We start from the raw sequence: 144,179 nt of genomic DNA on the forward strand, positions 1-144,179 counted from the left end.
AAACAGATGACGTCTCTCTGCTGTACCTGCATCCTCAAGTGTAGCTCTGCCATGGAAGTCAAAGAGACCTGGGCTGAGGAATTAGAGGCTTTTTGTTCTAAAAGTCTGTCTTTTATCGTTTAAATTACAACACTGAATAATTTTGTATGTGTAAAAACTGTCAAAAGTATCCTTAAATCGTACCTTTGCCATGTGCTAAAATCACTCTTCATTATGACCTATTTGTACATCATGTGAACCAAATATCTCAGCCGGGAAACGTAAATGGGTTTTTGTTTTTGCTCTGCAGGTTAGGTCAGCAGACGTCAGCAACAAATATGATCGCAAGGGTGAAGGTGACATGATTTACTTAAATCAGGCAATTTCTCCATTAAAGCATCGAAGCCTCAACTCATAAAGGCACTCTTTAGCAGATGAACTATAACGTCGCCCAGCATTTGTCATATTAGGTGATTTGAAAGGAAAGAACAATTATCAAAATGAATGTAATTCTCTTTTGAAGAAAAAAAATTTAGTTTTTGCAGCAGGGGGTGGTTAATTTTCCATAGATAAAAACAGGTTTCACAACAATTCGCGGCCATAACATCACACAATTAAAACACAAGAATGATCCAGCACCAAAGCAGACAGTTGTAGGAATTAGTTGTTTAGGGCTGGGGAAGCAGGTTTTCCTTCCAGCATCAAAGGTTATTTTGCTCCCCGTAGGAACAGCTCTGTTACCATCAATTGTGCTAGAGTGTCGCCAACCCCCAACCTTACCCCGGTTTCTGAGCTGCTTTCAATTAGCAGGGATTATTAAACTGGAAACATTTTAAACTGCTGCTGAGGCTGCTTCCCTGCGTTATGAGCTGAGCTGGAGGCGTCACAATAAAAGCTGATTGATTAGCAAAGAATGTACTTACAGCAACTGATGCCCAGTGTCATTTTCTATGCGTTTTCATAAGCTCCCCTGTCCCCTGAATTTTGCGTTTTCCTTCAGAGCTTAACCTTGGTTTCTCTGTCTGGCACTTTCTACGTCCTGGAGGCTCTCAACTTCCATCTCAATGACCTGCCCTGGACCCGCTGGCTCTTCACACTCCTCTCTTACCTGGACTCCAAGGAGGGTGACCCGTGGGTGAAGGTGGGTGGATCCCTGAGGGAAGACTATTAGGGTGGATCCCTGAGGGAAGACTATTAGGTTCTTGCTTTGATGTTTAATTGTCTGCAATGCAGGAGAGCTGGGTTCAATCACTGGGTTGGGAAGATCTCCTGGAGAAGGAAATGGCAACCCACTCCAGTATTCTTGCCTAAAGAATACCATGGACAGAGGGGCCTGATGGGCTACAGTCTATAGGGTCACAAAAAGACACGACTGAGCAACTAACAGTTTCTTACTTTGTTTAACTGTCAGAACCCTAGAAGAACAGCAACAAATAACGCATCTCTAAAGAAAACAGGCCACAGAGTACTGAGGGGTGGAAGCAGGTATCTGTGTCCTGTGGGAGGTTTCAAAAACTGAAGGCGTGAGCCTCGAAGCATCATCTGGTGCTCAATGATCTTCTGTCTTCTATTGATCTTAAATTGTCTTGTGTGAATCTTTTGTTTCTCCAATTACACTAATTTAACTTATTTGATAACATATCTGCTGTGCTAAGTCACTTCAGTCATGTCTGACGCTTTGTGACCCTGTGGACTGTAGCCTGCCACCTGTCATGCTCCTCTGTCCATGGGATTCTCCAGGCAAGAATAGTAGAGTGGGTTGCCATGCTCTCCTCCAAGGGGTTTTCCTGACCCAGGGATTGGGCCCACGTCTCTTTAAGTCTCCTGTGTTGGCAAGTGGGTTCTTTACCACTAGCACCACCTGGGAAGCCCTTTATATACATATCTATGTATATAAACATTTATGATAATTTCTTGTATATTTATGCATTATGTATCATTTAATATATTTTTATATACCATTTAATTCTAACAATAATATTCTGAGTTGCTGCTGCTGCTAAGGGGCTTCAGTCGTGTCCGACCCTGTGCGACCCCATAGACGGCAGCCCACCAGGCTCCCCCATCCCTGGGATTCTCTAGGCAAGAACACTGGAGTGGGTGGCCATTTCCTTCTCCAAAGCATGAAAGTGAAAAGTCAAAGTGAAGTCGCTCAGTACTCTGAGTTAGGTTTAGTTAATATCCCCATTTTACAGATAAGTAAACTGAGGCTTGGAAGTGGTTGAAGCTGACTTCAAAATGAGACAGAACGCTTAACCATAGTTGTTGCTGCTTTGTCCTTAACTTAAGCTTCAGATTCCCCATTTGTCTTTATCCCTTTCCGGATTGTTTGCTTAAAAAAAAAAAAAAGGTTTATTCAACACATGCTTGTTTTGTGTTTGCTTTGTACCTGGCTTGTTTCAGGCTCTGGGGACAGACATGAACTAGTCAGACCAGCTTCGTCCTGTTGTGGGGACCAGGCTTGTGCCCCAGCTCTGATGTTTCTGACCCATTTCCAAGGTCAGACCCAACCTGCCTTTGATTCTTCATTGGGTTCATGGGCTCCACCTGGGAGCACCTTTGGCTGCTGTTGGGTCTGTGAAGAAAATGTGGGCCCTTGGTCATTCTTATTTGCTGCTTGAGAGAGGATAAAAGGAGGTGATGTGTGCCCAAGCTGGGGGCCTCAGAGGGCATCTGGCAGACTGGAGTAAATGTGTACGCCTGCATTGCCACTCACCACGAGCAAGGAGTCAGCCTTCTCGGCTTTGCAGTATTGCTCGAGTCCTACAGAATAGCCACAGCCCATGTTGAGTGGACTGGAAGCAAGAGGCTGGGTGTCCTTTTTGGTTCCACGAGGGGCTGCCGTCAGCCCCTTGCCAGTCCCTTGCGGGGCAGACGCAGGGCTGGAGTTAAGGCTGGGGTACGGTGGGGATAAGCTAGTTCCCCTGGAGGCGGAGCCGGGGGTGGGGGGAGGCTCACCACAGCGATTTCTGGATTACGACTCCAATCGCCCAAGAAGAAGCATTTATTACCTCCAAAGTGGTGCCGGCTCTGTAGTCCTGAATGGAGAGGTGAGGTATTGCCGCTGTTATCTTCTGAACTAACTGCTATTGCGTGTCCCATGACCAGCCGTGGCAGGGTTTTTGTTCCCATGAATGAATGGGCTATAAATCTGTCGGAGTTGACACTAGCAGCCGTCCTAGAGGGTGTAAAGAGAAAATGTGCTGAAGAATCTTGTGGTCTCTGCTTGCCTGGAAAATGAGTTCAATAAAATGGAGGTGATCAGTGCTTATTTATAGGGTAAACGGATACATCCTGCATCGCCGTCAGGAGCGAAGTTAGTGTTTTCTCATTTACACTCATTCCGCGCCGCGCGTCCTGCTTGGGGCGGCGCGTGGGGCCGCAGAAGGAGAGGAGCCGCCTGCCTGCAGACCGGGAGCGTTTCGCTCTGTTTCTAAGGCTGGGGGATCCGTCGTGGGAACTGGCCGGAGGGGCTTAAGGTTGTGAGATTTAGTAAGGATCCGGAAAACCCAAGGCCCTGAACGATTCTTTATTTACATTTCCACTTCGAGGGTGAATGACAGCCAATGGGACAAAATTCATTGCCATTTTTCAGGCCTCTGAAACAATAAATTGCAGCAACCATAAATTTGGAGCTGGGTTAAGTACTGAAAACAATTTATTGCTAATTTTTCCCTTAATTGCATTCCCAAGAAGAAGGTTTGGTGCTCACTGGTGGAATTATTATATAAAAATTATTTGTTAGAAAGCACAATGAACTGTAAATCAGAAGCTTACCTGGAACAGGGTCAAGGTTCCCCACAATTCTCCCCACCCCCACCACCAGCAGACATCTCCAGTGAGGGTCTCAGAAAATAGAAGGATCAGGGATAATGCACCCACCGTCCTTTCTCCCTCCTCCAAGACAAGGCACGGAGATTAAGTGTTGATTGAATAAGATGCCTCACCTCCTAAAAGTGATTGTGTGAGTCACTCGTGGAAGGGAGCAGAGGGGCCATAATGGAATGTTCACTGCATGGCCTCCTTGCCTCGTTTAATTTGTTTTTAGGCTTCCAGCGTGTCAGGCTAACTTCAGTGGAGGCCAGGGGACAGGGCTGACCCTGTTGGTGGAGAAAGTTGAAAGGCAGTAGCATCTCGTCAGAAATTGCTGGGATGGAGTGAAACCCTGTTGCTGTCTCACCTTGGGTGCCGATAACCCTGTCCCAGGGTGAGCTTCCTCTGAAAGCCAGGTGAGACAGGCATTCCCATGAGTGAACACAGCCTATTGGAAGTGACCAGTTATCTCCTGGTTCTTAGGTAAGAAGTCTTGGGCTTCCCTGGTGGCTCAGATGGTACAAAAATCTGCCTGCAATGCACAAGACCCAGGTTTGATCCCTGGGTTGGGAAGACCCCTGGAAAAGGAAATGGCAACCCACTCCAGTGTTCTTGCCTGGAGAATTTCATGGACAGAGAGGAGCCTGTTGGGCTGCATTCATAGGGTTGCATAGAGTCAGACACTACTGGGTGACTAACACTTTCCTTAACACTTGGCTCCTCAAGGAGAACAGAACTGTCCTGTACGTGCCATCCGTGCTCCTTTAGGACCAGAGGAGGCCATTAACCAGAACTCACCTGCATGGACCAGTCTCCTTGACATTTTGTGGGTCAGAATGGGTGATAGATTTGCCTGAACAAACCAGCCAGAGAGAGAGCCTGGCCTGAACCTGTGCCCCTCTGGAAGCTCCCGGGGCTAAAATTGCCATTTTCAAAGGCGTCTGGGGAGGAGCCTCTGGCTGCTGAGTGTTTATTATGTAACAAGCACATTCATCAGAGGGTGGAAAACTCATCTGTTTCTCGCCTTTCTACAGTGGCCCCTCCCATCTCTGGCCAGTTGTGGCTCTGGTGGCAGGACCCTGCTATGCATGGTGCAGGGCTGTGCTGCCATCATGAACAACTGGTGTCCCACTGCTGGCCACGGGAGTGGGAGAGAGGGTTTGAGGGAGGGGCATGGTATCCAGGGCTCTGAGAGTCTTTCCAGAGGCCAGGCAGGATGGGGAAGTGGATACTTTAGGACAGAACGATATGGCCCGTCCTCACGGGCACTCGGGAGGTAGGGTTGAAAGTCAATGTGCTATGCAAAGTAAAATTAGAAAAAAGCTACAATTTCCTTGCTAGCCTGCTGGGAAGGCACTGCATTAGAGAATGACCCTGAGTCCAGCATAGCCTGTTTGACTCTAGTGATGGGATAGATTGCTATATCGCTGCTCATCTCTAGAATCATAATCATTTGGTGGCACAATGAGGCCACGAGGGCCTCAGGTTTGAGACCCTGACCAAGGGACCAGCAGATTCTCCTCTCCATCTCCAGGCTACCCAGGATAGCGTCTCACTGATGGGACAGCACATAGCAGCAGCATCTCCACTCTGTGTTATGACAAGTGCATATTGGGAAACTCCCAGGATGAAGCCTGTGCACATCCTGAGTGCACAGCAGCCAATTTTCCAGCAGGACCAAGGAGAGTTTCTCAGACCTCCTACTTCCATCTGTCCACTGTCTCTACCTGTTTCCTTCCAGTTCCCACTCCTTCCATGAGCAAATCACCTGGAAGGCCCTTCTGATGGGAGTTCTAGCCTTGAGTTCATGGTTCATGGTTAGATGTGATTGAACAGTGGGCTCATGGTTAAATGTGATTGAGAGTGTGACAAACCAAAGGGTACCTGTCAAAGCCATGGCTGCATCCTTTGACTCTGGGTGGACAAGACCACTGTGGTCCATGGGACACCACACAGGAGAGCCAGGATAGCCCAGCTGAGGCTGACTTCTTTTTCTTGTGGACAGTGTGTGTGGGTGTTGGGTGCCTGCCCCAGGAAAGCAAGGCAGCTTGTCTGGGATTTTTTGGTACAGGCTAAGTGGTCAGATTGGAGGCAAACAACAGCAATAAGGAACTGAGCCCATAGACCTTGGGTCAAGAGCAAGGGAGGAAGAGGACTGATTCCTTCTGGGGGAGACCCAGTCTGGAGGAGAAGTCTGCGCAAGTTCCCCCAGAAGTGGGGTCACAATGGGCTATTTGCTGTCAGTCTCACCAGCAGCAAGTGCCGTAGGGGGTTCAGTGAACGTTAAGAGCAAAAGCAAATCATTGCTTTCTGAATAGAGCAGGAATGTACATTTATTTCTGAACATATGAAAATACAGGGAAGTTTCCAGAAGTAAATAAAAATTGCCTGTAATCCCCACTACCCAGAGATGAACATGGTTAAAATTTTTATAGATTTATTCACAGGCCCATGGGCATTTAGATGTATTATTTTTTTTCCAAACTGGGTTTCTACTATACTATACAGTTTTTATGTCTCACTTTCCCCCCTTAACATATTGTATACATTTCCCATGTACTTAATGGTGTTCACAAACTTTTTTTTTTTAATTTTAGGAACCTTACAAAAATGGTATAGATGAACGTATTTGTAGGGCAGGAATAGAGAGGCAGGTGCAGGGAACAGACATGTGGCTGCGGAAGGGGAAGAGGGTAGAGGAATGAATTAGGAGATTGGAATTGACAATATATACACGATCATGTGTAAAATGGCTAATGGGAGGCTGTTGTATAGCTCAAGGAGCTCAGCCTGGTGCTCTGCGATGACCTAGAAGGGTGGGATGGGGGTGGGGCTGGGAGGCAGGCTCAAGACAGAGAGGGTATATGTATACTTTAACCAATTCACTTAGTTGTACAGCAGAAACTAACACAATATAGTAAAGCAACTATACTCCGATTGAAAAAAAAAAGAATGAACAGAATTGCATTTTATGGTTGTACCATTTTATTTGACCATTTCCCTTTTGGGAAACATTCCCTGGTGGCTCAATTGGTAAAGAACCTGCCTGCCAATGCGGGAGATGCAAAAAGATGCAGGTTCCATTCCTGGGTCTGGAAGATTCCCTGGAGAAGGAAATGGCAACCTGCTCCAGTAGTTTAGTCTGGAAAATTCCATGGACAGAGGAGTCTGGCGGGCTACAGTCCATGGGGGTCGCAAAGAGTCAGACGTGCATATGCACGTGCGCGCACACACACACAGTTGTTTCTAATTTTTTGCCCTTAGCAGTGCAGGTGTGACAAATATACTTGAACATAAATCATGGGGTGCATCTCTGCTTTCGCCTTATGGTGAATTCCTCTATGGTGAAGAAGTTCTCTATGGTGAGGCCCCTGTAATTTGAAGAATTTATCTCCAGGGAAGGTTTGTCCTCTGAACCACATGGAAGAGTGGCAGGCTTGCTTTCCAAACAGGAGATGATCTTTACAAAGCTGCCTGTTTGATAGATGGAACTACTTAGAATTGAAATTTCTTTTATGATTGGGATAAAATGCATTTTCATCTGTCTACTGAATATGTATATTTTTTCTACTGAGAATGGTGTGGTCATTTGCACCAGTCCCCTTTTTTTCCCTTGAGCACTGGGCTCTCCTCAAGAACTCTTTCAAAGGAAAGGACTCTTTATAGTATAAAGTTCAACAGCTAACCTTCTCTGTTCTCATGGGGCTGAGAAAGGTTGGGGTTTGAGATGGGACTTGAAGAATTGAAGGATTTTGATAGTTGGATACCTGGTTGAATGAGTCAAAGGAAATACACCTAGGAAAATCACAATCTCACTTCATGCGTTTAAAGAAATGAGTGAATAAGGGCAAACTATTTTTGGTTTTGGTCTCTGCTGCTAATAACATGTAAAAAACTCTATGAGCACTTACTTATCTAAGAAAGAAGGCATACTGACAAACTTTCAACAAGACAGCTGAGCTTCGCCTTGATTTTCTTCCTTGGACTACTGTCTCGGTCAAGGATGCAGAGAGTTTTGGGACTGGGGGTGGGTGAGTGAAATGACAAGGCTTGGGGGACTTCCAGTTTTCCCCTGTTTTGCCCATGTGTGTGCCTGGGTATGGGTGTGTGAGTGTTGAATCCCAGAGCCCAACCAGCTGGACATATTATGGAGTGTTGCCCATCCCCAGTTGTATGGGGGCAGGTCTGTTTTTAAGTATCCCAGAGCCCCCTTTTCTATGGTGACTGTCTTGTATTTTTCGTGTTTGCAGACAGTGGGATTGGGAATGACTTCACTGTTTGGTTTGGAATTTGGGCCAACTCTGACTCCGTGGTAGACGGCTAGCGATCACTGCGGCATTTCTGAGGGTGTTGGCAAGGCGATAATGCAATTAGCATCTCCCTCTGTGATGGAGAGTGAGGTGAAGACAAGCTGACTTTTTTGGAACTTGATGATACCTGATAATTAGGGGAAACCTTTAAGGGGAATATATTGGGTTGTTTTAATAATTGCCCCAAATGCATGTGTAGTGATACCCCCCCCCACAAACATTGGACAAGGCAGCAACATACATGCCCACCAGTCCCATCCCTTAGGGGTTGGGATGGGCATGACTACTCTGTGTTCTATTTTTAGCACATACGTATAGCTCGGGTGGCTAGAGCCACTGGTGTTGTTTCAGGAAATTTATTTAAAATTCAATTTGTACATCGTGACTTCCAGCACTACTTTTGGGAAGCGTGTTCTGCATTAGCCATAGCAGTTCAGGATTATGGACTCCAAGGGAATATGTATAATTTTTATGCACTATGTTTATTGGCACATTTGTGTTAATAGCCAATAAGATGATATTGCCATCTTAATACGTTGTGAGTCTCTGTGACTCTGAGTGGGGGCCTCTGAGTATCTGACTGAGGGGGAGAAGTGGGCGTGAGGGGCTCGAGGGTATGGGGAATGGTGTTGGAAACCCAAATACTGCCTTGGCAGGTAGTGTCTCTGCAAACGAAAGAGGAACCTATAATTCAGAGTGGGGACCTGGGCTAAATCAGGGGACAGACCACCAAGGAGGCATTGACATGCGTGTACAGCAAAGTGCCCTTCCTTAGGAGAGAGCAATCCCAAAGACATTTAGTTCTCAATTAAATAAAGCCGCATCCTCCTGACTTTCTTCCAGCGACACTTCTCCTCCTGGGAGCCAGGAGCTTGCTTTTTGTAGTGAATTTACAGTGGCTTCTGGACAGATAACAAGAAATCACATGGCTGACTCTCCAACTTTGGTCTGGCTGCTTGCTGGATTTCCTGCAATGATGTTCTGAGGAGTTTACCACTCATATGGCACCAAGAAACAGTGAAAAGCTATAGATATAGATATAGATATTCAATGCAAACATCACATAGTGCAAACCATGTTCATTGGAAAATTAAAAAAATAAAATAAAAACCAAAACAGGGCACAAGCATTTTCTACTCTTTGGACTGTGGATTGGCAATGAAGTCTCTGTCTCTACAGGCAGCCAATAGAAATTTGGGGCTTGAAAACTGGTGTGGAAGTTACCACCTTTCTGAAGCATCAGAGCCAAACCACAGTAGTTATGCGGGTTATGAATAATTTTACCTACACTGCCCAGGGCCTGTTGTGATTCCCTTTTATACCAAGTTAGGTGATCTGATTGCATTAAAATGTGGAGAAGTAATTGGCAGCTTCTGTGAAGTCTGGTGGAAGAGAGATGCTGTCAGGCAGGGCAGCTTCAGAGGCTTCCCAGGTGGTACTAGTGGTAAAGAACTCGCCTGCAGTGTAGGAGACATGAGAGATGCAGGTTCGATCCCTGGGTCAGGAAGATCCCCTGGAAGAGGACATAGCAACCCACTCCAGTTTTCTTGCCTGGAGACTCCCATGGATAGAGGAGCCTGGTGGGATACAGTCCATGGGATCATAAAGAGTTGGATACGATTGAGGCATCTTAGCACAGCACAGCACAGAGCAGCTCAGAGGCTCCCGTCCCTGGAAAGGCATGGAGTTCTGTGGCCAGGACATGACTGAGTCCATAACTTACTGGGTCAGACGACCTTCCATCAGTGTCTTGCCTGCACTGAACCCTGTGTAGATAGCATATCTATGCTGTTAACGACCACTTCATTACTTACAGCACTGAGCATGACACACAGTAGGACCTCAGCAAAGATTTGTAGAATCTTGGCGGGGACTGTAGGGAAACACCCTCTGCAACCCTGAAATCACATGGGCTGCCCTCCCACCTCAGGACTCCAAGGATAACGTCTGCTCTGCCCCGGCTCCCGCCCCCACCCCAATCAAGACATATTCGCCCAGAGCCTGTCCCTTCTCCTGTGTGCTGTTGGGCTGGAAAGAAAGCCAATAAGCTACTTCTGCAGAAGGTGATCCCTCTTCTCAGGGAGAATCTGCATCTTTTTTACTTTTTAAAAAATGATTTAATTAATTAATTAATTTTTGGCCATGTTGGGTCATCGTTGCTGCACACAGGCTTTCTCTAGTTGCAGATGAGATGGGGCTACTCTTTAGTTGCCGTGTGTGGGCTTCTCCTGTTGCAGAGCGTGAGCTCTAGGGTACACAGGCTTCTGTAGTTGCAGTTGCTGGCTCTAGAGCGCAGGCTCAGGAGTTGTGGTGCAGGAGCCTAGTTACTCCACAGCATGTGGGGTCTTCCTAGATCAGGGGTCGAACCCACATCTCCTGTGCTGGCAGGTGGAGTCTTCACCTCTGAGCCACCGGGGAAGGCTAAATCTGAGTCTTAATAAAAGAGGCTTGAAGACCAAGCTCCTTTCAGCCAAGAACAGGTGATGGTGATAATCAGGGTGGGAGATCTAGCTCTATCTGGCACTATTTTGTAAAGCCCACCTTGTCACTATAAAAATGATCATCTAATTTTCATCTGGAATTTTATGGTTTTATCTTGCCACATTTGAATCTGCCTAGGATTATTTTTTTCATGATGGTGTTGAGTATGGTAAGAGATGCATTTTATTTTTTCCAAATAGCCCATCTATGGTGATGTTATTGTTGGGTCTGTCCTGCTGTGAAGTTCATGGCTCCCACCCTGGTGGTCATCTCTTTCCCCATTGCACACAGAGAAGCTGAGATGGCAAAGAAACTGTCCCGGTTAAGAGAATGAGCTTTGGAGCCTGTGAGATCTGGGTTTGAATTCAAGCTCCATAACCAACCCCCTGTGCAGTGGGATGACTTACCTACCTTTTCTGAGCCGAGGCCTCCTGGTCAGGAGGCGGGGTTGGCACTGTGCTGCCTGACTGGGGTGAGGCCAAGATGAGATGTTGGATGCACGGTGGGTGTCCCCATACTGGCTGGACCCAGATCCTCAGTGAATGTGGATTCCTGCTATTACTGATCCCTCTGTATTTTCACTGATTCCCTTGAAAAACCGACTGTGGGACTTCCATGGCCATTATCCTCCATTTCATCTCCTATCTTCCTGAACTTATCACCTCCCCCAAACTGGCTCTTCTTCCCCACGTTTATACCAACCACCCAGGCATCCAAGGAAGAAAATAAATCATCTTATATCTTCCTTCTGGTCCCACCTGCCATTTCCAGTCCATCATGGCACCCGTGGGAGCGACAAGAAGCGTGGTTTTAGAATCAGTCTCTCCCCACTGCTAAACCAGCCTTTCTCTGCCAGCTTCTAGGCTGGGCTCTGGCTGCTCCAGACAAACACACTCCCCACCTGCACAAGATGTCTTCGTCGACCTGCTCATTTCGCCAGAAGGTCTTCATCTCGTGTGTCTGTTTAACCCCAGGTCTCATGACGCTGCCTCTTAGACAGGATTCCCTCATTTTCCTCCTTTACCTCTGACCCTTGGTTTATGCTTCTGTTCCTGCTCCCTGATCGCCTGCACCCGCTGCAGGTGGGGTCCCTGCAGGTGGGGCTGGATACGCCACACACCTGAGCACGGTACCTGGAACGGGTGTATTGGCTATAATAGCCGTAAGGATAACTTCCATGTTCGAGGTCCTGAGGATGTAGCAGAACCAAGGTTCTGATCTGGGATGGACTCGTTCAGACCCTGACTGCCACTGATTTCCATGGGTGTGGGCTCCCATCGTGCTGGTCAGAGTGTGGAAGACAAGGAATAGTCCTGATGGTAATAACCATCCGTTGATCACCAAGCACATGTCCAGGCACTGTGCTTAGCATATGCTACGGAAGAGTCACTTTTGTACCCATTGTCCGTATAGGATATGCAGGCTGCAGGGCCAGAGGTAGTGGACGAGTAGGAGGGAAGCGTGTGGAGGTGGAGACGGAAGAGCTGGAAAAGTGATTGTCGCACCTCCCTGCAAATCCCCCTTCTCACCGAGTAACTGCACGTGGACGGCTCCGTGTCTGCCACTTGTCTTTCCCACGATCTCCCTGTCCTGTTTGGCTGTGACGGGCGGAGCTCAGAGTCCAGAGCTTGGACAGCCAGAAGGAGAGGCCGGAGGTGAGATATCACGGCCACTCTCCCCATCGCCACTGGCAGCTATAATCTTGGAGATGCTCCAAATTTCTCCCTTTTAAAAAAAATTTCCAATTTCGTAACTCTCCTTAGGTGTTTTGTTGTTGTTGTTTTTTTTTTAGACCCCATAGTGTTTGCAACAACCGTTATGGCTCTATTATGATAATACAAGAAAGTTACATTATGAAATAAATGCATTTTAAGGTTTTTCCCTGGCAACATAATGTAAGGATCATTCTGCATGTTGGTACTAAAGAATCAAAAACAGTTTAGTCAGTGGATGTGAACACTGTTTCTTGTCATCCAGTTAATGGATCTACTGTACTATTTGTGTTCCTTCCAGCCCTGCTGCCGTACATCAATGAAAAATTATGTTTTTTTCCTCCGTGCTACAACACCCGTCATCTTTATAGGCAACGCATTCCCCTTCAAGTCGTGGAGTGTAAAATGCCTACCATTTCTCTGCCCCTTTCCCTCCCCGTCATTTACCTGGTTCTCGGAAATCGAGGGTCAGTGCCTTCTCTTATTAATGTTCTGTGTAATAGAAATCAGTGCACTCGTGTTACTCACGTGGAACCTGGGCAAACAGTGGCTGTTAGTGTGCAAAGGGCAGACAGGAAGCCCGGCTTTATTTTTTTAACCTTCTTTGTTTACTGGATCTCAACAGTCAATCACAAGCTCTCCCTGCATTTAAAGCAGCTCTGCCTGCCTCCAGAAAGAGCTACCAGCTGAGGATCCACTTGCCGTTAATACCCAGGGAGCCAGATGCCAGCCTCATTTCAGAAGGACTCATAAAGTCCTGGCCTTGCCTCTCTGAAAAAAATTTACTCCCCCAACCAGCAAAGTTTGGGTCCAGGATGATCTGGCTAGGCCCAGGAGGACCTCATTGGAAAGAGAACTGTTTCTCCAAGGTCACATTCTTTTAGGGTGATGCAACAGTGGGGATCACTATGGCCAACTTCGTCCTCCTCACTGTGCTGAGATCTATGGCCAACATCTGCCCCAGGACTGCAAACCAGACACTTGCCAGGGCCAGGCGGGAGGCTGACACCCGGGGAGTGGGCTGGAAGGGCCAGCGTTACTCCAGTCCATGTTGCCAGGTGGGGATGTGACCCAGGATCCTCAGGTGTTCCATAGTTTACACAGAAGTGGTGGCCCAGATACTACAAAAGTTACAACCTTCTGAATTTTAACTGTTGCGTAAAGTGAAAAAAATAATTGGTGTCAAACCATACTGGACCATGGACTTGTGGCTTTCCACTCTCTGACGTCTCCCACATCTGGTACTTGCTGTGCTACCCCAGTCTTGGTTTCACGGCAGGGTATGGGGATAATATTGTCTGGACAGCATCTCATCTAACCTGCCTTGAATGGGTTCCTGTAGCTTTGGAGCAGTCTGGGGTTGAGCAGCAGGAAGTGTCTGAGTTGCCAAGGTGGCGGGGGTGGGGGTGGGGGTAGGGGTGGATTCCCATGACAGCAGTGCCACGAGGAGGGATGAGCAGGTCCACCTGGGCACCTCACTGGCCTCCAGCTGCAGAGTCTAGTTCTGTGTCAACATCCTGCCAAGCAGTGGCTTCCCAAACCCAGGCTTGGTGGTGGGGGATGGGGGGTTGGGTAGGGGGTCGGTGCTTGGGGAATAATCAGAGCCTGGTTGAGCCCTGGGTGAGAGATATTTTGAAATTCAGAAAGGGGAGATTTGGGGGCATCTCACCTGACATTCTGTGTATCCCTGGAATCTCTGATGGGATGCTGCTGGGACTGGGTCTGTGGCGTGGTTTCTTGTCCTTGTCTGACCATGTGAGCCTGTGGCTCTCTCCCCCAACTATATCCTAGATCCTTAAGGGCAGGAACCAGAGCTTTGAAAATTTTTCTTTCTTGTTCAGTGTCTCAGCTTAGGCTCTACATCAGTATAAACAGCTACTTTCCTGGGAAGGCACGTGCTGATGAGCTGCTGGCTTTAGAAAGCGAGGAAAGAGAGGGGAGAGTTAGAGAGATTGGCCCTTCCAGGGTGGGTGCGTGGAACAAGGGGCAGCTCATTTCCAAGGTGAGAGGTGATGTCTGCCTGTGGAGAGGAGGGCAGGTGGCATTCAAGGTCCTGAGAAGATCCCACCGAGCAGTATCCCGCTTGGTTCACCGGGCTGCAGGCAGCAAACAGAACCCATCTGAAAAGCAATATCCTGTTACAGAGAGAGACAGCTGTAATCTGCGGGCACAGTGGCCCCAGGCTCACCCAGCCAGCCTCGGGGCCACCAGCGCCACCTCTCAGGTGCTGCCAAGTCCGACTCTGCTGCTGTATCCGCTTTTTTGAAGTTGACCTGGAGTGAGAGGGTGGCTGGACCGAGGCCCAGCGTGTCCGGGTGGCAGGCTCCAGGGACAGTGGCTCCCGTCCTAGGGGCCCATGTGGACACCGGAGGGGCTGGCCCTGCAAGTGCAGGCAGTGGGGGCAGCAGAGCTGTCATCTGGGCCGATGGATAGGAGAGTCTGATGCTGAGCCCGCAGGGTCCGGGTGGAGTCCCGGAGCATGGTGGCCTGTCCCATCTCCATGGCCTCTGCTTCCACAGCTGATGTAAGTGGCTGTGTGGCCAGGATATGCTGATGGTAGCAGTGCTCATCCGCTGATGACCACATGGGGCCTGGCCCACTGTCTTTCTCCGGAACACTGAGCAGCACTTCTGGGTGCAGGCTTTCCCCTTGCCAGCTCCCAGTGCATCAGAGGTGGACTCAGAGAGGGTCCTGGCAGCGAGAGCCCTGATGCCCGAGGCACGGGATGATATGTCCCCAGAGTCTAGACCTCACGCCATGGCCCTTCCCACTCATACATCCTTGGAATGTTGTGGGACTCCTTGGAAACGGTCATCATCTTTTCCCCAAACTCTATTTTCCTTTTCTGTCCGTGTGTGGCATCCTCTCTTGTCAGGCCCCTGCTCTGCCTTCTGATCCTTCACGAGATATTTGGAAGTTTAGAAAGGAGGGGTTTGGGGAATCTTACCTAGCATTCTGACATCCCTGGAATTCCAGAAGAAAAGATGCTTCTGAGCGTGGACCTGCGGTTCGGCTTCTGGCTTTGCTTGACTGTGCCATCTCACGGCTCTCCTTCCCTGCTCTATTCTGGGGTCCCTAAGGATAGGAACCAGGGCTTGCTTTGTTTTCCTGTCACTCTCTGATTTCCTCCCCTTTCTGATCTCTTCCCCTCCAAGTGCCCGGCCAGCCTCATCATCTACACTTGTCTTCCTTAGCTGGAAACAGGAGCTGTCGCCGCCCTTCCCTACCTGCTCTGCAGACACGTGACGTGGCCCTTGAGGAGGGTCCCACGTCCAAGTGATGCCGTAGGGAGTCTCAGGGCAGGGGTGAAGGGGGAAGGGCCCCCACACCTGCATCGACCTTCCTGTGCCCTGCCTGGGACAGACTTGCTGTCTGTCCTCGGAGACTTGTGTGTCGCATGCCTGGCTGGCCTGGCTGGATCCCTTGGTTGGAGCTTTTCCAGACTGAAACTGTCTCTCGCCACCCCCAGAGGCTCTGTTCATCTGAGCGAGGCCTTGGTCAGCAGCACGGAGTGTTTCAGCTTCATCTTCTGAATCCGGGGTGAACTGCTCTTCCTGATAAGCCTGGAGCTGAGCAGAAACCTCGCTTCTTGGTAGTTTTTCTGGTGAGGCTTCTTTAAGCTGAGCATGAGGCCTCTGAAGAGGGAAGGCTGCTGTGTCTGCTGCCTGAGGGACACACAGACAGCTCCCCAAACCCCGCCACCCTGCAAGTCAAACCAGCCCTGTAGGAGCCCTTCGAGGGGAACAGGAATGTGGTGTTCTCAGGTGCAGCAGTTGCTGGCTTAGCTGGTCTGGGGTGGTGGTTGGGTTCCACCTTGGCCTTGGAGACTTCCTGACTGGGGAGTCAGAGAGGATTAGGAGTATGCTATTGACCAGTGAGCAAGTTTCTTTCCTTTCAGGAGATTTGCTGTCTGAAGCCTGACTCTGTGTGATCCAAGGCAAATTACTCATCCTCTCTGAGCTTCAGTCTCTTTGCTCCATCAGGGCAAGAAAGCTCCCAGGCTCTATGGGTAGAGTATGAGCAGCTAGTTTGAGAAAAATAGTGAAATCCACAGTGCTGGTCATCACCAGGATGCCATCACTGTGGGCTCTTGCCAAGGGACTGGTACTCTGGAGTTCTTATCATACTTCGCTCAAATGCATCCATCCATCTACCCATCACTCATCCATCCACCCACCTGTCCGTCCATCCATCCATCCATCAACCTAACCATCCATCAGTCTGTCCACCCATTCATCCATCCATTAGTCATTTCATCCATCAGTCGATTCATCCATCCATCCATCTTTCCATCCAATTGTTGATAATGTTAGGCACTACACAGGGCTGCAAAGATGACCACATCAGTGTCCCAGCCTTCAGAAGGCAGGACTCACAATGATGTGCTTGTTTCGCCTGGCTCCCTACTCCTTCTAAATTTGTCAGATGGATAAGACACAAAGTTTACTGTTTGTTACAGCTCAAGGAAAGCATGATGAATGCTGAGCAGAGGGAGAGATCAGGTCTAACTGGAGGGATTGGGAGAGGCTTCAGGAGGTGCCATTTAAGCTGAGCCTTGAAGGCTGCTCCAGGGTGGATGCAGTGATGGTGAGGCAGGAGAGCCTCTGTGTGTTGAGGGGACAGAGATGAGGCTTGATGGGCATCTCTCTTAAGGGTCTTCCCTTAGGGGAGGGGCTGAATTTTGACCTCTTTTCCCACCTTGGTGTCCAGCCTGCCATTGGTGCCCTGTGGGTGTTGTCCCCAGTTTGAGTCTTTGCTCCTGGAAGGCAAACGTTCTCCATGTTGGACAAGGGCAGCTTAAACACAACCACACAGGAAGGGCAGAGAAAGGCCATCTCTGCCCAGACCCTGGAGAGCTGCTTCTGCACCCACGTGGGATTCTCCTGCCATTAGCATGACCACTTCCATAGATTTCAAAGAGTTGGGAGCATCAACACCCAACGGCTCCATGGCTGATGGAAAGAGGGAGAAGTCAGCTGGGGAGTCCATGGGCAGATCAAAGGGTTGGCCTCCTGGGACCACCGTTCCCCAAGCAAGCTTTCGGGAAGCTTGGCCCAACTTAATGAGCGCAGCAGACAAAGTTGTGGGGCTGAGTGATTGGTATGCATTGTTTTGTTTCTTTCATTAATTCCTGCTGCCATTCGGGATGCAGGGATGAACAATAGCAGGGGCCTGTTCAGATCAATACCAGATTGCTGATAGTGCCTATCTGTTCTTGGAGCAGATTATTTGATAAATGGCGTGGTCCATACATTTTGACAGGTGTTCGCCGTACAGCCCAGACCAAGCAGGTTTAGTGGAGCCCCTTCACGGGAAGCCAGGAAAGCAGAGAGAGTATTTCCTTTTTTGGTACAAATCCACATAGAAATTGTTGCTTTTAAGCTATAGATAATGAATTTCTAGCAAGAGAGGGTGGGCGCAGGGGACAGAAAGGATCTGGACTTTACTCCCCCTCTACCAAAGAATTATTTCCCCCACAGCATGGGGTTTAGCTGGGCCCTGGCTTGGATTGTGGCTCTAATAGGGGAGAATGTGAAGAGTTTTATTTTGAAGGCAGGGCAGCCACTGATGGAGTAACTGGTTTACAGGTGGAAGAAACTACTGTTCCCTGAGCTGTGGACGGGCCCTTGGGGGAACACTGATGGCAGACGTGGGGCTACAGAGAGTGAGTGGTGCCAGTCTTGGTGGGGCAGGGGCTGGGCAGGGGGCTAAGATTTCACAGATGAGTTCGGGCAGACAGGGCACTGTGTAAGGTCAGAGCTCCTGGACCAAGGAAACTGTGCTGCCGGACGGTTGTCATGTCCAGTGGCTCTGCACCGGGCTAGCACTGGCAATCTCTTGTCAACTCCTTTTGTGGCTTTCTCATTCCTGGGTGTTATGCTCTGCAGTTCAGTCTCAAGGGCTAAGTTTCCAAGCCTGAGAGGTTCGAGTTGCCCCCACCTTTCTTGTTCATTTTGTCCAGGGCCAGCCACACTCCCAGAGTGTTCCCAGTGTCTGGGAGTGAAAAGCGGAGGTACCAAAGGGACGTGGATCAATGACTGATGGATAGACAGAGGGAGGCGGGCAGGTGACACCTGCAGGGCCACATCTGCCCGCACCTCCAGGCCCCACTCCTGGGTCCCAGGGAAGCAACTGGAACTCAGAGCATCCTTGGAGACAGCAGGACATGGTGTGTTGGTGGCAGGGGTGGGGGGGGCGGGGGGTCACAGAGAGCAAAGTGCTTCCATGGTGTTGCCGTGTTTGCACTCCCAGCATTCCTGCAACATGGGCTGGGCACTCCCCCTGCCCTGCTGACACTGACTGCTCAGTGGCTGCCGCCTGTGAAGAGGTCCCCTGAGCCTGCCTGCTTGCTCGGCCTCCCAGCTGAATGGTGGCGCATGGACAGCAGCTGGGGAACCAGGATGGACTTTGCCTTCTTAGCTCTGAAATCCATGTGCATGTACTAAGTTGCTTCAGTCGTGTCCAACCCTGCTCCACTATGGACTGTAGCCCTCCAGGCTCCTCTGTCCGTGGGATTCTCCAGGCAAGAACACTGGAGTGCGTTGCCATGGGGACCTTCCCCACCCAGGGATCAAACGCGTGTCTCTTACGTCTCCTGCATTGGCAGGCGGGTTCTTTACCCATGGCGCCACCTGGGAAGCCCCTGAAACCCATACTCCCCCTCCAGGGGCAACCTGGAGGCCCTGAGGAGCCATCCTTCTTAGGATGCTGAATCCTTTTCCAAGGACTTATTGCTGAACGAAAGGCAATTACACAGGGGATGGTGACCCTCGCCTCCCAGAGTATGTTGAGGAGATTGGGGCCGTGATCTATGGAATGTCAGGCGTTGGATTTTAGACTTTGTTTTTAAAAATCTCTAACAACCTCCTAAGGAATGATTTGACATCCTTAAGTTCAACACTGGCACAAAAAAAAGCTTATGGCAAAATTAACATAAATCATTAGCATTAATCATGCAGGGTTATTGATAGCCATACGCAGGCATGTATCACAATCCTGGCCAGGGACTCGGGTCGGGCGATATTTCTTCCAGCTGTCCCGGCCAGCTTCGCCACATATGGTGGTGGAGCTGGCTTTCTTTTCTAATTTTCCTCCTCAGCTTGAGCTGTCAGAGCCACCCCCTGTTCCCATTCCCTTCTCCTCACGCTGGGCACTAACTTTGTTGTCTCCTCTGCCTTTCCTCTCTCTCTTTTTTAGAAGCCAGATTTCTAGTCCGGGTCAGAATCCATCAATGTCCGTGGCTGTCACCCACCATGTGACTAGTGCCAGCAAAATAGCTGGGTGACAATTAACAATGGGTGGCCTACATAGATCAGGTCCAATTTGGTAGCCTTCACTTTTACTTACACATTCATCTCAGAAGCTGAGAAAGACTCCCCTGCCCCCGCTGCCTGGATGCTGGCGTGCCCTTACCTTGCCATGCACTCCCTCACCAGCCCAAGATGCCGGGGACGGTGGATGGTATAAAAGTCGAACAGAGCAAGGAACGGGCTTTTATAGTCACTGGCAACACTTTGAAACATAACAGCAGGACACATGTTACCTTCGTTGAGAGATGAGGAAGGGAATTCTGTTGGTCTGACCTTGATGTATGTCTCTCCAGTTCAGTTCAGTTCAGTTCAGTCGCTCAGTTGTGTCCGACTCTTTGCGACCCCATGAATCGCAGCACACCAGGCTTCCCTGTCCATCACCAACTCCTGGAGTTCACTGAGACTCACGTCCATTGAGTCAGTGATGCCATCCAGCCATCTCATCCTCTGTCATCCCCTTCTCCTCCTGCCCCCAATCCCTCCCAGCATCAGAGTCTTTTCCAATGAGTCAACTCTTTGCATGAGGTGGCCAAAGTACTGGAGTTTCAGCTTTAGCATCATTCCTTCCAAAGAAAGCCCAGGGCTGATCTCCTTCAGAATGGACTGGTTGGATCTCCTTGCAGTCCAAGAGACTCTCAAGAGTCTTCTCCAACACTGCAGTTGTGGTTGTATTAACGGGAGTATAGTATAGAGAACATTGGAGGTGATGAGAAGGAGCCCTGTCCTACTGTGCTGATCAGATCACACTGAAAATTATTGTGGTCAGTAAAGATTGGGACACGGAGAAGGCAATGGCACCCCACTCCAGTACTCTTGCCTGGAAAATCCCATGGACAGAGGAGCCTGGTAAGCTGCAGTCCATGGGGTCACGAAGAGTCGGACATGACTGAGTGACTTCACTTTCACTTTTCACTTTCATGCATTGGAGGAGAAAATGGCAACCCACTCCAGTGTTCTTGCCTGGAGAATCCCAGGGATGGGGGAGCCTGGTGGGCTGCCGTCTATGGGGTCACACAGAGTCGGACACGACTGAAGTGACTTAGCAGCAGCAGCAGCAAAGATTGGGACAGGTTTAGATACACAGGACCAGGCTTATGTGAGAAGGGAATAGCAACCATTCAGCTCAGAATATACACACACTGGGAACCATCATTTCTGGCTTTCTGTGTTTGAAGAGCTTCCAGAGGAAGAGGAGGCTGCGAGTGCTGAGCAGCTCAGAGGACTGAGAACTTTAGACAGGTGGCAATGTACCCAGAACAGGGTGCATCAACCCCAAATGATATTGCTTCCATAGGACTTGGGAAGTGAGTTCTCATCACCAGAGGTTCAACACAGGCTATGTGACCACTTGAAGGAAAGCTTGGGGAGGAAAGAAACGTTAAATTAGGGGTCAGAGTAAATGACATTTAAGCTCCTTTCTACGCAGGCAGAGCTTGAAATTCCATGTTTGTATCCTGACCTGAGTGCTGGAATCAGAGAACAGCAGTGCAGTCTGCCTCTGCCGCTCATTTCGGCCTCCAGGCTGCAGTCTCAGCTGAAGACATGGGCTCCTTGAACACATCTTTCTCCTCCCTCTTTTTGCAAGTCTGGCTTCACACAAGACTGTAGTGGCCTCATAGCCTGTGACCACATTCAGAGAGAGCTATGCAATCCCTTAATGAAAAACTTGAGTGGGGGCATTTAAACATGTTTCTTCCTCATATGCTTCCAGCAGAATTTCAGAGAAGCTAATAAACTTGGTTGGTAGAGGCTTTAATCAGCAATGGATTTGGACAGTTCAAGGCAATAGCATTTCCAAATGTTATAGCGTGGGATGGCCTGAGATTTGATGAACAAGAATAGAGGTCAACCACAAACAATTAGGGGTGAGTGGTTAGTCCTGAATGGCTATTGGTCCTTGCCACCAGCTCTTGGGAAAACCATGGGCTCCCTGTCCTTGATACTAACACAGCTGCCTTTCTTTGGTGTTATCAGCTCTTGTGGAATGCTTGCTTGGTGTCATGTTTAGGTGTTAAAGGGAGGGGTCAGAAAGTCTCTCTGCACTCTAGGACACAGGATTCTAGAAAGAAACTTTCACATTATGGGAATATGGCTTGTCAAGAAAACCACCCACTTTACGCTAGATTAAACAAAAAGGAAAATGTTTTGGTGTTTGTAAACAAAAAATTCCAAGTCAGTTCTGCTTCAGGTAAGGTTTGATCCAGCAGGTTATAGGATAGCACCAAGGGGCCTCTTGGTATTGGCTTCCTCATTAGTACAATAGTATCTCTCCCTCCCAATAGCTCTAAACACTTCCTTTGATGAATACAAATGTTTCTGACATCAAAAGCTTTGTATCTATGCATAATCATCAACTACATACCCAGAACTAGGTCATTAATTCCTGTGGTCAGGGTAAAGTCATATGTTCATGGACTTAGGACACTTAGTGTCCAAATTTGGTGCTGCATCTAGGGTAAATCCTACCTAAGCTTCATGACCAAGAATGGAAAGGAGTCCTTCATCAAAAGAAGTCTGGAGTATTATTTTACCAAAAAATTGAAAATGGCTGCAGGGTGCAAAAATGAAAACATGCCCACTTTAGCCTGAAAGTGTCTGGTCCTGGGAAGATAGTTCCTCACCATAACTTTTCTCATCTCAGGTTTCCTGGTGGACCTTAGCATCTTTTATCTTTTCTCTTCCATCTTTTACCAAAATTTTTGCAGAGTTTGGATGTTGAGGCATCTTAATTTTCTTAGAGAAAATTAGAGGAGATTAATGCAGCTGACAAAGAGCTGCTTTCCTGACGCACAGCTTGTGGGGGCCACCATTTTGGAAGAACCGCAGGAGCCAGTGTTCCCTCTCCCACGAGTGATAAATCTACAAGATGCTCTTTGGAATGCGGCTTGCCTTGCACAAGACCAGCCATGCCTTCATTAGATATGTATAGTGTCCTGAGGCTTGCAGAACCTGGGCAAACAGGTCAGCGAGATTTCTTCAATTTGATCACAGGAGAGTTTCCACAGAAGCTGGTCCACATCTTGTAGAACTGTCCACCATTCCCCAGTGTCCAGGGGCAGCCTTGCAGAGATCATAATCACTGAGAGTGGCACTGTCAACAGGCATGAATAGATCCCTTAATTTCATGGTTTAAAAATACGTTAGTTGACCTTAGTATAATTCCAATATTTCAGTCATTTACATGTCATGACTCAGTACTCATTCATTAAATATAGTGCTTTTCGAATGAAGAACGGAGATGAAAATTTTTCTTAATGATGACAAGTGATATAATTTACTTTTATTTCTGTCATATCATGGTGCCCATGAGCCTGGCCACGGCTGAGGGTCTGCCTGTGGCGCCATAGTGAGCTCCTTTTAGTAAAAGTCTCCACTGGACACATCACTTGAGCCAATACTGGTCACGTGTGTCTGAGTCATCCCCCACTTAGATCCTTGGCCCTGTTTGGTTTAAGCTCTTTGGCTCCATCAAAGGACCTTCCCAATAAAGTTATACCTTCTAGAAGCAGGAGGTGTGGCTGGGGTAGGGGAGGGAAGGTGATAGGGGAGGGGGATGGATGCTCTTGAAAATCTTCGGTTTTGTGGCCACCAGGGAACTGGACAGAGGACTGGAGTGAGTGGGAGGATGGTCAAGATCCTGTTTTCCTCAGTAGCGCCACCTCCTGGCCTGGCTGCATTGGCTGTTGTTCACAGATGAAGTTCATAGCTCTTGAGTTTGGGATGTGATAACTGGTGCTGTGCTTCCAATGGGAGCTCTCTGAATTTAGAAAACCTTCTTGGTGGAGTTGGTATTTTGTAATCCCCTGACAGATGAAAGTCTCATTTTGAAAACTGAAAAACAACTCCCTCCCAAATAGTGCTTCCAGAGCCTGGGACTCAGGAACGCTCTATAATAACCAGAGGTCCTACCCTCAGGATTCACTTGGCCAAGCCCCTATCATTCCTTTTGGTCGGTTTCTTTTGTGGTGGTTCATGGAGACTTCACAGGGATTGCTTTATTCTATGTTAATCTGTAAGGATACTAAGACTATTACGATTAATTGGTACAGAGCTTGTAGAAAGTGGGAGAAGCTGAAATCTATACATTAGGCTCTAAACTTCTTAGGATGTTTTAACATTTTTTTTTTTTTTTTAAAGAACAGACATATTTATTTTTGGCTGCACTGAGTCTTCTTTGCAGCTCGAAGGCTCTATGTTGGTTTGCCCGGGCTTCTCTCTAGTTGTGGCACACAGGTTCAGTAGTTCTGGGGCACTGGTTTAGTTGCCTCTAGCAGGTGGGATCTTAGTTGCCTGTCTAGGGATCAAACCTGTGTCCCCTGCATTTCAAGGTGAATTTTTAACCACTGGACTGCTAGCGAAGTCCTTGTTTTAAGTTTTACCGGACACTTTTTAAAGAGAACCACCATTTACATTGGGCTTCCCTTGTGGCTCAGATGGTAAAAAAATCCACCTGCAGTGCAGGAGACTTGGGTTCGATCCCTGGGTCAGGAAGATCCCCTGGAGAAGGGCATGACAACCCTCTCCAATATTCTTTCCTGGAGAATCCCATGGACAGAGGAGCTTGGCGGGCTACAGTCCATGGAGTTGCAAAGAGTCAGACACAACTGAGTGACTGAGCACAGCACAGCACCGTTTACATTTACCACACTTCTGAGGCCATCAAATGGTGTGCAGCCCTGGGCCTGCAGCTGGCCCTGGCTTATAACCCTTGAGGCAACCGTGGCAGCAAACATCGATTATTACTCAACTCAAAGAAAGCCCAGTGCCACTAGGCATCTAGTGCTAAAGAGAGCGTTCCCCAAACTCTCAGAGGCCAGATGGCATTGTTCCTCCTTGGGTTGGGTCCAAGCACGGTTCTGGGGCAATTTAGAGATGGAAATGAATATAGCCAGACTGTAGTGAGTAACAGCCCAGGGAGCCCTGGGTTGGGGGTTGGACCTTTTGTCTTTGTATTCAGACTTTTTGTCTGAGCCCTTTCCCCCAGCTATGTCAGTTTTTTCCATCTGTAAAATCTGTACCATCTGGGGCCACAGCGCATGGCCTGGGATGCTGAGCCAGCCGCTGCTTCGCCTCGCGTCTGCTGTCAGCTGCAGGAGGACGAAGCCGCTGCTGTGCATCGCACTGCTCGCCTACGTGGCCTCTGTTTGGGACAACTTGGTAACATGAGGCCCATTCAGGAAAACGGGGAGCTCAGAATTGAGAGCAGGCTTGACAAGATCATTGAACCACTGAGGGAGAAAATCAGAGATTTGGAAAAGAGCTTCATCCAGAAATACTCGCCAGTAAAATTTTTATCAGAAAAGGACTGTAAAAGAATTTTGGTAACTGGGGGCATGGGCTTTGTGGGTTCCTACCTCATGGACAAGCTCATGATGGATGGTCACAAAGTGACCGTGGTGGACAACTTCTTCATGGGCAGGAAGAGGAACATGGAGCACTGGATCGGCCATGAGAACTTTGAGCTGATCAACCATGACATGTTGGAGCAGCTGTCCATTGAAGTGGACCAGATCTACCACCTGGCCTCTCCTGCCTCCCCTCCCAGTTACATGTACAACCCCTTCAAGACGCTAAAGACCAACACCGTTGGGACACTGAACATGCTGGGGCTGGCAAAGTGAGTTGGGGCCAGTCTATTCCTGGCCTCCACCTCAGAGGTGTGTGGAGACCCTGAAGTCCACCCACAAACCGAGGATTACTGGGGCCGCGTGAATCCCATAGGACCCTGCCCCCGCTGCCGCCAAGTTGCTTCAGTCGTGTCCAACTCTGTGCGACCCCATAGACGGCAGCCCACCAGGCTTCCCCGTCCCTGGGATTCTCCAGGCAAGAACACTGGAGTGAGTTGCCATTTCCTTCTCCAATGCATGAAAGTGAAAAGTGAAAAGTGAAAGTGAAGTTGCTCAGTCGTGTCCGACTCTTCGCGACCCCATGGACTGCAGCCTACCAGGCTCCTCTGTCCATGGGATTTTCTAGGCAAAAGTACTGGAGTGGGGTGCCATTGCCTTCTCTGATAGGACCCCGAGCCTACTACAACAAAGGGAGCGAGTTGCGGAGATGTGCTACGCTTGCATGAAGCAGGAGGGCGTGGCGGTGCGCGTAGCCAGGATCTTCAACACCTTTGGGCCCCGAATGCACATGAATGATGGCCGGGTGGTCAGCAACTTCATCCTGCAGGCGCTGCAGGGGGAACCGCTCACAGTGTACAGATCCGGATCACAGACGAGGGCCTTCCGGTACGTCAGTGACCTGGTGAACCGCCTCGTGGCGCTCACGAACAGCAACGTCAGCAGCCCCGTCAAGCTGGGGAACCCGGAAGAACACACCATCCTAGAATTTGCTCAGCTCATCAAAAACCCTGTTGGCAGTGGGAGTAAAATTCAGTTTCTTTCTGAAGCCCAGGACGACCCCCCAGAGAAGGAAACCAGACATCAAGAAAGCGAAGCTGATGCTGGGGTGGGAGCCAATGGTCCTGCGGGAGGAAGGGTTAAACAAAGCCATCTTCTACTTCCGGAAAGAACTCGAGTACCATGCAAATAACCAGTACATCCCCAAACCAAAGCCAGCAAGGATGAAAACAGAACGGGCAAGCCATAACTGAAAACCTCCCCTTTCGGGACCATAGATGCCCTATTTCACACTTGACGGGAATCCTTTTTTTTTTTTAAAGAAAGACTAACTAGAACAGGTGTTATGAAGACAAAACTGGAATTCATACTGAAGCTTGCTTTAAGAAATGGATGTGCCTAAAATCTCCCCTAAAAAAACTGTAGATTTTGCCTTGTACTTTTGAAAATCTTTTTATGTAAAAGAGTGCAGATGCATCTCTGCACATTTTCAAGTTTTTTCGTCTTACTGTGAGAGCCTACGTCGTGACTGTCGTCGACAATTTTATTTCTTGGTTTCTTTGTGAAGCTGAAAAGAAACATTAAATGAGGTGAAAATGCCGATTTATTTATGAAGTGGGTACTTATAAATGAGACGCTCTTCTGTGCATAGAGGAGAAAGAGCAGACCAGGAGTAATGTCAGGTGGGTGGCATACCACATTAACTCTCAGGCAGAGAAAAGAATTCTGCTCGAGAGCTTTGTGATGTTTCTTCTAATGCAGAATTTTTGCAAGGTCTAGTTTTTAGTTGCAAACTTTGAAATGTTTTTGTTGGTTATCACGATTAAGGATCTTTGAAATCACTACTATGTCATGCTGCATATGGGGGTGGGGGTGGGATGAAGTTAATATTCTTGGTTAACCGTGGTTAAATATACTATTTTAATAAAATATTGGGAAAAGTATGTACCATCTGTATAATGGTGCAGATGGTCTCTGATGGCTCTTATTGTCCCACTGGTCTGTATTTTTTTAAATTAATATATAATTTTATTATTTTATTTTATTTTTGACTGTGCTGGGTCTTCATTGCTGTTCGTGCTTTTCTCTGGTTGCGGTGAGTGGGGCTACTCTCTAGTGGCGGTGCCAGGGCTTCTCATTGCGGTGGCTTCTCTCGTTGTGGAGCATGGGCTCTAGGCACTTGGGCTTCAGTAGTTGAAGCTCATGGGCTCTAGAAAACAGGCTCAATAGTTGTGGCACATGGGCTTAGTTGCTCTGTGGTATATGGGATCTTCCCAGATCGGGGATCGAACTCATGTCTCCTGCATTGGCAGATGGACTCTTGACCACTGAGCCACCAGGGAAGCCGGCGATTTTCTTTGTTTTGACTGTTATTTGGAATGTCTGGAAAGTGGGCTGTGTCCAGGCCTGCAGGCATTAGGAGGCAGGTGAGTATATGTGAGACTATGAAGGTTTTGTTCTCTTCATGGAGTTGCCACGGGGTGGACACTGCGGCACGAAGCATCTTAGCAAGTCTGAGTGGACTCAGCGAGGAGTCCCTTGCCCAGCTCTGTGTAGGCAAAGGGATTTGATCTGGGCCCTTCATGGTGCTAGAATCTAATGGACGTGTATTTTATGTTTACCTGAAGATGGATGTGATTGGCACCAGAGGGTGATGGGGAGGGAAGCAAAGACACAAAGAAAACAGCCCATTCCCGCCCCTGTCCTGGGACCCCAGTCTCTCAGGATATTGCTATCTTTGTAAGCTCCAGGGCAGAGCCTTCCACTTTGTGTTGTGGGGAGGGGCTGTCTGCAGGGGAGTAAGACAGAGAGGTCTCTTCCCTTCTAAATGCAATGCCCTCTGGCCATCCTGGGCCCAGAATGACCAGGCCACACTCAGTTGAACTTGGGACTTGGAGGTTCTGAAAGGTCAGCTAGTTTCCTGGCAGGTAGGCTTCTAGGAAGAGCTTGCTGGAGAATTGCTCCCCAGATCTGGGGTTTTGGGTCTCCCCTTATCCTCAGCACTTAGTATTGGCCTTCTTCCTGGACCACAGAGCTTACAGCAGAGCTGAGAGGAGGTGCTGGGACTGTCCTGGGCTGTTACCTAAGTAGCCAGGACTCTGGCTCTGTCCGTGGGCTCCCAGGGTCTGTGCTGGTGGTTGTGACAGGGCTCCTCTGGCCCCTATCATCCAGCAGGAAGCTGGAAGCCCAGTCAAAGGGCTTAGAGAGCTGGATCTTCCTGGTCTTCATTTTAGCCTCAAAAGTGAAAAATGTACAGATGATTTTGTTTTCCTCCTGTCAACACTCTTGTTTTCTAGGGCCCAGAATGTAGGCAGTACCCAGTAGTCCCTAGAGTACAGACTTGGGAATTTGGGGCCCAGCAGGAGACAGATGGCACACTCAAAGGGTGCAAATTAGAGGAGTTTAATGAGAGGACAATTTGTAAAGGAGCAGGTGGGATTTAGGTGTCTGTGGGTGTGGGACTGGGGAAGTCCAGACCTGAGTGTTGGGGGACAGAGCATCCTGGAGCCTGCAAACAGAGAGGAGCAGAGAGAAGGTCACCAGTAAGGAGAGAGCTGGGAGAATGAGTGGTCCCACTTTTCCTATCCCTCCTGCTCTCTTTTGGGGGCTTCCATTGGCTGAATTTGACCAGAAGCCCATGACATGGTCCATATAAGGACAGCCTCCCTGTGTGGGGGAGAGGACCCTGAAGTTTATTTCTAGAAACTCCAAGCCTACAGCTGACTTGGGCAAAACACTTCCCTTCCATGTGTCTCAGTTTCCTTATTTGTAAAACAGGGAAAAATAGTGGTTCCCATCTCATAGTTGTGAAAAGTAAATGAGAGATTCATCTGTAACATTTTTCTAGATTCCACAGATGAACCAGTTTTCAGGATGGGGATAGGGATGCAGACATGTAGAACTGACATTCAGACAAGGAGTAGGGTGGGGTAAGGGGAGGGTGGGATGAAATGGGAGATTAGGATTGGCATACATACACTACCATGTGTAAAATGCAAAGCGAGTGGGAAGCTGCTGTAAGGCACAGGGAGCTCAGCTCGGTGCTCCGTGATGACCTGGAGGGCTGGGATGGGGAGGTGAGAGGGAGGTGCAAGAGGGAGCACATGTATGTAACCATGTAGCTGATTCACTTCCTGGTACAGCAGAAACTAATTGTTGTAAAGCAATTATACTCCAACAGCAACAACAAAGTAAATGAGAGAATGTTGGCAAATTGCTGAACTACTGTTACAAGGTGTTTGGGAGGACCAAGTTCTGTGACATATGCTGCATTAATACAGTCCTTGCTACGCGAGTCCTTGTTATGTGAGACAGCTGGTGAGGGGCATGGACTGTGTTTGAGTCAGGCAGCTCGAAACCTGAGGGCTTCTCTTGGTTCCTGCCCTTCTTCATCTGGCCTGGGAAGTGGCTATGAAGGTGATTGTGATGATGGTGACTTGTTACGGAGGAGTGAGTCATGTGTGCAATTCAGGGGCCCCATCTGAAGACCCGTTTGTGTCACAGGCAGTTGAGGGGCAGTGGCTCCTATAGGTGTGTGTTAGCTGAGCAAGGGATGTAGAAACCACTCAGCTATTGGGAACGAGAGGCCTTCTGAAGCCACATGAGTGGCTTTCAGCTGTCTTTCTGCTTCTTGTGTGTGAGTGCGGAGCAGTTTGCAGGACAAGCCCCAGCTCTCATACTGGCCCCAGGGAGCAGAGCCATCCAAGGTCTGGCCAGTTGGACTCAGAGTCCAGTCCTTTCTTTAGAAAGAAAGTACCACTATGTATGCGAAGCAGAGTCTCTCTCAGCCGGGCAGGCATGTGTCTACCTTGGGAGCTGGGAGCTAGGGACTCCCAAAGCCAGTGGGAGGCGAGCTGGCTGGGTTTGTCTGGGTACCAACTGCATCCCTTATTTATGTTTCCCTGAGAAACAACCAGTGTGTTTTGATGATTTCTAAAGAGTTTCAAAACAATATACTTAATTGCTCTGAGTAATTTCAGAGCTCATTAATGTAATAAATCTCTGGAGAGAGATATTCTTAGTTAACGATCAGCATAAAATCAGAGTCTCTCAGGGTAGACTTTCCATCACTCCGCAGAGGAGACAGAATGGTGGACACAGTCGACGGAGGAGGCCTGTGTCTCCAAAGCCGGCTCATCAGTAGGTTTTGTGGTCTTGAAGTTTTGGAATTCCAGCTTGGTGGCTTTTGTTTAAAAATGAGAGAATTGCCCATCAGCATTGGGCAGCTCCCATGAGCCCTTACTGAGTGCTTTAGGGAACTTACAGGGGCCCTTAGTGTCAGTCTAGTTGCTCAGTCGTGTCCGACTCTTTGCGACTTCATGAACTGTAGCCCGCCAAGCTCCTCTGTCTATGGAATTCTCCAGGCAAGAATACCAGAGTGGGTTGCCTTTCCCTTTTCCGGCAGCTCTTCCTGACCAGGGATCGAACCCGGGCCTCCTGCACCGCAGGCAGATTCTTTATCATCTGAGCCACCAGCTGCCATACATACTCCTAAACCAAAGCAGAATTCCTGAAACTCCCAGTGCATTCCTCTCTCAGTCTGCCACAAGGCAGTAAAGGTAGCTCCAGCTTCTCAGTTAGGCCAGCCTACGGCCACCCCGGCAGATCAATTGCAGAAGTGGCCTTAGTCTTCATCCTTTGCTGTCTATCTTCAGGGTGCTGCTGTTTCTATCTGCTCCCACCAAAGGGTGTTAACAAATAAGATAGAAGCAGAGGCAGGAAGATGTTTTTCGACAGGACTCGTCCACACTTCTGCCTTGGCCTTCTTCATTAGGCCATGCCTGGGCTAGGGTGCTGGAGGAGGAGAGCCAGCTGGCCTGCTTGCCCAGCCAATAGCTAACCAACCTCCAGATGTCAGAGTGAGCATTGTTAAGACCAGAAGAACCATCCCGCCAAGCTCAGCCTAAATTGCTCAGTTCTGATTTGTCAACTAATTAAATGCTTACTGTCTGAAGCCTCTGAGTTTGGGGATTTTCATACAGTATCACCGTGGCAGACTGCAGTGCCATGCTTGACTCTTCTCTCCTCTGCAAAGCCCTCACCGCCTGCCCCATACAGCCATCCTACTCTCCAAGCTCATCTCTATCATGCCCATGTCTGTCCACCTCCCCTGGTTCCTGAGCACCAGTCACCCTGCATCTACTCTTTCCCACTCAGAGTCTCTTTGCTTATTGGGGCTTAGGTGGTCTTTTTGGCAACAGAGCATCCTTCCTACCTGCCCAAACCCTTACAGTGACTTTTGATTCATTTAAAAGAAAACATCTCCCCTTGACCATGCCCTGCAAGTTCTCATGTGATGGACAACTGTCTCTATTCCAGCTATAGGATCGTCCTTCTGTACTTTGAACAAACTCTCGGCCCTGCCCCAGGGCCCTTGTACCTGTTCATGTCCCTGCCTGGAGGTGGCTGGCTGCCTTGTCCTTATCTTTGGTGTCTCTGTCCAACTGTGTCCCACTGAGAGGCCTGGGTGGGCTGCTGCCTCCACCAGCACATTTGGTTCTGAGCTCACCCTTCTGATCAAAGCCATGAGCTCAGCCTGGCAGACCGTCCAGGAGGATGCTCTGAGTAACTGGGATAAAAATCCATCTCACAGCCCCGCATGGGGAGAAAAGCCATGAGTGGCACTCTGGGCTGGGAGCAGAGTGTTCTCTGGGGGAACCAGGGCAGTTGGCCCACCCTGGGCACCTGGCTGGTCAGGGTGTGGGGTGGGGGAGCTGCTCCTACAACCTTGTGAGAGATTTGGGGCTGAAGTCTTGGCCAGGGTTTGGAATTTTTTTTTTTTACACAGATAAGTCTGAAATTCCCCTCTGCTCTAGACTGAGTACCGTGAGTCTCAGGTCCACCTTCCTGGCGCCCCTCTGGGACCCAGGCCACGCAGCACGAGGAGGGTCCTATGGACTCCACTCTGACGAGTTCCCCCTCCTGGCCTGATGACTGGGCTGTGTGCAAAAGGTGCCTTCACCACCTTGTGGGTGGGGAGCAGGAATCCACAGCAGCAGTAGAATGACATTGCATCCTGAAGTCATTACCACTTAAGCCATGTCATCCTGGCATGCTGCTGTGAAACTGTGCGACCCAGCTTTAAAGACAGCAGATGGGTTATCAACGCCTTTGTCTCATTCCTTCACTGCTTGTTGGAAGGCTAGCTTTCTTCAGAGGAAAACCCTCTTTCTGTGGTGGGGGTGGCGTTATGGGCTCTGAGTGGCATCAGGGTGGTGGAGCCTGGGATGATGACGGCAGGGGAGTAGGGTGGGGGGAGAGTACCTGGAGGCTGAGCCCTGCCTTTGCCCTTCCCCCAGGGCATCATGGGAAGGACAAGGGCTTCTAGACGATCTGGGTTCTGGTCTTGACTGCACATGTGAATACCAGCAAGTTTAGAGCGGTGGTTCTCAAATGGTGTCATTTGGTAGCCCCCACCGGAACCTCACCCCCAAGGGACATTTGACATTGTCTGGAGATGTTTTTGATTGTCACAACTAGGAGATGAATGCCTCCCACGTTGGGAGGGCAGAGGCTGAGGATGCTGCCTAAAGAGGCTACAATGCACAGAGCAGCTCCACGCAGCAAAGAATTACCTGAGCCAAAGAGTCCATGGGACCAGCGTCAACAAAACCTGCTTTAAACTTTCCCAGGCGCGTTTTCCTCATGAGCTTGTGACATGCACATAGCTACAACTTATGCACAACTTACGTCTGACTCTAAATATACAGACCACAGAAACACCCCTTTTAAAACCAACCAACTGGGACTTTCCTGGTGGTTCAGTGGCTAAGACGCAGAGCTCCCAATACAGGGGGCACAGGTTCAGTCCTCGGTCAGGGAACCAAATCCCACATGCCACAACTAAAGAGGCTGTAGCTAAGACCTGGTGCAGCCAAATAAATAAATATTTAAAAAAAAGATAGCATCTGTGGCCTCTACAGTTTTAAAGAACAACAACAAAAGCCCTCAAAACAAAGCAAAAAGAAAGAAAATTAAGAAATCAAATAGGTGAGATGGTTCTAACAGTTCCACTCTGCACCCACTTGGTGAGAGTCATCCCAGAATGAGCTTCCTGAGGGTGATAGAGGAAAAGCTTGTTATCAGAAGTCCAGGGTCTTGTTCAACTCGTCCAAGAAGAATTTGGATGAGGAACGCAAAGAAGAAGAAGAAGAAAAAAAAACAAAACCCACTGAGGCTGAGGCACAAAGAGAAAAATGAAGCAGTTGATTGAGGCAAAAGTGAGGGTGAGGTCCTCGTGACCAAGTGTTTTTTCATCTCTTTTTTATCTTATTTTTAGCCCTTTGAATGGGTGGGGCTTTTTTGATTAGGGGTGAAATATTCATTGAGAGGAGGGGAGAGGCGTGGCGTGGTTGGAATATTCATTGAAAGGAGAGGAGAGGTGTGGCCTGGATGGAACCAGGTCGCCTCATCTCCTGGTCCTCTGCTCCCTTCTCCTGAAGTCGCTGCACACGCGTTGCTCTAAGAGCTGTTTTACCTCAAAATCTCCTTTACTAGTGGAGCCCCACACGTGGAAGGTGGTACAGGATCATCAGCAACCTGTGCCTTCTCCATGGTTTTCATGGTCAGAGTTTCTTTTTTTTAAAAAAAAACTTATTTTTAATTGAGGGATGATTGCTTTTTAATATTGTGTCAGACATCAACATGAATCAGACAGAATCACACATCAGCCACATGACACATAGATATATGTCCCCTCCCTCTTAAACCTCCCTCCCACCTCCCTCCCATCCCCCGCCTCTAGGTTGTCACAGAGCCTGGGGGTGAGTTCCCTGAGTCATACAGCAAATTCCCACTGGCTGTCTATTTTACATATGGTAATGTAAGTGTCCATGTTACTTTCTCCATCCGTCCCACGACCCTTGCCTCCCCGCCTCTACTCTGTCCATAGGTCTGTTCTCTTTGTCTGTGTCTCATGGTCAGTTTCTTGTTCAGCTGCTACCACGTTTCTGTTTTAGATACTGTTCTTCCGTTCCTCAGGACCTCATTAAGTGCAAGACAGGGAGGCAGCTTTGGCTTCTGCCTAATGCCTATGCCTGAGAAGGTTATCTTGGGCCCCACCCTGTCTTTCCTGCCTCAGGAGGTAGAGGTCTGAATGTGCAGTGCCCTTGCTGGGTCTTGGGTCTTAGGCACTCCCCACCGCCATCCCTCTTAGAGCCAGCCTTGGGCACACGTAGCGAGGTCCTAGTGGTTAGAAACATTCATAGTTCACATAATATGGTTCCTATAGTCATATCAACTGCGTCACTGGGTACTCCAGAAAAGAGAAAGAGATTCATCCCAAGGCTGGAAGGACACCCACCTGGGGGGCTCTGATTGAGAGGTGGGGGCTGCTATGCATCCCAGGGAATCCCCGGGGGCTTCCAGTTCAACAATGACCCCGTCAGGGACTTCAGCGTTGCAGTCCATCCACTTGAACTCATTTAAGGGATTGGTCCACCAGCCAAGAGGGAGATTGCTGGTGCTCACCTGGGGAGGACTGCGTTGTCCTCAAGGGCATGCAAGCTTGGTCCTGCCTGAAGGATTTCAGGTTCTCATGCATCAGCAGTAGCAGCCATTTTGCTGGTAGAGGAGTGCTCCCAGACTCCTGCCCACCTGTCCCCCATCATCTTCAGGGTATTCCTGAGCTCAGAGGCACAGGACCCAAGTCAGTCACCTCCCTTTGCTTCTCCTCTATTCCTGGTATCCCTAGGCGCTGCTGTATGGCTGCTGGAGTGGATGCTCTGTTTCCCTGTGAGACAAGTTACACCTGTGCATGGGAGGTGGGGGGTGGAGACATGTGAGCATCCTCACCCTCCCCAGCTCCTGGATCAGGAGGGGTGTCTGACGTCACCACGGAACCCAAGAGAACAGAGAACGGGACTGCTACCTGTCTTGTCTCCCTCTCCCCGGAGCCGTTCTCACCTCCAGAATGACGTCAAGAAGCATGGGGTGGCGGCAGGCTGGGCCTGGGCCCTTTTGCTGTATACAGTGCTGCAACGCTTGCACCTGGACATAGCTCTCCTCTAACTACAAAATACAAAGAAACTGTATGGGGCTAAAAATAACGGTGTGCACGTGTGCATGTGGGGCTGGGGCAAATTCTAGACCCCCAGGTACAAAGAGACTGAAAAATCCCAACTGCCACTTTTGAAGAGCTGGGAGCAAAAACAGAGTACTGCCCATACCCCCTGAACATAGCACCTAAAGCCACCCCTCTGACTTGACCCCTGGACACACCCCTACCCTCACCTTGTGTAAGGAACCAGTTTGCTCCTCCTCGGGAGTTGTTTGTTCTCACTCCTGCTGCGGCAGCAGGGGCCCCAGTAAAGCCTTGCCTGAATTTCTTATCTGGCCTCTAAGCAATTTCTATTGATTGGAGAAGGCCAAGAACCCTGATCCGTAACAGGGTGAAGCAGACAAGGTTCTAGTGAGGTCTTCCAGCAAAATTCCCACAAGACTCCTTTGTGTATATTTTAGTGCTGTGTAAGAAGGAAAGACTTCCATCAGCGCCTGCGGTTCTAGTAGGTAGCAACCAGATACTATTGCTATGAAGTATTACCAAGGCAGGAACGGAAAAGGAGGAGGGGATGGCGTGGAGTAAGCGTTAAGCTCAGGGTTACATAGAATTAAGCTCAGGGTTACATGGAATATGCTGTCCAGATTTGCCCCAGATCCCGGTCCACAATAACCACAGTGGATGTTGAGACAGGTTTTTTTTTTTTTTTTTTTTAACAAACAGCTTGCAGTCGTGTTGATGTAGGGGGTGTAATTAAAGTTGGAAAAACCAGAGTGATTTGAAAAGCGTGTTTGTATTTTATTTGGTTTTCTGCTTGGAGCCCGTGAACACTCTCTCCCTGACAGGACTGGTTAGCTCCCTCCAAGGCAGAGAGCGGGGTCGGGGTGGGGGATGCCTGTCCTGGCAGCTTGTGAGTGATCCGTGCAACTGGAAAGTGTGTTTCTTGACTTTTTTGCTGCAAACTTACTCTCTTCTCTTGCAAGTCTAGAGAAAACACCCTAACCTCTCAGACGATGACATTACTGTCACCTGCTTAAAATAGTATGACGTTCTTCAAGTCTCAGAATACTCCCCAGGGCTCTCTGTTTTCCATGCAAGCGTTTATTTCAGTCAAAATACTTCATGTTTTTCTGCACTCCGACACTTCGCCAAAAAGGAGTTGCGAGAGAATATAGCAACTCAAAAAACCATCTTCTCATTTTTAAAGCAGTGATTTCCCTGCTTTGTCTCCTTGGGTCTAGTCAGTCGGCAGATGTGGCCTTGAGCTCCCACATGGCTGCAGGCATGTCTGGGGGCTGGAGCGTGCCCGAGGAGGGGCTCCAAGAGTGGGTGGGGTCAGTACCACCTCCCTCCACTACACACCCCCACTGGACTTGCCATCACTGCCCTGTTACATCTGAGCTTTTCTTCACCCTGGATTGAGGACAGGGCCGGGTGCTCCTTCCTGACCCCCCTCCCCGCCCCCTTTGCCTCCCGCACATCTCGTCGTGGAAGGCTGGGAGGGCCGCCTTCATCACCCGCATGATGAAACTTCTGAATATTCGGACGTGGGCTCCTGGCTGGAGGTGTCATGTCTTTCCCTCTGTTGTTGGTCTGGAGACAACACGGGCTCCCTGGTTTACCTGTGTAGTCCCAGGGCGTCTCAGGTGCCAGGAGCCGCTGCGGTGATCGCCTCGTCTCCTGTCAGATGTGGTTGGAGAGAGACGAGGACAGCATGACCACTGGGCACCGCACACTACAGAGGTCAGCTTGCAAGGACAGCGGGACGGCGGTGATGTGGCCGTGACTAGTTGTCAAGTGAGTGGAGAAAAAATTGGGAAGGGGGGGGACGTGGCAGGCAGGGTGATGGAGGGGGTGGCGGTGGGGACCAGGAAGAGAAAAGTCCTGTCATCCCTGATGAAATATTCAGTGTTGTCGGTGATGTTCCTTAGGCTGTTTTCCCCCAAGGGGGCGGATTTCTAGATCATTCTTCAGGCCCCTTGCCGGTGCTTGGAGCACTTTGTTTAATAGATTGGTGGTGCTCATCAGAGACGTCTGTAATGCGTTACCAGCAGTTTAATGTTGGGGGCAGGGGACGTTGCAAGGACCAAGAGGATTTTACTGTGTGTCAGCATCACACACGTGTATGCACGTGTACAAGCCAGTCCCTGCAGCCGGGACACACGTGGTCCCGGCCCCAAATGACTTCCGCCTCCAGCACGCCACCTTTTTAAGCCTATAGAACTCCGAAACTGCTGTATAGTAACAAGTTTGTGAGATTTTGGAAAGGAAACCACAGTAATGATGCCAGTTCTTAGGATCATAAATAATCATAATTAACAGGACTGCTGTATATTTATGTTGGTTTGTTTTCAGACACTTTTCATTTTATTTTGAATTTTTTCATATTGTGTTGACTTGAAACACTTCTGTCTAGAGCGTGGCGTGCTCCACACAACACTAAAGAGCGGCATACTTTATTTGTCCTCAGGAACAGACCACAATAACGTGGTAGCTTCTATCTGCTGGCAGGTTCACAGGATGGCGATATTAGTCTCGTGGAAACTGCTGCGTATTAAAAGCCAATGGTTTCAAGTTTCCTCTTGGACCAATAACGTTTTTTCCTGACTTTCCCCGTGTATCTATAGCGTGCTGCCACAGGAAGGCATATGTACATATTTTTCCGTTTAAATTCCTGATAAGCTTGGGTAGGATAACTTGACTATGAATAATTGCTGTGTGTCTGAAAATGTACGGTGACTCATGGTTAGAAGCCTGGGAAGGAGAACAATAGCTCTCATTCTGACATTGAACAAGAGGCTGTGGTCTGGGTCCTTAGTGATCAATAATCTATAACCCATACATTGATTCTGGGGGGAAGGGGAGCACTCAGAAAACATAATGTTGTATCAAAGTGCTAAAGTGCTCCTAGGGTTAGAAATGAGACCTCACTTCCATCCATCAATCTGATACGAGCAGACACAGCCATTGTAAATTTCCAGTTGTGAACTGATGGCTGGGTCTCTCCCCCTCAAAATTCCTGCCTCTGCACCTCCAAGGAGGGGTTTCCACCTCAACAGTCCATCTGTGACAGTCACCCCCTTGATACCCCAGCTCAGAGGGAAAAAAGGGCTCTGGCCAGGAGACTGAGGACAGTTTCAGAAAGGGGAGATCTTTCCAGCTGGAAGCAATGAAACAAAAGTTTGTTTTTCCTTCATGCTTGTATTGGCTTTCCCTGGGTTGTGATTTTGAACTTTTAATATGTGCATACTGGTGAAGCATTGTCCCTACTTAAATTATTTGCCTCCCTGTATGGCAGTTTTGTTGGGAAATGAGCTATTTGTGGAGTTTTTAGCATCACTCTGGGTTTAAATTTAAGCCTTAAGCCAGGTCTACACAAACAAAGACCACAGATGATTATGATTATGGTTTTAAGATCTCCTTTCCTGTGATTATCCGGATATTTCATTCAGAAACAATAGCAATTTTATTTTTCTTTAATTTTTAAATTTCATGTCCTGTGGCCAGGGAGGCCCCTAACCATGGCCTCAGTGGATGTTGGGGTGCCTTACTCTATAATTCATCAATTCCAGGTAGCTGGGCATAGATCCCAAAATGTACTGATAGTAGAGGACCCAGAGGGGAGCCCTCTGAGGTTGGGGGCAGCGGGGGGAGGAACCAAAGGACAGGAGGGGTGGGGGATGACCTTGAGAGTTACTGAAGATGAGGAATGACGGGGAGACACCCAAGGACCTGGGTGAGAGGGAAAGGCTGAGACCTAGTCTCCTCCCTCCCTCAGCTCTATCACGAGTACTGGTCTAGCACCCCCTGGAGGTCTGGAGAGGTAGCACCAGGTAGTTACTATGGAAACAGAGAGGGGGTCCTTGAAGAGGGTAGAGCATGGCAGTGCGGGGTGGTGTCCACAGTAGGTGGATGAAGCAATCTGTGTTTCAGAAGTTCCCTTTGAGGACTCCCAGGAATAAAGGAGGCGCTTGGCAGAGGGCAGAAGGAGAGGGCCAGAATCCAGAGTTAAGGTGGTGGGAACTACAGGTCTCGTAGTTTTGGTATTTACTGTCAACATGTGTATACATATTAATCCCAAACTCTCAATCTATCCCTTCCCACCCCCACCATGATAACCATAAGTTTGTTCTCTAAGTCTGTGAGTCTGTTATGTTTAAGATAGATCACTAACAACAACCTACTGTATAGCACAGGGAACTTCTGCTCAATATTGTGTAATAACCTAACTGGGAAAAGGATTTAAAAAAGAATAGATATGGATATATGTATATGTATAACTGAATCACTTTGCTGTACACCTGAGACTGACATAATGTTTTTAATCAACTATACTCCAATATAAAAATAAAATAAAATGACAAAAAAGTCAATGTTACCCCTTTTCAGCCTCCTGGATGCTAGGGACATGTGGACAGACCAGTTTCCCAGGCAGGTCAGTGGCTGGAGCAGCCTGTCATACTCCTCTCTCCATCCTGCCCCCTGCAGGCCTGGGTTCCACATCCCCAGGGCAGTACCAGAATGCACTTTCACTTTTCATGAGAGGATGGAAAGAGCTTTGCTTTCCGCTGCTTCACTGAGTTCTTGAATCACATTGGGTCCCATGCCTGGGATGTTCGGTTTGGCTGAGAAAATGCTCATCATTAATGTTGGTATTCCGATGAACAGGCAAAACTGGGCATTTTTTCTTATTGCTCATTATGTACTAAGCACTTTATATGACCCGTCTCATCCTTCTAATGATTCGCTAAAGTGCGTATATGCTTTTCATACCCATTTTACAGAGGAAACAAGTGAGGCCTAGAAAGAGATGAAATATCTTTCTCAAACTCACTCAGCCAAATGGAGCAGAGGTTTGAACTCAAGCGATTAAATTTGAGACCCTGTACTCTTGTCCTCTTTATATCCTAACAGAGACCCCATCCTCAGGTATTTTCACATGGATTTCACTCACTGAGGGGTGGAGATGGGGGGATAAGGAACACAGGACTAGGCGCCAGGGAAGCCTGAATTCTTTCATCCCTGACTTGCTCTGTGTCTGTGGTCTTGAGCAAGTCACATCTGCTCTTTGCCTCTCAATTTCCTTATCTGCCAAACAGAAGCTGGGATTGGATTGACCCTCTGAGATCCACCCAGTTACTACATCACGATATTCTCCTATGATGAAATTCCAGGATATGACCGGGGCGTTTACTGAGGACTTCCAGGACAAAAACAAGCATTCGGGTGCACCCTGGTTGCTTATGGTGCTGTAAAACCTGCTCCAGATGTCATATTTCTCCTCTGACAGTGAAATGTCAGAGACCAAACAGGTATGCACACTGCAAAACGGCGCCAGATGTCCTATTTCTCCATTGACACTGCAGTGTCAGAGACTAAAAAGGTACAGGGTGCTGGCTGCAGCCGGTGACTGACCCGTGGGCAAGCTCCCTCCCTCGCCTGCAGCTCTCCTGGCTCCCCCTCCTGCAGCCCCTGGCAGCCTCTGACAGTGTGTGCGTGTGAGCGTGTGTGCGTGTGAGCGTGTGTGCGTATGTGTGTGTGAGTGAAGGGGATGGGGCCTGCTGCTTAATGAGCCCTGGGAGGGATCCTTGCACTAGGAGAGCCCTTTGAAGGTGAAGAACCTTTCTTGATTCTATGCTAAATTTTGCCTTCTTGGGTATTGAACTTTCTTAAGGCAGAGTCAATTCATCGGTACCCCTATTAGAACTACATGTCCCTTTCGACTCAGCGTCAAGGAGGGTCTTTGTTAGTTGAGGGGAGCTGAATTCTGAGGCATTTGAAAAATCCTTTGCAGCGAAGTACCATGGCTTTTATACCTGGGTTTGAATGGAGATTTGGATTGTGCATAAGCCTCTGTGCTGGTTATGACCCCCACCCCATCCATTTCCAGCCTTCTCTACCCTTCCTTCTGCCTCTGGAGGTTGGTCATGTGGGTGGTCCTTGCTGGCTGGTTCCAACTGGACTTGGCCATTGTGAGCCACAGAGGAAACCATAGGCAGGGGGAGAGTGAGGTGGGCAAGCTGTCTCAGTCGCCTGGCTTTGGGGAGCCCCCAGCTTAAGCACTTGTTAGGGGGTCCTTCCTCTGAAGTTCCAGTGCGTACTGGGCTCTGGGAACACTCTGGTCCCTCTGGGGAACCCGCTGTTCCTACTTTCCTCCCTTAACTGAGCCCACACTCTTCTCCAGGGCCCCATCTGTGGTGACGGGTTTCCTGTTGCTTGCTCCCTGCTTCCTGCAGCTTCTCACCTCGTAGGGCACCTGTTGATGCTCCTAATATCACCACGAGGTGGGCAGGCCAGGTAAGGGTGTTCCCAGTTCATTGAGGACACAGAAAACAGGGAGATGCTAATAGCCAGAGTCATAGAACAGCTTTGTGCACAAGCTGGGACTCAAACCAGAGTCTCCTGATTCCAACTATGATATGGGCTCCACACTTCTTCTCACCATATTGTTAAGAACTTTCTAGTGGTCACAAAATATTCTTAAATATTCTATCTTAGATATTTAGCTTGGAAAATAAGAGCAAACTAGGCATATAATTCACAAAGTTTTCAATTGCTTCCTGTGCCAAAGGCGATAGCCTTCATTCAATCTTAAAGGAGAATCTATAAAATTTAAAGAATATTAGTGATATTGAGATACATACATAGGAAGATGGTTATTATTTCCTCTGCTGACCAACAGGAGAACAGAAAGTAAATAATAAACGAAAGACAAGTGGAATGTGTATTTACATGATATGATACATAACAGAGGTACAATGAGTGGGGCAAATGCATTTTTAATTTGAGCATATTTATTACTTGTGAATGTGAAGGCTGATGGTGGTGTCTTGACCCTGCAATTGCAGGGGTGGTTCTTGGCGAAGCTCACACCTCTGTGTTGTTTCCAGCGTGGCAGCTGCTTCTCTACCAGAGCAGCACTGGGATGGGTTTCTTGAAGGAGACTTGAAGGACTAAGGGGAGATTGGCTGTCTTCCCATGTTGCCTTGTGTCCAGTGGCCCACCCGGGTCCATGCATAATTGCCATTTCCACCGTACCCCCATACCCCTGCCCCGTGACTTCTCTGGCATCTGAGGCCACAATTCAATTCCTCCTCATTGGACATCAGAGGGGACAGCCCACCAGGAGATGGCTGTAAGGTGTGGCAAATCTGTCCACTGAGGTTTTCAATCACTGGCCTGAAGCCGGTGCCGCTGGAGTCCTGGGCTGTGGGTCAGTCCTCTATTATTGGAATGGCAGTGAATTCTAATTATAGGTTTAACTTGCATCCAAATGCAGTTCCAAACTTTAGCCAGAGCTCACAGTTCCTCTTATCAGCCAGCACAGACACCTGACTCTTGGGGAGTGCCATCATGGCAGGACTCGGTGAGGAAGTGGTGGGGGAGGATAAGGTGAGTTATGCCCTTGGTGGAAGTTTTCCTCCATCTCTAGAGGCTTCTGCTCAGAACTGCAGTGGGTTGTCCCTCCTTTTACACTTCCCTGGTAGCTCAGATGGACCTGAGGGCTTCCAAGCTCTAGTCAGTGGTTTTCACTGTACAACAGAACCACGAGGTGGGCAGTGCCCAAGGGGCAGGGCTGGCCAATTAGGTTAGAGTATCTGGGGTAAGATCTAGCTGACTCCACTCAGTAGCCAAGGTTAAGAATCACTTGCTTTAAGTTGTGAGTGCTTGAGTGCTTTTTCCTTTCCAGGATGAGTTTTACTAGGGCCTGGTATAGAGCATGGAGGGAGACCATTAACCAGAGGTAGCTGCTGCAGAATGGCCTTTGTTAGCTAGCAATCTATCACAGCCTGAGTTTGATTCTCAACCTCAAAATCCAGAAATTGGAGTTTATTCAGATTCTGAAAGTGGATCTGTCTTAGGTATAGACTCACATTAGTCAAAGTTGTGAGACTGATGCATAAACGCAGAAGTTCAATGTGTTACTTAACAGTGAGAAAGATAATAGTCTGAAAACTGGGCTTCCTGCATTAACATGAGCTGGCCTTTCTTGGAGCCAAGATATTTTCTTGCAACAGTGTTTTCCACCTTCCCCAGTAGGCAGGTAGTTCCATCAGTAAGAGCAATGGGCCAGCCCACTTTTCTCAAATGATAGATCCATTCAGGCAGGGTCTCTCCTAAATAAGTTAATTTTTACTTTTTGGCTCCAATTTCCTACAAGCCTGATAAACTAAACTTTGCTTGGGGAGAACCAGTGGTACTGGTTTCCTTGGCCTTCCTGGATGCCAGGAGACCTGACACCCCATGGATACTTCTTTGCAGAGGAAAGAGTTGGGAAGGTGAAGTGAGAAGAGGATAGTTTCTTGGTTTCTCTGGCTATTTTTCCAGGCAGTGCTTGCTCTCAGTGTGGGAGACCACACTTGAAGCTGAAGGCAGCAAGGAAGCTGCAAGGTGAGTGGGGCCTTGGGAGGTCATGGAGAGTGGAGTCACAAGAAAGCTGGAGCTCAGAAGCAGCAGAAACCAGGAGGCAAAGAAAGCACATGGATACTCAGAACAATGAAGAAGAGAGAAGGCATCTTCTGAGGATGGAGATGATGCACAGAGTGGCGGGTGGAGTTTGTTCAATGACAGGCATGACACGGTCACACCAGAGCATGCGTCTCTGGGACAAGGGGGCCAGGCCGCTTTGCAGGCTTCAGCTGGGGTCTTCCCTTACAGAAAGGGTGCTCCTTCCCCAGAGCGTGTATTCTCCTCTCCTGGGTTCTGCAGAAACTGTCAGTGTTTTCAGCACTGGACCTAGGCATGTGGGGACCAGGCCAGGCCAGGCGTGTCTGGTTTGCCCAGGTCCAGACTGCTTCCTGGAGGATTTCTGTTTGAGATGCCCACAGCTGCCCACAGAGTTGTGCTGTGTGAATGGGGTATGTTGGCTGGTTTAGAAAACAAATGGGAAAAACTACTTTTTTGCATTGTCTACACCAATCGTATTCCATAATAGCTATTACTAGGAGAACAAGTGAAAAATGCCTTTCTTTCACACTGCCATCTCTCACAGTGATCTGCATCTCGAGCTGATTTGCAAATTTGCGGTTCTAAGTGGCGCGTGGTCGGAAGCAGTTAGCTCCTAATGGTATGCTGCCTCATGGGCAGCAGCCGAACCTATTAATGAACTAATCCCAGACTCTCCAGTGGATGCCGTCTGGGCTCCTCTGTGCTGCACTTTGCATTTCAGCTAAAATCAACAACGTTGAAAAAGAAGATTTTAAATGGATTAGGCTACTTATCTCTGGAATCAGTGTGCCCAGCAGCTCTGGATGAGGGGCAGGAGTGTAAGAAGTTTTCTGAATTCGGGGAAGAGGATGAAAACTGCTGGCCGTGAGCCAGGCATCCTGCCCCCATCACATATCGGCTGCGGGATCAAGGGCTGTGACTGGAGCTGGATCTCCAGGTCCTATCCCCCACTAGCGGTGTGACCCTAGACAAATGACTTAAAACCTCTCTGTGCCTCAGTTTCCTCATCTGTGAAATGGGTTAGTGATAAAACTTACATATGAGAGCTACTCTGAGGGAGAAAGAGTTATTATTTTTTAAAAGGGCTTAGCGGTGCCTGGCCCATAGAACATGCTATAGAAGGGTGTGTTAGACAGTTCATTTATTTCACAAGTATTTATTAAATACCTGTCAGGCACCAGGCAAAATTCCTTGTGCCTGGGATTTAGCTTAAGCAAGATAAGTTCTTGCCTGCATGGAGTTTACATTCTAGTAGTTGGGAAGGAGTTCCAGATGGTGATAGGCACTAGGAAGGCACCGTTAGCTTGAGCGGACTTGTCACAGAGCAGGGCGCATTTGAGAGGAAACCTGGGTGATGAGAAAGCATCAGTTTGCCCAAGCTCCCCCCGAGCCTTCCCGGGTGGCTGGTGTGAGGGGCGAGCAGGTGTCATGGCACCAACACGGACAAGCATGGGGGGCCCAGAAGCCATAGTGAGGCAGGTGTGGGACGGACCTCTGTCATCTCCCTTTCGTGTCCATCTTAGAGTAGAAACATCCTCTGCAAACAGACACTTTGGACATAAGCACAGGTCTCACTAGGGCTTCCCTGGTGGCTCAGGTGGTAGAGAATCTGCCTGCAATGCAAGAGACCCACCCAGGTTCAGCCCCTGGATCAGGAAGATCAAATCTCCTGGAGAAGGGAATGGCTACCCATTCCAGTATTCTTGCTGGGAGTATTCCATGGACAGAGGAGCCTGGCGGGCTACAGTCCGTGGGGTCACAAAGAGTCGAACATGACTGAGTGACACAGTCAGACCTATACACACATACAGGTATAGGTCTGACTGTGTCTCAGGGATAGGGAACAACCTGGCAAAACTGCCTTTTCAGATTGTTGTGGGTGTTTACTGAGCAACATTTCAGGAGCTGACCTGCCAAATGCTTGGTTTCTGGGTTCCACTTCAGTGTCCATTCCCTTGAAGGGGACCCACCAGAGAAACTTCTCTTAGCCCTCAGCTGCAGAAGAGCCTTTTCAGTTTTCTGGACAGAGTTCTTCACGCCTCTTGTTTCCGTTTGCTCTGCCTCCGGGGAAGCTGTTTTTCATGTCCCTCTTGGCACTGCATGTTCACCTGACTCTGTATTAAGCTTATTTCTGGCTCTATACTAACGTTTCTGCTCTTGCCTTACCCAGGTCCCTTCATCTCTTTACTTCATCCTTTTGTTTGATGGGCATCCTTTTGAGAAGCAGTGGGGAGGGAGTCAAGAGAGCAAAGTCTAGTTGAGGCCTAGCTGAGGATGTGGTCAGGACTAAATGCTCCTGACTTGAAGGGACAGCAGGTGGGGCTGCTCATCCTCCAGGGAAATCACCTGGAGTGGGGCAACGACAAGGGGCTTCCGCCTGTGCTGACCCTGCCAAGGTGGCAAGCCTTGGCAATGAGTATTGGGGCCCCTGACTGGTACCTCTCAGAGCTGGAATATCTTGCTGTGTTTAATAAGTTTTTATATGTTTGTAGATAACACACTTCAAAAATATAGTACGGCCCCCAAAGCCAGCCAGCCACCTCGTCTGGTATTCGACAGAAGAAGGAATAACTGACCAAAGATGGAGGAAGGTGAATATGCTGCACTTAGCAGGAGAAGGATGTTGGTGTCCGATGCTATGCTGTCTTAAGGGTCTTCCGAGGCCCACACAGATGGCCCTGTATGTGCTGACTTGGGAGCCTCACTCCATGTAAGTTCTGATTCCACTGCCTGTGTAGACAGCAGGGAGGGTGGCAGGAAGACGGAAGGAACTCCTGAGTGTGACATAGTCCTCAGGGATTTATTTCCCATCCACAGAGTTGCCCCTGGTGCTCCCCAGGGAGAACAGTGGCTGACACTTGCCAATCTGGCTCTGACCCCCACAGGTTTCCTCGGCAGAGAGAGGGCATCTCAGGCTACCTTCTCAAGCCAGTTTGGGTCAACAGGGCATCACAGGTCACCTGTCGGAAGAGAGCTGGAGGCTGGGATCCAGCTGGAAGTTGTGAATCTGGTATGGCTCCATCTTACAGAGGATTTGTGTTGGTGAAGATTGGGAGTTATTTTATTCTTTCGTTATGGGTCGTTTCAGCAGCACCCCTCATGATGCCCTTACTTGGACTCACCAGATGTCGTTGTAGAAATGGCTCATAGTGGAACCCTCCCATTACTGGAGGCACGCTCTTTCTTCCCAAATGAAGGAGGAGTCACCCCTTTGGGTCTTGAAGCCGGTGGATGCAGCTGAGACCTGGATGCTAAGGAAGTATCCAGATGAAGTTTGAATGTCTGAAGATGAGTCCATCAGCCTTAATTTGCACTGCATCACATTTGCAAGTTGCAAAATGGAATTTGCAATTGCTTTTCAGCAATGTTCAAATTAGCACTTCTTAGCATATTAATGAACTACTTTTTTTTTTTTTTTCATTATGTGACCAATTTTAATGTAAATAGCAGTCTCCATGCAAAGATTAGGTCAGTGTTTCACGAGAATAAAGTTCCAAAGCTTTTTATGGAATCTGAGGATCCTTTGGAGAGGGGATGGCTTCAGCCCAAAGCAAAGTCCAGAATGTGTGGATTTTTCAGACCCCTGGCCTGGTAGGCTAAGGTCCTGGGTCTGGGATTAGATCTCTGGCTACTGGCTCAAGAGATTGGACAACCATAAGGGAGGCTGCAGGCCCCTTGCCTGACAAAGCTGCTGACTCAGCCAGGCGGGCAGGAGTGTCTGTTTATTTCCCATCTGAAAAGGAGATCAAAGTGTAGGCCACACACATCACATCATGGTCACACTAACAAAGGGAGCAACTTTCTTCAAAATGGGTCAAAGTCAGCTATAAAGCGGTGTTACGTGAGTTCCTTTTTCTAAGATATTTTCCTGTGCTGATGCTCCTCTGGTATATGCTTCAAGTAGCTGGTCCTATCTTAAAAGCATCATTACCTAAGCAGTTTTTGTCGCCATGTCAGGAAAAATTGGAAGGACCCCTCCCCATAAGGACCTTACAGATCCTGGCCATGAGCAGGTCGGTGAGGGAACCTGATGCACAGAGAAGAAAACAGTAAATGGGGCTTTTAAATGTGTGCAGAGACTACAGAGCCATGCACCATTTGTCCTGCAGAGCTGCTGAAATGAGAAACCTCGTATGGCCTCCCAGAGACCTGGAGTCAGATGAAAACCCAGAGTCCGAGAAGTCGGCCTGGGTGGTCTTCAGCCAGCCACCCTGCTGGCTGAGGACCATGGCCTGGGGCCTCTGGAAGGGATGGTGACCTTCTGCATCAGAGTGAGACAGCCACACCAGGCTTTCCAAGAGAAGGATGGACCCCAAGTTTTCTAAATGGCAGTGCTTTCTTGGTTCATTATTCAAAATGAACTGATTATTCATCCCCAGCTTGAATTACCAGCTAAATAGTATTTTCCTGCTGAGTATACATTTGTAATGCTATCCATTTCATCCTGTGTGATGACATTATGTTCTAGGACCTTCGGCTACCTGTTCCTTACTATCTATAGATGGGTGCGTGGGTGTGCTGATTGCATTTTAAAAACAAGAGTTTGTATATCTGATGGATCTGGAAATAATCAGTAACTAAGGTAGCAGAGTGGGAAAAAAAAAACAAACCTAGCTCTTGATGAGTAATTTTAAAACTGTGAATACTTCACAGCGTGATAGATTCCCAGAGAAGGAGTCCTTCAGTCACAGTGTCTCCCAAAATGCAACTGGGCCAGCAGGTGCTTTTTTTGAAGTCCCTGGGAACCTGGTAGGCATTTTGTTCCCTGGGAGTGGAGAGCCTTCAGCCTCTCATCATTCCTGTGATTTCATAGGAAATGTTATATATCCATCAGTCCATCAGTGAACAACAACCTCAGTCAGGGCTCTTTCAGAAGAGCCCAAGTCACATGAGCTTGTCAAACCATAGATTATTTTAGCTCGTGTGACTGAAAAGTCAAGCTTCAGGTGTGGCTGGATCCAGGGGCAAGAACGCTGTTGGCAGGGTTCAGCTTTGATTTCTTCTGCCTTGATTCCATTTTCAGGCAGTTTGGACTCTCTTTGTGGTGGTGAGATGGCTTCCAGCAATCAATCCTCTCAGGAATTGTAGGGAAAAGATTCTTTGCACAAACACCTGTTCCTGAGTCAGTCTGGTCCTGACTGTGTCCTACACCCACCTCTGAGCCAGTCATGGTGGCCAGTGGGTTGTGATGTCCTCATTGCCTCAGTCTGGGTCACCTGTCTATCCCTGGAGCTGCGGGTGGGTTCAGCTCCACCCAAGACCACATGGATCGAGCATGGGGGAGGAGTGATTCCTCAAGGAAAATCAGGATGCTATTTCCAGTAAAAGGAGGAAAGAGGCTGGGCAGGCAAAAACAACAGATGTCCACCCCAACAGCTTTTCAGTTAAGTATTCACAGAAGTCCAGGAGCAAGTTATATCCAGAGAACAGAAAAGGAGGCTGATTCTACCCATTTAACTATTTATATTTTCTCAGTGAGTGGTTGGCTCACAGTCTGTGGGTTTCCTTTTATACAGAGGCTAGTAACTTTCACCCCATATTTGCAAGCTTGTCGCATCTGCTAGGCTCACCTACCGGAGGCTTGGAGCTCCCCTGGTGGGGGTCAGATTGGACAGGAAAGCTTGTTTTGCCCTAGGTGGCGGGGGGTGGGGTGGTCCTGGTGCCTTCACGGGCTCTTTCTGCTCTAGCTTTGGAGTATGGAATGGTCACACACAGGATCCGGGAAGAGTCCTCACAGATGGTCACGTCTTTCTAGCATGCTTTTTCTACCCTTCCCCGCCTTCCTGTCCCCGGATGTTGACTCCTGGGATGTTTCCTGGAACATGTGGCTCATTGGGTGGCGGTGGAGTCAGTCTTTTCTCCTTTAACTCTGGCAGATTCAGCTGTTTGAGCCCAGCAATGCTGGAGAAAACCCAACCTCATGTCTCTTGACTCAAGGAAGGAGGAGGCTCAGCTGGGAGACTGTCTCTCTGTATTTCGGTTCTTCCCCCTCTTCCCCAATCCTTCCTTCTCTCCTAAGCCCCTCCCTCTGAAAAGTCCTGGAAGGAACTTCTTAGCCCCTTAGTTGATGCCACTCTTCCATTTTCTGTGGGTGCCACAGGCTAGGATGGGGCAGAGGGCGAGAAGGAAGAGCTGGCAGAAGCATTGGTAGCCGCCCTCCCCTTCTGGCATGCCGGCCACGCTGGATCCCTGGAAGGTTTAGGGGACAGACTTTGGCTTCTGCTTCAGGTCTGAAATGACCTCCATGGCTCGCCCTTCACTCCAGGTGTTCAATCTCTCCTCTCACACCCATTAGAAGTTTGCCGTCCCTCTGAGGCTGGGTCCAATCCCATGAGGACAATTCAGGGGCAGGGGGCCGTGGACACCTCCTTCCCGCTTATTAGGGGAGAATCGCTCTGACGAAGCGGCAACGGCCCGCCAGAGCCTCATTATTTTGGGCTTCATTGAAATGCGCCGCAGAGCCATCCCCAGTACTTTATGTACTAAACTTAACTACAATAATGTATTCAAATCATTCTGAATTTATCTAGACTGAGCATCCTTTCCTCCTCCTCCTCCTCCACATTTTTTTTTTTAAAGATAGCAAATGTGCTTTTGGAGACAACTTAGGGCCCCTTGTTCTGCTAGGGAGGCACAGGTGATCCCTTCATGCCCCCCTTCCCCGCAGTGACAACCTGGGGCTTGCTGGATGACAATGGCATTTGGGGGACTGTGGCACTTGTTCTGGCTCTGTGTCCCACCTCTTCCACGCCCCCCACCCACCCATGTCTCTGCCCTTGCTGGGAAATGTGCTCTGGCATGGGAAGGATGGTGGTGTCCAGATAGCAAACTGGGGGCTCAGGAGACTGCCTGAGAGGGGAGAGGGTGCAGAGGAAACCGTTCTCAGCCGTGTGGACACCAACTTTCGGGGGACTCTGGGACACTTGGTCCTGTTCTCTGGAACCTCAGTTTCCTTGATAGGAAAACTCTTGTTGATGAGAAAGTTGCCTTTGAGCCAGTTCAGGGGCTCTTAGCCTGGGGTCTGTGCATGAGCTTTGGGATGGTCCATGGATCTCCTGAAATTGTATGCAATATTCCAGCTTTTTTTCTCCCCCCGGGGGAGAAAGTCCATTGCTCCCATTGGGTTTTCAAAGAGCTCTTCTCTAGCAGGGACTGAGATCTCAAACATCTGCAGGCACTCAGAACCCCAGCCACCTTCCCATGCATTTGCTTAATGCCCTGGCTTTACAGTTGGCACCACTGAGGCTGGGGGAGGGGACTGGCTGGGGGGCTGGGCAAGGTTCTGGTGGGGACCACTGGAGACTGATCCTGGCAGGGGTCCAAGAGGAGTGGTGCTGGGAAGAACCAGCTAAGCCCCACTGGACTCCCTCCTAGAATCTTCCAGAGGGAATCCCAGTGGAGAGGAGGGGTGTAAATAGGAGCCATGTGTGAAACACATACAAACCAAAGCTTTGCGTCAAAGTGACCAGGATGGTGTGGACCACTGGCTGATGTGGTTGGTGACCCCTGTCCAATGTGAGTTTCTGCCTTTACATCCGCCTCCTGGCTACAGGAAGGCAGCTCTGCTCCAGGTGTCTTGAACACAGCTCAGGGCATATAGCTTCCCCAGGGCCATTCCCCCTCTGCCGTAGGCTGGACCCTCCATTGTTGCAATCTGCATCTTCCTCGTTTTCTGCAGCATCTCTGACCCCATTCGGTGTTCCAGGTCTCAGGGTCACGTGAGTCAGTGAGCTTCCTTGAATTGATGGAGGCAAAGTCCCCCTGCCCTTCCCTCCCAGGTGGAATCTTCTGCCCTTCCTTCCCTTATTCCTGAATTTGTCTCCTGTTCTCTGTTTAACTGGGCTCTGGAGGTAGACCTCTGGGGGCCACGATCTCTGTCATCACATGGCTTCTCCTAGTGTAAAATGGCTGAGCCCCTATCCATCTTGCCTGAGCCTCACCTCATCAGAGCTGTAAGTGGTGCTGCTGTAAATATCCCATGGGAGTCTGTGCAGCTACAGGTCCTGTTGGGTCCCAACAGGAAGCCCTGCACATCCCTCACGTGGTTCAGCATCCCTGCTTGTCTGCAGAGTGTGCTTCTCTGTGGCCTTTTCCAACCAGAGATGCCTTTTGAGGTGACTTTGCTTACTATTTATCCCCCACACTTAATGCGTTCACCCTCCATTTGTGAGGAAATATTAATAAAGAATTTTTTTTTAATAATTTGGTTAAAAGATGTAATTCTACTCTCTTTGAAAAGGCTAAGGCAAGCTTGCTGTCTGGTTATGAAAGTGTCATCATGTACAGCTTGAGCCAGAAGTTCCGTGTGCTCACCATTAAATAAAATTTTATAATGAAAATTTTGTCTTATGAAGGTGAAACTTTGAGAACATATTAGAATTCTCATTTTTCTATGCATAGCAATCAAATGACCTTCCCATACTGCCACATAAAGTATAGATTTAAAGTTAAATGATCCAGTCAGTCATTTACCATTTTCTTAAAGAGTAATGTCTTCTGTAACTATGGATGTTTACATATGGTTTTATTTTTGGTATTTACCTTTTAAGAATTGAAGAAAAACTGACATTCTTTTTGGGAACTGTTTTTTAATAGCCTTTGTTTATTTTTAATATGTGGCGTTCCAGGCCTTTGCTCTAATGATTTTTTTCACACTGCATTGATAATTAAATTCATTCATTTTCCCAGCTGCACAATTCCTTTAAATAAAAAGTTATGGGTAATAACACCTCTTATGCTCAGAGTACAGAGGAGGAAAGGGCATACCAGGAGCTCTCCGTCGGGGGAAATCACTCAGATTGTGTAGGTCACAGGTTAAGGTGAAAAATCTGTGTACAGGTCCTCAGGTATTCAGACCCTCTTAATTCATAGACTATGACCTGTGGGGTGTGATTTTCTGAAACTGAAACACACGAGTGTTTTTTTCTTTATGTTCATAAAGATATGATTTATCTCCATCTATCCTATTTAAATTTTTAGTTCATAATGTGTAGTCATCGTGTCATCAAAAGCACTAAGAGTGTTGGTTTCTTTTAAATGATTGGAGAGTGTTTGCATGCTGTTACCAACTAGCATCTATAGAAAGAGGGCAGTAAAAGTGAGGTGAGATATTTAGTGACATAAAAAGAACCATGTAGATTTGTGAAAATGTAAAACTGTGATCATGGAAGAGATTCTTGAAGTAATGAGAGAAATGCTTCGTCTCTGGGCTAGTGATTCACTTGTAGCTTCTGTAATTTCATGGATGCTATAAGGATTTGGTTTTTACACATTTTAATTTAGTCCGGAGATGTTCCTATTTTAATTATCCATACACAAGGGCACAGTATCTTTCTACGGTTATTGCTATATGTTACATTTATATATAGCAATAGCAATTTGAAAAAAAAAAAAAAAAACCAACAAAATGCTTTCACCTAGATGACCAAAGGGTCATACTCATTTGTTTTAATGACACTGTATGGACCTTTGCATTCTTAAATAGGATTTTTAAATACACGAGATGCAAACACTCACGGATATGCACCCACACGGTTACACACCAGAGAAGAGAAAAAGGATCTGTTTGATGTCCCCCTTTTGTGAAGATTTGGTAGATCCTTCAGTGGCAGCCCCTGAGTGGGGACACCTGGAGCCCCCTGCTTTCCTTGTTGAAATCAGAGGGCCCAGAATCGGGGAACTTGAGAGCAAATTGATTCCCACTGAGCCTCAGCTATCGTATTTCAATACAGAAAAACCCATTTGTTGAAATGTGATATTTTCACTTTTGCATGGGGCTCAATCTGTAGCAAAGAAAGAGACAAAATATATGTATGTATATATATACAATAAGTACATTTCTGAATTATGTATATTTGTAAATATACATAAATATATAATATATAAAAAGAATAAAATCTGATAGAAGCAACTGCTGACAAAAGCTAAAATTTAAGTCACCCAGCTCACACACTATCTGTGAAGAGGTGATTCCCTTACAACCATGGGGTAATTCTGCCTCCTTCCATAGGGAAGCAGGAAGTAGAAATTGGTCGCATTTAAATGAACCCTCCTGCAAAGCCTGCTCCCCAGAGAGGTTGTGGAACATTGTGTTGAATATCTGGCAACTCTGTGGGGGTGTCTTGGGACTCCTCCCAGAAGCAAGCCCCTGATATCACACATTCAGAACAAAGCCTCTGAACTCTGCCAAACGACCCGGTCCCACTGATGAGTCCCGGACCCAATAGGCCAGCGTAGAGTGTCACCCATTTAATGGGGCAACACCTGATTCAGGGGAAGGAGAGGAAGTAAAGGGGTCACGTGAGCTCCCAGGAGCCTTGGAGGACGGACTTAGGCCAGGGTCACAAAATTGGGCATCTTTGTGACATGAGCCACCCACAGATGTATTCTGCTTTGTTCTCAGATTATTAAAAAGAAATACGAATTTATTGCCAATGTTTCATAATCTGAGATTTCACATATTTATCTGGATTTCTGGCTTCATTTGAATGCTTGAAAGGGCTGGAAAATTCAAGTCCGCACATCTACAGAGAACAACCCATCAGGGCTGACCCCTGCCCCTTTAGATGGCGCCGACCCCTCCCAGGTCCCCATAGTCCCTGTTCCCTGCGTCTTGCACTGGCAGGCTTCCCCACCCCGGTGATCTGACTGGCTTTCCTGCTGCTGCAGGTATTTACACAACACTGGTGTCTGCTTGGGGACACATCAGCCATGTGGCCAGCTGGGGTTTGTTACAAGTGACAACTGGGCTAAGGAGTGTCAGCTGCATTGCTCAGAGGTGGGATCTTTCATACTCTCCACTGGGACCATGTTCTTTCAGCCCAGACACAACCACGCTTTTGAGAGCAAGCTCCTCTCAGCCTCGGGAAGGACCACAGAGGCTGATATGTAAGGGGTTTCCTGTGCAGCCCCCTTGCAATCTGCAAAGCCAGGGTGGAAGGCCAGCTCTGCATACCTGCCTCAGGTAGGAGTGCATTCCTGCCGCATTTAAAGATGCTGTTGCCTCTGAAATTGGTACCTGCTGCGGTTTGGGGTCTCACAACACGGTTGTTCCCAATGGTTAATTTTTTCTTTCCCTCCCGGTGGTGGTGAGATATGTGTAGATACACTCAAGTATGTGTGTGTATGCATGCCCAGATGGGGTCTCCATCAGCTCTGTTTTGGCCTGGCACAAGGGGAGATACAGCAAGAGTGTGGATGTTTGTGTGCGAGGCATCCCTGCCACTGGGACACAGCTCAGAGATCCTGCCTCTTGCTTCTTGCCACTGTCTCCTGCTGGACCAGGAGCTCTTGGAGGACAGGGCAGCTGTCATGTTCATCTTTGTATCTCCAGTACAGACTTGTAACTGGTGGATGTAACTGACTGGGTCCCTGGATGGATAGATGGATGCGAAAGGAGCTCTGTCTTCTTCTCAAGTCTGGAATGGGAAGTTGCTAACTTAGTTCAGTGGTTGTGGTCCAGCAGGCTCCTGAGATCGTGGGAGGAGAAGCGTGCGGAGAGATCCTGTGGGCCCGGGTCCTAGCCTGGCCTCTGCCTCTTAGCCATTTCCTTTCCCAAAGAAGGAAAGCTGGGTCATATTTTTAAGATTACTTTTCCTGTGGAACCTCTTCATTCCCCTCTCCTCTCCCCACTCCCTGTGTTGTCTGCCTATTACAACTGTCAGGCTCAGCCCTGGAACACAGTTTTCTTATGGACCTCCAAGATCTTAGTCCAACCTGAGCTGGAGGGGGGAGTAGGTGCTTCAAAAACCTTCATTTTCAAGGAGAACTCACTATCCTGAAATTGGGCACTTACCTTCTTTTCCTTTTCTCCAAGAGGCATCCTCCCCTGCACCCCACTACAGCTGTGTTGGTGGGAGGACCTGGCTCCCCGGCCAAGGTGGTTGGACTTCAAGGCACCATTCATTATGCCAGTCCACAGCTAAAGATGTTTGCTGAGATGGTAGGCACCTGAGAGGAGCATCTGGCTCAAGCTGGGCTCCCTTTTCTGGGAATCTTTGTTTAAAAGCTTCGGTCTTAAAATCAAAACAAAACCTTGGTCTTAGTTCCTTGTGTTTAAGGGGAAGTGAAGATGAATTCAGCATTTGAGACCCCAGTAAGGACAGAAGCTGTCTCACACCTTGCTCAAAAAGGATCCCTTTTCAGGCTACCAAAGAAGAGGATTTGGAGTAGAATTTGAGGGGACACATACGGCAAAGGGGCAAAACCCCACGTCCAAGGAGTTTTCACTGGAAGAAGTGTAGACTCCCAAACTATGTTGATGACACAGGCTTTCTGAGCAAAAGGAATTGGAAAAAGGAAATTACCAGCACATATAGGATGAGCAAAATGATTCTCAGCTAAAGATCTTGGAGGAAAAGAACTCTTTTTCTCATGTTGAGAAGAAAGGCTTCCTGAAAAAGTACCAGAATGGAAGGTGGAGGTGGGGGCGGTGGGGGCGGTGGTTATCTCCATCAGGGATTACAGACTCAGGTGTCTGCCCAGGCCAGAGCCAGGGTTGGCGGGGAATGAGTCCACCCCGAACCACCCTTCTTGTCTTTGCTTGGCTGAACCATGCCAGAACAGTTGGAGGGGAATTAATTGCAGGAGGAAAGAGCAGGCCCAGGTTAGTCTGTATGTGTCCTTGGAGACATATGTATATATATCTCTGCCATACAGGCCCCCGCTACCCCTCCCTCCAAAGATTTTACTGTTTGTGTTTGCGTGTCCCCATCTTCCAAGAGCTGCCAGTCAACCTAACCTAGAGTGGAGCCATCTGGGCAGCTGAGTTTCCCTCTTTTTCTTTCTTTCTTTCTTTTCTTTGAACAGCATTTAAAAGTAGTTCAGTTCAGTCGTTCAGTCATGTCTGACTCTCTGCGATCTCATGGACTGTAGCATGCCAGACTTCCCTGTCCATCACCAACTCCCAGAGCTTGCTCAAAAAGTAGTTTATTAGATTTTTTTTTTTTTTTTTCCTTTTTAGGCTGTGCCATGCAGTATTCAGGATCTTAGTTCCCCAACCAGGGATGGATCCTGTGCCCCCTGCTCAGTCTTAACCACTGGACTGCCAGGGATGTCCCTACATCAGGGTTTTCTTTACTTGCCCTGTCAAGAATTTATGCATATTTTACACCCATACTTCCTTGCTCCTCACTCCCTATGCACCCCCTCACACCCACACACACACACCCCTGACCATATTGTAACATCTCCCAGGGCAAAGATCAGATCAGATCAGTCGCTCAGTCATGTCCGACTCTTTGCGACCTCATGAATCGCAGCACGCCAGGCCTCCCTGTCCATCACCAACTCCCGGAGTTCACTGAGACTCACGTCCATCGAGTCAGTGATGCCATCCAGCCATCTCATCCTCTGTCGTCCCCTTCTGTTCCTCTCGGTACCCAGGACTGGGCAGTACAGCCAGGGCTCATGTGTCTCTCTTTGCTGGTGGACTGTTGAGGTCAATGCATGTTTGACCTCAGACGTTTTGCAGGCCTGGAATTCTCATTGTGAAGGTCACCCAAGACGAACTAGAAATTGTTTTAAACATATTGCCCCGAATGTGAAGCAGACACATGGGGTCTGAATAGTCAAGAGGCAGCTGGAGCTCTAGGCTTCCAGATCTGGCTAAATTAGAGAGTTAAATGATGTACTGAAACACAGGAATATTCTGCTTTTACTGTTCAGAGCTCCCCGTCCCCTGTTATTTGTTTTACACATTTCCCCCATTAGAAAATGAAGCATAGCAATTAGAAGACAACTCGGATGTTCTGTATTCAGGGGTTTTCGCATATCTATTTGGTAATTTTGTATCTGCAGCAGCTTGGGCAGAGCATCCTTAAAGAGCCCTGTTTGGATTTGTCTGGATAATGTTTCCCAGTTCAGAGTAACTGCTAGAGCAGTAAGAAAATGCTTGGCAGAACTCAGCTCCATTAGCTTTGCTGTTCACACCTGTGGTGCTTCTCCACCCAGGCGCGGGGTTAACATAAGCACCTGATATTTGCAAGGACGCGTTAGGAAAAAAGAGAAGGAAAAAAAAAAAAAATCAAGATGCCTAATCAGAAATTACCTTACTCGTAGTAAAACCTAAATTCATGAGAATTTATAAAAATAGATTTCTTTTAAATGCCGGAGAAGAGATTTAGAAGCAGTTTGGCAGATTGGGATGCATGGGACCGACCTGCGCCAGGTTCTTCTTAGGTTAATAAATATTCATTTTGTTTTTTTGGGGGGGATTCCAAGTACAAGACAGAGGGTCCTTGTTGTAGGAGTCAGATCTATTTCTACAGCAAGAATTTCAGATTCTTTAGTATCAGGTATTCTTTTCTAAAAACGTAACTCTTTCCTAACAAGTCAAACCTCCAGTGGGAAATGCTCTAGGAGAGGGATTCAGCCACCGCCTTTCCTTCCTGCGTGCAGCTAAGCAAAGCCAGGTCTGAGCACCATGCTTTCCATGCTCTCTCCCCTCTCAGTAACCTTTTTTTTTTTTTTTTGGACACACAGAAAAAGCTTCATTCAATATTGATAGTGTTTCAATACGTTAAAATCAACAGCACGTCAAGAATCTTATATAAAATGTGTACAGATGGCATATTTTTTCCTGGTTTCACCTTTTTTGACCAGAAGGGTCCATTTTTAAAGGGATTTCTCCTCCCTTGAAGCCTGTAGCCCGTCTAGTTCTCACAGAATGCAGGTCCAATTGGTACTGAAATGGTTCCTCCCAAGATGTCTGTGAAGGTGTTATTATTAGTAGTACCATCTATTTTCTGCGAGTGCTCAATTTAGCAAATTTGGGATCTTGAAAAAAACCTTAAAATAATTTTTCTTCATCTGAGAAACAAGAGAGTAACATTGTCCGTAAGAGGTAAAAATAGATGCCTTGTCATTCTAACAAATATTTTAAAGCAAACCAGAAGATATATTCCAAATATGTTTCACTGAAATTTATTTGAAAGACAAAGAGAGAAAGAGAGACAGAAAGAGAATGAGAGAGACTCAGTTTTAGTTGCAGCTGTTCCCAAAGAGTTTGGGAACAAGTATTCTTTCTTTCCTTCGCATGATTTCGATAAAATTAGGTCAAAGAAATGTTCATTTGGAAACAGTGCTTTGTCATATTATCTACAACACATGTCTAGCAAATTTATGAATCCAGCGTTCATCGCCGTGAAGTTCCCAATCCTAATGAATGGTTTAGACAGCATTGTCATCAATTTTCCGCAGGTGCAGCTGAGGCAATCAGTCACTTCAATCAAAAGCCTCCCTCAACTTGCGTGGCGTTGTCATTTTTTACACTCGGATTGCTGAAATTAACAAAAACGATCACTCCCAGAATGGCTTGACACCCCTCCCGCCTGTGGGTGGCGCTTTTGAGCAGCGCTTTGCTGCTAGCCGAGCAGCAGATTTTGAAAGCATTTTTTTTTTAACTTTATACTAACATAATATTTCTTTTGTGATATTATGGAGATAAAATTGCACTGTGTGTTTTAACATACAACCACCTCTTAAGGCAAAAAAGTAAATTCATGTAAATGAGTTGGAGAAAGTGGTTGGTGGGCGATTCGCAAAGGTGGGACATGGGATGCTGCAGAGAAAGGCTCTGATGGCCACCAAGGAGGTCATCAGGTTCCAAACTTCCTTGTCCCTTCCCCTGTGAGGCCACATAGCAGATGGCAGTTTGGGCTCTGAACTTTGGAAGCTGTTGCTTTAAGAGTTAAGATCGAAAAACCAGGCCACCGGGTTTCTTTCACCTTGTATTTCCTCTGAGTGTACCGTTCACTTGCTTCCAAGTCTCTGGAAATCTTCTCCAGGGAAGGCTTTATCGATATCAGGAGAGGCATGTCTTATCACTATATGGGTGATGAGAATTATATTCTTACCTTTACAGCGAGTGAGCTGCTTCTCCTCCAAGGGGTAAAGGCACCTTCACATCCTCTCACTTACCTTAAAAGACTTCACAAAAGATCCGAAGAAGGAAAAGCTTTGGCTTTTTATATCGCTGAAAAATAACCTTGTTTCCAGAACTCCTTAGTCCAAAAAGGATTTCAATAGTTCCAGCAATACAAAGAGAAAGCTGCGAGAAAAACTCCGCATATGCCAAAGATGAACACGGCTGTCTTTATCCTGAGAACACGACCAGGTGCCTTCTAAATCTTTAAAATATATGGACAGACAGAAAGCACTTAGCATCCGTTCCTCCATGATGAATAGAGTTAACCTTTGTAGTTTGCCAAAAGTCAGTAAGTTTTTCTTTCCCATTTGTTTCAGCAGAATCGGGAGTAGAAATGCAGGTGGGACCAGATAAACTCACATTGTCTTGGCCTTTTTTGCTTACCTACTTGCAGCCAGACTGCTTATAGCAGCGGGTAAGAAAGATGTGCTAATATTAACTCATTTAAACGAGTGGGTTACTTTTATTGACAGAAGTGCTTGAATGTATTAAACTGGCCGGGAAAATACTGAGGTGTCTTTCCTTTGTAGGTATGAGGAACGGTCAGTTACCCCAATGTTTCTTTGGTTGCATTTCAAAATCCACGGGGTTTCTGAGGAATGCAAATTGTAAGCCTAGAATAAAAATGTACTTTTTAATAACTAGTTGTGTCACTTTGCAAACAGCTTTGATGCAGGATTCCTGCCTGCATCTTTGTCATCCATACTTGCGTTTACGATCCCTTCCCTCAGAGAGCAATTAGGAACCGGAGTTCCAGCTAATATTTGAAACTCCATGTATGTCTGTAGCCAAAGGGGAAAAAGGGGCTGTGATCATCTGTACCTAGACAAAAGCATTCTAACAGCGCCCACCTTCTAGACACTCGATAAGAAATGCCGTTGGGGGAGCCTGAAGCGTCTTGAGGGGGTGGCTTTTCTGCTGAGGAATGAAGATGGCCACCCAGTAGCCAGCCGGGCTTGCTGGAGGAAATCTACGTTTTGGTTCGCTTCCGTGGAGTTTGAAGTTAAATGGTCCTGTCTGCTGCTTCTCTTGTTTGTGTCACTTGGTCAAGATCCCTTGAAATACACCATTACAGTTTCCCTTTAGTTTATTACAACAGAACTACGCCAGTCAGTCTGCATCTCGGCCTCCCCTAATTTCCTGGGAGTGCCTGTGGACTACATCTTTTCTTTTGCTTTTATTACCAAAATATAAAAACATTTGACTTGCCATCACTCTTCATGTAACTGTAGATGTTGGAATAAAAGGGGAAATTGAAATAGAATGTCCATAAATCAAACAAATGGATGCAGGGGAAAGAATCAACAGCACATATAGTCAAAAATATGTATCGTCTTAAAGGAGATGCTTTGTGTTGCCTGTATGTTTTAATATCATGCTCTCCATTAGGCTGTTCTCTGTTTTACAGAGAAGGCAAATATTTCCATTTTTGATTTTTTTTTTCTTTCTCTTCCAATCCAAATGAGAATTTCTTTGTAGTTGTTGTTATTTTCTTGCTAAAAGGAAGGGAACTAACATGGTTTTTTTCCCCCATGAATATATGTGGTGGAAAAAAAATGCAGCGTGTTTTGACTAAGCATGCAAAATGTTTTATTAATCAGAGCACCAGAGTAGAAATGAAAGCACTACGTCTTTAAAAGTGCCTGGGCGTCCAGGTACGCGGGGAGATCCGTAAAACCGTTGACCAAGCACAATATACGTAGACAAATGTCTTCTCATTGTGTGATGCGTGAAGGCCATGATAGATGGCTTCTAACAACAAAGCGTGGCCACCGAGACAAAATTAGTGTTGTTTTAATTACCAGTGTCTGTAATGTTATCTATCCATAACTGCCTGAAATACACCGTCACGGAGGGTCAGCGGGCGACCTGAGCTGGTACTTCCAACACACAGCTCTTATCGGCTCCCCGGTCACAGCACCGTGCTTAAAAAAAAAAAATAAAAGTTTAATGCTTCCCTCGCAACATTTACTTATAGCGAAAAAATTGTTTCTTGTTTAAGGGAAGTGCCTTTATCTTTTTCTTTCAAAGTGAGGAAAACAAGCAGATCTTATTAAATGCTATTTGGAGGTCAGAGTAATGGGCAGAAAATGGAACTGGCCTTGACATTCTTCAACGAAAGTTTACACTCTCGGAGCGGTGTTTTTTGTCAGTCACAAATAGCATTATGACACTAATAGGAAGGAAGATTCTTTATTTTTGAAACCTCCTTGAGCTGAGATGGGCCGCTCTTCAGACGTTAGTAAGTGTGTATATTGTGAAGATGAAGTATCCCTTACTTTCTGAGCTTGCGGGAGATGAAAGATAGGCCAGCTTTTGAAAATGGCCTGCGTGGCACATGCTATAAATGAGCAGGGAAAGCAATCGAGCTAATAGATTACAGTAATTATCCAATCTTTGGCTAGTTTGTATTGGCAAACTATAAATACAGTACACATTAGAACAAGGTGCTTACAGAATGTACATGAAAGGTCATTGTAATTTGCAAGTCGCTAGTCATTAGAATATGCTAAAAACCATTGCTTCAGGGCTCAGATTTTAATGATGAATACATTGATTATTAAGTAGCAGAGGAAAAATGTACAAGAGCTGCTGTGGTGTAATGATAGGTCGCTTTATTTTGGGAAGGAAATCAACTCAGCTTCAGAATGCATGCATTGAGGAATATAATTGCAGCGAGGAAAATTCCTCAGAGGAGCTTGGCACATATTAAAAGCAAAAACTTGAGACATGTTTGTGATAAGATTACTAATAAATCTCTGGTAAGTCTTAGACTCCTGACAATAATACAGCAACAGAGTACTTCATCTTCTCCAAGCTTTAGAATTTAAGATCAGTCACAAACAATCTAAATTACGACTGATGCTAGGCAGATGCAGTACTGGACGATGCTGCTCGTCATAAATCTCTCGTTCCTTATATGCAAATTAAACTCCATTTTAAAAGATAATTTTTCACATGGTGATCGCCTTTATTTGCGAAATGCTGGTGATTTTTAATGGGGAGAGGAAAAGGCCAGGCTCCAGATCTGGGAAGGATCTTGTGCGAGAGGGGCGTCTGGACGCCTTCTGCCGCCGACTTTGGAGAGAAGTTAGGAATCACGTGGCCGTCAGGGTTCCCTGGTCCCATCTATGCTTCGAGGCTCTCTGACCTTTTCCAGCAGAGCCAGGTGCCCATTCCTGCTCTTTCTGGAATGGGAAGATGTTCTCTGATAGTCCCCCCTGCCCCCCCGGCCCGTGCCAGCTCCCCGGTGCTAACTGCCCTGACTCTTAGGGGTTTGTTTGTTTGCATTTTAGAGGTAAAGCAGCTTACATCTGTGTCCTAAGGGCGAAGAGCTTGTTTCTCTTCATCCTGCCTGTCCTCTTGAAATGTTTGTCTCTCAAGCACTGAGTTTTTATTGTGCGGCTGTTGGTGGGAAACTTGGAAAGAATGAAGAGTTTTAAAAGAGCAGCACGGGCTTGCTTGCCTTTTCTGAAATTTATCATTCCTCTGCTGTGTCAGCCATCAGTGCCCGGGGTCTCTGGGAAATACTTGGCTTTGGGTGGAACCGTGGGGCCGGGAGAGCTGGGGCCCTCCTGGGTACATGGATGTTGGCTGCCACCGATCTGCCAAAAGAGCCAAGCCAGGGGATTCTCACAGCCCACAGGCCCCCTGGGGCAGCCTGGCAGTGGACTGCCTGGGGCGTTTTCACTCTCCATGGGCCCCTAAAGAAACATCAGGACCGAGGGCCTATGTGGCCAGTGGGTTCCCTTCCGTGGGCAGCGGCACCAGATTGGAAATCTGGGTTCCATCAGAGGCTTGTGCCTGCTTTTCCCTGGCGCTCAGGGCCTGAGGCTCCTACTTATTTGGGGATGGTTTCTTGATTCTGTAGTGTAATGGCATGTCTCAAGGAAGTGTGAAGTCTGTGCTTCTCTTTGTCTGTCATTCCACCCCCACAGCCTCCACAAACACACACACGTGCACACGCACACACTTCAAGTTAATGGACTTAAAACCCAAGTGCTTGTTGATCAGTGCCAGTAAAATCCTTTCCAGGGGGAAGGGACCTGCAGTTCCTCAGGGATGATGCCATGAGAATTAGGTGGTGCTGCACTTCCCGTTGGGTCCTGTATAGCCAGTGATTTCATCAGCCTGAGCATTAAGCAGCAACGCTGCACAAGGGTAAGAATATAAATATGCTTTACAATGCTCAGCTTCCTATCGTAAGAATACTTCCTGAGTGGATGTAAATTTACAACAGGTGCTTATCAAATGTGAAAATGCTTGCAAATCAGAAACAAACTTTAGGGTTGTGAACATATTTCAGTGATGGCTCTGGTAAGGGCTGTGCTCCCCGCCAAGCGATAATGTTGTTCCTCTTTAGTTTCTACACGAAGTGTCTTTCCAAGGTTTACCACAGGGGAAATGATGGTGGCTGAGCCTCAGATTCTGCTGTTAAGATGCAGATTTATTTAATAAAATCCATATTTACCACTAGGGCACACATACAGCCAGTATGCCCTAAATTCACAAGAGAGATCTTTTCCTTTCAGAAGAACTAATATTTTCCTTAATTGCATGTTTCTACCAGAAGGCAAGCATCTTCTACCCATCTTTGCGGAGTCATGATAGAAACATTTTTTAACTGTCTCTTTCTTGATGACTGAAATGTGCTGTATCTGGAAAGCAAGGGGAGGGGATCACTTCTTTGGCTGGTTGGCCTGCTCGAAACACTAAATTCCTCAGAATAATTGGGTCTGGTGTTTTTCTCTGAATTGCACTTTTTCTTGCAGCTTTAAAATAGTCCCCACCCCCTTGCCCCCCAAATCTTTAAGGTTTGCTCGCAAGATGTACTTGTTGTGCAGGCAGTAATTAGCCTGTTACAGAGATATTAATTAACATGTTGGAAATGTTTTCTTTATTAATGAGAAATTCACACATTCTATTTAAATTAATTTGTATAGTTTAAAATTAATTTATCGTGGCCTTTGATGACCTCAAATCTACTAAGACAAAACTGGAGTATTGTACTAACTGTTAAACCATTCATTAAACATTTTATGCAAATAGTGTTTGTTTATAAACAAATTAACTGCAAGGATTTTCAAAACAGGTGCTGTGTTGTGAATGCGTACTAAATGATGTGGTACTGAAAGAATTAATTAGACCTTCAGATGTAATTAGTTGCAATAATTTGCGTGATTAGCGGCTTGGTTAAGAAGTAAGACACACACATTGTAATGCATGGGAGAGTCACTGCAGTGGTTTTGTCTTTCATAGGGTGAGGATAAGCCTTCTCCATGTTTAGGAAATTTTTCAAAAAAATTGCTGACATAGCTGGAGTTAATTGCCAAGTGTCCTGTGGGGGAGAACGTGGTGGTGGTTGTTTTTTCTCCCTCTTTCTCCCTTGGCTTCTTCCCGTGTGTAGCCATCGGCTGCATGGCTGTTTGTTTGCACCTTTATGAATTTTTAAAAGAGAAAGTTGTTAACCCCAGATCTTTGCATCCCCAGAGGAAATGACGACACTTAACACTTTGAGGGTTAAAAGACAGAACGCAATTATTATAAGGCAAAGGAAACATGTCCCGCATTTCAAGATGGGCTGTTATCGCTCAGGGAATAGCTGCAGTCATTTTTTTGACGTCGCAGTGGAAGTGTCTCGCCTCTTCTTGGCAGAAGATGGGCGGCCACGGTGAGCAGTTTCATCTGATGGGCTGCGGAAACCGGGACTCGTCACTGCCGATGCTTTGTTTACATGATGCTGGCGTTCTGGGGGCAAGGGCACCGAGATGCCTGGACCACAGTATTCAGCTAAGTTATTCTCTAGGGCCATGTTGCTGGGACATGGTTCTCCAAGTTTTGGGGACCCGCAGACCCCTGCCTTTTCTGCTGGGGGGCTTTATGACATGATCTAGCTTTGGAGAATCCTGGTGAAAAACAGATCATAATTATTTCATTCATTCATTCAAAGATATCCTTTGAGTATTCTGGGGACACAGTAGTGATTGATACAGATAAGATTATTTTCTGATGGTTCTTGGTGTAGGGCAGAGACAAAGAGATGATATTTCAGTTAATTTCAGTGATGAGGAAATACAAAGAAAATAAAACACGATAATCCAATGGAAAGTGACCCAGGGGAGTGAAGAGGGACAAAGTCTATACAAGTTTTCAGAGTTTTTAAGTGGGTCCCAGTTCCTTCAATTCTTTCCAATCTATTTTAATATGAAACTGCTTTGATTATAATACACGTGAATTTCTTTATGTGTGGCTGTATTAAATGACACAATATACCCATAGATAACTTCAATGGGACCTCCTTGCAAAGTAGGTGCTCACTAAATGACTTCTGAATGTGAATCTGAATCTTGCTTGATCAGATGCCTGTGGACACGGTTGGGATTTTGACAAGCTCTAGAGAGGAACTGGGATGGTGCTCCTCACTCAAGCATGCAGTTCCTTTTGCAGCCCCTCCGAGCAGCTGTTACTCTGTGTCCTTCCGTAGGCAATGGTGGCCTCCCATGCCGAAGAGGCAGTGTCGAGGTAGCAGGTGATTGGTGACGGGTCGCCTGAGGTCTACATAAGCCTGTTAGTTAAACGTGTGTGTGTCTGTGTGTGCGACATGCCTTCCTCTTCCTGAAGCCTGGTAAATAACAGAAAGACTTGAAAGGCTTGGGTTTCACAATTTACTAAAAGGCTCCTTTACCAAGGGTTTGTTAGCTCCTGCACGACCTTGCTGAATGACCTCTGGAAGGGCTGGGATGATATCTGAGTTCCCTTCTGACTCAAGAGATCAGCGATTCTCCTTGACCTGGGAGAGATGGAGGATTTAGAGATGAAAACTTGTGAGTTTCCAGAGGACCAGAGCTTTCTCTCCTCTGAGTTTCTTGGTGGTGTTTGATTCTGTTCATCCTCATTTTCAGCTGGTGTTTGCCAAGCAGTCTTTAAAATAGGCCCTTTTTGGACGATGTTTGAACTTGAGCAAAATTAACATTTGCGTGTCATCAGTAGCTGCAGTGCATCATTCTGGGCAGTGAAGGATGAAAAGTCAAAGAATGTGGGCCGCTTGATTAAAATGAACAATCAGGGCAAGTTCTGAAAGATGGATACGGAGAGCCGGCCTGTTAATTTATGTGGACTCGATTCCAATTGCAAAGGCACATTTTTTTCCCCTTTGAAACTTTTAAGAAATTAGGTTTTAAAGCTGAACCGGTGCACCACTCAACTTAAAATAGAAAAGAATTTGATTTTATGTGGTGCCTTTCCCATCCTGGCACTCTCTAATATTGCATATCAAGAGCTCCTGACTGTAGAGTGGCGGGGAGGCGGTGCTGGTTTGAATGACTTCTGAGAAGGTGATGAACAACACAGCCCTTTGGCTCAGCACTTGGAGAAGCACTTCCTGTGGGGTTCTAAAGCACCTCTTCTCTGGACTTGTGTACTTCTGTCCCTTCCTTGAACTATGATCACAAATACCATCCCATCTTGCAAGATTCAACTTGAATGTGGTCTCCCCCAGCCCTACCCAGGTATCATTAGTAGTTTATCCCTCTGGAATAACCTCTGTAATAGCATTTCTATATGAATTGTGATCCGTTTGTGTGTGTCCTTGTGAAAGTAGTTGGCCTTTGTAGTAGAGCACCTGTACTGTGCCCGTGCAATGGAATCACTCACAAGATTATTTATGATCAAAAGAGAGAACGCAAACCAAATGCCCGCAAGGCAGGCTTCTGACAAAAGTCAGTGTTGCTCCCTTCCTCCTTCTGCTTCTGCATGGGGAGGAGGGCGGATTGGCAGGCCACAGATGAATGAAATCCATCAGTCTCTCACAGACTTGCCTTCAAGTCTTTCCCAGGCTGGAGGAGGGCTTGGTGACTCATTATGGATGATTCTGTAAGTCACATATTCTTGACATCACCTCTAAGTGCAATAGGTATTGACTTTTGAGAACACACTCAATTTTTTAAAAAATCCTTTTTATTTTGTATTGAAATATAGCTGATTAACAATGTTGTGATAGTTTCAGGTGAACAGGGAAGGGACTCAGCCACACATATACATGTATCCATTCTCCCCCACACTCCCCTCCCATCTAGGCTGCCACGTAACGTTGAGCAGAGTTCCCTGTGCTATGGAGTAGGGCCTTGTTGGTTCTCCAGTTTAAATACAGCAGGGTAAGGACACACTCCTTGCAAGTGTGTGTGGATCTGCAAGGAGATCCAACCAGTCCATTCTAAAGGAGATCAGTCCTGGGTGTTCACTGGAAGGACTGATGCTAAAGCTGAAACTCCAATACTTTGGCCAGCTCATGCGAAGAGTTGACTCATTGGAAAAGACCCTGATGCTGGGAGGGATTGGGGGCAGGAGGAGAAGGGGATGACAGAGGATGAGATGGCTGGATGGCATCACCGACTCGATGGATGTGAGTTTGAGTGAACTCTGGGAGTTGGTGATGGACAGGGAGGCCTGGTGTGCTGCAATTCATGGGGTCGCAAAGAGTCAGGCACGACTGAGCGACTGAACTGAACTGAAGGACACACTCATTGTTCACATGCTACCTGGGAAGACCCAAATCACAACATAATTGTTCTCCTTACTGGTTTATTATGTCTCTTTTCTGAACGTTAGTTTCTCCCACTGCAGAACAGTTCTTGTGTGTTAAGAGTTTCTTCCCACTCAGATACTTTCACAGCCTATATTTGGTCTTGAAGCAATTATAGAACCTGGGGATAAATTAGCCTAAGGTATTTCCTTTGCCCTTCTTACGTCCTCTTTAATTTTGGGTTGTGCATTTATTTTTGGGTCTTTTTCTTTCCCTCTTTTCAGTGTGATGTATGGAAAAACAGTGTTTAAAAGAGACCTTGTAAAATTACACTTGGATTTAAGCAGAATTCTATGAAATGTGTGCTTAAGCATTTTGGGGGTAAAAAAGAATTTAAAACGGGATATTCTCTTAGACTTAAGTATCTGAAACTGGAAATAAGTTGCAAGGAAGAAGGAAGTAAGTATCCAGAGAATTCCAGTGCATCCTTTAGGGTCTGGCTCCCTAGGACCCAGAAATGGTGCCTTTTTGGTGGGAGGGCTTGGGTGATGTTAAAAACGAGGAAATGATCTGAACAACTACAATGATTAATACTAACACTCGTCTTCAAAGAGCCATGAGCTCTTTAGTATCTATGAAATATATGAGGCTTCAGTTGAAGTTTTTATCTGAGAGATGTATCTGGGGCTCTATTTCATCTTCACTCAGCTGAAGGCAACCTTGAGGGCTGCATGCAAGGAGGGGGAGATGGGTGGAGACAATTCTGAGGATAGAGAAGCAATATTCTTGCAGAGGTGTCTTGGAAAGCTTGATGTCCTGTGTTGGCTCATGGAAAAATTCAGCAGGTGAGACCACCATCTTGAATGGTGTCAGACCTGGGTGTTACATCCACCTAGACCCCTTAATTGACCGACCAAACTCTCTGGGCCTTAATTTGCATATAGATCATGAAAGAAAGACAAACTCTACCTTTCAGGGTTGTTATAAGAAATATTATCTATGGCACATGCACTCAACAAGTGTTTTGTTATTAACTGCATAGATGCCATCACTCTGGTTTCCAGATGTCCATTCTAGTTGAGGTCTGTCTTCTCTCTGCTTCTCCCCACACTCTTTTGAAGAGCTAGCTGCTTTTTAAAGGAGCTATTGACAGACTGTGTCTCAGGTCTTCTGTAGGGTCCGGCCTGACCATCTCCCACATGAACATTTTGGAAACACAAAGAGAAACAATTAGAGGTGTGAGAAGGCTGGCATTGAAAGACGGCCCAAAGAAGAAGCCAAGCCATTTCATCAACGTGGAAGTTCACTTGGGTCAAAGATGGGGTTATGGTCAACATTCATTATTTGGTCAGTGTCCCTGGCTGAAAAGGGGTGAGCCTGTCCAGAGCAGTGCCCTCACCAGCTGATTTGTTTCTACTTGGAAATTCCTTTCCATATCCAAGGTGCCACAACAACTTACCTGCCCATTGCCTTTCATCTAATTTCCTTTTGGGCAACCCTATCTAGAGCCCATGCTTGGCATTTCCTGCCACTGGCAGGATGAAAAGGATGCTGGAGAACATGTTTCTCTGGTTCTTGAGCATCAGCAAGTTCAAGTACACATCCAAAGGTAATTTTGTTAGGCAACATGCTAGTTCTTCTCTGACGGTCGTTATGAGCCCCAGTGATAAAGTGTGTATGTTCCAATGATTATAGGAATTTTATTTTCATCTGGTTTTTATATTGCTATAAATATTTTGCATTTACCAAATAAAGTGGTTGCTACATAGAGATCATAACTTCTGGGACCTAAATTTGCTTCAGATGATAGGCAAATTATAGACTACAATATGTGATCAAACAACAGTATGGGGAACTTAAATAGAGTGAGCCCTGAGGACGGAGGCCGCTCAAAACTGTGGGGGATGGACTAAATGGTAGTTTTAGCAAAGCTATCGCTGATTCCAGCAGATAAATTATGCTCTGCCTTTTTGTATCTCTTTGGGACTGTACTACATAAATTATGACCAAATATAATTTAGGCTATCAGCCTATATTTCTGAACATCCATCTTGTACATTTTAAGTACAAAATTACCATTTTGCAGAAGTATAAAATTGAGACAAATTTTTTTCCATCTGTGCATTTAACTTCTGCATACTTTATAGCAGCTAAAGGGTTCGAGAGGACCTCATTACCATCCAAAGGGGACGTTAGCCCTGCGACTATATAACTGTATTAAGATCTACATAAACGGGAATAAAGTTCGAGGGACAGTAGAATGTGGAATTATATATTTTTTCTTAAATGGAGATGTAACTTTTACATAAAACTGCTCATCTCTGCTTTCCTGAATAAGAGTAACTGTTTATAAATTCAGACTTGCTGATGAAGAAGTCTGTGTATATGAAAAGCCCTTCAAAACATGAAGAAAAGGGCAGGCTGTCAATGACCAAGGGGGTACCCCATGGGGGCTTTCAGAGACCTCTAGGCTCTTGTTCTGGACTTGAACTCTGGGGTGGTCCACAGAAATGGCAGGGGACCTTTGGAGCCCTGTCCATTTATCACACAGACTACCTCAGCTTTCTTTAAAAAAAAAAAAATTATTTGGCTACTCTGGGTCTTAGTTGCAGCATGCAGGACTTTGAGTTGCGGCATGTGGGATCTCGTTCCCTGACCAGGGATTGAACCTGGGACCCCTGCATTGGGAGTACAGAGTCTTAACCACTGGACCACCAGGGAAGTCCCTACCTCAGCTTTCTGAGTAATATCTCCTGTGCCCACCCATTAGGGGTAAGGCCCGTGCTCAGTTGCTCAGTCATGTCTGAACTGACTCTTTGCAGCCCCATAACTGTAGCCCGCCAGGCTCCTCTGTCCATGGGATTTTCCAGGCAAGAATACTGGAGTGAAACTGTATGGCAAAAACCACCACAATATTGTAAAGTAATTCGCCTTCAATTAAAGTAAATAAATAATAATTACAAAAAGAATACTGGAGTGGATTGCCATTTCCTACTCTAGGAGATCTTCCCCACCCAGGGATCAAACCCACCCCTCTTGCGTCTCCTGCATTGGCAGGCAGGTTTCATTACCACTAGCGCCACCCGGGAAGCCCCAGGGGTAAGGCATGCATGTGTGCACATGGGCTGTTTATTGTGACTTCAGGTAGTTGGCTTTCCGAGAGGCCAAAGGTGAGCTTGACTAAGAAGCAATAAGGACAGCAGAAGGATTGTAAGGCAGTTTCCTTCCAGATTCTGCCTGGCACAGGGAAGTCTGCCAAGGGCATTTGGTAAACCTCTATTGAGGGGCCAGAGCTGCCTCCAGCCTGGATTTCCTCAGGACTTGGGGTGACACTGCTCTGATGACCATCATTGCATCTGAGGGTGATTTTTCTAGGGTTGGACAGCTGGTTGTTCCTGGAAATTGCTGGAATGGAGCTGCTTATGGTTTATAGCATGGAGAGATAGCAGAGAGGGATGATGTAAGACTAGACTGTTCAGGCCAAGAGGACAGCTCTGCTTAACCTTCTAGCCCCTCACTCCTGCACATACCATGAATAGTTTGTTTGTTTTTTTTTGAAAGATCTTAATGAATTTTTGCCCTTAATCTTTCTTTGTTTCTACATATGACTCTTCCCCCCTTCCGAACTACTTTTTCATTTTTTCTCCTATGTCATTTCTTTCTTCCTGGTGTATCTATATATCAGCCAAACAGGATGGCTTGCTGGTCTACCAGCACTCTCTATTTATGGTGCTCTTTAGTGAACTCTTATTTACATAAGTTGGGGGAGGTGTCCCAACTTAGCCCTCAGGGGGCTGTAGTCCAGGTGGAGAGAAACGATGAACAGGGCCCCTGAGGACAGACAGTCAAGATTTGGGTGTAATTGCTGTGGACACGACTGAGTGACTTCACTTTCACTTTTCACTTTCATGCACGGGAGGAAGAATTGGCAACCCACTCCAGTGTTCTTGCCTGGAGAATCCCAGGGACAGCAGGGCCTGGTGGGCTGCAGTCTATGGGGTCACACAGAGTCGGACACGACTGAAGCGACTTAGCAGCAGCAGCAGCAGCTGTGGAACCACCAGACACAATGCCGATGACCCTGGACACTAGTAGGATTTGTTGCACGTACACATTAACGTGTTAGATCTCGCTTACTCACAAGTTTGAAATGAAGTGAAGTGAAAGTCGCTCAGTCGTGTCTGACTCTTGGTGACCCCATGGACTATACAGTCCATTAAGTTCTCCAGGCCAGAATACTAGAGTGGGGAGCCTTTCCCTTCTCCAGGGGATCTTCCCAACCCAGGGATCGAACCCAGGTCTCCTGCATTGCAGGCAGATTCTTTACTGGCTGAGCCACAAGGGAAGCCCCTCAACTTTGGGGAGAATCACATGAGATCAAAGGGAAGAAGGGTTTTGAGAGGGGGGCAGTGCCTGGGCCTCCTCTGGAGTGGCTTTGGGAGGATAAAAGTCCCAGCTCCGCTGCCTGTGAGCACTCGGTTCTCAGAAGGTGTCAACAGACACTTCTTGCATGGGGAAGGTCTGATCCTATCTAATGTGAAATAGTTCTCATTTTCTCTAGGGGAAATAGTGCACAGGAGTGCCTGGGGGATTGGATTCAGGACGGGCTCTTCTGAAAGGGTGCAGGGTGATGGTGGGACCCATCCCTGGATTAGGGACCCTGAATCCAAAGTGGGGATACATACACCAGAGGACTCCCAGCTATTATATCATTGATGAAGTGTTTGGAGGAAAAGCAGAACCACTGAAATATAAGAATTTGGCCTTTGAAAGCCCTGAGGCCACCCCACCTTAGGGTGAATTGAAGTCGCTCAGTCATGTCCGACTCTTTGTGATCCCATGAATACCAGGCTCCTCTGCCCATGGGATTTTCTAGGCAAGAGTACTGGAGTGGGTTGCCATTTCCTTCTCCAGGGAACTTCCCGACCCAGGGATCGAACCCAGGTCTCCCACATTGTAGACAGACGCTTTACCGTCTGAGCCACCAGGGAAGTCATCCTCCCTAGGGTGGAGGATGTCAAATCACCAGTTTTTCATTCCTTCATTTGCTAATCAGTGACTCTTTATTGAGGACCTACTATGAGCCAGGCACATTCTATCTCAGACTAAGATCTAGAACTTCTAGACCACCAGGGAATTAAGAAATACAACAAATAAATAAATTTTAAAAATGCCCGTTCATATCTTCTTCAGAAAATAAAACAGAGCCTTCAGTTAGAAAGTGACAGGATTTGGCGCTATGCTATCACGGGTGGCAGGCAGTCCTCTCCGAGGAGGTGACTGCTGAACCTGGAAGGTGAGAAGGGGCCAGCTGGGGACAGGGGGCCAGCAGAGGGACACACAGGAGGAGGGCCCAGGAAGGGACCGAGCAGACACCACCCCCACCGCTGGCTATAACCTCTGCCCTTGGTTTACTCATTCATTGCCTTAGGCTTGAATCAACCCAGTTTCCCAAAGTCATCAGCACGTGAATGACACAGGGGGAAGCTGAATGCAGGCCTCCGGCCTCAAACTTCCTCCCCCAAACCCTCTGTGTCTTCAGACTTGGATGGAGCTTCTAAGAGGCTTCCCAAGTGGTGCTAGTAGTAAAGAACCCGCCTGCCAGTGCAGGAGACATAAGAGATATGCGTTCAATCTCTGGGTAGGGAAGATCCCCTGGAGGAGGGCATGGCAACCCACTCCAGTATTCTTGCCTGGAGCATCTCATGGACAGAGGAGCCTGGAGGGCTACAGTCCACAGGGTCCCCAAGAGTCAGACATGACTTAGTACACAGGCATGGAGGTTCTAAGATTTGGAACAGAAAGAAGAAATGGCTACCCATCATCTGCTTCACCTTCAGGTCCTTGTACATCAGGGGCAGCAATTTTGAGGACAGAGCAATGTCAAACCTGTTTAAAGAGGGTGCTTCTTCCTGTGACCACCTCCCAAACCTCTCCTAGAGTCATGGTATCACACAGCTACAGGGGGCCACCCTATTCCCGGGGGGAGTACACATGAATGGGGCCTGCCCTATGCACCAAGGGTAAAGCCACACCATGGCTCACCTGTGCCCTGGAAGCACTGGGCCCAGAAGAGCTGGAGGCTGGCTCTATCCATCATCAACACGTGACTCCTCTCTAAAGCATAGACTCGGGTTTAGAAAGGGTGCAAGTGGAGATCAGCTTAGAACAAGGACAGATGGACATGGCTGTGCAGTATTGTGGGAGAAGAAGGTGGCTAACTCTTGATTCCTCTTCCAAAGCTCAAGGCCTCACCTTTGGTAGAGTCTGGTTATCAGAGCTGAGACCAACTCTCACCTCTTTCACATGCTGGGGGAACTAACCGTTAATTCAACATGAGGAATAGAATGACCTTGAGCTGGAAATTCACCTCTGGTTGTCATCAGTACACTTTATCCCAGTGGTCAATCACCCCAGGAAGCCAGCTGTAATCCCAAACCAGCTTACCTAATAACCATGAAAAAAATCATAGACACAGGGCACTTAGCATGAGCACATGATTTTTGTTGAAGGAAACGGTCCAGCCAGATATAACCTAAGTCTGAAGTCTATAGGGAATGGGTTGGATGGTGCCTGGGTTGGCAATTAAAGGTGTAAGGATTATTAATGGAAGCCTGAAGAAAACCAACATCAAGGAGCAGGTTGGGAATGCAGAAGCCACAGATGGAACTGAGCCTGAGTGGTGAGGGAGATAGAAGGAAAAGCAGTGGTCAAGGTGGTAGACAGTTTCAAGGTGGCAGAAGTGGTCACCAGTGGTACATGCAGCAGAGTGTCCACCAGTGTAAGGTTTGAGAAGTGCCCATTAGATCTGGCTGCAGGAAATTCATGGATGACGTGAGCAGGTAAGGGGAGCAAGTGAGGATCGAGGGTGGCTAGTTTAGGCTGGAGGAGCCTTGAGCCAGTGATGATGGAGAGAATGGAGGAGAGGAGAGAGAAGGTTTTGTCTTCAGCAGAAGGATGGTTTGCTGAGACAGATGGGAAGGAGGTGTGGCCACAAAACTTTCTAAGTCTGTAGGTGGCAGACCTCGCACTGCATGGTGAATACGGAAAAGGATGGAGCAGGATCTGAACTTGGTTGGTGGCGGGGAAAAGGTGGGTCAGGTGAGGACACTGAGTCTGCAGCTGAAAGCAGTCAGTTTGATGAACCTATGTGGGTTCTGGGCTGAGGGGAAAGAGGAGCAGCCAGGAAGCGGCTGATACAGGAGGGGAAAGTTGCGGTCCATTTCCCAGAGGTCTCCAGGAAGTCAAACCCCTGGAGTGTCTGGAGACTGAGAGGTCTCCAGACTGGTTGAGAATCCTGGGGACAGACCCACCTACCCTGGGACAACCCTGGTGGGTGGCTGTGTGGAGAAACAGGCTCGACTCCTGGCTCTCCTATGTGAGCTTGAGCAAGATATGTCACCTCTCTGGGTTTCCCCTGCAATGGTGATGCTTCTTCCATGATGGGGTTGGAGCCTCCCTAATGCAAAGCAGAACCATGCTGGGGACTGAGTGAAATGATCTATGTGATGGCCTTAGGCCAGGGCCTGGCATAGTGCAATGCTTGATACCTGATGGCTGCTGTCATCATCATCATCATTATCACCATCATGTCATGGAAACAGGCTTCTAGAAAGCTCTGTGGCAGGTCCTAGGAGGGAAATCAAAGACCAACGTGGATGTACAGGGCAGTAAGGGGATGGGAGCAGGAGATGTTGAGCCTGGACGGACATATATCTGAGCATGTCTTGAGGCAAGTGTGTGGGGACAGGTTTTTATAAACCCCAGTGTTTTTCCTTTCCTTGCCTCGTGCCTCAGTTTCCCTGTATTTGGGATTAAAGAATTGGAGAAGCAGGCTTTTTAGTTCCTTCTAGTACTGTCATCCTAACTCTGTCACCCTGTCCTGGGGTTTTGCTGAAATGTCACCCACCCACTCTTCCTGCAGGGCCAGAAACTCCCGGTGACAAAGTCACGTGGTCCCAGAGCAGCAGATAGTTCCCTGGATGGGAGGACAGTGTATGTGGCCAACCAGTAGCCAACTGTTTGTACAGATCAAGGCTGCTGAGATGCAAAGTAGAAACACGGCAGGGGAAAACAGGCCCTGTCTCTGGAAGAGAGATGGCTCCACGATGAGCAGACCCACAGGACAGTGGGGAGCGCTAGTAGGGCGTCTGAGGTCTCCGTGTCTGTCTGCTGGTGTTCTCACCAGCATAAAAAAATGGTGGGTAACGGGGTGTGGGGCTGGAGATTGACAGAGGGCCAACTCGGCATCTGAGACCCTGGCTTCTGCTTTGGACAGCAAACTTGACCTTGTTTGTGGTTATCAAGTGGGGTATCGTCCTTCCCAGTGGGTTGGGGGGCACTAGGGAGCATGTTTTCCATCAAATGACCCCTTTGTGAGGTCGTGGAAGGCCGTGGTGACTGACCTCAGGTTCATTCAGAGCACGCAGGGCCCTTCCAGCCACCAGCCCTCCAACGTGCGCGCACACACACACACACACACACACAGACTGCTGAAGACTTGAACTTGGAGAGGTCAAGAGGTTAGTCCTGGCCCCCCTGGGCAAGGAGCAGGGAAGTGAAACAAATTGACAATACCAATTGTCAGGGCCAAGTTCTTCAAGGGCAGCATAGCCTGTGTCTGCAGGGCCTGCCTCAGCCTTGAACAAAGGTGCTGGGATGTGCCTGAGGCCAGGAAAGAAAAAAAAAAAGCCTTCAGAGTGAGACCTCTTCTGGAGCCACAGGGCTCCCTGATTTCAAGCCTGTGCTCGGCGTAGGAGTCCGCCTGCCTCTGGAGAGGAGCAGGGTCCGGCGGAGGAATGCAATCTTGCCTTGTTCGCCCAGCACCCTGTTTGTTTCCCGCACAGAACAATGACCTCTCGTGAGCCCGTGCTTTCCAACCTCACCGAGGGTTACTGTGCAGCCCTGATTCCTCCCCTGATTATCTTGAAGCCTGTCAAGCTGTAAGGTTCTCCCTCCGCTCTCTGCTCTTTCTTCCTAATAGACATGAAACAGTCCAGTCAATAATATTTTACTTGTCTTCCCACTGCGTGTCTCTTCTTCTGATCAGTTTAGGCGGGTTTGACTGCAGAAAGTCAGAAGGGAGGTTAAGATCTGAAAAGTTCAGCCAAATGTTATCAGCCTCAGAGATGTTGCTAAGGGAGAGGCCCCCCAGCCCTTGGCGACCGGAGCCAATAATAGCTGCGATGCACTGATAGCGTCAACGCCTGTCAGAGATCCAGGCGTTTGCGGTTCGTCTGTAAACGCAAACACCTGTATCCAGTCAAGCTATGATGGTTATCCTCTCTTTGCCTGTCATTCCCTTCGGTTCCTTGAAGGGGCTGCCAGGATGTTCTAAGCTGTGAGTTGATTTATAAAGTGAAGGATCTCTCCGAAACTTTGGCATGGACGGGGAAATTGACTAAACGCACCTCTCCTCCAGGGGGTGACGCGGCCTTTTGACAATGGTGAGTGAAATCGACGGTCTCCTTTTAATTACATTTTTGAACCCATGGCACCAACGGCTGAGCTGTGGGAATTGGGGGCTTAGGCAGACTTTTATTGTCTCAACATGCATTCCCCCCACCCCCCCCCCCTCCCCCGCCCCTTGAAAGGACTCTCGGTACTTGTTTGAGATTTTTCTGTGTGATGAATTAGATCAAAGTGACTAATAAACAGTGTCTGTGGAAGCTCTTCAGAACACAGTATATGCATATTTGAGATATTTCCAAGACTGAACAGGCAAGGTCCAAACTGTGAAATAAACTTAGGGCGTAAGGAGAAGACAGCTTACGTGTTGACCTCCCGGCAGGGGCGAGATGTGTGGTGGGCACCCGGCTTTCCTCAGTGAAGCATTGGGCAGGGACCTCGATGTTTGGGTCATCAGCCCTGGTGGCCTGAGGCAGGGAGAGGCGTGGAGATCGCACTGTGTCCTTCCCAGGCATCGCCTCACGGGACAAGTGGCTCCCCGAGGGGCCCTGCTGTTTCTTCCGGGAGAGTCCACAGGCACTTGGGGTCCATGAGCTCGAGCTTCCCGCCACAGTCAGGTGAAGGCGCAGCTGCCCAAGGCAGGGTGGTCAGTCCACCCTGCCCCCCATCCACGTGGCCGCCTGCATGTGGCCATTTATTGGGCAACACCTGGTCAGTCATGTTTGCTCACCCTTCATCATCAGAAGTTCGCGGGGCTGTGGAATCGGGTCAAAGATGGGCCCTTAAGGGTCATGGGTATGAGAGTACAGTGTCTGAAATTACACCTGGGACAAGCTGGGATCGCCCATGGCCTGGAATTGCATTCTCGCACCTCAGTGTTCTCATACGAAAACAGGGTAAAATCAGTGCACTTATTGTGAGACTTCTAGGAGACAATGTATTAGGATGAATGACATAAAAACCGGACCCACAAAAATGGCAGCTTCCTACGGCTGTAACACAAGAAGCACTCAGTGACATGAAAGGAAGTGCTCACGGGTGTCTCCTCTGCCTCCCTATTACTAATAGTATCCTCTGTCTTCCAGCCTCACCCTTTAAGAAGTGACACGTCTAATTTGGATCTGGGATTGGTGGAAGAATTCAGGTGTCCAGCTAATAATAATATAACACATAAAGAAAAAAATCCAACAGTGGTTTTAGCCAAGGACTTCAGTCCAACTCACACACATAATGCCCCCTGGAGGAGTCCCAGGTTCCCCTCGAAAGCCCAGGTGAGCAGGTGGGAATGTGTTCCAATCTTATGGCCAGTTTCCACGCTGCAACCCACTGGTTAGTGTGATGGTGTTTTTGATACTCTGGGGTTTAAAAGCCTGAAAAGTGTCAGGAGTCTCACAGCTATTTAGATGACAAAATCCAAATTAAATTTTCTTTTTTTGCCTGTAATTGACCAGGTATACTGGTTCTATACTTACATTTTTTTTTTTTTTTACTATATATTGAAGTGTAGATTAACAACGTGTTAATTTCAGGTGTACTGCAAAGTGATTCAGCTATACACATTCACGTATTCAGGCTTCCCTGGTGGCTCGGTTGCTCAATTGGTAAAGAATCCGCTTGCAGTGCAGGAGACTGCCTGCAATGCAGGAGACCTGGGTTTGATCCCTGGGTTGGGAAGATCCCCTGCAGAAGAGAATGGCAACCCACTCCAGGATTCTTGCCTGGAGAATTCCATGGATAGAGGAGCCTGGCGGGCTACAGCCCATGAGGTCACAAGAGTCAGACACGACTTAGTGACTAAGCCAATCCCATTGCCATTCTTTTCCAAATTCTTTTCCCATTTAGGTTATTACAGAATATGGAGCAGAATTCCCTGTGCTCCACAGTAGGTCCTTGTTGATTATCTATTTTGAATACAGCAGTGTGTACCTGTCCATCCTAAACTCCCAATCTAGCCCTCCCCTCTTTCCCCCATAACCATAAATTCATTCTCCAAGTCTGTGAGTCTGTTTCGTGTTTTGTAAGTTCATTTACATCATATTTTTTATGATTCCACATATAAGTGATATTGTATGATATTTGTCTTCCTATACTGTTAATTGTTCCTATATATTTTGATTAAAAATAGCAAGTCTGTGATGGGACAGTCCTTGGGCAACATGTGCTGGGGAGAAGATGTTATTTCATGTGGGAAACTCAGGGGAACTGTTTCTGTTGGGGGCTGTGCTAACTGGTGAAAATTGTGTGAACTGCTGGTTTGGAGCCATTCGCAAGACCTCTGTGGGGGACTACGTGCTCCACTGTTCATTGTTTTCTATTTTTCTCCCTCAAGCCCTCATCATGTCCTACTTTAGAGTCAGTGCATGCATGCTCAGTCACTTCCGACTCTTTGCAACTCTGTGGACAGAGCCCACCAGGCTCCTCTGTCCGTGGGATTCTCCAGGCAAGAATACTGGAGTGGGTTGACATGCCCTCCTTCAGGGTATCTTTCTGACCCAACGATCAAACCCACATCTCTTAAGTCTCTTGCGTTGGCAGGTGGGTTCTTTACCGCTAGTGCTACCTGGGAAGCTTCTAAGAGTCAGTAGCAGCATCGAAAACCTGAATTTCCTCCCTCCAGTATAAGGTGGCTTACTTCTCAACAGCGACTGACTCTCTTCAGATTCCCAAGTACGACCCATTTTCCACAGCCTGGTGGACGGTCTGCTATATCTGCCACCACAAAGCGGTGCAACTGTGTTTAATTTGTCATCTATTGGGAGGCTTACACCAGAGCAGAATGCTTTGCGTAATAGAGGTAAGCAACTCAACTGTAGGCATGGGACTTTTCCCTGGTTATAGCCCTGAAAGTCCCACACTCTGGAAACCCTTCATTTCAGGTAAACCAGGAAGGTTGGCCACCCCAGATTAAAGAAAAAAGCATCTCATTCTACATTTCCAAAGAAAAGAATAACAGGAGATAAGAGAATGAGATAACAACATCACCAGGTGCCAAGAATTCAATAGCATCAGATGCAATGGGTTATTTGGGATAATTTACAGAGCATGTGGGTTGCTCTGGAGAGAATCAGAGGGAAGTTTCTTTCTGATTGTGAAATTGTGGTAGCAGAAATTCTGTTCCATCCCTTCCCCACCAACCCTTTTAACACACACCATTTTATTTCACTTCTAGAAAAAATTAATTCATTTGGAAAAACATCACTTGAGAGGAAAGAACCAGGACCTTTTTCAGCTGTGAACTTGCTCTACATAGGCGGGACGTGCTTGAGTAGCAGCTCTGAGAATCAGGCTCTTAGAAGTGAAAGGAGGAGACTTTTGACCCAGGCTGGAGCCCTGACTGCACATCCCAAGTGAGGCAGCTTCTGAGGAGGGGCTACATCTGGGTGGCAGGTACCTCAGTCACGAGCTAGAGACAAGCCTAGCCTTACGTGCACGCGTGCCAAGCTGCTATAGTCGGGTCCGACTCTTAGTGACCCTGTGGACTGTAGCCTGCCAGGCTCCTCTGTCCATGGGATTCTCCAGGCAAGAATACTGGAGTGGGTTGCCATGCCGTCCTCCAGGGGATCTTTCTGACCCAGGGATCAAACCCACATCTCTTGTGTCTTCTGCACTGGGAGGCGAGCTCTTTACCATTAGTGCCACTGCTACTGCTGCTGCTAAGTTGCTTCAGTCGTGTCGGACTCTGTGCGACCCCATAGACAGCAGCCCACCAGGCTCCCGTCCCTGGGATTCTCCAGGCAAGAACACTGGAGTGGGTTGCCATTTCCTCCTCCAATGCATGAAGGTGAAAGGTGAAAGTGAAGTCGATTAGTTGTGTCCGACTCTTAGCGACCCCATGGACTGCAGCCTTCCAGGCTCCTCCGTCCATGGGATTTTCCAGGCAAGAGTACTGGAGTGGGGTAGCTAATAAAATGAAGCCATAATATAGAGAGAAGCAACCCAGTTCGTGTCTAGATGTTTATTTTTCAAATCGTTCAAATAACATCAGCTTCTCAAGTGAACATGTAGATATAGTCATTAATACATTGGTAATATCTACTCTGGTGTTAATAAATAATTCTCTTTTGGTTTTTTTGTTTTCAAAGCTGACTCTCTGGGAAATCCCCGAGACCAGCCCATGAAGATTTGCAATGCGGGTAAGGGAGCATACCAGGGTGGGCACCTCGATTCTTAGATCCACGGGTGCCACCGTTGCCTGCTCCTGGGGGCTCAGCCGGGGATGTAATTGTTCCCATCAAAGTGGAATTCACAGTTGCTGCACACCAGCCCCTCATACTGAGAGCGAAACTCCAGTCACCTGGGGGGGTTACATCCACAGCTGCAGGAAGCAGTCGACAACTCTCCCCAGAACCAGGCTCCTTAAGAATTGACCTTTGAGACTGTGTGCTCAGTCGTGTCCCAGCTTTGCTTGGTTAAACATAGAAAAATGTTCCTCTGGATAGAACCAGCTCCCCATTTATTTCAGAGCATCCTGTCTGTGACGTCATGCCGCCTGGTTTATGGCCTCGTTGCTTGGCGTTTTGAGTTGAGTAATGCCTGCTGGTGCACCAGGCACGGCCTCCGTAACCACAAGGAAGGGGCAGCATCAGGCGAGTCTCCCAGGCATTTGCTGGGAAATCGCTTCCTTTGTGCCAGATGGATGAATGTTTTCCGTATTTCTCACAAAAGGAAAAGGGTTGCATGACGAAGGTTAACATAACAATCTTCTCTTATTACTGTGATTTATGTGCGCATAACTTCGGCAGCGGAATGTCATCCAGGAGGTCTTTAATTGGCAGACTTCAGAGACCACAGAGGGAGATGACAGAGCGAGCTCTGGAGAAATGAGTGTCTGCTGCCATTCCCGGTTCATCGCTGTGGAGGAGGTCTAAATAAATCTCCGGGGGAAGGCAGTCAACTTTTAAACTTTTTATTAACCTGATCTCTGCTAATGAAATACAAAGAGGAGGAGATGATCTTCAGCTTCACATGATTTGGGTCTCGTGATGCGGCAAATGACTGCCTAGGGTTCTTGAGACAACGGAGCTTGAGTCCTCTGACGATTCTCATTCAAAGACAACAATACAGTCAGTTTGCCGTGATTATGACTTCAATGAGTCACTTGGTCTTGTCTTGCCACATAGGATATGATTGTGCATTTTTAGGAATGTCAAAAAATGTATTTTCTTTTGTGAATATATTCTAAGCCCTCGGAGGAAGGGATTTGTTTTGAAATGGAAATGCTGCTGCCTTCCACACTGTGATGCATTTCTGAGAAGGGTTTCTACCCTTCTGGGAAGTGGCCAGCTCCCTGGAGGTGGGCATGCACAGGACTGGAGAGGGACTTTTTGGATAGCCCGGTCAGTCCTAATGTGGGAGTCATTTTTAAGGATGTTGCAGTCTTTCTAAAATCATGATCAATGTCTATGGAAACATCTGTGTTTACATGGCCTCAGAGATCATGGGGACCTTTTCAGGCATTAAACTCCAGCACTGTGGGCATGTATCTGGAAAAGGTGAAAACCAGTTCAAAGAGATACATGCAGCCCAACGTTCACAGCACATTATTTACAATAGCTAATACAGGGGTTTCCCTGGTGGCTCAGATGGTAAAGAATCCACCTGCAATGTGGGAGACCTGGGTTCAACCCCTGGGTTGGGAAGATCTCCTGGAGGAGGGCATGGCAACCCACTCTAGTATTCTTGCCTAGAGAATCCCCATGGACAGAAGAGCGGGCTACCATCCATAGGGTTGCAAAGAGTTGGTCATGACTGAGTGACTAAGCACAGCACTCAGCACAGCACAGGACATGGGAGCTACCCAAGTGTTCATCAACAGATGAACGGATAAAGAAGAGGTGGTATATACTAACTCAACCATAGACAAGAATGAAATAATGCCAGCTGTACCACCTGGATGGACCTAGAGATGATCATACTAAGTAAGTCGGACAGTTTTCATATGATACCACTCATATGTGGGCTCTCAAAAAAATGGTACAGATGAACTTATTTATAAAGCAGAAACAACCATAGTAAGGAAAGTTATGGTTACAGAAAGGAAGGTGAGGGTAGGGATACATTAGAAGTTTCAAATTAAGAGATACACACTGCTGCTGCTAAGTCACTTCAGTCGTATCTGACTCTGTGCGACCCCGTAGACGGCAGCCCACCAGGCTCCCCCATCCCTGGGGTTCTCCAGGCAAGAACACTGGAGTGGGTTGCCATTTCCTTCTCCAATACATGAAAGTGAAAAGTGAAAGTGAAGTCGCTCAGTCGTATCCGACTCCTAGCGACCCCATGGACTGCAGCCTACCAGGCCCCTCCATCCATGGGATTTTCCAGGCAAGAGTACTGGAGTGGGGTGCCATTGCACACTAGTATACATAAAATAAACAAACAACAAAGTTCTCCTGTATAGTATAGGGAACTATATTCAGTGTCTTGTAATAACTGACAATGGAAAAGAATATATATATGTGTGTGTGTGTGTGTGTGTGTGTGTATCTGAATATATATATTGGGTTGGCCAAAAAGTTTGGGTTTTCTGCAACATTTTATATATAACTGGATCACTTTGCTGTACATCAGAAACCATACAACATTGTAAACCAGCTGTACTTCAGTAAAAAACTCCCCCAAACCAAACCAACAAACAAAAAACCCCTCTAGCCTCTGTGATACAGTGGTTCCCGAACTGTGGGCCGAGCTCTTTCATGGGCCACTGGGCTTTTGAAAGAGGAGTGGAAATGTATAAACTTGCATTTATTTTCTAAGCTGTAGTTTGCCAAAGGCACAATGTCTCTAAGTTGGGTTTCCTCAGAAACAGATCCCATTTCCAGACCTGGAGTGCAAGCCATTTATCCGAGTGGTGATCTTAGGACACACTGGAAGGAAGGGGTGAGCGAGGGAGATGGAAGTGGTGGTTTAGCTGCTCTGTCATGTCCGGCTCTTGTGACCACATAGACTATAACTCGCCAGGCTCCTCTGCCCATGGGGTTTCTCAGACAAGAATACTGGAGTGGGTTGCCATTTCCTGAGGGAGGTATGATGGTTAATATTGTGTATCCACTTGGGTGGGCCATGGTACCCAGATATTTTGGTCAAACATTATTCTGGATGTTTATATGAGAGTGGTTTTGGAGGAGATTAACATTTAAATGGGTGGCTTTTCAATAAAGCAGGTAATGGGGGTGAGGCCACATCTGGAATGTGGGTGGGCCTCATCTAATCAGTTGAAGGCCAGAATAGAATAAAGACTGACTTCCTCCCATGCAGAGGTAAATGGCCTTTGAACTTGAACTGTAACATTGGCTCTTCCCTGTGTCTCCAGTCTGCCAGCACACCCTGCAGATTTTGAGTTTGCATAGTGTGAACCAATTCCTTACATGTCTATATGCACAGACACACACAGACACACAGACACACACACACACACACACCCTATTGCTTCTATTTCTCTGGAGAATCCTGATGCATGGAGGAAATCTTGAGGTCCTGATCCCATCTGGCCTGGGGGAGAAGTGAGGGAAGACAATTCAGGGTGTATCAAAACAGGTTTCTGTCCTGGGCAGTTGAGGCTCTAACAGTTGGGAACTCTGAGGGAGTGTTAAAACAAGCCTCAGAGATGTTCCAGGTGAGTGGAGAGATGGTTAGGGTGTTCATTCACCAACTCCTGTCTGCCACTGTCATTAACTCCTTGGCACATGCTTGCAGCAGAACACCCTTGGTGCATGTACTAGAATATAATGCCAAGGGAGTATGGCAGGGCACTGATTGCTCTATACAAAGGCCACTATGTCGGGGTCTATAAAGCTTTATGCTTCAGAAAACTTTATCCTTCAAAAATGATAGGAATATACATTTAATGTGATGAAGTCTGCAATGCAGGATTGCAAAGAATATATTACAGGCTATATCTTTACAATAGGAGATACTCCATGTGCAACTTAGTGGTGTCTCAGTTTGCCTTGGTTTGGCATGATCCAGCACAAGTAGGGTGGCCCGTACATCCTTGATGCAATTGAGCTGGGTGGAGAGACTGATAGATTCTACTGAGGGCTCCTCTACATACTGACATGTATGTGGATCTAGAGAAGAGTTAAACCTAGTTCTGGCTATACCTGATGGCACCAAGGGTACATGTCTTGGAGGATAGACATCATTGGTTGAGGTGGGTAATTTCTTCTTTGCAGGCAAACTCTTTATTTTCATGTTAATTTCTAAATACCTGGTGAACTAAACCAGCTATAATATTTCAAGCTGACTATTCCCTAATCATGTGTTTCTAGCAGAGGCTCTTGTAGCCTTCCTTTCACTAAGCTAGAACCAAGTGGCCAGCTCTGATTCTTCCCTACCACTCTCCTAGCCACGCGGCCATAACATCTCATTCTTTTTTCTTTCGAAGACTTTCTCCGTCCTTAGAGCTTTGGCTGTTGCTATTATTTGAGGGGAATATGAGCTTTCTAGCCCATATTTTATATTAAAAAACTCCTTTGCTTATAGCTCAGATGTTTTAAGGGTCTACCCCGCAGAAGGTAGGCGATTTGCCTGCCTACATCTCTGGCTGTTGTTGTTCAATCATTAAGTCATGTCTGACTGTTTGTGACCTCATCGGCTGCAGCACACCAGGCTCCCCTGTCCTGCACTATCCCCCAGAGTTTGCTCAAGTTCATGTCCTTTGAGTTGGGTAATGGCTTTACCCTAGTTACCTGTGAAACACTTGAACTAGCTCATAGGTGGTAAAATGCACCCAGAGTAATAATTTCATATATTTAACAACCAGTGTGCAAACAGGACTGTCATTCTCTGCCTCCTGAAACTCCAAAGGGTGCCATGTTTTTATAATCTTGTGGGCTGGGGGAACAAATCCTTTAAAACTCAAAGTGGGTTGGGCGTTCTAATGGCCCTTGCTTTCCTTTGGTAACAATCCGTGTGTCTGGGGGGCTCATGTGCCACTACTCATAAGGCGACAGCAGTGATCAGAAACATAATTTTCAATATTTATGATTGAAAATGTAATTTAGAAATGAAAGAAAGGGCACTTGTTCCTCCTTAGCTTGAACTGAAATCATTGTTTGGAGACATGTTCTTTATATAGTTAATCTGGCCAGTGTAATTTACCACACTGTGGCTGAATTGCAAGTCTGACGCTCTATTCATCAAGTAAGAATTATTTGTGCAAAATGCATATGAATTAGTAGGTGTTGTGTGGTGCCATGGTGATTTGATTTAAAAAGTCTGGATAGGGTTTCATGGGCAGGAGTTCAGTGAGTTAAATCTATAGCAGGTGTCACCTCCAGGGAACAGATTTGGGGTCGGGAAGTCAATAGCTGAGTTGGCTGTAAGTGGGTCTCATATCAATCTGTAGGTCCTCATCCCACCTGGACTGGGAGTCATGGCTGCCACTAATCCTGTTTGGACTTGGTCAAGGGATGTCAACACACTTAAGGGAGCAAACCAGTGGCTGCTTGAGGTATGCAGTTTGGCCTGTGTGTGTTTAATGTTTTGCTTTGAAGTAATTTGCAGCCGTGATTTGGAGAAGGCAATGGTATCCCACTCCAGTACTCTTGCCTGGAAAATCTCATGGGCAGAGGAGCCTGGTAGGCTGCAGTCCATGGGGTCCCTAAGAGTCAGACACAACTGAGCAACTTCACTTTCACTTTTCACTTTCATGCATTGGAGAAGGCAATGGCAACCCACTCCAGTGTTCTTGCCTGGAGAATCCCAGGGACAGGGGAGCCTGGTGGGCTGCCGTCTATGGGGTCGCACAGAGTCGGACACGACTGAAGCGACTTAGCAGCAGCAGCAGCCATGATTCTGCAGCCATGAAATTAAAGGACACTTGCTCCTTGAAAGAAAAGCTATGACAAACCTAGACAGTGTATTAAAAAGCAGAGACATCACTTTGCTGACAAAGATCTGTATAATAAAAGTTACGGTTTTTCCAGCAGTCATGTATGGATGTGAAAGTTGGACCATAAAGAAAGCTAAGTGCCAAAGAATTGATGCGTTTGAACTGTGTGTTGGAGAAGACTCTTGAGAGTCCCTTGGACCTCAAAGAGATCAAACCAGTCAATTCTAAAGGAAACCAACCCTTAATATTCATTGGAAGGACTGAAGGTGAAATCTAATACTCTGGCCACCTGATGTGAAGAGCTGGATCATTGGAAAAGACCTTGATACTGGGAAAGACTGAGGGCATGAGGAGAAGGGGTGACAGAGAATGAGATGGTTGGATGGCATCACTGACTCAAAGGACAGGAGTTTGAGCAAATCCTGGGAGATGGTGAAGGACAGGGAAGCCTGGTGTGCCACAGTCCATGGAGTTGCAAAGAGTCAGACATGACTTAGCAACTGAGCAACAGCAACAATTTGATTCACAAAAAAACTGTAAGAATACTATGTGGAGTCTCTGTGTGTTCTTCCCAACTTCTCTCAATGACAATATCTTATGTAACCACAATACATTACCAAACCAGGAACTGAGGCTGGTACAATACTATTAACTAAACTATAGACTTCATTTGCATGATGTATGTAGGTTTGGGGCTTCCCTGGTGGCTCAACGGTAAAGAATCTGCATGCAGTTCAGTAGCCTTAGGAGACGTGGGTTCGATTCCTGGGTTGGGAAGATTCCCTGAAGTTGGGCATGGCAACCCACTCTAGTATTCTTGCCTGTAGAATCCCATGGACAGAGGAGCCTGCCTGGCTACAATCCATAGGGTCGCAAAGAGTTGGACATGACTGAAGTGACTTAGCTTGCATGCACACTTAATGTAGGTTTTAAAAGTTGAATTTGTTGCCAGCCTCACACGTTCAGGTGTTCTCTGGCAGAAGTAAGATTTGTTCAGACTGACCCTGTGTTCCTCAGGGAATTAGCTGGCAAGAACTCACAAAGGAGTATGTGCTTGCTATTTGAATGTGGGCCTCACCCCTCTGTATTGACATATACTCTACTTGCTTTGGTCATGGACTTAATCAGCTGCTTCACTGTAGGGCTGTGAGTTGGAGTCCCCTGTAATGACTGCTGCAGGCTCCCCAGTGGTCTGCTGGAGGCTGAGAAGCAGAACTGCTTCTCAGCGGTTCAAGAGGTGGCTGCCTTTGAGGCCTTTGCTCAGTAGAGGGGGCTTCCCAGGTGGCGCTAGTGATAAAGAATCTGTCCGCCAATGCAGGGATGCAGGTTTGATCCCTGGGTTGGGAAGATCCCCTCGAGGAGGAAATGGCAACCCACTCCAGTATTCTTGCCTGGAGAATCCCACGGACAGAGGAGCCTGGCAGGCTACAGTCCATAGGGTCACAAAATTGAACACGACTGAAGTGACTCAGCATGCACGCACATTCAGCAGAGGAATTTTGCTTGGAGCAGGGCGTGCTTTCTCTCTACAATACATAGATGTGTTGTGTATTCTGTACTGTGGACGGTGGGACCATTCATTGCTAGTGGGGAGGTGATCAAGAGACACTGCATGTGTTTGCAGCCAGACTACAGAAGCATGGTATTTTTATTAAAAGCGTCTGGTATTGCTGGGGGAAAGCACCAGCTTCTTTCCTGGTTCTCACTAGCTCTCTGGCTGAGCTGCGTGGTGTTTTCTGGTGCATGGTTACTATTTTCCAAAACAGTGGGATAGATCTGGAGGCAGACACATCCTTTCCCATTTCTCCTATGATGGTGTTTAATTCATGATCAAGATAGCCATAAGATCTTGGTTTCAAGGAAAGACTTTTCTGTCTTTCCATGAGTAGAGAAGATGGAAAATTTGATGGAGGTACCAGCTGAACCAAAGCTTCTGAGATTGTGTCCTTGGAGAGATGTCAACACAGAGGAGGACTTTGTAAACAAAGAGTCCCTGGGGAGCAGCTGGGCATTGTTATCTGTCCAAATGAAATTTGGCAGACACCTATGGATGCCCACTACATGCCAGGCACAGCACTGGCACTGGGGTTGTGACCGATGGATAAATCACAGCCTCTGTCTTCGAGGAGCTCTAGGTGCTCTTGGAAAGCACTCTAATGGAACTAACAACAGGGCACAATGGGTGCTTTTTGACCAGAGAAGCAGGGAGATGGACGTGATGCATACGGCCCGACATCAGAGGCTGGGGAAACACACATACCATTTGTACCATAAAGAAGAATGACAAGAGCAGCAGGTATTTTCTAGAAGGCTGCAGGGGAAAGTGGTTGCATAAACAGGGGTGGTGGAAGTGGAGAAGGAAACGAAATGAACATCTGGAAAGAATGACAATCGGAATCTCCTTAAGAGTGACTCTTGCTCTGCAGGGCTGCTGTTCCTCCCCGGCTTTGCCGTGTTAGAGGATCAGTTCTGGATTCTCTTAGTAATTAATAGCATTTAAGTTCCAGGGCAGTCAGTTTTGATTAAGCAAACATTAAATTAATCCAATCTGCAAACACTTACTCTCTAAGCACTACTGAGTTGGGGGGGAGGGAGTGGGGAGAGACGGCTGGATGGACAGAGGGATGCGTCCTCATTGGAGTGCCAGCCACCTCCGAGTAGTTACAGCTGGATCAATACGGTTCCTAGAGCTATAATAAAATGGCTTCGACATGCTCATCTGTGGCTGAGAACACAGTATACACATTGATTTCCTGGCCTGATATAACCCATTTACCTATTCAGCTACTCCCTTCAGGAAGGTGGAGGGGTCCTGAGGCCCTAGGGAGCAATGATGCCTGTAAGTAGGTTAGCAGATGCTTGGGAAATGTCTTAATTGGCTGTACGGCTCTTTCTCCAGGAGGACGTATTTCTTTGTGAAGAAAAGGCCTCCTTAGAAACTCATTGGCTTCATCAGGGGGAAACTTTGGAAGTTGGGGGTGTCACCTTTTTTTGCTTATCAGGATTTGCCCTTCTCATCATCGAGCACTTTGATGGTGAACGATTGACTTAGCTTCCTGGAGTGTAAGGGGCTCACTTACACAATCATTCCAGGCACATCTTCAACTCTGACTTAGGTGAATTTGGGGGAATCTCACAGAGAATTGGCCAAGATTGCTCACACAGAAAGTATATCTTCCTGCATCTATTTTTGCTTTCCTATATCTTTTAAAAAGAAATAGAGGCTGTTTTTTTTTTTTTCTTAAATTTCATTTATTTATTTACTTTTGGCTGTTCTGGGTCTTCGTTGGCAGTTGCAGCGAGTGGGGGTACTCTTGAGTTGCGGTGCATGGGCTTCTCAATGCAGTGGCTTCTCTGTTGAGGAGCATGGGTTCTAAAGCGTTCCGGCTTCAGTAGTTGAGGCATGTGGCCCCAGTAGTTACAGTTCCTGGGCTTCAAAGCACAGGCTCTACGATTGTGGCTCACGGACTTAGTTGCTCCTTGGCATGTGGGATCCTTCTAGACCAGGGACAGAACCCATGCCTCCTGCATTGGCTGGCAGATTCTTTACCACCGAGCCACCACGGAAGCCCAAGAGGCTGTTTTGATAGAAATTAATGAACAACAGGATGTATCATGTTTAGGGCTCAGTGCAGTTTTGTTCAGTAAGGAGACTGACCCTTTAAAACCAGCCAGTTTGCCCCTGTGAAATGGTCTTCTTATCTACGTACTTAATAAAACAAGTAAGAAGCCTATTATTGTTACAAGCATTTGAAAATTTGTTTATTGAAGTATAATTGATTTACAGTGTTGTGTTAGTTTCAGGTGTAACAAAGCATTTTTAGACCATTAGGAATATGCCTGCTTTTATGTGCAAGCCTTGGACAAGAGTGATTTCATGCTTTGAAAGTGTTTGAATGGGTAGCGATTATTCTGAGTCTCTTGTGGTGGTCAAGTTGGGTTTGATCACTTTTGGTAAGAAACTGTTTCCTGGAGAAAGTGAAGCAGAGGGCTTGGGGGGGATGGTCAAAGTGTTTTCCTTTGGTCTGTCTCAGAACCTGGCAAGTGTTAAAGGATTCCTACACATGGCAAACTGAGAGATGTTTAAGATCTGAGAGTGGAGGAGGAGGGTCAGTCAGTGTACCAAAGACCCAGTCACTGGGGTTCCCACTGAGGGTTTTGTGGAAGGTTCCCAAGTGTCAGGAATGAGCATGAGGATTCCGCCTAGGAAATGATGCTTAGTTGGAAAATCCACAGCTTTAGGAAAAAACTCATTACTGGCTACCATTTCCTTCAAAATTATGCTCCCCTCGAGAGGGCAAAACAAATGTCAAGTTTTGATCATGTCCATTCCTCACTTGACATCCTTAGCAGTTTATGGAGGTACTTGCCTTCTACCGAAGCTTCCGTTTTGAGTCTATTTTTTCATCTAAGCAGAACCCTGCTCTTTGTTACTCTTCCTTCAGAGTTTGGAGGTGACTTCAGGGTTATCCTGGACACCTTCCTGGTTCTGTTTCAGCCTCATGCTAAAGCTCTTGACAAAAGTCTATCCCTAATAGCATCTTGAATGTGCTGGATATTTCTTTTATAGTCTTGTTCAGCTCACCATTCACAAAATCCCAATCAGTTGTGAGATATTCACAATTTCCTTTACCTGTTAAAAGACTTGGAGAAGTAGAAACCAGGTCAACTTTGTTTATCTCCTTCAACTGACCAGGTAATTTTTTATTTATCCCATGGAGCACCTATTAATATTCTAATTGATCCGTGGAATTTACTTTGGGAAATGATTTAAGTTCACTATGAATTTATTCTTTGCTTTAAAAATGAGGATTAACATCTCTTGATCATTTACTTTTTTAAGAGACAATGTGTTAATTTACATGGACCAGCTACTTTAATCCTTATAACAATCCTGGGATTCAGGGATTGGTATTGAGTCCCTGTCTCAATAAGGAAAGCAGGACTTGGAGAGTAACTTGCCCAGGGTCACAAGGCAAGGGTACTATACAGCCAGGGTTTGGTTCAGAAAGGTCTGCTGCAGAGCCCAAGCACAGTGCCACCACATTCTTCTGAGTCCGAATGGGCAGTTCCAGCTCATTTTCACATTGACCTGAAACCCAAAGTTCTGCTTAACAGGCTTGGGACACACGGTGGAATGGCTGAATTATATTATGAAATATATCATAGCACGGCCCTGACAGCATGTTCCTCCTCTGCTTCTAGAGGCCACTCAGGATATACTGAGTGTCTTTCATCACTGCATGCATTTGTTCATATTTTCAGAAATAACTAGGGCAAGTGATGACAAATGCATGCCGCAGTATGGATGTTGCATCATTGTGGACACCGAAGTCCTGCCATCTTTTCGTGGCTGTTCAGCATCACCTTCATGGATATGGGTAGTGCGTGGAGACTGTTTGGTGGCCTTAACCTTAAATAGTTTCTTTAATCTCTTAAATGATTATAGTACACATTAGACTTTCATTTTGGCTTTTGATGTGTCGTCCTTTTTATCAGGCTATGTAGAATACGACTTTTAGTCTCAATGTGTGTCTTATATACATGTTCAGAAAACACATTATGTTATCGGGTGCTGGAAAGAAAAAAAAGCTGCTAGTGATCTTAACTACATCCAACTGTCTTTATGAGATGCAATCAACCATGTATGAATTCCCTCTATCCATCATTAGTTGAGTGTCAAAAATATATGCAAAAGAAAATGGAACCTGGGTAGGAAGGTAGTGAAGAGGTTTTTACAAATTAGATTATTTGAGTAAGCGATTCCTCAGACAGAAGGATATTGTCCAAAGGGCCCTTTATTTATTATTCACTTCCTTTGGCACACTAAAGAATATTGTCAGGGCAGCAAGAGCATGTCCCTGGGTTGAATTAAAAGGATGGCTGTCAGGCTTAGAACCCGGTCCACACCTGATGCAATAGACTGCAAGGGCAGCATCTCTAGGACTCAGTCGGAGAGTCCATGCCCATCGGTGGCTGGGTGATTGATCTGCACCTTCTCCCTCTGGAGGGAGCTGAGCAAGCTCTGAGTCCCAACCCCCCTTATCTTTAATGACATGTGCTCTGGCCAAGATACACACGCATCTCTGTCTAACAATTAGTTAGAAAAGCCCAACCATCCAAGACTATTTTCCATTTTCTAAAAAAATTGTGCACTCTAAGTCTAGAATGAAAAGAAAGGAGTAACAAACAAGAGCAATTTGATTTCCAGTCTTTGGATTCCTCCAGCAGGTGACTTGCTGCTTGCGTTTCCTTGAAAGGCAAAGGTCTGGTGGACAGTCCTGCAGCGAGGTCTGGGCTCCTTCACCTAGAAGGTTTCAGGAGTCAGCCCAACTCTTTCCCCTGAGTTTCCAGAGTGGTGCTACTCATCTGGTTGTGAAGAAAAGCATAACCTAGATGTTTTCTCAAAGGGGCAATAGGAAACAAAACCATCCCAATGTCATGAATGGGCACTTTGGGCAAAGTGCCAAAGACACCACAAAGCAGAGTATTAAAGAGGAAAACCAATATGATAACTTCCAAAATCAGAATGGACATTATGGGGAAAACAATCTGGACTTTTTTCTTGAACTTAATGTGTGTTTGCTATTTAGAGTTATAATTAGGTATTGTCGGGGGAGGGGAGTCAGAAAGCCCTATATTCTTTCTCCTGATGGTTCCAGTGCTTGGCTTTTTCTGACATGAACCTGACTCTACAAGAGGCTGGCAGGCACCCTGCCCTCGTGCTGTCCTCTGGGACAGCCCCCACTGCACCCCGCCTCAGCTTCTGTCTGCAGGGTGTGTCTGGGCACAGTTGGGCAGCTCCTACTGCCCATCAGAAAAGGGAGACTGAAAATTTTGCTGAGAAGTGGTTATTAGATGCTGCAATCTTGACTCACTTTATGCACATAATAATTGCTAAAAGGTGCCCCTCCCCGGAGCATGTTGGAGAGCTGGGATTAAGTGGAAGCCTTTATTAACCCTGCCCGAGATGGTTTGCGGAGAAGGCAATGGCACCCCACTCCAGTACTCTTGCCTGGAAAATCCCATGGACAGAGGAGCCTGGTAGGCTGCAGTCCATGGGGTCACTAGGAGTCGGACACAACTGAGTGACTTCACTTTCACTTTTCACTTTCATGCACTGGAGAAGGAAATGGCAACCCACTCCAGTGTTCTTGCCTGGAGAATCCCAGGGACGGGGGAGCCTGGTGGGCTGCTGTCTATGGGGTCGCACAGAGTCAGACACGACTGAAGCAACTTAGCAGCAGCAGCAGCAGCAGAGATGGTTTGATGGGTGAGCACAGCTGTCTTTGTCCTGGGAGGTATGCTAACGTGTTGGCTGCTTTGGCTGTATCCTTCCACCTTTTAGGTGGCTCAGACAGCGGTCTCTGTTGACATCCTGGCGTTCCTCATGACAATTAAAGTAAAAAATAATCTGATTGGTGGTCAGAAAGTAACAACATTAACAAAGTTTCCTAGAGATTTTACTTGTATTTTCAGTGAGGTGCCTTCATATTTGGACTTCCCAGGTGACTCTGTGGTAAAGAATCTGCCCGCCAAGCAGGAGGAGTGGGTTCAGTCCCAGAGAGCAGGGGACAACCTACTCCCATATTCTTCCTGGAGAACCATGGACAGGGGAGCTTGGTGGGCTACAGTCCATAGGGTCCCAAAGAGTCTGACATGGCTGAGCGAATGAGCACCGCATGCATGCCTTCACATTTACTTTCAATATTCTGGGTTTTTACATGCTACCTGTATGGATCCCACCCTAGGCATGAGCATATTTTCATAAGAAATGTTCACCTCCCTCTCTGCTGGCTTTCTGCCATACGGGCTGGTGGGCTCCTTCCGAGGTTTTCATGTTTACTGCTTGCCTGAGCATTGAGATTTGGACAGAGTCATCTTGCTGCTGTAGATTAGGTGTTGATCTATTTTATTCATAAAAAAACAAAAATAAATTCCTGCTGCACGGGGTAAACGGGGTGGTGGATGAGGGTGGACCTTCCCTGCCCTGCCGTGTCCCGCAGCTTCGCTGTAACAATGCTTCATACTTCTTGGACTCTCATTTAAAAACATCTTTTTTTTTTTTTTTTAAATTCATCACTAATACATGCTCATTGTGAAAAATTTAGAACGCACATCTAAAGAATTATCAAATTAAAATCATCTTAACCTCAGCACTCAGAGACAGGAGCTCAGACTTTTGAAACATTTCATCTCATTGTTTCTTATGCAGAGGCCTAGGTACATATCCATATATTTTTGTTCTTGTTCAGTTGTGTCCGACTCTTTGCCACTCCACGGACTGCACCATGCCAGGCTTCCTTGTCCTTCACTAGCTCCCTGAATTTGCTTAAACTCATGTCCATCGAGTCAGTAATGCCATCCAACTATCTCATCCTCTGTTGTCCCCTTCTTCTTTTGCTGTCAGTCTTTCTGAGCATCAAGGTCTTTTCCAATGAGTCGGCTCTTCACATCAGGTGGCCAAAGTATTGGAGCTTCAGCTTCAGCATCAGTCTTCCCAATGAATATTCAGGGTTGATTTCCTTTAGGATTGACTGTTTTGATTGCCACAGAGATTTCTTTTTTAAAATGGATCATGATTTATATTCAGTTTTATAACATGGACTTTTCATTTAATATATAAAGGGCTCTCCCTCTCAATATTCAAATAGTTTTATATTATTTATATTGTTCACTTACTATGTTGTGACTATGATTTTGTATCAAAATATTATTTAAAATGCTATTTTAAATGATTAATAGCTGCCTATTACATGGAAATTCCTTTATTGTTGGACATGTCTACTATATAATTTAACTTTACTGGATTTCTGAGATTGACTATTAAAAACTGTTTATTAGACACCTGTACTTCTAGTTTTTGAATTTTCTGGTTTTCTATATGATAATTGTTTGCCCATTTGATTTATAAAAGCTGATTATATAATAAAGACATACAAATTTCAGTGTATTGAATGCAATATATTTTTCTTTAAGGCTATTAAAGCTTTTTTTTAAATGAAATATAACACACATGTAGAAAAATGCATAGAACAGAAACAGGCAGTTCCATGATAATCCCTTGTGAACATCCATGGCCTGCAACCTCCCTGTGCACCTTTCCAATTGTTACCCATTTGCTATTAATTTTTAAGAAGTCATAGATTTTTTATTTTTCTGTTCCTTCTGTATGGCTTTCCTTTGTATTAAACAAGCATTTTTAGTATGCCATTTTTATTTCTCTAGTTTATACATATATATATTTTCATAGTCATTGCTCTATGGGTTTAAAATACACAGCTTGAGGTATCACCATTTCAGTTAACACTCACCTAATTCAAGTAAAATTTAGCCATTCTGCTACAATATAGCCCCATTTACTCTCTCCTCTTTTATGGTATTATTGTCATCTATATGGCAACTCACTCCAGTGTTCTTGCCTGGAGAATCCCAGGGACGGGGGAGCCTGGTGGGCTGCCGTCTATGGGGTCGCACAGAGTTGGACACGACTGAAGCGACTTAGCAGCAGCAGCAGCAGCAGCAAAGGCATTATAAGCCCAACAATGAAATTCTAGAATTACTCGTTTCAATCTTAGGCTTTTAGAAGAAATTAAGATAAGAAAAAAGAAAAAAATTTTTTTAAATTCATATAAATTTTACGTTTACCTATGTATTTACTATTTCTGGGCTCTGTATTTCTTCCTGTGGATTTGAGTTGGTGTCATTTCCTTTCATCCTGAAGAACTTCCTGTGGTATTTCTTATAAGGCAGGTCAACTAACAACAAAGTTTCTTAGTGTTTTTCTGGGAATGTGTTTTGTCTTCATTTTTTAAGGATCGTTTTGCTGATTATAGAATTCTTGGTTGACAGCTTTAGGTTTTTAACCTCGCACTTTGAATATGTCTCTCCACTGCCTTCTGGGTTTCACTGTTTTCGATACAAAAAGTCAGCTGCTAGTCATGTTGTTATTCCTCTGCATGCTGAGTCATTTTACACTTGCCACTGACACGATTTTTTGCTTGTCTTTGGCTCTCATCAGGCTGAATACAATGTATTTATCTTATATTATGTTTTGTTTGAGCTTCTTGCATCTGTAGATTACACTTTTTCATCAAATTTGAGAACTTTTGGCTATTATTTCTTTGAATATTCTTTTTTCCTGCATCTTGCTCTCTCTTTTCAAGAAATTCCACTATATGTGTATTAGCATACTTGATAATTTCCACACATCTGTCTCCATTTATGAAAAACTTCCCCCCTGTTATTCATGTTGGATAAGTTTTATTTTCCTACTGTTGTTCTAGTCTGCCATCTCAGGTATTGAGCTTATCTAGTGAATATTCGTTTTGATTACTGTATTTTTCACTCTAGAATTATCATTTTTCATTTAGGTCTATTTTTTTAAGCTTATACTTCTCTATTTTTGTTCTTGGTTTGAATAAATGTCACTCTATATTCCTTTATTTGGGCTACGCAGGTGGCATTAGTGGTAAAGAATCTGCCTCCAAGTGCAAGAGACACAAGAGATGAGGGTTCATTCCCTGGGTCAGGAAGATCCCCTGGAGTAGGAAATGGCACCCCATTCTGGTATTCTTGCCTGAAAAATTCCATGGGCAGGAGAGCCTGGTGGGCTACAGTCTGTGGGACTGCAAAGAGTCAGCCATGGCTGAGCGACTAAGAGTGCATGATAAATCGCTTCAGTCATGTCTGACTTTTTGCAACTAACCCTATGGACTGTAGCCCGCCAGGCTCCTCTGTCCATGGGATTCTCCAGGCAGGAATACTGGAGTGGGTTGTCATGTCCTCAACCAGGGGACCTTCCTGACCCAGGGACTGAACCCGCATGTCTTACGTCTCTTGCATTTCCTGATGGGTTTTTTACCCACTAGTGCCTCTGAGCACATTCCTTTAATTAAATTTTTTTTTACTGAGGTGAAATTCACATGCATAAGATTAACTATTTTAAAGTGTATAAATCAGTGGTATTCAGTAAACTCACTATGTCGTTCTAAAATATTTCTATTGCTCCAGAAAGAAACCTTGTGCCTATTAAAGTGTTGCTTCCCATTCACTTTTCCTGCACTTACCTACACTTAGTCTGTACAACATGTCTTCTAAAGGTGTGTGGCTATTGATATATCTGCTTTGTTTTTTAAAACTTCTGGCTTCCTAAGCGTTGAGGCAACTTTGCCTCAAGATTTAGTTTTATTTTCTTCTCTTGAGTCTTACCTGCCTATGCCAGAGGTTCTCCAGGCAGCCAAAAGTGTGTGGACAGCTTAGTTAGCTCTTCCAGGATCTCCCCATTACCTTTCTGGGTATTCTATCACTCAGCCTAAGTGGGACTACAATTTCACACTAGCCTAACTATGGGTTCCCCTACATTGATTTTTTTCTGAGTTTGCAACTTTTACTGACAGCACCATCGGGTGAAGATTTTCCCTCCATTCCAAGACAGGTCAGCCCCCTTTGGCAGTAAAATGCTGTTTTTCACAGCCAGTTTTGCCCTGACATAACTACTGTGCCAACTGAGTTAAGGAAGTAAATTGGGGCAGCCCTAGGAAGAAAGCCACAGATTCTCAAACTTCTACCAGTTTTTTTTTTTTTTAAATGAATAAACACTTCCAATTTTCTGTTTGCTGTTGGTCAATTTCTAGAGTCCTTAAATGTTTGCTTTTGACATTTTATTCTAGTTCTGTAGTTGTTTTCTGGGGAGAAAGATTGCTGATCTCTTTTCTCCATTATGGCTGGAAGTTTTTCTACCACAATAATTGTTTTTAAGTTTGACCTTTTCATTTTCACATGGTTGAATATATCAATGTTTTCTGTACTGTCATACTTAGATATCTTCATTTCAAGATTCCATTCTAATTAACAGAAATTTTATTCTATGATATTATGGTTCAGTCCATTCAAATGAACTGACTACATTCCAAATTCAGTTATTTCATTGTAACGAACTCAGACTTCACTTATTTTTTCTCCTTGTTGTTAGATAGTTGTCCCAGACCAAGTTTTGAATAATCTTTTCCTGCTTATTTGAAAAGTGACTGTTTAAATATTTGAATGATGGGTTTGCTTATTTATTTGATCTCTGATTCTATTCCATTGATTTGTTCCTGTATTAACTCTTCATTGGAAATGCTATTGTTTTAATTATTGTATCTTTTTAGAATGGATTCTTCTATGAAGTGTGACAAAGATCCTCCCTTTGTCCTGCTTACATTTCAAATCATACAACAGACTTACATTTTTACCCACAGAGCTAGCATGAGTTCACAGAGTTAGTTTCTCATTCATTCTTCCATACTAAAGAAGGCTTTTGAGCTTGCATTGTGTGCCAAGCGACATGATGACCAGGGAAGTGATGGTGGCAGGACCAATGACATGGTCCTGTCATGTCAGGGTCTAACAAGACCCTGCCTTGCTAGAATTTGAATTATAGCATGGAGACAAGAAAAGAAAACTGAGAAGATTAATAAAAATAATTGAAAGCTATGGCATGTGATATGAAGCAAACAATTAACATGGTGTGATGGAGAACAGCAGAGGAAGTTTGTTTTAGTTGGGGTGGTTGGGAGAGTTCCAGTCGAGAAATTGGTGGTTAAGTCCAATCCTACGTGGTAGGTAGGAGCTTCACAGGAGCTAAACATTGTTTTTCTTATTTCCAAACAGTTGTCTATTTCTCCCAACACCATTTATTTTAAGATTTATCTTTCCATCCATGGATAGGAGGGCCTGGAGAGAATAGCACACGCCTGCACACCCTGCTGTAGAAAGAACATGAAGAGCTGAAAGGAAACCCCGAGGCCAGAATCTGGAATGTGGGCGGGCTTGATTGAGAAGGGTGCAAGAGGTAAGTAGTTGTCACGTCTTGCCTGGCCTTGTGGACCACAGAGGGAAGTCTGCATTGCATCCTTAGTACAATGAGAAGCCCCTAAAGGGATGTCTCCAAAGCAGTGATACACCTTGTTTTCAGAAGACCATTCCTGTTGTGACGTGGATGAGGAACTGAAGGAGAAAAAGGAGAATGTGGGAACATAGTTTAGTGCTTGGATGGCCGGGGACAGGTGATGGTAGTGGTCCAGCCTGGTGGTCCCGTGTGGCTGCAGAGGATGGGCAACATGTCCTGCTGATGAGCCAGACTTGGGGCAGATGGAAAGTCAGGCAAAAAGTGTAGGGGCAGTTTTACCCACCTGTGGGATCTGGAAACAGACCTCTAGTAATGTGCAGGCAAAGAATTTCTGCTTAGGCAAGCTGCCTTTTTTCAGGCAGCGTCTATACTGAGATTGGAGCATACGCTGTGAGTGCTTTGGGAGATAATTGATGTGGGGATGTAGCACAGTTTACTGGAAATCAGTGGTGTGGGCAGTGAGGAGAAGCGACTCTGAACCTCTTGGTAAGCATCACACACCAGGATTGGGAAGGGCCAAGAATTCAACAGAAAAGGCGATCAGTGTGAGAAGGAGATATAAACAATTGACAGAATGTTACGGCTCTACAGAAATGTCAGGGTATTAAAGTGGGTGTCTGAGAAAACAGAAAGTTGCAATCTGAAATGATGAATAAGCCACTGCCAGTTGTCACACAGAATGTGTGAGGAGCATGTGTGAGCAGAGAGAGGCTGAGCTGTGCTCCTGGGTGGCAGGCAGTGGTGGGCACGGCACACAGCAAGTCCTCCCTGCAGCAAAGATGCCCTCCCATGGCACCCTGTCCCCTGCTCACCACCTCTGCCATCACTTGCCCAGGCTTGCCCTCCTGGCTGGGATGGAATTCCATCAGGACAGTATGGTAGATGGTTGTGATTCCCGCTGGTGGGCACAGCCTGTATCCCTCCCTCCCCTTGAATGTGAGTGAGACCTGTGATTAGGACATGGTGTGTGACAAAGAGGAGGGAGTCTCCAGATATAATGAAGGTCCCAAATCAGTTAATTTTGAGTTAATCAAAAGGGAGATCGCCTGGGTGGGCCGGACCTAATCAGGTGAACCCTTTAAAAGAGGATCTAGAAGTCAGAGCTGAAACAGCAGAGATGCTCTCTTGTTGGTCTTGAAGATGCAAACTGGTGCATGGTGGAGAGGCCACGTGGCAGGGATCTGTGGCGGCCCCTGTTTTGTGAGAGCCTCAGTCTTACCATGGCAAGAAACAAGGTTCTGCAATACCCAGTGAGCCTGGAAGAGGACTCTAAGCCTCAGGAAAGATTGAAGCTCTGGCTAACACTTTAATAGTGGTTGGTGAGACCCTGAGGAGAGGAGACAGTGGAGCCATGCCCCCTGCCCCACAGAAACTGAGATAATAAACGGATGGAGTTTTATTCTGCTTTGTTTGTGGTAATTGTTACATAGCAGTAGGTGGTTTTAATACACTGTCTAGGTTTGTCATAGCTTTTCTTCCAAGGAGCAAGTGTCTTTTAATTTCATGGCCTAGACAGCAAATTAAAAAGCAGAGACATCACTTTGCTGACAAAGGTCTGTCTAGTCAAAGCTATGGTTTTTCCAGTAGTCATGTACGGACGTGAGAGGTGGCCCAGAAAGAAGGCTTAGAGCCAAATAATTGTTGCTTTCAATCTGTGATACTGGAGAAGACTCTTGAGAGTCCCTTGGATTGCAAGGAGATCACACCAGTCAATCCTAAAGGAAGTCAACCCCCTGAATATTCATTGGAAGGACTGATGCTGAAGCTGAAGCTCCAATACTTTGGTCATCTGATGCGAAGAGCCAACTCATTGGAAAAGACCCTTGGGAAAGAGTGAAGGCAGGAGGAGAAGGGGGTAACAGAGATGAGATGGTTGGATGGCATCACTGACTGGATGGACATGACTTTGAGCAAACTCTAGGAGATGGTGAAGGACAGGGAAGTCTGGCATGCTGCAGTCCATGGGGTCGCAAAGAGCTGGACACGACTGAGTGACTGAACAACAACAAAAGGTTGTAGCAACTCTAGGAGCCAAGGTGTTGCTGTTGTAGCAGCCGGGTCTGGCAGCATGGGGCAAGAATCCCATTTGGGGGCCCAGCCTGACAGTCTGACTCAAGAAGGGAATCACTTGAGTAAATGCAGCAATAAACCGAACTTAATCAAGGGCCCTTTCCTGCCTGCCTGCCTTTATTTCTTTCTCTTTTTCTGTCTCTTTTCTTTCCAGCAAGGGGAAAAAAATCCTTTTTTCAGCCTCAACTGATAGGGTTTCAGCCACACAGAGAACTGGGTTTTAAATTGCTCCTCACACTTCATATAGCAGCTGGTTAGGAAATAAAACATCTTCCATTTAGACAAATAAGCAAAAAAAAAAAAAAAAAAAAAAGGGCAGAAAATTAATAACCAGAAAGATACACTCATTTTATGACCCTATTTCTGAAACAAACCAAAGCACAGGGCTCTTTGAGAGGCAGGACTGTGTGGTGGAGATGTGCGGTGGAGGGGGGGACCTGGGCTGGGGCAGGCGTGGCGAATGGCTGGGGTTGGGTAACGGACCCCCCACTTCACCCACCCCTCATCATGGACTCTGCTCTCACCTGGCCAGGATGGGGCTCAGGTCTGTGAAGGCCTGGGCTGGGCCTGCCCTGAAGAGCTAGCCCCAGGGATCACTGTGACCTAACCTCACCCCCGGGACCATTTTCCCAGGAATGTGGCCCCTGTGAGGTCACTCTTGCACAGAAGGCTCTGGAAGCTCTCCTCTGTCTCATGTCCAGCCACATCTGCCCACGGCATATTTCTGGGGCCATTTCCCAGGCTTATTTCCTGCATGGGGTGCATCACTTATACTCAGGACTGGTTTCTCGGTACCAGGGTTTGTGAGCAGCAGCTGACACATATTAGCTCATTTAAGCCTCATGGCAACTCTACTAGGTGGGTGCTGGATTTATTATGCCCATTTCACAGATGAGGACAATGAAGCACAGAGGGTGCCCAGTGTCCAAGGTGAAGGCAGAGCTGAGCTGTAAACCCAAACATTGGGATCTGGCTAGAGGTGGCCAGCTACAAGGTCAGGGGGCAGAGGCCCCAAACAAATTTGAATAAAAATAATAGTAAAAAATTTAAAATAAAGGAATCTCAAGATTAAAAGCACTGAGTTCTATTTGAGATGATTGCCTTTAAAAATATCGACATTTTGAAAAACAGAATCCCTCTGCATGGTAGTGATGCTGGTCACAGGACAGTAAAGGAATTTAGGAGTAACATGACTCCATGGTGCCCTCTCTCCCTGGGATGTGGTCCCTGGATGCTCCCGAGGTAGCGGTTCCTAGATGATTGCCTTGGCTTCCAGGGCTCTCTGTGTGCTGCCATGACTGTACTTTCTCCCCAGGAGGTAGCAGGGAAGCCACCGTCGCCCTGGCGCCCAGCTTGTCCTAAGCTGCAGTCACTCAGGAACTGCCTCTGCGACCGAGCAGACCTCGGCCTTTCCCTGCCCTCTCTGCTCTGTGGGTGTGGATCTGCCTCCCTCCTCTTTGCCCACCTCCCCTCCCACGCCTCCGGAGTGTCCTCCCAAGTCCTGTTGGTGTTCTAGCCCCTTCCTGACTCTGTCTGAGGGCGTCACCCCCAGGTGATGTTTGCCTCCAGTAACCTGTCCTGTGACCTGGAGATGACCCCTCTGGCAGAGTGGTCATCTCCTGGAGGTCAGAGAGCTGGTCTAACATGTCCATGCTCCCTGCAGAGCTCAGCAAAGCACCCCCCACCAGCCCCCCACCACACACACAGGTGCTGACTGACCCTCAGCCCTAGGATTGGTCCAGCGGGGACTTGTCATTCAGCAAAAATCCTCAGAGTTGAGAGCCTGTGCTCAGTCCTGGGTGGGTGCTCTGGGGAGATATAAATGGGGGGCCTGCCCTCAGAGGAGAGGTAAGATACTTGCTCCAGCACCTCTGATAGAGGTATCGGCTCTGCTGGACAGAGTACACTGGGTACTGGACAGAGTACACTGCTGGACTGGGTACACTGAGGTCTGTTCTCTGACAGCAGCACCCCGGGGTGGGGTACGCAGAGTGATAGGTGTTCTGTGGAGGATATCTCCCACCTTCTTGACACTGGCCACAGGGAAAGCTGCATGGCACACCTACCTGGGCTGAGTGCCCAGGTGCTCTGCTTAGGGTCCTTCATCCTTATCTCAGGAGGCTTGGTGGGCGTCGTCTCCCCTGGAGCTGTCCCAGGAAACCCCTTCCCTTGCTCCTCAAGGTCCAACCAGATTTTGGGGGTCCCCACAGTTTCCCACGGGAACCCCAAGTCCTGTATGTGGACCAGGTTATCCAGGAGACAGGCAGGTATGTGCCCCAGATCAGATCAGTCAATCAGTCGTGTCTGACTCTTTGCGACCCCATGAATCGCAGCACGCCAGGCCTCTCTGTCCAACACCAACTCCCGGAGTTCACTGAGACTCATGTCCATTGAGTCAGTGATGCCATCCAGCCATCGCATCCTCTGTTGTCCCCTTCTCCTCCTGCCCCAATCCCTCCCAGTATCAGAGTCTTTTCCAATGAGTCAACTCTTCGCATGAGGAGGCCAAAGTACTGGAGTTTCAGCTTTAGCATCATTCCTTCCAAAGAATGGACTGGTTGGATCTCCTTGCAGTCCAAGGGACTCTCAAGAGTCTTCTCCAACACCACAGTTCAAAAGCATCAATTCTTGGGCGCTCAGCCTTCTTCACAGTCCCAGAAGACAGTATATACACACCCGTTGAAGGAGGTATTGGGGGAGGGGTGTCCCGAGTTCAAAAGGCTCTGGGCTCCAAGCAGCAAACCGATAAGTGAGGTGGACCATATATAGGAAGTGATCTTGGACTGGCTGTTAGCATTTGCTTTATATATTTAGGTGCTACTACATTGGTGCATGCTGCTGCTGCTGCTAAGTCACTTCAGTCATGTCCGACTCTGTGCGACCCCATAGACGGCAGCCCACCAGGCTCCCCCGTCCCTGGGATTCTCCGGGCAAGAACAACGGAGTGGGTTGCCATTTCCTTCTCCAATGCATGAAAGTGAAAAGTGAAAGTGAAGTCGCTCAGTCGTGTCTGACTCTTAGAGACCCCATGGACTGCAGCCTACCAGGCTCCTCTGTCCATGGGATTTGCCAGGCAAGAGTACTGGAGTGGGGTGCCATTGCCATAAATGATTACAATTACTATATCTTCTTGGCTTGAAAGCTGATTCACTTCATTGTACAGCAGAAATGAACAACACTGTAGAGCAACTATACCCCATTTTTTTTTTTAAAGAGAATTAAAAAAAAAGTGGTCTTTAAGAGTTTTGTTCTCCATTTGACTTTTTTCTTAAGGAAATTTAAAAATTTTGAACAATTTTTGGTTTACAGAAAAGTTGCGGAGGCAATACAGAATGTTCCCATGCACCCCTCCCCTAATTTCCCCTTAACATTAGTAGCTGACATCCCTTAGAGACAGCGGTCACAACAAAGACACCCAGCTTTGGTCTATTACTATTGCTGAACTTAAGATTTTGTTTGGATTTCACCCATTTCCCCATAAATACCATCACCGCCCCCCCCCCACCTTTTTTCTGGACTGTAGATCCAGTCCCGGATTCTACATTGAATTTAGCCATCATGTCGCTTTCACTTCCTCTGGTCTGTGACAGTGTCTTGGGTTTATGGTGATTTTGTCTCGGTGAGTGCTGGCCATAGGTGCAGAATGTCTTCCCGCTTTTGATAGAAACAGGAGGTGGGCCTAGAAAAATCCTGATGTTTTTCCCTTGAAAGACAATGTGGAATTTCCTAATTTTTTTCACTCAAAAATTGTATTGAAGTATAACTGATTTGCAATGTGTTCTTTCTGCTGCGCAGCAGTGATTCAGTTACACACACAGATATATATATATATATATATATGATTTTCCATTATGGTTTGTCACAGGATATTGAATATAGTTTCTAGTGCTATATTCCAAGTAAGACCTTGTTGTTTGAATTTCCTAATTTTTAGCATTGCTAGTTTATAAATGGTATCGCTACTAAGCAGCACCTCCAACTCTGGGAGGTAGGATTGGGATAAGGTCACTGGGAATGCTGCCTTCTGGGCTTGCGCATGGGAGGTGTCAGGGGAGGCACTGAAGTGACACCTATACATATCAAAACCAGCACCTCTGCAAGCCCTACCCAGCCACGTGAGCTCTGACCACGTGGCTCAAAGAGGAAGGGTGTTTGTTGGCTGCCCAGAACCAGGAATTTAGAAAGAGGCAACGTTTGGTTTTTTGTGTTTCCCTCTCGCTCTTGCTTACTGTTTAATCCCATTAATTGATTTGTAACCAGTTTTCTTGTGAAGTTCCTGAACTCTCTCTGACCCAGGGGACCCTGATCTGGGACCATGGTGTTGAGATGCTTTTCCTCAGACATGGGTTGAGCAGATGAGTTATCTGCTGGGTTTATAATGAACTTCAGTCCCACAGGGTTGGAGTCTATTTGGAAAACAATCCTGTCTTGGACTGGCCTAAAAGAGACTTGTGTGTGTTCTAAATCTCTTCTGTTGTGTCTGACTCTTTGCAACCCTATAGACTGCGGCCCGCCAGGCTCCTCTGTCCGTGGGATTTCCCAGGCAAGAATACTGGAATGGGTTGCCATGCTTTCCTCCAGGGGATCTTCCACACCCAAGGATCCATCCGCACATCTCCTGGGGCTCCTGCATTGTAGATGGATTCTTTACCGCTGAGTCACCAGGGAAGCCCTAAGAGAGACTTACTTTTGGAAAATGTCACCAGACGTGTTTCTGAGCAGTCAGTCTGCTAGGTTGAGTCTACTCTCCCTGGTGAGAGCTGGAGTCCAAATTCCTCCCACAGCAACCACTGCCAGCCCCTGTAACCAGGGTATTAGCGACGGTGCTTGGAGGATCCTCACTTCGGCTCCTGCCATCCTCTCCCCTTACAGATGAAGCACATGGAGAGGCAGTCGCTGGCCTGTGATCACGTCATTGCTTAGCCCTTGACAGGAGATTTGTCTCCAGCTGGCAAGTTAGGACCCAAATCCGTTGCCTCTGTGCTGTGCCCGAGATCTTGGCTGTTGTAATGGGAGAAAGGCGAGTCTGCTTAGGGGAGCATGTCTATGAGGTCTGGAAGGAGGTGGCATTGGAGTGAACATTGGGGAAGGGTTAACAGGATTTTCAGGTGATGTCCCAATGTGTACCTAGGTTTAATTGCATGGGACCCATCCCCTGGTGGCTCAGAGGTTAAAGTGTCTGCTTGGAATGCAGGAGACCCGGGTTTGATCCCTGGGTCAGGAAGATCCCCTGGAGAAGGAAATGGCAACCCATTCCAGTACTCTTGCCTGGAGAATCCCATGGAGGGAGGAGCCTGGTAGGCTATAGTCCATGGGGTCGCGAAGAGTCGGGGCACAACTGAGCGACTTCACTGTCACTTGTCATCCCTCAGAAAGGTATGTAGAGCTCCGGAGCTTAGATTCCCACCTCTGGGGTCACTGGTACCAGTCAATGTGCAGAGAAAACTGCAAAACTCAATGTTTGTGGAAAAAGTCAGCTTCTAAAAGGCCTCTCTGTTGGTAAGTTTCTGGTCCCCTCTGCAACTTCTTAAGGCATGCTGGGGAGCAAAGGACTTTTTGTGCTTGTAGAGTTGTCACATCCCAGCGGGGCTCTGGGGCAGTTTGAAAACCCTCAGCTGCTTCTGAGGAGGAAAATGAGCCCTGCATGATCTGGTCAGATGCAAGAAGGTATGGTTTTGCAGGTCATTCAGCGCTCCACATGCCTGGGGGATAGTTTGCTGTGGAAGCCCCCTTTCCAGGCCTCATGGCATGCTGCAGTGATGTTACAGTTGTTTTCCCCCTTATCTACATAAACAACATAACTTTGTCAGAAAATTGAAAATCTGCACTTTCTCCCATCAGCTAAAATGGGCTGTCAGATAAGGCTTTTTTTTTCCCCTTCTTCCTCTCTTGCATCCGATGAATGATGTAAATGGTTTTTGGCTTTGGAGTTTTTTTGCCAGGCACTAGAGTAAATGATCAGAGTAGTAACATTTTTAACCTTATCTATCATACTGAAACATTTTTTCTGCCTCCAATAAAACATGTCAGAGTCGATTAAGGACATTTTTCAATGAGGTATAATTCACAGATTTTAGTAGCGAATCCAAGAGCACTGAAGTATTAAAGAGGCTGTGAATACTTAATTACGGGTATGTTACCATCCTACCTTTTGCCTGAATTCCCTGAACGCTTTGGAGCTGTGCTCTGAAAATGTGCGGGGTCGGAAGAGTGGCAGGTACGATGGCCGGGGATGTGTCGCATCGTATCTAGTGACAGGGCCGTGAAAGATACGGCAGCTCAGTACGTCTGGCGGTGCTTATCTGGTACATGAGTGCACATTACTTCCCAAAGACCGGGATCACTTTGGACAGTATCATTAAATGCCACGTCATTACCTGTTATGGAGCACTGCTTTAGCTTCAAGGGCCTCTTGGGACACGTGCAACAGTCAGAAGAATGATGGGTAAAGATGGAGCCGGCATTAAATTTTCAATGGAAGCAGTATTGGCTTTGACTTTTCAGAAGCCTTATCTGTTAGATGGTGTTTGTCACTGGGCTGCGGAGCTGTGGATGTTCGTCAGTTGAAAGTTGCAGGCAGTTGAACGATATGGACAGGTGAAGGCTCCGTGGGGACTGGCCCGGCTAGCGGAGAGCTGGAGGGGGTAAATTGAAGGTTTATTTATCCCATTCGCTGTCAAGGTCAGCTTGCTAGAGAGCTGTCCTATGGATGCTTACAAATGCCAAAATCCTGGCAAATTGTCGGAAAGAGCCTCCAAATCACTGACCTTTGTACAGCTCCCATCAACGTGCCTGTGTCTCTGAGCGGGGTCCTTAGAGGGAGTTAAATGGTTGGTAAAATGAGGCTTGTGCTGTTGCTGTAATGTCAGCTGAGCTGCTATGTATTTTTTATTTTTGTGTTTTCAGCAACGAGGTTGAAGTTAAAGATACCAGTGATGAAGGACGGGTGGGAGGGGCCACACACAATAATTAGGTTGGCGTGGGTTTTGCCAAATGAGCCAAGTCTGGATTTCTGCATTTGAGACTATTTCGAGCTTCAAGTCCGAGGCAGGCATTTCAGTGTCTCCATTGTTCTGGTCCTTGTTGGATAGGGGTAAATCAAAATTCCTTTGTCCTTCCTTCAGAGCCACAGCCTCTGATGTAGTTGCAGGATCTCATGACTGTTCTGAGCAATGGACTCTCTTGCTGTGGACTTTGGGGTCTGACTTTGCCAGGGCAGCTAATTTAGGGAGCCAAGACACAGCTAATCATGTTGCCTTCCTTTGGTTGAGGATGGGGATTTGCTGAGCAATGCTACAGTGACACATTAACCAAATGTAGAAATAATTGCTGGCAATTGAGAAAGAGCCATGCTGTGGAACATTATGTATCCATTAAAAAGTAGTCACTAGGCAAATACCTGTTGAATGGGAGGGCTATCCATGGATCTGAGAAGAGTGCGTGAATCCTATGATCAGATTTACAAAAGAAGAAAACTGCCTTCCTCCCAAGGATGCCAGATAAAATACAGAATGCTTAATATATTTGAATATCAGACTACTGAGAAATAATTTAAAAATAGTTGAAAAAGTGTTTGTTGTTTATTTGAAATTAAAATTTAACTGGATGTTTTGTAATTTCATTTGCTAAATCTGTCATCTATCTCCCCTTCCCCCAGATATGACATTTGTATGTACATGATGCATGCATGTGTGTATTTATATGTGTAAGGATGTGTGTTTGTATGTAGATCCCTGGGTTGGGAAGATCCCCTGGAGGAAGGCATGGCAACCCACTTTAGTATTCTTGCCTGGAGAATCCTATGGACAGAAGAGCCTGGAGGGCTACAGTCCATGGGGTCGCACTTCACATGACTGAAGTGACTGAGCATGCATACAGCACATCAATATGTCGGCTTGGAGTAAATCAAGAAGCAAACATTCTAGATAATTAACATGGGTTTTCTGGAAAAGGCTGCATAGGGGTTGATAGGAGAGTGTGTGGTGGAGGAAGCAAGTCAAGTGGGGAGGCAGAGGGTGAGGGGGAAAAAGGAAAAGCCCACAGGTGCAGAGTCATGCCTTCATTTGTTCACTTTACAAACGATTGTTCAGATTTTCTGTGTCAGGGCCTGGGGCAGACACCTAGGATTCCAAGAGGATGTGGCCAGGGACCCCCACCCCCCAGCCCGCCTCCAGGGACACCCCCACACTTCTGGTGGGGAAGGCGGATGGGGATCGGGCATGCATCATGGACCCTGTGGGGCTCACAGGAGGGGTCTCAGCTTGGGACTGGACGGTCAGCAGCTCCTCTTCCGTTGCTGGTTTGGAATAGAAAATAGAACATGGCATCTCATGGGGCCTGCTTTCGCTCTCTGGGAATGCCTTTTGGTCTTAACTTTCTCCTCAGAACCCCGCCATGAGCTCAAGAAGGACATAGACGGCCTCACAGCGTAACCTGGGGACCTGAGGGTGTTGAGAGGGACCGCCGTTGGGGGGCGCTGCGTTCCAGCGCTGTGCAGCGTGCACGGGCAGTCGCTGTGGGGGCCGTGCATCCGCTTTTTACAAGACCGTTGAAAACTCTCCTTCTTATTTCCAAATTCAATTAAAGAGCCGTTAATACGTCCCAGGTTTGTTGTAATGAGCCCATAACTGAAACTGACATCATTATCAATTCAAACAAAACACAAACGCTTCATCTTTCGCCTCCTCAGGGAAACTCCCAACTTCCTGAGCCCAGCCTCTCGCTAGCCCGAGAGTTTCTCTCTTTCAAACACAGAGTTCTGAGGAGGGTCCCTCCTACTTCCCCTCCCTCTGGTCAAGTGAGACTTGGATAATCATGACTCTGGAATGTTCTTTCTATGGCCAATGTTTGAGTTCCTTTTAGGGGAGGGGCAACTACGCAAAGACTGGTGAGCAGGAGTTTCCCGTGTTCTTGTGTAGCCTAGAGCTCTGCTGCTCTGCGTATCAGCTTCTCACGGTGTAAACTTTTCAAGGCTCCCTGACAAACCTAGACAGCATATTAAAAAGCAGAGACATCACTTTGCTGCCAAAGGTACATTTAGTTAGAGCTATGGTTTTTCCAGTAGTCATGTATGGATGTGAGAGTTGGACCATAAAGAAGACTGAGCGCCACAGAATTGATGTTTTCAAACTGTGGTCCTGGAGAAGGCTCTTGAGAGTTCCTTGCACAGACAGCAAGGAGATAAAACCAGTCAGTCCTAAAGGAAATCAGTCCTGAATATTCATTGGAAGGACTGATGCTGAAGTTGAAACTCCAGTACTTTGGCCACCTGATGCGAAGAGTCGACCCATTGGAAACGACCCTGATACTGGGAAACATTGAAGGCAGGAGGAGAAGGGGGCGACAGAAGATGAGATGGTTGGATGGCATCACCGACTCAATGGACATGAGTTTGTGCAAACTCTGAGAGATAGTGAAGGACAGGGGAGCCTGGCATGCTGCAGTCCATGGGGCTGCAAAGAGTCAGACACAACTGAGTGACTGAATAGCAGCAACAAGCAATGTAGAGAGAGAAGGAGCATGGGGTGATGGTGGTGAGAAGGGACTAGGACAGAGGGCAGAGTGGGGTGACCTGGGGATCCTCCACCTTCAGCCAGGCTGGGATGAGTCCAGCTGGACTCACCCATCAGATCCAAGGACTCACTGGGTTTTGTGGACAAGGCACTGCAGGAGAAGCCGCAACGTGAACAGCAGTGAGTGCCAACCGAGGGCAGGGGATGGCACAGGGACCTGAGTGAAGTGCACAATGACCATGCTTAAATCTCTAACAACCCTCAGACACAGGTAGTGACAGCCTCAGTATTTTCAGCTCAGGACGGTAGATCACTAAGAGAGGTCGTATTATTTGCCCAATCTTGAAAAACATCTAATAAGTGGTTGAGCTTCAGCTCAAAGTTCTTGTGTTGAAAAGTTTCTCAGGGCAGCTGAGAGATGTGATGATTTGCAGAGTCTTTACCCAACAGGTGTTCCTGTGAGCCATGAACTCCTCCACAGGTGACCCCAGCCCCTTTGTTCATGCACAAGCTGTGATTTCCCTTGTATGTTCCCTTGTATGTCCTTCGCTGCATCCTGAACAGCTTGCCTTCTTCTGGGCCTCATGTTCCAGAGTCTCTTATGTGCCCTGGGGTCCCTTGGTGCTCACCCTGATGTGCGGGTGTGTGCCAGTGCTGATGAGGCTGTGAGTCTGAGCCTGACCACATGGAGAGCTTGTCTAAGCCTAATTTCCTATGGGCCCCGGAGTCCATGCAGTGGCCAAGCAGCACGTCTTGGCCGTGGCCCTGAAGCCAGTGCATGGCCTGTTTCTGAAGCCTGTTTTCCAAAAGGATCGGGTGCTTGGAGGCCTAGCTGCAAGACCCCATCAGCAGTGCCTGGTCAGACCATTCAGCAGAGCTTGTGATGGAGTAAGTGCACATTTCCTCTATCAGCTGCCTAGCCCCAGCATTTCAGCTATCCCCGCGTGTACGTCTGGAGGCCTCTATTGCCCTGACCATCCCGAAGTGGAAGGTGACCCGTGCATTCTGCACAGAGCCCATCACCTTTGCCCTGGCTTGCTCCCAGCTGCCTGGGCTACGTTTCTTACACTACTTCACAAACTCCTAAAAAGGTTGGCCAGCCCCAGATTGGTGATGTGTGACCTGTGGCCAGATGACAAAGAGGTCAGTGTCTGCTAATAGAAAACGAACTACCTGTGCCCTTCCCCAGCTCACTCCCCAGGTAGATCTTTACCTATTAGCAGACATTGTCCCAGCCTCTGAAGATAGTGGACAAAACAGACAAGATGCCTGCATTCACAGTGGTCATAGGCTTAAGGGGAGCCGATGGTGAACAAGTAAACAAACAAGATAACTTCAGACTAACCTTGGAGAAAATACCTCAGTGAATTTGGTGGTCAGCTCTATTCAGGCCTTGAGATCTGAAAGTCCAAGGAAGGCAACCAAGAGATCCCAAAAGAACAGTGCTGATTCAGACAAAGTCATGTGCAAAGATTCTGGGGTAAGAGGATCTGGTGTGATGGAAGCTTAGGCAACACAGAGGCATGTGGTTGGAGATGAGCCGGGGAGGTGGGCAGAACTGGGTCATGTAGGTCTTGTCCCTGAAACCAATGGGTGGGTTTTATTCTCTGTCTGATTCTTCTCAGAAGCCCGAGGAGTGCATATTCCCATTGACCCACAACTCTGCTTGTGATGCTCCCTTCTTGGGAAGACCTTCCCTCCTCTACCTACTGAAATCTTACTCACCTGAAATGCCCCCTCACCCACACAGGACCCATTTCTCTTTCTCCTGTGTCCCCACTGGACCCAGCACCTCCTGTGCAGCAGTGCCATGGTTTTGCTGACTTGTTTCTGAGCCCTGGGCCAGGTTATGTTCCCCTGTGTGCCCCACAGTACCTGAAGCACACTATGCAAGCAGGAACCTTGTTCAGAAATGAGTCTCTGGCCTGGGAGACAAGGCCAGAGCTAGGCTTCCCATATCACCTTGCTTTGGAGGAGCCCTAGGCTAGGGACCTGAGGGAGCAGTTAGACATCTGTGTCAGTTATTTTTAGCTTTGAGTGAGCCGCTGCATAAGCAATGGCTCAGGTTGACCAGCAAAGGGAGAAGGCTGTGGGTACCAGCAGCATCCCGGGCTGTGCGCACAGTATCTTTGAGGACTGCCCAATGGAGCTGCAGAAACCAGAGCTGTCCCTGGAACAGCCAATGGTGAAGTACATCTTTCTCACCATGGGCAATAAAAATTCATTAGACCTTGAACAGGAGCTGCTAATGGAGGCAGCTTCTTGTAGGTTAATGCCGCACGGAGGCCTCCGTCTCCGCGGACAGGCCCCGACCCACGTGCAGGCCTCTGGCCCGAGGTGCTGGGGTTTCTGCAGAGTAGGGTTTCTGTTTGAGTGATGGCTGGCCTGGGCCATCTCTCAGCTGGGAGACATTCTGCAGAGGGCCCACACGGTTTGGTGCTTCCGTGAGTTATTATCCTTGTTGTTTAGTCACTAAGTCGTGTCTGATTCTTTGCCAACCCATGGACTGCAGCATGCCAGGCTTCCCTGTCCTTCACTGTCTCCCGGAACTTGCTCAAACTCATGTCCATTGAGTCGGTGATGCCATCCAACCATCTCGTCCTCTGTCATCCCTTTCTGCTCCTACCTTCAGTCTTTTCCAGAATCAGGGTCTTTTCAAATGAGTCAGCTCTTTGCATCAGGTGAACAAAATATTGGAGCTTCAGCTTCAGCATCCGTCCTTCCAATGAATATTCAGGCCCATGTGGTATGGTGCTTCCATGAGAGCCACTCCCATTTACCTGGTGTCTTCCTGAGGCTGAGTCTTCCTGGGACTTTTCCTGTGTGACCCCTCCCCACCCCAGTGCCCCCTCTTTGGACAAGGTCAGTTCTAGCCCATAGAGAGGTGACCCATGGGTTCACCAGGGGGCTTTATTCTGCCACAGCCTCCTGAGCACACAGCCTGCTTTGACCGCCTGGGCCTCATGGAAACTGGGAGGCAGCACACTCAGCCCCCCTCTGAAGTCTGAGAACCTTACATCCCCCTGGTCCCACCTGCCTCCATTCAGTTCCAGGGACAGCCTTCTCCTTTGCCCACTCCCACCCACTGGCTCAGTATCCTCTGGGTAGAATGCAGGGACCAATTGGGACCCCCACCCCCTCTGCCAGCTCTAACCTGTTCTCTACTGCCCACAGCTCTTTCCTCCCTGGAGAGACAAGAGACAAGGAGATCTTTCTTCTCAAGTGGCCTCCATCTCCTGCTCCTGATTTTGGTGGCAAATGCCATGAAATCAAATGATAAAGAACACATTATGGCTGTAACTATAAGCCTATGGACTGCAAAGAGATCCAACCAGTCCATCCTAAAGGAAAACAGTCCTGAAGATTCATTGGAAGGACTGATGCTGAAGCTGAAGCTCCAATACTTTGGCCACCTGGTGTGAACAACTGACTCATTGGAAAAGACCCTGATGCTGGGCAAGATTGAAGGCAGGAGGAGAAGGGGATGGCAGAGGATGAGATGGTTGGATGGCATCGCCAACTTGATGGACATGAATTTGGGTAAACTCCGGGAGTTGGTGATGGACAGGGAGGCCTGGCATGCTGCAGTCCGTGGGGTCACAAAGAGTCGGACACAACTGAGTGACTGAACTGAACTGATCAGCCCTTCACTTGTATTGGATGGACAGTTACCAAACTGCCCTCACTCATGATGGGTGCCCATCAGCCTATGGCGAGGGGCAGGAAAGGGGTATCTGACTCAGCTCCGGGTGTGGAATGGTTATGTATGTCTTCTCTGTCCTAGGAAATGACGACTCCTGATGGCTGACCATCAGGACCAGCGTCTAGTGTTCTCTAGCCAGCTCTGAAGCCCTAAGCCCAGCAGACAGCCTGACACTGGGTCACTCCTGAAAGAACACATGATTCTGAGGCCTACGAGAGGAGATACTCTCCATAGCTGAGTTTTCTTAAGGAGGTGAAATCATGACCCTGACCTTGAGGCAGCGCTGTTGTCATCAGAGCTGCCAGATCGTGCTTGGGGCCGACTCCCTCTGCCACACAAAACTGCGCAAAGTCCCAGGAATATTTACAGTTAGTCTTTAAACAGCAGTGGATTTGAGTAAAAGAGCAATATCTCACATCATTAGTCCATAAATATGCAGTTTAGTTTTATTTGTCAAATAAAATAACCTGAGATTGAACTGCCTGATTGAAAGACACAGGCATACATACACCCGTCTCCTTGTCCCTCCCCTTCTCCTGTTCTATCTGCAGCCCTTCAGGAATGTTCTTTCCCCAGGTACCTGTTCTCCTCCCTCCCTTTCTACATTTCCTGGGAAGAATCATTCAGGCAGGTTTCCTTCCCTTCCCTCTTGAGGAAGCCAGTTGCCACTGAGGCCACTAGCTCAGGCTCCCCAGAGAAGGGATAGTCAGAAATCCCTCCCTTCTTTCCCTGCTTAAGGGAGCTTTATTTTCATTCCGTTAGAGGTATGGAGCCTGCTGTGCTGGGCTGGGAGTCGGCTCTGCTGGACAAGGGGGAGAGTGCTCTGCTGCCTTGTAGGAACAGAGTGGGAGAGGTCCATGGCTTTCCAGCCGGGAGGTCAAGCTGTCCTTCTTAGTCCAGATGGGTGTGTGTAAACTGGTCAGAGCCTGGAATGGGAGCAGGAATGCAGGGATATAGTTCCCTGGGGATGTGGGACTTCAGATGGGGACAGAGAGTATGCCAGCCTGTTTCCTTCTGTTTCCATCTGGCTCTGGGTATGAGAGCCCTGGAGATTCTGGTGTACCTCGTGTGTTGCCTGTGGAGAGGGCCCCTTGTCCAGAGTTGTCTGTCACCATGGAGTGAGTAGGGTGGGCTGGGCGGGACCCAGATCTCCCGATTAGCCGGCAGGGCTGAGTGACACAGCCCCGCCTCTCCACGACACTGCCTGCAAGTCATGAGTCTCTGAAGAGGAGACTTGAACTTTATCTAACTTGGGTACCGTTCAGGCAGAGCAAAACATGTTCCGATCTGAACTTGAACAGTTGTTGGTAATTTTTAAAGCAGAAATATTAAAGACAGCTTATCCTGTCAACATACAATATCGCCAAGACTCAGTATATTAAGTCTGAACTTTATCTCAGAATGTCAGTTCTTTTGCAAAAAGGACTTTGACTTTCAAATTAGCGTTCATTTTGTAGGCTCAGAGGCTGAGCTCCACCAGGGAGCTCCATCAGGGGTGAAGGATGGTGAAGGGGGACCCAGTGACTGTAATGCTCACGGGCCCCAATTCCAGGAGCTGCTGCGTCACGTGTTGGAGATGCTGCTTTTGCTCTGCATTTCCTGAGGTGCAGTATTTGCTTTTCTTTGTATTTTTGTGGAGACTATGGTGACTGGCTCAGCTGGCAAAGAATCTGCCTGCAATGCAGGAGGCCTGGTTTTAATCCTTGGGTTGGGAAGATCCCCTGGAGACGGGAAAGGTTACCCACTCCAGTATTCTGGCATGGAGAATTCCATGGATCATATAGTCCATGGGGTCGCAAAGAATCAGACAAGACTGAGCGACTTTCACACACATACTATGTGAAATAGTCATATCTAGATTTTAGGCTGGTGCTTACTGGCACCCTCTAAAATGCAGGACCCCAATACATAATTAAGCCATCAAGTTCAGATTATTTTTTCTCATTGGGCCTCTTCAAGACATGTATGCGCATAGACGTCATATTAATATTTGCTTAAACTAACCTATGGTATATTTTTAAGAAGGAAGTTGGTCATGCAACGGAATGTAAAGCCATTGTATTTTTTTCTTCCCTTTCAAAATGCTGTCTTAAAGGCACTTCAGATGCACAAGGCTTTTGCACTACAAGTTGATACCAGTGATAGCCTGAACTGAGAATTCAGTCTTCTCAGGAATCCAGAAGCAAAATGGAATTGAAAAAAAGATAAAAGGTGGAAAAAGAAGCAAGGCTGTACCTGTTCTGGCCTTGCCAATCAGTTAGCTGTGGCCTCAGCATGTGAAGTGTGTGGAATGGTTAAACATCGACTCTGGGTGGAGGTGTTGGCTTGGGTGGGGGTCATTTGATAAGAGCAGACCAGTTCTGACATGCTTTGTTGGGATGGTTTTTGGGACATGGGAGGGCTGGCTTTCTAGTGCATATCTCCCATGAAATCTTACCCTTTTGGCATCCTTGTGAGTTTCATCTTTTTAAGTGATGGTCATTTTCTTGGTGCCAAGATACTGTTTTTGTGCTCAAGCACTTGTCAGAAATTGTGACATAAGACAGAAACTTACACTACTTGCCATGAACAAAAAAGAATGTGTCTTGTTAGCGGCATAGGCAGGATACACAGCCCAGGCTGGTGGGTTTTATTGCTTTTGCAGAGGAGAGGAAAATATCCAGTTCCATGATGCTCCGTCCTCGATGAATAGGGCAGGGTTTAACATGAGGCACCAGGGCAAAGGGTTTCTGATGGCCCAGTCCCGCCGAGCCCCCCACGTTGCCTTGTTGGGGAGTGTGCTCAGATTCGGGGTGAAATGAACAGCCCCCAGCACCATGCTGCACCAGGTGTCCAATCCAGGGCCAAGAGTCTTCCCTAGGTGCCTCCCCAGTGTAGCCCACTCAGTGAAGCCACTTTCAAGGTCAGGTCAAACCCCACGAGTTCTTTCCTCTTGGCTGAAATGGGTCGTGTACACATCAGGCATTCGCAGAAGGGGCTGCCATTGTCAGACATGCAGACTAGTTGAAATAGAATGATCTGGTGTTCGTGTCATTGTTTCTTATAGGGCCAGCTGAGAAAGATTTTCCTCAAAGGCTTAGCCGCAGCTCAGCCGTAGCACAGCCAGCTTGTCTAACGTGAAAACAGCTAAACAGAAGTCCCGTGAAAAAGTATTTTCAAAGACAGTTACTGACAATAAGTAAAAGTGCAATAAAAGGTTTAAACCATAGAAGACCTCCAGTCTGGGCTTCCCTAGGGGCTCAGATGGTAAAGTTTTTGCCTGCATTGTGGGAGACCCGGGTTCAATTCCTGGGTTGGGAAGATCCCTTGGAGAAGGGAATGGCAACCTACTCCAGTGTTCTTGCCTGGAGAATTCCATGGACAGAGGAGCCTGAAGGGCTACAGTCCATGGTGTTACAAAGAATCAGACATGACTGAGCGACTAATACACATGCGCGTGTGCACACACACATACACGGAGTGCCTTTGAGGCAAGTTGGCCCGTGTCTCCTATCCCCGCTGACAGTGAGCCCCTTTCTGAGCACAGGAGTGAGGGGGTTGCAGCCAGTCCTGTGTCACCCATGGGCTGAAGCACAGGCCTGATGTCCACAGAGAGAACAGAAGAGTCAACTGCCCAGAGGAGGGAGCAGGCTTTGCCTTTGAATGATGTATTTCAGACATTTATGAAACACCTTTCAACTAACTTCTTCCAGGAACAAAAGTTTTAAATGAGGGAAAGAGCCCCAGATATTTCGAGGTCTTGGGTTCATCACCCTTCTGGCCATTGTGAGCAGCTGTGCAGAGCCTGAAGCTCCCTCCAGAAATGGGGGAAGATCGATTTAACAAGTACACAAAGAACCCCCTTTGTGGAACATCTTTAAAGAAAGGATCCCCCGCACCCCCCTCCGTGGCTCCTGCTTCATATGGGAAGACCAGGTAGGTAGGATTGTGCTGGCCTTAGTGGATTTCTCAGTGTTCTGAAGAGCAAGTTACTGGCGTGGCAGTCAGACGCGGGTCAGTTAGAAAAGAGACCAGGGACTGCCCTGGTGGTCCAGCGGTTAAGAGTTAATGCAGGGGACGTGAGTTCAATCCCCGGTCCAGGAAGATTCCACATGTCAGGAAACAACTAAGCCTGTGAAGCTTATGCTCTAAAGCCCATGCTCTGCAATAAGAGAAGCCACTACAATGAGAAGCCCATGCCATGCGCTTGGAGAGTAGCCCCCACTTGCTGCAACTAGAGAAAGCCTGTGTGCAGCAACAAAGACCCAGTACAGCCAAAAATAAGTGAGTAAGTGAATAAATAAGAGACCAGATGAAAACACGAGGTCTCGAATCTTTGTCCCCTTTGCTCTCCGTCTTCATGTGCTCCTTCTTAGTTTCTTGTACTTCATGAAGGACCACACAGTTACTGTCTCTTGATCATTCTGAGAGTGTCTTGAGGTTCGGACAATCTGTTCTGTTTGCATTGCCAGCCCATAGCCAGGGTGCTCGGAGAAGGCAATGGCACCCCACTCCAGTACTCTTGCCTGGAAAAATCCCATGGACGGAGGAGCCTGGTAGGCGGCAGTCCATGGGGTCGCTAAGAGTCGGACACGACTGAGCGACTTCACTTTCACTTTTCACTATGCATTGGGGAGGGAAATGGCAACCCACTCCAGTGTTCTTGCCTGGAGAATCCCAGGGACGGGGGAGCCTGGTGGGCTGCCGTCTATGGGGTCGCACAGAGTCGGACACGACTGAAGTGACTTAGCATAGCATAGCCAGGGTGTTTAGCAATAAAAGTTTATCTGTAGATGTTGATTGACTATCTGAGTCACATTTAATTGCCAACCTCTCTTCCCAAAGGCTATGCAAAGGTATGGTAGCAAATGTTGTGAATGCCAGGTTTAAAGAACACAAAGAGTAGTCAGGAGAACATGAGTGCTTTTCTTTATAATTTCTGAACAAGCTTCCCACGATGACTGCGCTAATGCAGTCATGATGCCTTAATCCAGAATCTGAATTTAGTGACCATCTGCTCTGGGAAGTCCTCTCTGCATCCCGCAGGGCAGACATGTACCCACAGTACATGCCAGCTACAGGGTGTCATATCGGGGAAGGAGACTGGGTTGCAGGGGGCAGGCCTGAAAAGAGGAGTGTGGACTATGCAGGAAACAGTCAAGGGTTGGGGCAGCTTCTGTCTGTGGCAGAGACGGAAGGGGATGCTTCATTTTGGAAAGATGCATGATGTGAGGTCGAGGAAAGAAGAATGACAGGGAAAATCTATTTGATGACTGAATTCCAGGATGACAGCCCCAGTCTTCCATGACAGGGGCGACCAAGGCTGTGGACTTAAGCTCAGCAGTCAATTAAATGAGGAGGAAAGCTTCAAAAGAAAGGCATTCCAATAAAAATTTAACAAGCTCAGGGCTGCCTTTGAGGACGTGTGTGTGATCACAACAAAACCATTCCTTTTCTTTCTTCTTGCTGAGCTAAATGCTTGCAGTTCTTGGTGGATGAGTGTTTAGACGTGGGACCTCCCCCCCCACCACTAAAAATGAAGTATGGAGGCAAAGAGAGCAAGTCTCAAATGAATCAGGATGGGTGGGCAGAAGGGAGAGGCCAGGAGAAAGGGCCTTGATGGGGAGGCTGTGGCTGGTTGCGAGGGTGGGGGTGGCTATGAAATACCCAGTGTTCCCTTCTCTGTGACAGACGATGTCATCACGAGCACACAGTTTAGGACACAGAGCATTAGAGACCTCTCAACCGCCAAGCACTGTTCTGTCTCACTGAAACTTAGCAGGCTTTGGTTGAACAAAGTAATCAAAGCAAAAAAGTCAAAGAACAACAACAGCAACAGCAATAATAATACCAGAAGAATGACCAGCGCCCTGACCAGACTCCCAGAGCATATCTACTGACGCAGAGAACACGGCAGTGCTGTTTCAATTGTCCCCCTTTTGTTCCGGAGACAGATCCAAAGGGGGAAAAAAAATCACGAACTGCCTATCCCTTGATAACACAAACACAACTGCAAATAAACATATCAGTGTCTCCACACAATGCACATTTATGCAGAATCCATACCCTCAGTTACCAGGTAAATGTCCTTTGGAGCCTAAAGAGATGACGTTGTTAATTCAGTCTTGGGGTTTCAGGTAAAATTTGAATGTCGGTGAATAAAAAGGTGAAGCTAATTAAGTGGCACTCATCTGGGATTTGGAAAAGAAGAGGCTTCTTGCGGGAAGGTAATTATATCTTCATTGACCCTCCACGGTCCCCCCACCCCGGCGTCAGGGGCGCTCTGCTGGGCGGCGTGACATCTCCTTCCAAGAGGAGCTGCCATCACCTTGCCAAGGCTCCCCTCTCCCTGGATGCATTTTCTAATCAGTTCACATGATTGAACTTGCAGCAAGTGATGTTTTACTTAATTCCTTTCCGCCTGTAGGGTGTGAGGCTTGGAGGGCCTCTCGTCAAAACTTTGGAGGGCTCTGTCAGTTTGAAAAGAACATGACCTTTAAATTGTATCAGTATGTTTGCTGGTGCATAAGGGAACGGAAAAGATTCGTCCTGATGGAAAACCACTCCGAGACCAAGGAGTAATTCAGAGGGAACGGGGCCCAGGAAGTTAATTTGTTTATACATAATTTGCTAAGTGGGGCGAGAATGGGGTCCAGGCACCTGCTGGCTGGAAAGGGCCGACCATCAGGTCTGGGGACGTTTAGCCTGTTTTAGGGTATTTTTCTTTCCCTCGCCTCTCCCATCTGAGTCACAGATGTTGCCATGATGTTTGTAGAAGACGGAAAGATCAGTGTCCTCATGTTACCACAGTTGAGGGACGGATCTAAGAAAGAATTTTCTTCTCCACGCTGTCAGCTCTGGAGTTGAACTCTTCCAGAAGGATTAGTGAGGGCTGTCTTGCCGCTGTGTGACCGAGGCGGAAGCTGAGGGCTGGTCTTAAACACTGCCTTTTACTGATCAAGGCCTGTATTCTGATTTTCTTTTGAAAATGTTATTAGGAGAGATGGAACTTAGGAAGCCCATCTGTTCTATGCACACATGCACATACACATACTTTCTGTGTATTGTGTATAGCTTTCACTGTGTGTATGGTTTTCTTTGGTGAAGCTGTTTGAAATTAGAACACTTTTAACCATAACCCTTTATATTAGGGTTCATTACTACTCACCTCTTTTGGGTTCCAGTCAAAATCTTTTGATTCATAGTGCATAAAAAAAAAAAAAGATTAAGACAATGGACATTTCTTGGTTGAAGGAGGTGACCAAAAATAACACTTTGAGCTTGAAGCGGACATATATTTATTTAAAATTTAAAAAATTTGTAACGGGTTTACCTTCCAGAATTAAGCAAGCTGCCGACCATTGTCATTCCTCTCTGCTGAGGGCAGAGAGAGACAGCTCTCTCTCTGCCCTAGAGTGACAGCTCACTGATCAACCCCCAGGGAGGGGTTGAGTGTGTCTGAGGATGGGGAGTCCGTAAACGTTTATGTCTAGTTGACTTGGCTCTGACACTGGGACAGAGAACTTTTTTTTCCTTGTGTGTGGCTAGGTTATTCCTGGATATTAATAATTTTGCAGAAAAAAAAAAAGTAGCTCCTTCCAAAGGCACTTGTGTGAGGAGCAATGTGCATGGTGGTCGTTTTTCTATAAACAAGCTGTGACTTGACAACATAGTTGCTCTTTGCAGAAGAGGAGAGTGGGGAGCAGTTTCCCCCTCTGAGCCTGTTTATCCCCATGCTGTGAAGCCTCAGCATTTGTCAGCTTAGGTGAAGCCCCTGTGCCCGACCATAGCACTGCTGCTGTGAGGTATTGACTGAGTCTGGGTTCCTAATGCAAAAGGCAGAATGAGAATTGAAACTTACTTGATGGAATTAAAACATTAGTATTGGCTTTCAGCTCTTGGTTCTCTGGCTCCTGTAATAAATGCAGGGCGTCTTAAGAATAAAAGCCAACAGACCAACAGAAAACAGTCCGACGCCTTTGCTAGACAGAGAAGGCTCAAAACCTCTCCACGAGATTCGCGAATTGATTTTCTCCAGTGTGGAGTCGGCCACTGTTTCATTGCTAACTTTGACGTATACTTTTCATTTATTTTAAGTAGAATTCTTTTATTGTTTACTATGGGTATCTGAAGATGCTGTGACATCTTAGATAAACAAATTAATCTTGATGATTACATTAAGCCATGTATAGGGAATCTTTAAAAGAAAGAGTCATTAAAAAAGAACACATGCATACCCACTCTCATCTCAATGTTTGTAAGCATGGAGCACCACAGGATTTGGTATCTGTCCCTTCCAAGGCAGTCCAGAGAGATTTTAATATGAAGTAGCCTCCTATGGTCCATGGATCTGGATATGGTCCCTAGGAACCCTGTCCTTTATCAATTAAAGTTAAATATTCATCAAAATGGCAGGAACCAATTCGTATGGTGGTTCCTCTCTGCCCCTGGGGTATATTTACATCCATGCTGCTGCTGCTGCTAAGTCACTTCAGTCATGTCCGACTCTGTGTGACCCCATAGACGGCAGCCCACCAGGCTGTCCCGTCCCTGGGATTCTTCAGGCCAGAACACTGGAGAGGGTTGCCATTTCCTTCTCCAGTGCAGGAAAGTGAAAGTGAAGTTGCTCAATCGTGTCCGACTCTTAGCGACCCCATGGACTGCAGCCTACCAGGCTCCTCCATCCATGGGATTTTCCAGGCAAGAGTACTGGAGTGGGGTGCCATTGCCTTCTCCAATTTACATCCATATTTAATCCTAAATCTTGGGACTCTGTATAACTGTGATGGGCAGTCCCTTTATGCCCCAATTAATCCATCTACAGTTCATTATCAGCCATAAAGAATCTGCCTGCAATGCAGGAGACTGGGGTGGGGAGGTGGGGGTTGGATCCCTGGGTTGGGAAGATCTTCTGGAGAAGGAAATGGAAACCCACTCCAGTATGCTTGCCTGGAGAATCCCATGGACAGAGGAGCCTGGTGGGCTACAGTCCATGGGGTCGCAAAGAATCAGACGTGACTGAAGCGACTGAGCACGCATGCCCAGTTCATTAAGTCTATTTCCTCAAGGTTCTGGGAAATTTGAGTCTGGGTTATCACCCTGATGCTCACCAATGGGTGGCATGCTTGGGCCAGAGAAGCCAAATGGCCCAATGGGCCACGTCCTGGTTCTGGACGTTCAATTACGCTTATGCAGTTTCCAGCTATCACAACTGAAAGCAAAGCGAGCCGTGCTAATGTTTTCTAAGTGACTTCCTTTTCCTCTTCGTTTCAGAGCATGGCATTTCTGACCTGTGTCTGATCTGCAGTCACTGAGCCTCCGTCCCAGATGCTCGGGTCCAGTGGATCCTTAGCACTGGAAGCTGAGAGGGGAGGTTTGGGGGACTGCCCTCAGTCCATGCACTCAGCCAGGAAGCCTCTGGAAGAGCCCGCCATTCACTCAGTCTCTACCTCCTCTGGGTCTCAAGCTGACCTGGGAATGGCTCGTCCTGTAACCCAAAGGTTTCTGGTCCCGCATTGGTAGGCAGCCCGTCTGAGATGCCAAAGGACCATGCAGCTAGATTTGCTCTTTTGAACCAATAAGATTTCCTCGGCCTCAGAGTCTCATTCTTTCCAGGCTCTGAGTTTTCAGGACTGTATCTGGCTCTCCAGCCATCTCTCTCTAGATTTTATTTCATTTCAATATTTTATTTTTTTAAATATTCTATTTATTGCAGGGTGAAGCATGCAAGACCCTTTGACTTTGGCCTGTGGTTCCTCTGGCTGAAAGACCTCAGGATAACTTCTGGTGACTCCCCCAAAGGATGGGGGTGGTGTGGTTCCCTGGTTGGTGCCTGGGGCGGGTACATCCTGCTTTGGGTCGACAGGACAGCTAGCAGCTTGGCCTGCCTTGAGTCGACAGAGACAGCTAGCATCTTGGCCTGGGGTCTGAAACTTTCCTGAGACTTGGGCCCATCCAGGCGAGGTAAATTGATGACTCTCCAGACATATTTTGGGTGAATTGGTTTCAGCTTTCACAAAATGCTAATGTTGATATTGTTTACGTCTGGTCGCATTGTTTTTCACTTCAAAATTACAGCTTTAGTACATTAAGCTAATTTCATAATACTGTATTAACTTAATATTCCATAAATCACACGTCAGATTGCATTGTTACGGATGCACAGAATCTGAATTTACTACTCAAGCTCTCCCAACACATGTATTTATAATTTGCTCCAGTGAGCCCTGTGCCACCATATAGGGTTAAGGAATTACACATTCCAATGCCAGGCACAGATCACGCTGCACTCTCTCTCTGCAATTGTTCTCCATACAAATTGAAACAATATATTTCCAGCCATTTTCATAGTTGTAATTACTAGCAAAAATCGTAATACCGCGAACATATTTTAAACACCTGCACTTTGGGTCCAACTCATTTTTTTTTTTTTAAGCTGAGCATTTCTATTTGAATAAGGTTGAGAAAACTCACTGGTGGTAGCAATCTCTGTGTATCTTTTTTTTTTTTTCTGGAGGAAAGATGATAACTTTTGACTTGGAAGAGAGAGGTAAAAAGATGGGTGGAAGGAGCTCAGCTTGCCCCCTCTCTCTCCATTCCCTGCTTCTCTCTCTCTCTTTTCACCTTGGCAAAAGGGATTTAATCAGAGCCGATTGCCTATGACATGTTGCCTGGCTCTTTTGCAAGGGTGCAAAGTTCTGTGCTTCAGCCCAGCTTGCTGGTTCTGGGAACAAAGGGATGCTCTCCGTAGGGGACATGGCGGTGGGCTGGGGCCGTCGAGGAGCCTCTGTAGGTTTTTAAGCACACACTGTCTAATCGGGCTCTGACAAGTCCATTGTAAATCAAAGGTCTGTTAAGTGGGGATGCCAGAAATGTTTGATCTCCTTCCAAGCCTTGAAACAACTTGCTTATTTTTTCTGCAGTTTGGCTCCTCACTAAAATAAAACATTGCAAGATGAATGTTCTGACGGGTCATTGTGTGTCAAGCTGTCACTCTGTAATGGTTACATATTTCAGCTGGATTGAGGTGGTGCCGGTTGGGGGAGGTCTGGGAGAAAGAGAGAGGCAGAGAGAGAGAGAGAGGGGTAGGGAAGGAGACAAAGAGGAACAAGATTTCTGCTTTCTCCTTGTGGCTGATCTTCATTTAAACCAAACACTTGTCATGTTCAGGGGAAGTTTTATAAATTTTTAATGATATTGGGTACAACTGGTGCTTTGAAATTTGCTGTACTTTAATTTTTTCTTCGTTAGCAAAGGTTCACTAATGCATTGAAGTGCTAAGAGCGTATCCTAGGGATTCCACGATAATTGTGTTGTTAATAATATTGTGGCACTAGTAATGTTCTCCTGGTAATCAAGGCATGAGATTTTTTTTTAATATATTCAGTTATTACACTGCATCTCGTACAAATCATGTCAATTACAATTGCCAGCCTGTGACAGTTAAAATAATTGTATACGTTTTCTAGAATTTTCCATTGGCTTGGCTAATCAAGCTAAAAAAAAAATCAACACATTATTTGCATTAATTTTGTTTCTAGTCTATTTCCACTCCTAAATCATTTGTCCATCTACTTCAAAAGGCAGAACAGTAAGTATTTTAATAATAAATATACAAACACATTCACATCAACCTAATTTAGGAATCCTTCTATAGGTCTGGCAAGACGGAGTCATCTGGTAGGAAGGTTTGCGGGACTGAGTTTATGACTTTCACTGGTGTGCATGCGTGCTACTATTGAGTTCACACTGTATATGCTTGGGATGTGTGGATTCTATGTTTATGTAGCCAAGCCTTGTAAGAACACTCACTTTAGCATTTTCTATTTCTGTATTCCATCCATAGTTCTGTCTAGGTCAGGAAAATTGCATGATTTTGGTCTTTCCTTTTCGGCTTCCCTGAAATAGCTCAATATTCCTCGGCACCAGGAAATGATGTATGTAATACTTTGCAGAACGGCCCTGCAAATTTGCAGCTCCAATACTAGTCTTCCACTTCGACGAGCTCTACCCCGTGACCGGCACCGACGCTTTCTTTATTTGGAACTAAAATAGCTAAATCCTCAAAAAGGACTGAACGTGCGAGGCGAGCGGCACACGGAATCCCCGGCAGTATCTCAGCACATTTCCCCAAAGCCCGGCCTCTCCATCACCCAGAGTCGCTCCTTGTCACAGCCGAGAATGGGGAGGGATTTCGGTGACCTAGTGGCATTTTTGAATGAAGACCCCAGGGTGCTGGGAGCATAGGAGGAGGTACTGGGAGGCCGGCAGGGGAGCCCTGTGCTGCGGGGCTGTCAGCAGCCCCCCGACAGTCAGGGACAGTGGCTCAGGGCCAGGGTGAGGTGTCCACCCGAGAAGGACTCTCAGGCAGACCCCAAAGAGAGTCAGCTTGACCTCTTTCACCTGCAGAAAAGAGGATCAGAAAGCGGGCAGGAGCATAGCAATTTCACGAGGCGCCCTCCAACAAGAAGAAACAGTGGCCTCTGCAAAATAACCGTGGCAGAGGGATCTGAGGAGTGACAGGTAGACTGACAGGATTATTTGAGCAATTTTCGGCCAGCTCGGCGATATTATTTGGAGAATAATAAATAAGCTCCCCAATTCTTGAGGTCCTCCACCCCCGCCCTGCTTTCCACTCCCTTCTCAGCCATGTCTGTGATGCCAAGATTTTGCATGAGGGTCAGTGGATGTGGGTTCTGGGACTCAGGGAAACAAAATATTTCCCCCCCTTTTCATGCAATCATATTCTGTTAAACATGGCTTGAACAAATCATCTCTCAAAAACGTAGAATTTATTCCTCAACTTTGCCTGGAGGTACAGCAGAGAGAACAGATTTTTTTCCTCTCTCTGGCCCTTCGAGTCCTGACCATGCAGAATGGATGGCTTTAGAACTGTACACGGACAGGAAAATCAATGCGTCATACCAGGAGGCTTCAGGGGTTAGGCTCCCATGTCCATGTCAACAAGGCTATTGGTTTTTTTTTTAATGCTCCAAAGTTATCACTTCCCGCCTGCAAGAGCCACCACTGTGACTTGTGTGGTCAAACCTTAACAAAAGAATTTCCCTTTGTCCACCGCTCGGTGGCATGGAATTTAATTACTGTGCAGGGAGAATTTTTCCAAGTATGACAATCAGAAACAAACAGGCAGGCCCCCAACATCGGATGCTCCTAAAGGCAGCTGATTGGTGCATTATGGAGGGGCTCATGATCTTGCTGGGGGCCAGGACCCCATGTACATATCAGAGCTGAGGTCTGTGATGGGATGGTGAGTGACCTTGAGATCTCTGCTCCCTCTGGATGGTCTGGAATGCAGGTAACTGGGAAAGAGGACATCTAGCCTTCTTCCGGAAGGTCACCTTGCTCTCTGTAGGAATTTGGGCTGTAGAGAGAGAGCTGGGACTCTGCTCATGTCTCTGGCTTTAAAACACCACTGCTATATTAGAGATGCTTCAATCGGTCTATAGAATTATGCACCATCAGGTGAAGACCACGTTACTTCAAATAATACTTGTCATTAGATTTTAAACTGAGTATCCGAAAATGAAGCTGTGGCTAAATCTTTGTCAGTTTCATCAGACCAACACAGCATTTGGTTTACTGAGGTGGGAGGAGTCCCCGTGTTGCAACAGCAACCCCGTCTGTAGCCTAGAATTCCTTAGGTTCACCTAGGTCACAGCCACGCTGGGTCCAAGCCCCTCCCAGAGGCAGACGCCAGCCAGGCAGACCCCCATGCCCTCCTAAAACAGCCCTTTGATCCTGCTCGCCTCCTGGCCACCCCCTCCCCCACCTGCTTTTCCCTGGGCTGTCCTGTCGGTGGTGACACAGTGCTAACGCCAGGGTGCTGGAGGCCACGGTGAGCATTGCTCACTCACAGCAGGCGGATGAAAAGGCAGTGCAGATGTAATTTGTTTTCAATGGCTGTTTCAAAAGAATAATTGTGGTGACATTGCGGGATCAATATTATAGATTTTTGTTTTCAAGTACACTGTATGTGTGGTGCTAAGGGGAGGCAGGAAATACAACACTGCAGCCTGAATACAATAAAAATGGATTGAGGTCTGCGGGTATTTGTCGGCTGCTAGCCATCACGGGTTTGGAACATCATTGGTGGGATTACCGAGTTTGTCCTTTGGGTGGGTATTTCATGGTGAATGTGTGCACATTTCCTGTAGCTTTCCACCTTGGCTTCTTTTGGGACCTGTTTCTTGAATCTGTGTAAAGTAGCTGGGGATGGAGGTCTGTAACCTGGGGCCGGGCTTTGCTGGCTACCAAATGGAGGTGGCTGGGGCTGTGTGCTGGGTGGGAGGAGGAGTGTTAAGATCTGTGGAAGGAGCTGGACACTTCCACATGAAAACCACAGCTTCCCACCCAGAGCAGATGTAAGACCACTCTGGCAACAGTCGTATATTCCCCTAGCTTTTCTTGTGGGGCTTTTAATGGCCAACCCCCATTACAGTGTTTTTGGGTCCCACATGGAATCAGGGATTTCTGTGCTTGCAGGAGCACCTCCCCGAACTCTCCTTCTGCAGCCTCAACCTTGGACAGGATGCTCTTAGAGAAGCACTCTACTCAGGAATCTGTTCTGAAGGTAATGACTGTCACCTCGCATGCATGCGAAGTCGCTTCAGTCATGTCCAACTCTTTGTGACCCCGTGGACTGTGCTGAGCCCATGAGGCTCCTCTGCCCATGGGATTCTCCAGGCAAAAATACTGGAGTGTGTTGCATGTCCTCCTCCAGGGAATCTTCCTGACCCAGGGATCGAACCCACGTCTCTTGTCTCTTGCCTCTCCTGCATTGGCAGGTAGATTCTTTACTACTAGCACCATCTGGGAAGCCATCAAGGCTTCTGGAGTTCGGGCGGGTTCCCTGGCTTGGGGCAACTAGACAGACACACAAATCCCAAGGTGAGAATTATATGAACAAAGAATTAGTAATAAAATGAAATAAATGTAATGAGAGGTGAAAGAGCCTGGTGCCTGTTTTGCCCCCAGTCTTTTGTAATTAGCCCTCCAAAGAAATGGAAATTCTGCCAAAAATATCTTTCTGCTTGCTGGCTTCAAATTGTAACTGAAAATGGTTTGGGGATGAGAGAATTGCAAGGTAAACAGCAGGGTTCAGAAGGACACCTGGGATAGGAGAATTGGAACATTTGAGAGATGGGGAAACTGAGGCACAGACATGCCTGGGGCCATGATGGTTTTTCTGGTGAGTTTGAAGAGCTTTTGCTAGCTTATTTCCAACGTAAAGCCAACTAAAGCCCATGAACTTGGCTCTTGAGTTAGCATAATTTGTTTGAATATCCCAATGCCTTTTTAAAAAAAATTATTATTTTCTTTTTCTTTCTTTCTTTCTTAACTGAAGACAGCTATAGGACTGGGAAGGTTTGGTACAAATCCAGGCTTGGATTCTTTTATAAAATCAGGATGTCCAGCAACATTGAACCCATGTCCTGCAGGTTGGTGTCTGGGACGAACACACCAGGGACACTCCTCCACCCATTCAGCTCAGCCCAGGAAGCATTTGGGGTCTGTCAGCTCTGATCCAGGGCAAATGACAGTGTCCGTAGGACCTGAGACCTTTCTGAAACTTTTAATTTGTAGAGTGGTGAACCCCAGGGGCACATTTCCTTCAGACTCCGGCTTTCTAGGCATGGAAACAGGAAGAGTAAAAATGAACTGATCAGCAGTCTCTGACCTCTCACACCCTATGTTAGCAGTGTGTGAGTCTGTGGGATACAAACTGTCTGGAAGAAATAAAATCCGAAGCATCTCCACATTTCAAAATAGCCAGATGTTTACATTCACACTTCCTGAGGATTTAATTCAATAAACATTCGCCAAGCTCTTTGCTTGAAGTTCAGACAAGAGGGAACTCCTTCTCTCAAGAAGCTCACAGTCTACCAGGGGGGGAAAAAAAAAACAAAAAACAACAAAAACTAATTTACACATAGTAACAATCTAAGATATAAATGCAGGTATTGTGTAGGGAGCATTTGCTGTATCGTAAATCCTGTGACTACCTCATAAGTCACTGGAAAAGGAAAATATCCACAAAAAACACACTACAGGGAAAAAGACTTTTTAATGGAGGGCTTTGAATCTAGTGGAAGGAGGAATTAGCATCTTAATTTAACAAATATCTATTGTCAGCTACAAGTTAGGCATTGGGGTAGGTGCTCTAGCTGTCATGGTGAGCCAAGTAAACATTAATTAATGACGCAAATATAGATCACTTGAACTCTGAAGTGTTAAAAAGAAAGAGTGCATAGTGTGACGATCACACACAACAACAATCTGATCGAGTCTGGGGAAGATCAAGGGCCTCTTTGGAGAAGACACTGGTGTGGAGGCTGGAGGCTGAAAGGAACAGAAGACCTTTCTGTGTAGACGAATCAGCATGTGCAAAGACTCTGGGGCAAGAGAAGTCACATTCACACCTAAGGAATGCAAGGAAGATCAGCAAGGCTGGAACAGAGAGAGAGAAAGGGAGACGTGTGTGCAGGGGTCTGCAGAAATTGATTGACAGGTGCCAGGTCAAACAGGATTTCATCGGCCAGAGTAAGACATTTGGTCTTTGTCTTCAGAGGAACATGAAGGAAGAAGACTTTAGGCGTGTGTGTGTACATGTGGTAACACAAACAGATGTATCTTTTGTTTATTTGTAACCGCGCTGGGTATTCGTTGCTGCACAAGCTTTCTCTAGTTGCAGCACGTGGGCTTCTCATTGCAGTGGCTTCTCTTGTGGAGCAAGCGCTCTAGGGCGCGTGGGCTTCTGCAGTTGTTGCACCTTGGCTCAATAGTTGTGGTGCGCTGGCCTAGCGGCCCCGTGGCAGATGGAATCTTTCTGGACCAGAGATGGAACCCATGTCCCCTGCATTGGCAGGTGGATTCTTAACCACTGGACCACCAGGGGAGTCCCCAGATCTGTCTTTTAAAGAAGCATTTGTCATAAGTCAGGTTTCCCAGGAAACAGATTCTCAGAGCTTTGAGTGCAGAATGAACACTGGGGGGATGCTCTGAAGGGTAGCACCCAAAAAGAGTAAGGAGCTCAAGATTTGGTAGGAAAAGAAGTTGAACTGTGTGAAGTTGCATCAGAGGCCTCAGCAAATGCTATGGAGCTTTCTGGAGCTGGGGTGGCTCTGCAGAAATATCGCATGTTGAGGCTTTCTGCCCCTCCCCTCCATCTCCTTAACCAGTCATTGGATTGGGCTTTCCCTGAGGCGCTATTATGATCTTGGAAAAGGCTGCTCTTTCCATCCAAGGACAGTTTGGTTTTGTGTGGTGCTCACTCGTGTCCGACTCTGTGCAACCCCATGGACTGTAGCCCGCCAGTCTGCTCTGTCCATGGGATTCTCCAGGCAAGAATACTGGAGTGGGTTGCCATGCCCTCCTCCAGGGGATCTTCCCAACCCAAGGACTGAACCCATGTCCCTTGCATCTCCTGCACTGGCAGGCAGATTCTTTACCACTAGCGCCACCTGGGAAGCCCTGGGAGCTGGGGTGAGTAGTGCACATAGCCCAGGGCACTCCAGCCCTCGCACAGAACAGATCTACTTGTTTCATATAGTAAGCTTTGTGAACAGCTCTTGCAGGGTCCTGGTCGGTCTTCTTTCCAGGAGGGACATAAGAGAAGAGTTAGTGGTTCAAACTATAGTCCCCACCACTGAAGCTGGTCTTCGGCCACATGTGTCACTCATCATCTCTGTCATCTACTAGCCATTATTCTTATCTTTGCTTATCATTTCTCTTGGTCTGAGTTACTCAGCTGGTGCAAGGATCAAATCCTCATCTCTAAAAGGAATGGCCCTCTGGTCATCATGCCCTTATCCAGCCATGGCTGCTGCATTCATCCATGTTTTCAAAGTTAGTGCTCTAGTGACAGGAGATCTGTCGGTAAATCAGCTGGCTGCCTCCTCTGTATAACAGCAGCTCTATCTCCTCCTTTATTTTCATGCTAGATTCTTTGTCATAGGAACCCTAGATGAATAGGTGATAGCTGTAGCTAAAACTGTAATGGGACTCTTTTCAAGTCTCCTGGTAGAAGAGTTCCTGGTCTTGGAATTAGGACCTATGGATTCATAAGAATAGCCAGCACAAACTCCTCAAATGGATCGCTGGGAAGGATGCTAAGGGGTTCCACATCTGGTTCCCGACCCTATGCCATCCACTCACTGGGGGAACAATCATGTAATTTTCATTGCTTTGGAATGTATACTGAATCCTGAAGAAGATATCCTGATTTTTCAGAATATCATCTCTAAGTTGGTGTCTGGACTGTATTTTCAAAGGATCATTGTATTGCTCTGTCAAGCTGGAAGCTTCCTAGGTGGTGTGGGGAGTGATAAAAAAGAGGGGCCTGCACGGTCACACTCCCACCATCACACCTTCTGTGTTATAAAGTGGGTTCCTTGCTGCAATACAGCATTATGTGAAATCCAGTTTGTGTGTAAACCCTTGGACCGTAGTGCTAACTAAAATCAAACTCAGGCAGGAAAGGCAAACTCATGTCAAGAATCTGCATCAATTCCTTTTGAGTTGAATCATTACCTTTCCCAAGATGGAGGGAATTCAATGTAATCAAGTTGTTCCCAAGTGGATGACTACTCTTCTTGGGACATGAAGTCATGCTAGGGACTCAACGCTGGTCTCTGTTGCGGGCATGTTGGACATTTGGCAGTCATAGTAGCTAGATTAATGTCTTAGAGAAATAGGATCCCATGATACTGGATCCTTGCATAATCTTTGTGCTACCATGTCTGTGACTCCATCCATGAGGCCATTGTCCCAGCCAATGACAGAATCTGCTGATTATGTGGCTGAATCATTCATTCTACCTGTTTAGAGCTTCTTCCTTGTTTCCTGGTGGACACTGTCACCTGATACAAAGATCATCATACTCTGTGTCCTCCAGTAGATTCATCTATATGCTTCTTTCCCAGAATTCCGTCTCTAGTATTCCAATTATTCTCCTTCCAGGCTCTTGAAAAACTAGCCAAGCCATTTCCACTGCCCAGTATTTGATACATATTCTTGTGGTGTTGTTTACTTGCTAAATCGTGTCCGAGTCTTTTTGCAACCCCATGGACTGTAGCCCGCCAGGCTCCTCTGTCCATGGGATTCTCTAGGCAAGAATATTGGAGTGGGTTGCCATTTCCTTCTTCAGGGAATCTTCCCAGGCCAGGAATTGAACTCACGTCTTGTAAATTGGCAGGCAGATTCTTTACCACTGAGTCACTTCTTTTTCCTTACAGAGAATTTCCATACAGTTTTCAGGTTTACTGCCTGAAGGTCAGGCTATTGGGAAGATTTTTCCCTCCCTGTTGTCTTTCAAGGGTATCCCTGTGTGGGGTCCTAGTGCAGTGGTCCTCTCTTTCTCTCTCTCTCTTTTTTTGGCTGCACTGTGCAGTATTTGGGATCTTAGCTCCCTGACCAGAGACCAAACCCATGCTCCTTGCATTGGAAGTGCATAGTCTTAACCACTGCACCACCAAAGAAGTGTCCATTGGTGGTCTCTTTGAAGTTTATTTTCACATACTGATCTGAGAACTGAGCTCAACCTCTGTCCTTCTCTATCAGCTGGTCATAAGGGCACCTATGGTACTACAAGTGTTAGCTGAGGGAAAGGTACTCGTGCAGTGCTGGTGGATGACACAGCTTCTGGACTACCAACCCATGCAGCATACCTGGGCCCTCTGGCTCTTCTTCTGTCAACCTTGCATGAGATTCGTCCGTCTTACAGTGTATTGCTCCTGACCTTATGACTAGGCCTAACAAAACCCAATTTATGATGGGTAGCTCTGACTGCATGATCATTTGCTATTCTGTAGGCAAGCACTCTGTACTACCAGGGCCCAGGAGAACCCCATGAGTTGTCATTTTTGCTGGTAGTGGTGGTTTTCAAGTGCTGTGTAATTCCTTACTTCTTAAACTCTGCATAGTCTCTCCCCACCTCATCTGTCTCTAAGAAGCTCTGTCTACCAGGTCATGAATCCTGAACTTACTGCAGAGCCCTTTCCTGATCTGCACCCCTCTCAGAGTTGGAAGACTTTCTTGTTGCTCAGCAAATGGATTGGAGTAATATTCTGAAACGTGGAATAACTGCCTCTAGAATCCTGAAAGTGAAAGTGTTAGTCACTCAGCCATACTAGAACCCTGAGATGGGGGTAAACTGACAGAGCATTTACTTTTTATTTGCAAGGAATGTGAGCTGCAGTAATCTATCCTTTAATTTGGATGGGATGTTCTGGTGTGCCTTTGGTCACTGGACCCTTACAATCTTTGTTGATTTGGTGTTTGTCTGTGTGCTCGGTCGATCAGTCATGTCCGACTCTTTGCAACCCCATAGACTGTAGCCCAGCAGGCTCCTCTGCCCATGGAATTTTCCAGGCAAGAATATTGGAATGGGCTGACATTTCCTTCTCCAGGGGATCTTCCTGACCCAGGGATCAAACCTGGGTCTCCTGCGTTGCAGGCAGATTTTTTTTTACCACTGAGCTACCTGGGAAGCCCTATGGATCTCTGACTTTTCCTAGGGTTTATCTCTTACCCTCTGGAGTGCATGTCCCTTACCAAGATTGGCCATTGTTATCCTTCAGAATCTGTCTGATTCTTGTGGCATTCAGTCTGATGAATCAAATGAGATATGACAGAGGCCACCACCCTTTTATTATAGACACATCGGCTCTGTTGACTGATGCAGGATCAGTTTTAGGGACTTCCATTTGGTCTTCAGCATTGTAATGGTTCTCACTCGAAGGCCCCAGGAACCAACTTAGAGATTTACCAACTACCAAAGATGTCCGTTTCACTTGTACATTTTGGGCACTTGGAAATTTGTCAAGTGGACCTGGGTCAAGATGTTATTTTTTACCTGGATCCCACATGCCAGGTCACTTTGCTTGGAAGCAGGGAGGGTGAACATACACAGAAGTTGGAAATGTGGACGACGAGGAGGGGAGAGAGGAATCTTATTTGTGTCTCAGTTTGGAGAGGCTGCAGAGTTTGATGAAGTAGCCTAGCATTTCCCAATGTGTGGGGCCTATGAATGGTATTAAACAGAATAAGGACATGGGCTTCCACAGTGGCTCAGTAGTAAAGAATTCGCCTGCAATGCAGGAAACACAGGAGACACAGTTTTTCAACCCTGGGTTGGGAAGATCCTCTGGAGGAGGGAATGGCAACCCACCCGAGTATTCCTGCCTGGAGAATCCCATGGACAGAGGAGCCTGGAGGGCTACAGTTCATAGGGTCTCAAAGAGTCAGACATGACTGAAGCGACTGAGCACCATCTAATCGATGGTATTCAATTAGAATGAATCACAGGGTAAGTAAGTTATTCCTTTTTCAATTTAACATATTGGACTATTTGCTGTGGTTCCAAAATGGACAGGTTGAAGCTTCTTGGGTGGGAGTTGAGATAGGAATACATCTCACGTATAATTATGGCCTGGAAATTGGCTAATTTTTCTAATATTGTCTTCTCCTGAAGTAAGGCCTTATCCTGAGACAAGAAACACTAGGATCACTTCCTGCAGAGGAACTAATGAGCTTCTTTCTCCAGCTGAGTCCCTTGGATATGATGCTTCCAACTTCTGGTTCTAATGGCATGTGTGATTGTGTGAGCTGTGAAATCAGAAAGTGAAAGTTGCTCACTTGTGTGACCCCATGGACTGTAGCCCACTGTAGCCTGCCAGGCTCCTTTGTCCATGGAATTCTCCAGGCAAGAATACTAAAGTCGGTAGCCATTCCCTTTTCCAGGGAAATCTGGATCTCCGACCCAGAGATCGGATCTGTGTCTCCTGCATTGTGGGTGGATTCTTTACTGTCTGAAAATCAGAGGAGTCACTCAAACCTCTCCAATCTAAACAGGAGAAACATGGTTCACCCGGTGGTTCTGAAAGTTGTAATTTAAGGAGACTAGAAAATACCTTCTAGGAATTAAATGGACTAATTCCTGAAATCTCCTGGGTCAGAATGTCCCTTCTAAACTTGAATTGTTCTTCCAGGTATCTTGCTTCTTTGTTAGCTTAGAGTAGGGATCCACTTCATTGGAAATATGCATTTAATGCTAGAGATCAAAAGGGGCATAACCTTAGAATTCAGGACTTTCTGATCAACCATTTTGCTTTTATTTGTGCAATCAATCATAGACTATGTATTAAATTTTTTTTTATTACTGCTGTACCAAATTACCCCAAACTCAGTGGCTTACACAAAACAAATTATCTTGCAGTTCCATTGGTCAAAAGTCTAACACAGTTCTCACTGGACTGGAGTCCAGGCATTCTTTTTGGAGGTTTTAGGAAAAAAATTCACTTACTTGCATTTTTCCCATTTCTGGAGTATGCCCTCATGCCTTCATTCATGGTCCTCATCTTCAAGGACAGCAGAGTTGCACCTCTCTGATATTTCTTTGGTCTTCATGTCTTTCTCTCATTAAAGTCAGGGAAGAATCTTCTTTTCTCCCCAAAGAAATCAAGTGGTTAGTTTGGGCACACCTAGATAAGAATACATCTCACATATAATTGTGGCCTGGAAACTGGCTAATTTTTCTAATATTGTCTTCTCCTGAAGTAAGGCCTTATCCTGAGACAAGAAACACTAGGATCACTTCCTGCAGAGGAACTAATGAGCTTCTTTCTCCAGCTGAGTCCCCATCTCCAGGATGCGTATCCTTATCCTTAACTGCAAAGTCCTTTTTACCATGTAAGGTAGTGTCTTCACAAGTTCTGGGCTTCTGCTGTGGACATTTTTGGAGGTCATTATTCTGTCTGCCACAGACCGTAACATTGGAAAGTCATGAGGAATCTTAGATTCTAATCTCTGAGCTCCCACTCATTTTGGAATTCCTTCTGAGGCATCCCTGATAGAGTGCACCCGCCTCTGATTAAACATCCGGTTAAAGTGAGCTCACTGCTGCTCTGGGGTTTTCACTCCGTTCCCTATTCCCTTCAACATCTCTTTAGACTGGTTTGTTTTTCAAATCAGGTTTGACTCTGGCATTTGATAGACTGCGAAAAGCTGCCTCCACAGGATGTTGGATTGGCTACACATGGCCATGTCACAAATAACGCTGTGTTTGCAAGTAAGTTCTGAGTTTGGATTCTTTCCACTGGACCCAAGATTGCAGGGGGCATCCTTTGGTGACAAACGGCTTTGAGTAACCTCTTTGCCTTGTGAGAGCCTGGGAGTTGACAGTTTCCTGTTCACAAGGTCCGTTCATTCACTTACTGAGTCACAGGTATTACTAGAACCACTGCTAGGCAGTTGTTCCAGGTATGGGCTTCCCAAGTGGCGCAGTGGTAAAGAATCTGCCTGCCAAAGCAGGAGACACAAGAGATGTGGGTTTGATCCCTGGGTTGAGAAGATTCACTGGAGGTGGGAATGGAAACCCACTCCAGTATTCTTGCCTGGAGAATTCCATGGACAGAGAAGCCTGGCAGACTATAGTTCATGGAGTCTCAAAGAGCTGGACATGACTGAGCAACTGAGCTCGCACATACGCACTGAGAACCTTCAGTGAATGACCAAAGCCTTTCTCTCATTGAGCTTCCATTCCAATGCTTGGGGTAGGTCAAAAAATAATAAACAAACAAGTCCATGCTGTAATATCTCAGAGAAACAGATGTTAAGATGAAAAATACAGCAGAGTAAAGGGAAGGCTAGAGATCGATGGGGCTGTTCTCCTTCAGATGATCAGATGAAACCCCCTCTGGGGAAGAGGCGTTGAATCAAGTTGTGAATGGAGCCAGTGGGCTCCCATCTAGAGTAAGGGAGAATGGTGAGATGAAATTCTGCAGCTTTAACCAAATTTATTTCCACCTTTCCTTTCTTTACCCTTGGCCCCTGCCAGCCCTCCCTCAAGCTCAGGCATCCTATCACCCTGATTCCAGAGAGCTTGCCAGCACAAAACCAAAAGACGAAAAAGCAATGCTTTCTAAAACTCAAAATAGGTTCCAGAACTCCAGGTTTTGCTTGGCTAGAGCCATGCTTCGGGGAGGACCAAGTCCTGAAGAGCTGAGGGTCTGCAGTGTATATCAAACTATAGGTCCAGAAGGGCAGGCAAGCAGATCTCCCGGGTCCCGTATGAACATTCCCTGGCTGTGCAGAAGGATAGGGAGAGGCTGGAGAGGGTTGGAGTATGCCTCCAGCAGTCCATGGCAGTGAAGTGCTGCAGGTATTCTTACCGGAAAGTCTGCAGAGTACTGAGAAGGTCATGTAGCTGGCATATTGTGCAGGTCAGACCCAGGTCTTTCTGCTCCTTGTCCGAGTCTATGATCCCAGACCCCAGGGCTTCTTAGTTGTCCCTTACCTTCTTCACTGAGCCTCTGCAGGAAGTTTGGTTCTCACACCTGGAGTCCTGAGGACCCCACCTGTGCCAAGTGCCCTAATAGAGCCATCAAAGTTGACTTAAGCCAATGGGATCTGCCAAACAAATAGGATAAATTGGTCTCATTAGTTACCCCATTACTTAGAAAATTCTTCTGGGACATTACTTTTGGGCTGGTTAACAACAGTTCTACTCCTGGGCATATATCCATAGGAAACCATAATTCAGAAAGATACATGCACCCCAATGTTCATTGCAGCACTATGTACAATAGCCGAGTCATGGAAGTAACCTAAATGTCCGTTGACAGAGGAATGGATAAAGAAGATGTGGGATATTACTCAGCAGTAAAAAGCACAAAATAATGCCGCTTGCAGCAACCTGGATGGACGTAAGAGATTATCATACTAAGTGAAGTAAGTCAGAGAAAGACAGACATCACATGCTACTGCTTATATGTGGAATTCAAAATATGATACAAGTGATTTTTCTTTAATAAAACAGAAACAGACTCATAGATCTTGAAAACAAACTTATGGTTACCAAAGGGGAAATGGGGGGGCGGGAAGTGATAAATTACGGGATTCGGATTTACATATATACACTACTACATATAAAATAGATAACGAACAAGGACCTTGGAGTAGGAAATGGCAACCCACTCCAGTATTCTTGCCTGAAAAATTTCATGCACAGAGGAGCCTGGTGGGCTACAGTCCATGGGGTCACAAAGAGTCAGACATGACTGAGTGACTGAACACACACACACACACACACACACACACACAAGGACCTACTGTGTAACACAGGGAACTCTACTCGATATTCTGTAATAAGCTATATAGGAAAAGAACCTGAAAAAGATATATGTATATCTGAATCCCTTTCTTGTATACCTGAAACTAATGCAACCTTGTAAATCAACTATAACCGAATAAAAATTAAAAAAAAAAACAAACCACGACAACCAAGGAACTCATTGAATAGGAAATACCTGAATACTTCCCATTTGGCATGTTCCCCACAGACTAGCCCAGGAACTCTCTGGCGGAGCCCCCAGAGTTCCCCTCCTCATTCATTTCTCTCTCTTCCACTGTGTGAGGGGACCCTGCCCACAGCGGGGTGAGTCAACCCCAGGTTGAGAGCTAATCTGTTAGCCTACTGGTCAGGTGCAAGACTTTGCTTCACAAGATGATTTCTAATATAATGGGGAGGCCTGGGAAAGGCTGTTGCAGCCCTGACAAATAAGGGTCGAATCCCAGCATGGCTGTCGAAACAGCTGGAAAAGCTGTAACCTCTATTAAATGAGGAATTGGGCAAATGTCTTGACACAGAAAAACTGCGTGTGTACCCTGGTAGAAATGATACTTTTATAGTTATTTTTACATCCAAACATTACTCTTTGAGTGCTGTCATATTTTATGAAAACTTTTATTAACATTTCCAAAATGACCTTACCCTCACGGTGGGGCCATCAGTCCCGGGAGCCGTAACCTATTTAAAACATTTTCCTCTTTACAAACACAATAAAGTCAGCTGTCTTCAACATAGATTTGTAGATCTCATTAGAGATAGTTTTGCAAAAGGTAGTGCGTCTCTGGAGAACAGAATGACAGGTTGTAATCTTTGCGTGTAAAGTTTTCAAACACGAACTCTTTGTGCCGATGGATTGTTGCGGGTTTGGAGCCTGGTTGTCACTGGATCCGCTTTGCAATCGGTCTGGTATTCAGTGAGGATGGTTAGGGCTCTGGCTGCCCCAACAGGGCGAGATAACAGAGGGTGGGATGGAGCAGGTGGTACCCACGCTGTAATTCCTGACTTGGCATCAGAGGTGGGGTGAGATCACGGACTGGGGACTCCCGGGGTGCAGGAAACTCACAGAAACCAAAGAAAAACAAGGCCTTTTCTCTGATGAAAGCCTGCTCAGTCTTCTAGGTTGTAAATGAGGCTTCTCCCTTGGGTAGCGACTGGTTTAGGTGGCAGTCGAGGGGGTAATTTTTCAGAAATGCTGCCTCCAGCGGGCCAGTGTTCTAAAGGCTGCCCCGCTTAAATGGTCTTTTTATGCAGTGGGATAATGGCAGCTTGCGTGTTGCTACATGAGGCCTATTTTCTGAGGAATGGTTGCATTCAGGGCACTTCTAATTTGTCAGAAGAAATGCAGACCATCTCTCCAGGAGTCTGCCGCACAGGACATCATTTCTCTGCGAGCTCTGCCTTGGGTCAATGTGCAACTCGGCTAGCCTGCCGTCCCCTGTTGCTTCCACCTCCCAGGGCCGCTGTGATTTATTAGGATTCAACAAGCCATGTCCTCTTCCGGACTCGGCCCTCCCTCTCTGTCCCCTGCTCCCTGGCCCCTTCCCTCCGGAGCCAGAGACAAGGGAGGGGCCACTTGACAAATACTCCCTGTGTCTTGTGGGAAGTGGGGGCGAGGAGGTTCCACTCTGCTGGGGCCAGTGACGGTGTTCGAGGGGCACAGCTGGTCCATGAGGAGGGCCCGCCTGCCGGCAGCGGGCTCTGGTGGTGCCTGTCCTGCTGTTTTTCTAACTGTGGGATGACAGCGTGATCACAGGGCTGTTGAATATTGGAGAAAAGGAGCTGAAGCCTTGGTCATTGACTGCAATGACTTTCCCGTGTCCGACTGGGGGCTGAAGTCCAGCGAATTACACTGTCAAACGCCCCCCGATGTTTGCCTTATAACCACTTTAACTGCATTTGCATTTGAGCCTTTCTCTCCTGGGAAGCCCGGTCTTCCCAGGTGGCGCTAGTGGTAAAGAACCTGCCCGCAAGTGCAGGAGACATAAGAGACTTGGGTTCAATCCCTTGGGTGGGGAGAATCCCCTGGAGGAGGGCATGGCAACCCACTCCAGTATACTGCCTGGAGAATCCCATGGATGAAGGAGCCTGGTGGGTTAAAGTCCATGGGGTCACGAAGAGTCGGACACAACTGAAGCAACTTAGCAGGCACACGCTTCATGAAACTCACTAATGAAGCACTGCTCAGGTTGGGTGTCCATTTTTAAGCTTGTTGATGGGCATGGATTTATTTTATCATCATCATCACTATTCTATACACAATATACAGGTGGTCTGATTCGCATCTTGGGCCCACCCTCTGTCCTCATATCTCCTTGTAATGGTCTTCATCCCTGGGCACCCAGACACCCTCTTCAGTGACAGAGCACTAACTAAGTAGTTAGCACGGTGTGGACTCCCTGCCAACTACTCTCAGCTCTGAGATTCTGGCCAAATTATTATACTTCACTCCTTTGCGGGATAAACGTGGAGCCCCCCTTCACAGGGTGATGGTGAAGGTTAAACTGAGTTCACACATGCACAGCAACAAGACTGGTGTCTGGCACGTGGTGAACCGTCCATAAGCAGGAGTTCTGTTGTTGCTTGGTTCTCGGGGGCTCTCCAGCCCCATCAAATTTTCTGTGCTGGTGGCCCTGCATTGCTCCTCTTCCTCCAGCAGGCTTCCCTCTGCAGAGACTTAGGAACTTTCTCTACCACTCAGGCTCCTGCACGGTGGCCCCTGTGTGTAAGGAACCTGGCCACAGAGTTAATCAGGGGAGGACTACAGAGGGGATTTAGGGTGGAGAAGTCTTGGTATCCTGAGTTAGGCCTGAACCCATCAAGCCTGCTCTCTTAACTGGCTCCATTTGGTTGATGAATACATGTGGACTCGTTCTGTCCAGGGATCAGGAGCCTTTGTCCTCCAGGCAGATTAGGGTCTGGCTGCCTCTGACCTCTGACCCAGTCCTTACTGCCAAGCAGCCCAGCGTTCTGATGGGTGGGCCGGCCAGCTTGCAGCCTGGCATGTTTGGAGCATCACTTTCTCCTCTGTCTCTCCATTTGAAGGATGTTGCTTTACCTCTTCTGGAGTCTGTGAACAACTGAACTGTCTTCCCCACCCATTCACCCATGTATCATCAACTTATCCAACCTACAAACACATTTTGAGGGCCCACTATGAGGACATAGACTTGGGATGCATTATATAATACATTTTTTCCCATTTAATTAGGGAGGGCTGGCAAAGAATATGGATTTACTCATTTAAATATCTCTTCCTCTGACTTTATGATTTTTGGCTAAATAATGAATTTGGCTGAAGCTGCAGTCTTCTTAGGAAAGGTTGGTCCAGCTAGAGAACAAGGGCATGAGGCCCAATTCCTAGAAATATTAGATATTCCTTTCTTTCTTTCCTTCCTTCTTTCTTTCCCCATCCTACCCTCCCTCTCTTTCCCCTTTATCCCTCCCTCGTTTTCTTCCTCCCTCCCTCCCTCCCCCTTCTCTCTTTCTACTTCACACAGGTTTTCCAACAGAGAAGCTCAGTTGAAACTTTAGGACTTAGTTTTCTAATCCAGCAGCTGGAAACCGTTGCCCTTCCCGACCCAGATTTACTTTCAACACCTGCATCCTGGCTTCTGCTCTGGCGCATCCGCCTAATGCTACATCGACATAGCGTGGTCAGGGCTGGAGATGAGAAAAGTGTGTCCTTGTGCCCAGTTGTGTGAGCGTGGAAACAGTGACCGTGGCAGAGAAGGCAAGAGGCTGTCAGTGTTCACACTGCAAAGACCAGAGACATCTTTTCCAGGAAGAGACCTGACA

General features: G+C 47.0%; 1 long non-coding RNA gene, 1 other non-coding gene and 1 pseudogene across 2 annotated transcripts; 2 read left to right on the forward strand and 1 right to left on the reverse strand.

Moving 5' to 3' along the window:
* The first annotated feature begins 24,651 nt into the window (after nucleotides 1–24,651).
* On the forward strand, nucleotides 24,652–26,203 carry LOC102264397 (UDP-glucuronic acid decarboxylase 1 pseudogene; annotated as a pseudogene).
* Nucleotides 26,204–36,325: 10,122 nt separating this feature from the next.
* Nucleotides 36,326–116,316, forward strand: LOC138991675 (uncharacterized). Its single transcript, XR_011467543.1, has 3 exons — nucleotides 36,326–36,744; nucleotides 99,793–99,916; nucleotides 114,730–116,316. It is a non-coding gene; the product is annotated as an uncharacterized lncRNA (long non-coding RNA).
* TRNAG-CCC (transfer RNA glycine (anticodon CCC)) lies at nucleotides 70,490–70,562 on the reverse strand. The gene has a single exon. It is a non-coding gene; the product is annotated as a tRNA-Gly (tRNA).
* Nucleotides 116,317–144,179: the final 27,863 nt, after the last annotated feature.

This window comes from Bos mutus, chromosome 18 (assembly GCF_027580195.1).
Source record: "Bos mutus isolate GX-2022 chromosome 18, NWIPB_WYAK_1.1, whole genome shotgun sequence".
NCBI classification, from domain to species: domain Eukaryota; kingdom Metazoa; phylum Chordata; class Mammalia; order Artiodactyla; family Bovidae; genus Bos; species Bos mutus.